The 141,779-nt window shown below is 49.1% G+C and overlaps 4 protein-coding genes across 9 annotated transcripts; 1 reads left to right on the forward strand and 3 right to left on the reverse strand.

The window, feature by feature from the left end:
- Positions 1 to 15,429: 15,429 nt before the first annotated feature.
- HNF1A (HNF1 homeobox A) lies at positions 15,430 to 41,838 on the forward strand (the record flags this gene model as incomplete). Of its 3 annotated transcripts, none has more annotated exons than XM_080717496.1 (10): positions 15,430 to 15,755; positions 26,404 to 26,603; positions 32,350 to 32,536; positions 32,885 to 33,126; positions 35,999 to 36,150; positions 36,272 to 36,473; positions 38,129 to 38,320; positions 39,969 to 40,090; positions 40,167 to 40,311; positions 41,669 to 41,838. In XM_080717496.1, the coding sequence occupies 10 exons, from the start codon at positions 15,430 to 15,432 to the stop codon at positions 41,836 to 41,838; spliced, it is 1,938 nt and encodes a 645-aa protein (XP_080573622.1). The 3 variants fall into 3 exon arrangements, with proteins under 3 accessions (XP_080573622.1, XP_080573623.1, XP_080573624.1); XM_080717497.1 differs by having other exon boundaries at positions 41,714 to 41,838; XM_080717498.1 differs by lacking the exon at positions 38,129 to 38,320 and having other exon boundaries at positions 41,714 to 41,838.
- A 2,935-nt stretch (positions 41,839 to 44,773) lies between these two features.
- LOC308277973 (protein CUSTOS) lies at positions 44,774 to 56,871 on the reverse strand (the record flags this gene model as incomplete). 2 transcript variants are annotated; one of them, XM_080717523.1, is made up of 6 exons in its annotated part: positions 44,774 to 45,098; positions 46,361 to 46,451; positions 46,921 to 46,994; positions 51,731 to 51,829; positions 52,004 to 52,046; positions 56,712 to 56,871. In XM_080717523.1, the coding sequence occupies 6 exons, from the start codon at positions 56,857 to 56,859 to the stop codon at positions 44,774 to 44,776; spliced, it is 780 nt and encodes a 259-aa protein (XP_080573649.1). The 2 variants fall into 2 exon arrangements, with proteins under 2 accessions (XP_080573649.1, XP_080573648.1); XM_080717522.1 differs by having other exon boundaries at positions 44,774 to 45,101; positions 56,712 to 56,859.
- A 13,618-nt stretch (positions 56,872 to 70,489) lies between these two features.
- OASL (2'-5'-oligoadenylate synthetase like) lies at positions 70,490 to 85,994 on the reverse strand (the record flags this gene model as incomplete). 3 transcript variants are annotated; one of them, XM_080717855.1, is made up of 6 exons in its annotated part: positions 70,490 to 70,990; positions 72,580 to 72,727; positions 74,799 to 75,040; positions 80,777 to 80,952; positions 82,924 to 83,206; positions 85,797 to 85,994. In XM_080717855.1, the coding sequence occupies 6 exons, from the start codon at positions 85,992 to 85,994 to the stop codon at positions 70,490 to 70,492; spliced, it is 1,548 nt and encodes a 515-aa protein (XP_080573981.1). The 3 variants fall into 3 exon arrangements, with proteins under 3 accessions (XP_080573981.1, XP_080573982.1, XP_080573983.1); XM_080717856.1 differs by lacking the exons at positions 72,580 to 72,727; positions 74,799 to 75,040; XM_080717857.1 differs by lacking the exons at positions 70,490 to 70,990; positions 74,799 to 75,040 and having other exon boundaries at positions 72,617 to 72,727.
- A 10,270-nt stretch (positions 85,995 to 96,264) lies between these two features.
- Positions 96,265 to 110,079, reverse strand: LOC308278151 (2'-5'-oligoadenylate synthase-like protein 2; the record flags this gene model as incomplete). Its single annotated transcript, XM_080717778.1, is given in 7 exon segments — positions 96,265 to 96,300; positions 96,304 to 96,774; positions 98,301 to 98,442; positions 99,743 to 99,981; positions 104,221 to 104,396; positions 105,646 to 105,934; positions 109,885 to 110,079. Coding segments are annotated over 7 exon segments (1,548 nt in total).
- Between the last annotated feature and the right edge of the window lie 31,700 nt (positions 110,080 to 141,779).

Raw genomic sequence — 141,779 nt, forward strand, 5'->3', positions numbered from 1 at the left:
CACACACACACAAATAATAATAAAAAAATAGGACAGGGGGTGTAGCTCAGAGGTTGAATGCCCCTGGGTTCCATCCCCAGACCCACCAAAAAAAAAAAAAAAAAAGAAAGAATAAAAAATAGGGCTTCTGAGCAGCAGCACAGCACCAGCCTTCCCAGTGACACTTCTGTGGGATCCTCATGTCCTTATAAACCGGGCGCGGTGGCGCACGCTTGTAATCCCAGCATTCGGGAGGCTGAGACCGGAGGATCGCGGTTCGCGGACAGCCTCAGCTACTTAGTGAGGCCCTCTGCAACCCGGTGAGACCCTGTTTCAAAATAAAGAGTAAAAAATAGGGCAGGGGGTGTAGCTCCTAGGTTGAATGCCCCTGGGTTCCATCTCCAGACCCACAAAAAAAAAAAAAAAAAAAAAAAAAAAAAGTCCTTATGTCCGGAACCACAGGACGCCAGGCAGCAGGCTACGGTACCACATAGCATCGCGCAAGAAGAAAACCGCAGAGATTGCGACAAAGATGGCTCGCTGTTGCCGGGCGTGGTGGCGCACGCTTGTCATCCCCGCGCTTGGGAGGCGGAGACAGGAGGATCGCGCAGGTTCGAAGCCAGCCGCGCTGGCGTAAGAGACCCTGTTTCAAAAATATAAAATAGGTCTGGGAGTGTAGCCCGGAGGAAGAAGGGCTTCCAGGAACCCCAGTACCACCAAAAAAAAAAAAAAAAAAAAAAAAAAAAGATGGCTCGCTGCAAATATAATGCTTGTCCTGTGGTCGTGAGACTCGAGGAACACGAGGCTGGCTGTGTCAACAGAACTGCTGCAGATGACAAGCCATTTACTCTTTCAAAGCTCATTTCTCCAAGTTTGGAACCCAATGAAAAGCCTTCTAATGCTGTCGATCCGGTGCCGGAGCCTCATGTCTAGAATGTAGATAACGTGCGTCATTTTTCTTCATTTGTTCTTAAGCCTTTTACTCCAAAAGCTCTGGTTTGTCAAAGTGACTCGAGAGACCCAAAAAAGGAGGCTATGGAGGCGAAGTGTCCTAACAATGTACGTCCTGGAGAAAAGGCGGCAAAACTGAAGACGCTGTGGATTAAAGGGCCAGCAGAGAGGACTTAAAAAAAAAAATTTTAAACAATACTAACTGTCATGTTTTAAGAAATAACTCTTGTCACTGACATCTTTTTCTACCTCCGGGTTACACTCCCAGACCTATTTTTATACTTTTTTATTTGGAAACAGGGTCTCTTAAGCAAGCGGGGCTGGCTTCAAACCTGCGTTATCCTCCTGTCTCTGCCTCCCCAGCGCGGGGATTACAAGCGTGCGCCACCACGCCTGGCGCTGTCACTGACGTCTTAACTTTTTTTTCTCCTTTGGTACTGGAGGTAGAACCCAGCGGCATTCTACCTCCAAGCTACACCTCCAGCCCTATTATTTTGAAACAGGATCTCACTAAGTGATAAAGGGCCTCACTAAGTAGCTGAGACTATCCACAAACCGTGATCCTCCTGTCTCATCTTCCCGAATTACAGGCGTGTGCCACCATGCCCGGCATCTTAACTTGAAAAATTTTTTTGTGTGTGTGGGTTTGGGGATGGAACCCAGGGCATTCGACCTCCGAGCTACACCCCTGGCCCTATTTTTTATTCTTTTTTTATTTTGAAACTGGTTTCACTGAGTTGCAGAGGGCCTCACGAAGTAGCTGAGGCTGTCCGCAAACCATGATCCTCCGGTTTCAGCCTCCCGAATGCTGGGATTACAAGCGTGTGACACCACACCCGGCCACTTTTTAAAATTTAAATAAAGAATAGTTTTCCTGTTGCAAAAAATAAAAAATAGGGCTGGGTATGTAGTTCAGAGGTTCGATCCTCAGTATCAAAAAAAAAAAAAAAAAAGACGATGGGGCTGAAGATATAGTTTGAAAGTAGAATACCCCTGGGTTCAATTCCTAGTATCACTAAATAAATAAATAAATAATAAAATAGGTTTGGGGGTATGGTTCAGAGGTAGAATGCCCCTGGATTAAAACCCTAGTCACATAGACACACATGCTGTTTCTGGGAAGTGTGTGTGTGATCATGTGTGTGTGATCATGAGAGAGAGAGAGAGAGAGAGAGAGAGAGAGAGAGACAGACAGACAGACAGACAGACAGACAGTAGGGTTTGAACTCAGTGCATTTTGTAGACCAAGCAAGTACTCTACCACTGAACTATATCCCCATTCCTTCTAGAATTTTTTTTTTTTTTTTTTTTTTTTTTTGGTACTGGGGACTAAATCCAGGGGCATTCTATCTCCAAGCTACACCCCTGTCTCTTTTTATTTTGTTTTGAAACAAGGTCTTGCTAAAGGCTAGTCTCCAACCTGTAATCCTCCTGTCTCAGCCTCCCAAGTACTGGAATTACAAGCCATGGCCGTAGAGCAGCCCCTGGGAATTTTTAGGCTAAGGCCAGTGTGGAAGATTTTGTGGTGTGGAAAGAGTGCCCTCTGCTGTTACACAGGAGGATGGCAATAAAACAGACCTACTGAGTATTTGGAAGGCTGAGGTAGGAGGACCACAGGTTAGAGGACAGCCTCAGGAAGCAAGCCAGCCCCGCGTGGTGGCTCACACTTGTAATCCCAGCATTTCCACATTTGAGAGGCTGAGACAGGAGGATCATGGCTCGCAACCAGCCTCAGCTACTTAGTGAGGCCCTCTGCAACTCAGGGAGACCCTGCTTCAAAATAAAATGATAGTGCCGGGTGAGGGGGTGCACGTTTGTAATCCCCGCGCTTGGGAGGCTGAGATAGGAGGATACTGTCAGCTACTGAGTGAGGCTCTCAGCAACTTAGTGAGACCCTGTTTCCAAATAAAGCATAAAATAGATTTGGGAGTATAGCTAGAGGTAGAAAGCCCCTGGGTTCCATCCCCACCCCCATACCACGAAATAAATAAATAAATATAAAATAATTATAGAAAAATAGGGCTGGGGGTGTAGGTTGGAGGTAGAATACCCCTGGGTCCTATCCCTAGTACTCAGAAGAAGAAGAAGAAGAAGAAGAAGAAGAAGAAGAAGAAGAAGGAGGAGGAGGAGGAGGAGGAGGAGGAGGAGGAGGAGGAAGAAATAGGAAAAATATATTGAATATGAAAATTGCAAACATCAAGGATTTTTCAATAAAAGTTAAAGAGTACTGGGTGCAGTGGGGCATTTCTGTAACCCTAGTACTTGGGAGACTAAGACAGGAGGATGACAGGTTTGAGTCCAGCCTCAGCAATTTAGCAAGTTCCTGTTTTCAAATAAAAAATAAAATAGGGCTGAGGAGTAGGTCAAAGGTAGAATGACCCTGGGCTCAACCTCCAGTACCCCATCCCCAAAGTTAAAGGGCTGTGGGGGTGGAGGGAGGATGGGAAGAGTTTGAATGGGCGGGGGCTCAGTGTTTCTTCACTGAGATTAACAAACTGTGAAGGAGGCCAGATGAGTAATTCCTCCTCCTCCTCCCCTCCTCGTCCTCCTCCTCCCCTCCTCCTTCTCCTCCCCTCTTCCTCCTCTTCCCCTCCTCCTCCCCTCCTCCTCCTTCTTCTGTGATTGAACCCAGGAGCATTCTACCTCCAAGCTACACCCCAGTCCTTTTTAATGAATTATTTTATTTTTTATTTTTATTTTTGTGGTACTGGGGATTGAATCCAGGGCCATTTGGCCTCTGAGCTCCACCCCCAGGCCTATTTTTTTTTTTTTTTTTGGTGTGGTATTGGGGGTGGAACCCAGGGGTTTTTCTACCTCTGAGCTATACTCCCAGACCTATTTTATACTTTATTTGGAAACAGAGTCTTACTAAGTTGCTGAGAGCCTCCCTCAGTAGCTGAGGCTGGCTTTGAACCTGAGTGATCCTCCTGTCCTAGCCTCACAAGCGCTGGGATTACAAGCGTGTGCCACCACGCCCAGCTATTCTTTATTCTTTATCTTTGAAACAGGGTCTCACTAAATTGCAGAGGGCCTCATTAAGTAGATGAGGTTGGCCTCAAACCTGCGATCCTCCTGTCTCAACCTTCCAAGTGCCGGTATGACAAGCCTGTGCCACCATGCCAGGCTTATATTTTTGTTTTTAAATAGGGTCTTTCTAGGTTGCTAAGAATCTTACTAAGTTGCTGAGGCTAGTCTTGTACCTACAGTCCTATATCCACCTCCTAAGTATTGGGATCACAGGTGTGTATCACCACGCCCAGCTCGGGTCAGTTGAATGTGTGTGTGTGTGTGTGTGTGTGTGTGTGTGTGTGTGTGTTTTATAGCGAGTATGGAACCCAGGAGCATTCTACCTCTGAGCTACACTCTTAGCCCTACGTGTGTGTGTGTGTGTGTGTGTGTGTGTGTGTGTGTGTGTGTGTATGCGGTACTGGAGATAAACCCAGGGACATTCTACCTGTGAGCTACATTCCTACCTTTATCTTATTATCTTATTTTTTTAAATTTTGAAACAAGGTCTCACGAAGTTGCTAAGGTTGTCCTCGAACCTGCTATCCTCCTGTCTCAGCCTCCCAAATACTGAGATTACAAATGTGCGCCACCACCAAGGGTCAGGTCAGTTGCATTCTCAGAATGCTCTGGGACTGGGTGAAGGGGCGCCCTGTTGTGCTGTGTTCTACGGCTCAGGGGAAGCCGGTATTCTGCCTAAAGTTCAACCTTGCAACAGCTCACAGCTGCCCACGAGTGAATACAACTACATCCCAGGTGGCCCACCGGGGCCCCCAGTTCCTAACCTGTGCGCCAACTTCCTCAGGACACAGCTGGGGGATTTTATAGACAGTCCGAAGGAAACAGCGACATCTACTGGGAACCTTGCAAACTACCAAGGTAGTCACAGTTTGAATCTTAAATACAGCAACCTTCTATCCACGATGTCATAACTTCCCGAAGCTGAGTTTATGGCCATTGTGATAAAGAGCAAGTGAAAAAATTAATTCAGAGCAGGAAATTAAGGTGGTTGTGTCAGATCTAGTTCCAAAGTTCGAGCCATTGTAGGGAGCCCAACGGCCACGCACACTCCATTAGTACACACAGGTAATTTAAGAATGAACTAAAATATTATTTTTCCTTCCAGGTTATATGCATTCTTTTTTTAAGGAGCTTCTAGGTGTTTAGGGAATAGATACTTACTAGTTGTTTTGACCTGACTACTTACTAAGCGTGATCAAATCCAGAGGCTTTCTGCCTCTGAGCCACACCCCCAGTCCTATTTTATATTTATTTATTTGTTTATTTTCATTTTGCTTTGTTTTGGTTTTGGTGGTACTGGGGGTGGAACCCAGGGGCTTTTTCTACCTCCGGGCTACACTCCCAGACCTATTTTATACTTTATTTAGAAACAGGGTCTCACTAAGTTGCTGAGAGCCTCACTAAGTAGCTGAGGCTGGCTTTGAACCTGCGCCATCCACCTGGATCAGCCTCCCAAGCGCCGGATTACAAGCGGCTAGTCTTTTTATTTTTGAAACAGGGTCTCACTGAGTTGTGAAGGGCCTTGCTAAGTATCTGAGGCTGTCTGAGAATTGTTATCCTCCGGTCTCAGCCTCCCGATTAGTTGGATTACAAGTGTGCGCCACCATGCCTGGCAATTTTATTCTTTATTTTGAAACAGGGTCTCACTGAGTTACAAAGGGCCTCACTAAGTAGCTGAGGCTGGCTTTGAACCTGCGCCATCCACCTGGATCAGCCTCCCAAGCGCCGGATTACAAGCGGCTAGTCTTTTTATTTTTGAAACAGGGTCTCACTGAGTTGTGAAGGGCCTTGCTAAGTATCTGAGGCTGTCTGAGAATTGTTATCCTCCGGTTTCAGCCTCCCGATTAGTTGGATTACAAGTGTGCGCCACCATGCCTGGCAATTTTATTCTTTATTTTGAAACAGGGTCTCACTGAGTTACAAAGGGCCTCACTAAGTAGCTGAGGCTGGCCTTGAACCTCAATCCTCTTGTCTTAGCCTCCCAAATGCTGGGATTATAAGCATGTGCCACCATGCCTGGCTTCTCCAGCTCTATGTGTGTGTGTGTGTGTGTGTGTGTGTGTGTGTGTGTGTGTGTGTGGTGCTGGGGTTGGAACCCAGGGGCATTCTACCTCCAATGACACCCCCCAGCCCTATTTTTTATTCTATATTTTGAAACAGGGTCTCACAGAGTTACTACATGCTAAGGCTGTCCTCGAACCTGCAATCTTCCTGTCTCAGCCTCCCAAGTACTGGGATTATAGGCCTGTGCTACCATGCCAGGCTAAAACTGTTTCAAACAATTTAAAAAGGGTTCCTCTAGCCGGGCGTGGTGGCACATGCTTGTAATCCCCGCGCTTGGGAGGCTGAGACAGGAGGATCACTCAGGTTCGAAGCCAGCCTCAGCTGGCTTAAGAGACCCTGTTTCCAAATAAAATATAAAATAGGTCTGGGAGTGTATCCCGGAGGTAGAAAGCCTCTGGGTTTTATCCCCCAGTACCACCAAAAAGAAAAAACAAAAAACGGCGGGGGGGGGGGGGCTCTGCAACTTAGATCCTGTTTCAAAATAAACAACAAAAAATAGGGTTGGGGTATAGCTTGGAGGTAGAATGCCTCTGGGTTCAGTCGCCAGTACCACACACACAAAAATAAAAAAATTTTTTTTTTTTTTGGTGGTACTGGGGGTGGAACCCAGAGGCTTTCTACCTCCGGGATACACTCCCAGACCTATTTTATATTTTATTTGGAAACAGGGTCTCTTAAGCCAGCACAGCTGGCCTCGAACCTGCGCGATCCTCCTGTCTCCGCCTCCCAGCGTGGGGATTACAAGCGTGCACCTCCACGCCCGGCTACAAAAATAAATTTTGATACTTATGTCTGCTGCATCCAAACCGCACCACTGGTGAGTGAGCAGCCACGCTGAAAACAGCCATGAGCGGTGCTTTCTTACTAAAGAAACTGATCCTCTCAAAGTGCTTATCTCTGGGGCTTTTGGGAGGTAGAATGCTCCTGAGTTCAATCCCCACTGCCAAATTAATAATAATAATAATTAATAATAATAATAATAATGCCAGAACAGGGCGTGGTGGCACACACTTGTAATCAGCATTTGAGAGGTTGAGACAGGAGGATCCTCAGTACTTAGTGAGGCTCTTTGCAATTCATTGAGACCCTGTTTCAAGATAAATAAGAAATAGGGCTGGAGGTGTCATTCAGAGGTAGAATGCCCCTGGGTTCCATCCCCAGACCTGCAAAAAAAATATATATTTTTTAACCTGGAGGATCTTGGTTCAAGGACAGCCTCGGCTACTTAGCAAGGCTCTTTGCACTCAGTGAGATCTGGTTTCTTTTTTTCTTTTTTTTTTTTTTTTTTTGTGGTACTGGGGTTCCTGGAAGCCCTTCTACCTCCGGGCTACACTCCCAAACCTATTTTTTATTTTTGAAACAGGGTCTCTTACGCCAGCGCGGCTGGCCTCGAACCTGCGCGATCCTCCTGTCTCCGCCTCCCAAGCGCGGGGATTACAAGCGTGCGCCACCACGCCCGGCATCTGGTTTCAAAATAAAGAATAAAAAATGGGGCTGGGGCTGTAGCTCAGAGGTAGAATGCCCCTGGGTTCCATCCCCAGTACAGCATTAAAAAAAAAATTAACCTGGAGCTGGGCGTGGTGGTGCACGGGTAATCCCAGCATTCGGGAGGCTGAGACAAAAGGATTTTGGTTCGCAGACAGGTTCGGCTACTGAGTGAGGCCCTCTGCAACTTAGTGAGACCCTGTTTCAAAATAAAGAATTAAAAAATTGGGCCGGGGATGTCACTCAGATGTAGAATGCCCCTGGGTTCCACCCCCAGTACAGAGAAAAAATTAAACTGATAAATTCAAACTATTATTATAAAGCCGGGCGTGGTGGCTCACGCTTATAATCCCAGCACTTGGGAGGCTGAGACAGGAGGATCGCGCAGTTTCAAAGCCAGCCTCAGTTACTTAGTGAGGCTCTCAGCAATTTAGTGAGACCCTGTTTCCAAATAAAATAGAAAATAGGTCTGGGAGTGTATCTCAGAGGTAGAAAGCCCCTGGGTTCCACCCCCAGTACCACCAAAAAAACCCCAAAAAACAAAACAAAACAAACCCTATTATTATAATTTCTTACTTTTTTTTTTTTTTTCTTATTTGGTGGTACTGGAGGTGGAACCTCAGGGGCTTTCTACCTCCTGGCTATATTCCCAGACCTATTTTCTATATTATTTGGAAACAGGGTCTCACTAAGTTGCTGAGAGCCGCACTAAGTAGCTGAGGCTGGCTTCGAACCTGTGCGATACTCCTGTTCCAGCCTCCCAAGCACTCGGATTGCAAGCGTGCGCCACCATGACCAGAAAACTTATTATTTCAATGAGAGGCACCAGCCACGTCTCAAGTGCTCAGCAGCCAGTGGCTGACAGCTACTCTTGGACATCACAGAAGTCACAGAGGAGATCGGAGGTCACAGATCCTGGGGCGGCTGACCAGGGAGGGGCTGCGTGGGAAGGGGACAGAGCCAACGTGGGCAGAGACGGCACCCACAGTCACAGTCAGCCCGCCCCTCATTCCCCACAGCCTGGCCCGGCTCATAGGGAGGGCTTTCTGGCCGGCCCATGGCTCTGTTCCCCTACCTTATTGCCAAGCATGACCTGGCTCCACCGAGCCCCAAAAGATATAGACCTCAGCCAGACATGGTGGCACACACCTGTAATCCCAGTATTGGGGAGGCTGAAACAGGAGGATCTCAGGCTCAAAGACAGCTTCAACAAGTAGTGAGCCTCTCAGCAACCTAGTAAGACTGTTTCAAAACAAAAAATAAAAAGGGCTGGGGTATAGCTTGGAGGTAGAAGGCCTCTGGCTTCAATCCCAAGTACCACCGTCCATACACAAAAAAAGACCTCTGGCAGCACCTGTGTCCCCAGGGTTTCGAGGCTCAAGGCTGCTCCAGATGCGCCTGAGGAGGGAGCGCCATCCGGGCTCTTACCTGGGGAGGGGAGGCGAGGGTGGCGGGCAGAGGCCAGTTCTCCCTGGGTTGTCTTTGGATGACCAGGGTGAGGGTTAGGTCTGTCTTTATTTAAAGTTTGCAATTTAGCTCATTATCTTTTTTTTTACCCTAACTTTAAACGTGTGTGTGTGTGTGTGTGTGTGTGTGTGTGTGTGTGTTACTGGGGGTGGAACCCAGGGGCCTTCTACCACCGAGCTATACCCCCAGGTTTGGTTTTATTCTTTATTTGGAAACAGGGTCTCATTAAGGCTGGCTGCAAACCTGTGATCCTCCTGTCTCGGCCTCCCAAGTATTGGGATTACAAGCCTGTGCCACCACACCCAGCTTAAACATATTTTTTTTATTGAGTCACATAGCAAATTTATCCTTTAAATATATAATTAAAATGTGTAGGACGGGCGTGGTGGCGCACGCTTGTAATCCCCGCGCTTGGGAGGCGGAGACAGGAGGATCGCGCAGGTTCGAAGCCAGCGGCGCTGGCTTAAGAGACCCTGTTTCAAAAATATAAAATAGGTCTGGGAGTGTAGCCCGGAGGTAGAAGGGCTTCCAGAAACCCCAGAACCACCAGAAAAAAAAAAAAAGAGTAATTCAGCACTTTTAGTATATTCCCACAATCGTGTAACATCAACACAATCAATTCAATTTTAAAACATTTTCATTGTTCCAAAAGACACTCTTGAGTGGCCACTCCCCATTCCGGTCTCCCTCTGACCCCTGTAACCACTGGCTTTTTCTCCCCATGGATTTGTCTAGCATTATTACTAGTAGCATTAGTACGTCCTCGTCGTCGTCCTCCTCCTTCTCCTTCTTCTTGTAGTGCTAGGCTAAATCCAGGGGACTCTACCACTAAGCTAAATCCCCAGCCCTTTTATTTATTTATCTATTTATTTGTTTGTTTGTTTGTTTATTGTGGTACTGGGGATGGGATCCAGGGGCATTCTAACTCCAAGCTACACCCTCAGCCCTAATTTTTATACTTTTTTTTTTTTTTTTGGTGGTACTGGGGGTGGAACCCAGGGGCTTTCTACCTCCGAGCTGCACTCCTAGACCTTTTTTATATTTTATTTGGAAACAGGGTCTCACTAAGTTGCTGAGAGCCTCACTAAGTAGCTGAGGCTGGCTTCGAACCCGTGTGATCCTTCTGTCTCAGTCTCCCAAGCGCGGGGATTACAAGCGTGCGCCATCACGCCCGGCATAATTTTTATACTTTTTTATTTTGAAACAGGGTCTCACTGCGTTGCAAAGGGCCTCACTACGTAACTGAGGCTGTCGGTAACCGCGATCCTCCTATCTCAGCCTCCCAAATGCTGGGATTATAAGTGTGCACCACCATGCCCGGCTCCCAGTCCTTTTTAGTTTTATTTTGTGAAGGGGTCTCGCTAAACTGTCCAGGCTGGCATTGAACTTGAGATCCTCCTCCCTCAGCCTTCTCAGTTGCCGGAAGTACAGGCTTGTGCAACCATGCACACTTGGACACTTAATTTAAATAGAATGCGGTGAAGCCAGGCATGGTGGCGCAGGCTTGTAATTCCAGCATTTGGGAGGCTGAGACAGGGGGATCGTGGTTCCCAGACAGCCTTCAGCTAGTTAAGTGAGACACTTTGAGCCTGGCGTGGTGGCGCACGCTTGTAATCCCTGCACTTGGGAGGCTAAGACAGGAGGATCGTGCAGGTTCAAAGCCAGCCTTGGCTGGCTTAAGAGACCCTGTCTCCAAATAAAATATAAAATAGGTCTGGGAGTGTAGCCCAGGAGGTAGAGGGCCCCTGGGTTCCATCCCCAGTACCACCAAAAAAAAAAAAAAAAAAAGAGACCCTTTGCAACTCAGTGAGACCCTGGGAGGCTGAGACAGGAGGATCATGAAGGTTCGAAGCCAGCCTCAGCTCCTTAGTGAGGCTCTCAGCAATTTAGTGAGACCCTGTTTCCAAGTAAAGTATAAAATAGGTCTGGGAGTATGGCCCGGAGGTAGAAAGCCTCTGGGTTCCACTCCCAATACCACCAAAAAAAAAATAATAATAAATAAATAAAATAAAGAATAAAAACAAGGGCTGGGATTGTAGCTCGGAGGTAGAATGCCCCTGGGTTCCATCACCAGTATTGCAAAAATGAATGAATGAATGAATGAATGAATGAATGAATGAACTGTGGGAAGACGGGCGTGGTGGCGCACGCTTGTAATCCCAGCATTTGGAAGGCTGAGACAAGAGGATCACAGTTCCTGGCCAGCCTCAGCTACCTAGTGAGGCCCTTTGCAATGCAGTGAGAACTTGTTTCAAAATTAAAAGAGTATTTCTTTTTCTGGCATGGCAGTAAATATTTCTTAGTATTTTTCCCTCCCTTATTAAGGTAGTTTATATTCTACCCTACAGGTCATGCCAAAAATGAGTAAAAGTTTAAATGCCAAAATGTTTATGAAACTGCTGTCTAAATACTGATTTGATTGCACAGTTTAAATAAAAGTTTTTCCCTTAGTTAAAAAAAAAAAGAATAAAAAATAGGGCTGGAGGTGAGCTTGGAGGTAGCATACCCTGGGTTCAAGCTTCAATATTGGGGGAAAAAAAAAAAAGAATATGGTGGCCTCCTGTGACTGGCTTCTTAACACAGTAATATTTTCGAGGTTCGTCCATGTGGTAGCATGGTCAAAACGACCTTCCTTCCTTTCTTCTTTTTTCTTCTTTCTTTCTGTGTGGTATTGGGGTTGAACTCATGGGCATTTGCCCTCTAAGCTAACATTCCCACATTTCCAGCCCTGTTTATTTTTCTCATTTTGAGACAGGCTCTTGCTAGGTTGCTGACAGTATTGCTGTGTTGCTAAGGCTGTCCTTCAATCTGCAATCCTCCTATCTCTGCCTCCCAAGTACAAGGATTGCAGGGTGTGCCACCACATCCGGTTTCATTTCTTTTTATAACCTAATAACATACTGTTGCATGAAATGTGACACTTAAAATCGGTGATGTGTACATGTCTGTGCATACAAGTTTTTTACCCCAATATGATGTATGAACATAATGCACCAATAAAAATTTAGAAAAAAACCAAAAAGAAGTAAAATTGGCCCCTGGGGTCAATCCCCAGTACTAAAAAAAAAAAAAAAAAAGAAAAGAAACGTGACACTTTGTAGATTCATATGCTGATGATTACTCGATTCCTCATGTATTTCCCCACTTTTTGGCTATCATGAATGATGCTGCTGGGAGTCCATGTATGAATTTTTGGCTAGACACGTGCTTTTCATTCTTTTGGATTCTGCATTTGTTTTTAATTTTTAGGCTTTTCTTTTTTTAACTGGGGATTGAACTCAGGGTCATTCCAGTCTGAGCTACACCTCAAGCCCTATTTATTTATTTATTTATTTATTTATTTATTTTTTTGGTGGTACTGGGGTTCCTGGAAGCCCTTCTACCTCCGGGCTACACTCCCAGACCTATTTTTTATACTTTTTTATTTGGAAACAGGGTCTCCTAAGCCAGTGCGCGCGGCTGGCTTCGAACCTGCGCGATCCTCCTGTCTCCGCCTCCCAAGCGCGGGGATTACAAGCGTGCGCCACCACGCCCGGCTATTTATTTATTTATTTATTTCTGTACTGGGGATGGAACCCAGAGACATTCTACCTATGAGCTACACCCCCAGCCCTATTTTTTTATCCTTCTTCCCTCCCTCCCTCCCTCCCTCCCTTTCCCTCTCTTTCTTCTTTCTTTCTTTCTTTCTTTCTTTCTTTCTTTCTTTCTTTCTTTCTTTCTTTCTTTCTTTCTTTTTTTCTTTCTTTCTCTCGGTACTGGGGATAGAACCCAGGGGCATTCTATCTCTGAGAGACACCCCCAGCTCTAATTCTTTATTCTTTATTTTGAAACCGGGTCTCACTGATTTGCGAAGGGCCTCACTAAGTAGCTGAGGCTGTCCGAGAACTGCGGTCCTTCAGTCTCCGCCTCCCGAGTGCTGGGATGACAAGCATGTGCCACCACGCCAGGCTTATTTTTTATTTTGAAACAGGGTCTCACTAAGTTACTGAGGCTGGCCTTGAGCCTGCAATCCTCTCATTTCAGCCTCTCAAGTATGGGAATTTTAGGAGTATGTCATAGCATCTAGCTCATTTTATTTGGAAACAGGGTCTCTTAAGCTGGCCTGGCTGGCTTTGAACCTGAGCGATCCTCCTGTCTCCGTCTCCCAAGCGTGGGGATTACAAGCGTGCGCCACCACGCCCAGCTATTTTTTAAAATAGATTACAATTGGAGCCAGGTGTGGTGACGCAGGCTTGTAATCCCAGCATTCCGGAGGCTGACACAGGAGGATCGCGGTTCGCGGACAGCCTCAGCTACTTAGTGAGGCCTTTTGTAACTCAGTGGGACCCTGTTTCAAAATAAAGAATAAAAAATAGGGCTGGGGTATAGCTTAGAGGTAGAATGCCCCTGGGTACCATTCTTCCCAGTACCGAAAAAAATAAAATAAAATACAGTTGGGTGTGGTGACGTTCCCAGTACTTGGGATGCTGGAAAACAAAGGATTACAGGTTCGAAGACAGCCTCAGCAAGTAGTAAGACTCTCATCAACCTAGTGAGACCCACCCTGTTTCAAAATTAAAAAAAAAAAAAATGAGAGCCAGGAGTGGTTGTGCACATTTGTAATCATAGTACTTGGGAGGCTGAGACAGGAAGATCACAGGTTTGAGGACAGCTTCAGCTAGTGAGACTTTCATCAAAGTAGCATAATTTTTTTTTTTTTTTTTTTTTTGGTGGTACTGGGGCTCCTGGAAACCCTTCAACCTCTGGGCTACACTCCCAGACCTATTTTTATACTTTTTTATTTGGAAACAGGGTCTCTTAAGCTAGTGAGGCAGGCTTCGAACTTGCGTGATCCTCCTGTCTCCACCTCCCAAGTGCGGGGATTGCAAGCGTGCGCCACCACGCCCGGCCAAACTAGCATGATTTTGTTACCAAATAAGAAATTAAAAATCAGGCTGGGAGTATAGCTCCAAGGTAGAATAAATAAATAAATAAGTAAGTAAATGAATATTAAAAAAATAGGGCAGCTGGGCACGATGGTGCAAGCTTGTAATCCTAGTACTTGGGAGACTGAGACAGGAGGATTATGGGTTCACGGCCAGCTTCAGCTACTTAGTGAGACCCTCTACAACTTAGTGAGACCCTGCCTCAAAATAAAGAATAATGCTGGGCGTGGTGACGCACGCTTATAATCCCCACTCTTGGGAGGCTGAGACAGGAGGATCGCACAGGTTCGAAGCCAGCCTCAGCTATTTAGTGAGGTTCTCAGCAACTTAGCAAGACCCTGTTTCCAAATAAAATATTAAAAATAGGTCTGGGAGTATAGCCCAGAGGTAGAAAGCCTCTGGGTTCCACCCCAGTACCACCAAAAATAAATAAATAAATAAATAAATAAATAAAAAGAAAGAAAGAAAGAATAAAAATTAGGGATGGAGATGTCGCTTGGAAGTAGAATGCCTCTGCGTTTGGTCCCCAGTACTGCAATAAGTAAATAAAGAGATAAATAAATAAATAGGACAGAAGATATGCTTTGGAGATAGAATGCTTCTGGGTTCAATCCCCGGTAACACACACACACACACACACACACACACACACACACGTTATTTATCTCAATTGCTAAGTATTTTTTGTGCCCTTGAATGTCTGTGCCTGGGGAAGGGCCTTTCTTGTCAACCTAGTCCTGCTCAGGAAGGAGTCTTGTTCATTACTGGCTGTGTGACTCTGGACAAATTGCTTAACCTCTCAGAGCCTGAATTTCCTCTTCGATAGCGATAAACCCTGTACCTACCCACAGCTGCTAGGGGGATACATGAAGTAAAGGCACACATCACAGACCCAGCCCAGTCCCTGGAGCACAGCCCTGGTGTCGAGCCTGGTGGGGTAGAGGGTCTCAAAATGGATGTGACCTTGTGCCGCCCTTGGGAGCTAGCCCAGCAGCCTGGAACTTCCTGCTGCTTCAGTGCCCCAAAGAAGCCAGCTTCTCAGCTCTTCCGCTCCACCTTACTCGCCCACAAGGCCCTTGCGGGTGCGACTCAATGTCGCTCACTCACGGCCTCCCTGGTTCCAGCACCTTCCATCCCAGCTGCCCCCCACCTGTGCAGCGCCGCCCTCCCCTGCCCACTCCCACCAAAGGCCGCGGCTCCGGCCTCCCTCCACTGCCATGAGGCCCGCACTCTGCAGGGCTGAAGTCCAAAGTTCAGTCCCTTCGCTAAGCAGTCGGATAAATGTGAACCTTGGAGAATTTCCCCAGCTCCAATGTAAACAGAGCAGGCAGGGGCCCTGATTCACCAGCCACTGGGCCAGGGTTGGGGGCTGGGGGTGCCCACAGGGCCTGACTAGCGAGGACTGGGGGTCAGTGGGTGCCAGGATCGTGGTTTGTGGCCGCCAGCCGGCCGGCAAGTAGCCGGCCCACAGGTGGGTGGGGGCGGCGGCCAGCTTGGTGGCCGCGGCGCGTGGCACAGAGGCCGCTGAGCCATGGTCTCCAAACTGAGCCAGCTGCAGACGGAGCTCCTAGCAGCCTTGCTCGAGTCGGGCCTGAGCAAAGAGGCGCTGATCCAGGCCCTGGGTGAGCCGGGGCCCTACCTGCTGGCCGGAGATGGCTCCCTGGACAGGGGGGAGTCCTGCGGCGGGAGCCGAGAGGGGCTGGCCGAGCTGCCCAACGGGCTGGGGGAGTCGCGGGGCTCCGAGGACGAGACCGACGACGACGGGGAAGACTTCACACCGCCCATCCTCAAGGAGCTGGACAACCTCAGCCCCGAGGAGGCGGCCCACCAGAAGGCCGTGGTGGAGACCCTTCTGCAGTAAGGAGCTCCCCCCAACCCCAGCACCCCACAAGGAGCCCCGGGTACCCCAGCTCTGGCTGCCAGCTCCTGAGTCCTCAGTTCCCGCCAACTGCGGCCAGGTTGTCCGGAAGGAGCGCAGGGTCCCTGGATGGCTCACAGGGTCCTCGCCGGGAGGTGGGAGCCTCTAGCCCCTGACCTGCCTGGCGCAGAGCCCCCAAGCGTGGGTGGTGCCCTGTGGCAGCTCCCAGGTGGAGGGAAACGCAGACAGGCCCACCATCAGGTGTCTGCGGAGCCAGAGGGTGGGGGACACAATACAGCCACCATGGCCTTCTGGAGCCCCAACCCCAACTCTGCCACAAAATGTTCCCATTGAAGGCCTGGGGGCCAGGAAAACCTGCTCAGAAGGTGGGGCTGAGGCTGGGGCTCTGGGCCCCCCAGGTGTGCAAGCGGTCAGGTGGGAAGCCCAGCTCTTTCTTACCTGAGGGAGATGCAGCCTCGGGGTGGGGGCTGCTCCCCCTCTCCTGGCCTTGCCGTGGGCCCCCACCTGCCTACAGGCTGCATCAGAGGGCTCCGGTGCTGTACCCCATCCTCTCCCCACTCCTGGAGGACTGGGTGGGTCCTGCGCTCAATGCCTCCCCTCTCCTCACAGAGCTGACCTGGTTACTAATTACCCATGTGCGTTATTATTTCTCTTTTGTTTTATAAATTTATAAACAGCAAAAGGCTCTGATAAGGCCTGTGATCATTAACTTGTGGGGACAGTGGCCTGGGGAGGCCTGGCCCAGCCAACTTCCCACCCACGGGGGTGGAGAATGGGGAGCCGGGCGGGGAAGGGTGGGGGCTGCCGGGACCACCCCTGGCAGAGGCGCCGCGGCCTCCCACCCCTGCCTGTCTACTGTGAGCCTTCTTTCTGCTTGGCCGTAGAGATTTCACATAGAACATTTGCCTTAAAGTGGAGATGGGCCCTGGGAGGACGCTGTGGACACTTCCGCTTCACAGATGGGGAAACTGAGGGTTGGAGGGGGAGGAGCTATGCGGGGTGGGGGCGCCAGGGCTGAGGGTGTGTGCTCAGCTGCCGAGGACGAGCTTTTCTGTCCAAGGTCCTGATCCCGGCTAGGGCGGGGGAGGGGTGGACCCTGGCCTTCCTCGGAGCCTCCTGAGGCCCTGGGGGACAGGGGAGCAGCCAGGCCCCCTGACTTGGCAGGAGGAAGAGGGCAAAGGGCTGCGCGCCGCAGGGGAGGGGCAGCGAGCCGGCCTGGCCAGACCCTGGGGAGGGCCACGGGGGCGGGGTGGGGCCGGGCCTGGCCTCCAGGGCCCCAGGTGGGATGGGGGCGCTGGAGTGAGGATGGGGTAAGGGGTGCCAAGGGCCTTTCTTACCTGGCCGTGTGGGGCCTCGGGTCGGCAGCCCCGAGGTGGGGTGGCGGGGTGGGGGAGGCTTGTCCCAGGGCCTTTGAGGGGGAGCAGAGGTCAAAGTGCTCCGAGCACAGCAGAGACCTGGAAGCAGGGGAGAGGAAGCAGGGAGGAAGGAGAGGCTGGAGGGTAGGCGGGAGAGAGGCTGGAGAGAAGAGTGGGGGAGCCCGGGTGAGGGGTGCAGGCCCAGCTGGGAGAGGGGCCGGGGAGAGAGTGGCGGCTGGGAGGAGGCCGGCTTGGGTTTTCTTTAATGCTAACAGCATGCTATTTACTTTCCATTTAAATTTGAGATGTTGCTATAAATTATCAACCAGCTCCTTGTTCCTGCAGAGTTTATAACTAACTACCTGGGTTACTTATTGTTCAGGTAACAAAAGGGACTTGAACACGCCCCAGGGGTGGAAGTGGGGCCTTTAGCCTCAGGGCAGGGGCGAGCCCCCCAGGGCTGAGGAGGCCTTGGTGCTGGAAGGCAGAGGCTGCAGCTGGGGACGGAGGCAGGACTTTGGAGGCTGCTGCCTCTGGAGTGGGGGTTGTCTGGGAAGAGGCTGGTGGGGGCCTAGGTCCCGGGGTGCGTGTGTTTGAGGCTGCAGGAACCTACATTCTTTCCCAGTGACCTTGGGCAAGCCTCTCTCCCGTCCTTGGAAGTCCCTGGCCCCAGTCCCTCTGACCTCCTCCCAGACCCCTCCCTCCAGTGCTCTCTCCCCCGACTGCTGTCCTCAGCACCCAAGCCAGCCCCGCCCAGGCCTCGCCGGGCTAGCCCTCCCTCTCGGCTCACAGGCCCTGCGCCCTGTTCCCTCTCTCCCACCACTGTCACTTACCGACTCCCATCCTTTCTCATTTAGTTATCGGAAACTTATTTATCTCTGTTCTCTACCTCCTGCCATGAAAATAAGGGAACTCTTGGAGGGCAGGGCCCGGGATGCCATACCTACCACTGACTGCTGCCACCTGCCGCCTTCCAACTAGCCCACAACAGGAACTAACGGGGGACCAGGCTTCCCTGAGATCACTCAGCTCCGGGGCCCCTGGGGCGGGCTCCCCCCGTGCCTGGCTGGCCCTTCCTGTCCCTGAGCAGCGCCCACCGCCCTGAAGCTCCAGCGGTGTCCGAGATCCCTGCAGCCCGCGCTGCCCAGCCCAGCTCTGCCCTCTACGGCGCATGCGGGTCATTCCAATTTTGTGAGCCTCGGTTTCCTCTATGAAGCAGAGATGAGCCTGATACCTGTAGCACTGAGCATGTAGCGGTGCAATTAACAGTAGCTGGCCTGCCATGTTTAGGTGTACCATTCTGCAGATGGCAAGTTAGGCCTCAAGAGGCAAAAGGACTCGCCCAAGGTGACCGTCCCACGTGGAAGGCCAGGATATGGCGGCGGCCCTCCTCTCCCACCCTGCTCGGCACCCAGCTCTGTGAGTCTGTACCGAGGCCTCCTTGTGCCCCTCCTCGGCCATTCCCGTGGTTCAGCTTGACCATCAGCTTCCTACCTGTGCTCTACAGCTTGACCTCATTGGGCAGCCGGGCATGGTGGCCCACGCTGTAATCTCAGTACTTAGGAGGCTGAGACGGGAAGATTGCAGGTTTGAGGCTAGCCTCAGTAATCAGCAATTAAGTGAGGGTCTCAGCAACTTAGCAAGACTCTGTTTCAAAATAAAAAATAAAATAGGACTGGAGGTGGAGCTTGGAGGTAGAAGGCGCCTGGGTTCTATCCCTAGTACTATACCAAATAAATAAAAGCTGGATTTGGAGATGCACACTTGTAATCCCATCACGTGGGAGGCTGAGACAGGAGGATCACAGGTTCGAAGCCAGCCTCAGCTAGAGTGAGGCTCTCAGCAACTTAGTGAGACCCTGTTTCCAAATAAAGTATAAAATAGGTCTGGGAGTATAACTCAGAAGTAGAAAAGCCCCTGGGTTCCACCCCTAGTACCACAATAAAATAAAATAAAATAAAACAAAATAAAAAAAGTTGGGTGTGGTGGTCTGGGAGTATAACTCAGAAGTAGAAAAGCCCCTGGGTTCCACCCCTAGTACCACAATAAAATAAAATAAAATAAAACAAAATAAAAAATAAAAAAAGTTGGGTGTGGTGGCGCACGCTTGTCATCCCAGCATTCAGGAGGCTGAGACCGGATGATCCCGGTTCGTGGACAGCCTCAGCTACTTAGTGAGGCCCCGCAACTTAGTGAGACTCTGTTTCAAAATAAAGAATAAAAAATAGGGTGGGGTGTAGCTTGGAGGTCGAATGCCCCTGGGTTCCATCCCCAGACCCACACACAAAAAAAAGAATAAAAAATAGGTCTGGGAGTAGAGCTCGGAGGTAGAAGCCCCCTGAATTCATCCCCAGAGCCACAATAAACAAGTAAGCAAATCAATTAATTAAATTTAAAAAGATGATGATGACAATATGTCTCTGCTTCCTGAGTCTTGCCCCAAACCCTATTTGGAGCTCAGTGTTGTAGAGTGAGCCCAGGGGCCTTCTACCTCTGAGCTATACCCCAGCCCTTTTTATTTTATTTATTTATTTATTATTATTATTTTTTTTTAAGAACTGGAGTACTGGGAATTGAACCCAAGGGCATTCTACCTCCAAGGTACGCCCCCAGCCCAATTTTTTATTCTTTATTTTATTAAAAAAAATTTTTTTTTGCAGTACTGGAGATGGAACCCAGGGGCATTCTACCTCCAAGCTACACCTCCAGCCCTATTTTTTATTCTTTATTTTGTTTTTATTTTGGTTTTTTTGGTGGTACTGGGGGTAGAACCCAGGGGCTTTTTCTACCTCTGAGCTATACTCTCAAACCTATATTTTATTTGGAAACAGGGTCTCACTAAGTTGCTGAGAGCCTCACTAAATAGCTGAGGCTGGCTTTGAACCTGTGCGAGCTTCCTGTCCTAGCCTCCCAAGCGCTGGGATTACAAGTGTGCGCCACCACGCCCAGTTGTTTATTCTTTATTTTGAAACAGGGTCTCACTGAGTAGCAAAGCTACTACTAAGTAGTAGCTGAGGCTGTCCTCGAACCGTGATCTTCCTGTCTCAGCCTCCCAAATGCTGGGATTACAAGCGTGTGCCACCACGCCTGGCTTTCTAGCTCTAATTTTATTTTATTTTATTTTTTGTGGTACTGGGGTTCCTGGAAGCCCTCTACCTCCGGGCTACACTCCCAGACCTATTTATATTTGGAAACAGGGTCTCCTAAGCCAGCGTGCATGGCTGGCTTCGAACCTGCGCGATCCTCCTGTCTCTGCCTCCCAAGCGCAGGGATTACAAGCGTGCGCCACCACGCCCGGCTAATTTTATTCTTTATTTTAAAACCTGGTCTCACTAAATTGCAGAGGGCCTCACTAGTAGATGAGGCTGGCCGTGAACCTGTGATCCTCCTGTCTCAGCCTCCCACGTACTGGAATTACAACTGTGCACCACCACGCCAGGATTATTTATTTATTTATTTGTGTGGTACTGGGAATGGAATCCAGGGGCTTTCTACCTCCGAACTACACTCTCAGACCTATTTGTATATTTTATTTAGAAACAGGGTCTCACTAAGTAGCTGAGGCTGGCTGGGAACCCACAATCCTCCTGTCTCAACCTCTCAAATACTGGGATTACAAACCATGTGCCTGGCTCACCTCCAATCCTTTTTATTTTTTTGTTTTGAAACAGGGTCTCAGTAAGTTGCTGAGGCTGGCCTTGAAGTTGTGATCTTTCTGTGTCAGCCTCCCAAGTCCTGGGATGACAGGTGTGTGCCAGCGTACCCAGCTGCCATGGGGGGATTTGAATCCAGTTTGGTTTGACTCTCAAACTCACTGAGGTCAAAGAGGAGATGCCTGGGGCCTTGGCCTCTTAGCGTGAGTTGGTTGGGGAGAGAGAAAGGAGAGAGAGAGAGAGAGAGAGAGAGAGAGAGAGAGAGAGAGAGAGAGAGAGAGAGAGAGAGAGAGAGAGAGAGAGAGAGAGAGAGAGAAAGAAACTGATTTAGTAGATTCTAGAAAAAAAGTGGTACAGATGGTTTCTCCCAGAAAAGGGGAAGAAAGGTCCCCTTAGCTCTCTTTCTGTTTGTTTGTTTACTTATACCGGAGATTGAATTTAAGAGCATTCCATCTCTGAGTTACAGCCCTTTTTATTTATTTATTTTATTAATTTTGAAACAGGGTCACCGAGCATGGTGGCACACGCTTGTAATCCCAGCATTTGGGAGGCTGAGACAGAAGGATTGTGATTCGAGGCCAGCCTCAGTTACTACCTAGTGAGGCCCTTAGCAACTCACTGGGACCCTGTTTCAAAATAAAGACTGAAAAAATAGGGCTGGGGGTATAGCTGGGAGGTAGAATGCCCCTGGGTTCAATTCCTAATGCTACGAAAGAAAGAAAGAAAGAAAGAAAGAAAGAAAGAAAGAAAGAAAGAAAGAAAGAAAGGGAAAGTGTTTATTTGCTCATATTAACGCGTTTGCGTCCATTTTCCAGCTCTAGGCCTGGTCCTCCGTTAATGTGTGGCACTTGTATTTGTGGGGTGGCTGGCCTTCATTTTATTCCATTTTGTTTTTATTGGTGCGCTATAACTGAACATGATAGTGGAATTTATAGTGGAACCTTCACATCTGCACCTAACCTTAGTCTGTTTCTTTGGCCTGGGGAGGCAGCGTGGAGGGAGGCTCAGTGGAGTCAGAGGGGCGCTGGCGGATCGGGGCCTTCAGTCTGAGCCCAAGAGAGGCTGTGCCAGGAACGATGGCACCGCCTGGAGTCCCAGTGCCTGGGAGGCTGGCAGGAGGATCGCAGGTTCCAGGACAGCTCAGCAACTTAGTGAGGCTCTCAGCAACTAGCCAGACCTTCTTTCCAAAAATAAATAAATAAATAAATAAATAGAGCCAGGCGTGGTGGCACACGCTTATAATCCCGGCATTCGGGAGGCGGAGACCGAGGTCAGCCTCGGCTACTTAGGCCCTTTGCAACTCAGATCCTGTTTCAAAAACCTAAAAAGACTAAAAAAAAAATAAGGCTAGAGGTGTAGCTCAGAAGTAGAATTCCCCACAGTGCAGAATTTACCACAAAAAAGTAAATAAATAAAAATAATAAAAAAAAAGTAGAGCTGGGGGTGTAGCATAGAGGTAGAAGCCCCCCGGGTTCTATCTCTAGTACCACCAAAAATAAGAACAGGAAGAAAGAAAAAAAAAAAAAGAAAGAAAAGAGGGAGAGAAGGAAGACTGAGCCCAATCAGGAGGGAGGAGGGACGCCAGGTGGCTACAGTTGGTGGGGGGGGGGCATCAGATAAACATGTTTGCCCTGCAGCAGGAGGCTGGACTTTGCCCGCACTGCCCTTTGACTTCCCTCTGACTGGCACTCAGGAAGGGGGAGGGGGAGGGGAGAGGCTCCCAGGAGGCCGGGGATCTGGGAAAGGGGGTCCTCAGAAACACGGAACATTCTTTTTATTTTTTTGTGGTGTCAGGGGGTGGAACCCAGGATTTTTTTTTTTTTTTACTTCTGGGCTAGACTCACAGACCTATTTTCTATTTTATTTGGAAACAGGGTCTCACTAAGTTGCCGAGAGCCTCACTAAGTAGCTGAGGCTGGCTTTGAACCCCTGCGATCCTCCTGTCTCAGCCTCCCAAGCGCTGGGATTACAAGTGTGAGCCACTATGCCTGGCTACAAAACATTCCTGAACCCCAGCTGGTCTTTTCTAATTTTTTAATTTATTTTTTGCTACTGGGAACTGAACCCAGGGGCAGGCTACCTCTAGCCCTATTTTATATTTTATTAGAAACTGGTCTTGCTAAGTTAACGAGGGACGTGGCCAATTGCTGAGGCTGTCCTTGAACCCACCTCCCAGGCACGGGGCTTGCAGGCCTGGGTCCCCACAGCTGGCCTGCGTCCCCCTTCTGAGCCCGTTTGCCACCTGTGGGTGGGTCCCAGTGGTGTCTGTGTCCTGGGCTCGGTGCCGGTGAATGCCAGCCCGTGGGGCAGCGCCGCTCACAGCAAGCTCAAAGGAGCCACACTCCTGTGGGTTCTCATTTTAACTTTTATTTATTTATTAATTTATTTTTGCGGGTCTGGGGACGGTCCCCAGAACCACACACACACAAAAGGAGAAAGTCAGAGGGTCACAGCTGGTCAGGTTCCTCCGTCCTCACATCTGGGAAGGTACCAACGAAGGAGGGGCCGGCACAGCTGGGGCCTGGAAGAAGGAGGCCATGAGCCGATTTTTTTTTTTTTTGTACTGAAGATTGTGGTACTTGGAGGTAGAGAGCATCCCGTCTCAGAGTTATACTCCAGCTATTTTTGCATTTTTGGTGTGCGTGTGTGTGTATGTGTGTGAACGCGCACGTACTCATGTGTTTGGGAATGGAACACCCTGGGACATTCTTTTTTTTTTTTTTTTTTGGTGGTACTGGGGATGGAACCCTTCTACCTCCAGGCTACACTCCCAGACCTATTTTATATTTTTATTTGGAAACAGGGTTTCTTAAGCCAGCAAGGCTGGCTTCGAACCTGCGCGATCCTCCTGTCTCCGCCTCCCAAGCGCGGGGATGACAAGCGTGCGCCACCACGCCCAATGTCACCCTGGGTCATTCTATCTTTGAACTACATCCCCAGTCCTATTTTATTTTATTTTGTTATTCTTATTTTAAAACCGGTCTTGCTAAATTGCTAAGGCTGACCTTGAGCCTGTGATCCTTCTGACTCAGCCTCACAATTACTGGAATTACAGGCATGTGGTACCATACCCGGCTCCAGTTTTTCCTTCCTTCCTTCCTTCCTTCCTTCCTTCCTTCCTTCCTTCCTTCCTTCCTTCCTTCCTTCCTTCCTTCCCCCTCCCTCCTTTCCTCCCTCCTTTTTCCCTTCCTTTTTCCCCTCTCTCTTTCTCTTTTTTGTACTGCAGATTGAATGCAGAGGCATTCTATCTCTGAGCTACACCCCAGCCCTGTTCTACTTCTTCATTTTTTATTTTGAAACAGGGTTTCACTAGATTGCTGAGAGTCTTCTCATATGTTGCTGAAGCTGGCCTCAAACCTGAGATCCTCCTGTCCCAGCCTCCCAAGTACTGAGGTTACAGGCCTGCACCACCACACCTGTTCTTACTTTGCTTTTAATTTTACACAAGTACAGCACAGCAGATATAGGAGACAGATTGTCTCATCTGGCTGCACACAGCACTTGTGCATCAGGTGTTTATGGCTTTGTTAAGGACACAGCTGGACTTTTTGGTCATGCCCAGCCTTTTGCCATGATAGCTACCAATTGCCTTCTGCATCTGTCATTTGTCACGTGTGCAAACATGGCAAGGCTCAGATTATTTTTTATTTATTTATTATTTTTTGTGGTACTTGGGGTAGAACCCAGGGGCTTTTCTACCTCCGGGCTAGACTCCCAGACCTATTTTATACTTTATTTGGAAATAGGGTCTTACTAAGTTTCTGAGAGCCTCACTCAGTAGCTGAGGCTGGCTTTGAACCTGCGCGATCCTCCTGTCCCAGCCTCCCAGGCGCTGGGATTAAAAGAGTGCACCACACGCTGGGCATGGTGGCGCACGCTTGTAATCCCCGCGCTTGGGAGGCTGAGACAGGAGGATCGCGCAGGTTCGAAGCCAGCCTCAGCTACTTAGTGAGGCTCTCAGCAACTTATGAGACCCTGTTTCCAAATAAAATATAAAAAAGGTCTGGGAGTATAGCCCGGAGGTAGAAAGCCACTGGGTTCCACCCCCAGTACCACCAAAAATATAATAAAAAAATATATAAAAGAGTGCACCACCATGCCCAGCTCTAAGGCTCAGATTCTAGAAGAGAGCTGTCATGGTGTTACACACCTGTAATCCCAGAACCTGGGAGGCTAAAACAGGAAGATCCTGGGTTCGAGGCCAGCCTTAGCAACTTATGAGGCTTGCAGCAATGGGTTCAATCCCTAGTACAAAAAATAAATGGGAGGGGAGAGAGAGAGAGAGAGAGAGAGAGAGAGAGAGAGAGAGAGGGAGAGAATGAATGAATATTAATGAATTAGTACACAGGCTTTGGATTTACACAGGCCTGGCTTCTAATCTTAGTTCTGCTTCTTTAGGCACTGTTGAACTGAGCTGTATTCATCTGCTAGAAGCATGTTTGTACTGTGAGGGTTGAGGGCTTGAGACAGAGAAGGAGAGAGAATTTATATGTTGTGGGAAATCTGATAATGTCCATTCCCTGTGGGCAGCGGAGGGGACATGAACCACGGGCGGCCTCAGGTCCCTGGACTCACTCTCCTGGGAGTCACAGAACGGGATTCCAGTACCCAAGGGCACACTTGGGTTCTTTGGTCTTTGTTTTTGCTTTTGTCCATTTATCTGTCTGTCTATCCATTCATCCATCCATTTGTCCATCCGTCTGTCCATCCATCCATCTGTCCATCCGTCCATCCACCCACCCACTTACCTATCAAACCATCCGTCCGTCCATCCATCTATACAACATGCACCCACCCAGCCACCTCCCCACCCACTCGTTCCCGTGTCCATCCGTGGTGTACTCCATGTCAGGGCCATTTTGGGTGCTGAGAATCAGAGCTCCTGCCCTGAAGGTGTTGACAGATTCTCCCAGTGGATAAGGGACCTTTCACATTCCCAGGTAGGATGAGGGGAGGGACTTTAAGAGGTTCAAAAAACCGGGTGTGGTGGTGCACGCTTGTAACCCCAGCGCTTGGGAGGCTGAGACAGGAGGATGGCACAGGTTCGAAGCCAGCCTCAGCTACTTCGTGAGGCTCTCAGCAACTTAGTGAGACCCTGTTTCCAAATAAAGTATAAAATAGGTCTGGGAGTCTAGCTCGGAGGTAGAAAAAGCCCCTGGGTTCCACCCCAAGTACTGAAAAAAAAAAAAAAAAAGCCGGGCGTGGTGGCCCATGCTTGTAATCCCTGCACTTGGGAGGTGGAGACAGGAGGATCGCGCAGGTTCGAAGCCAGCCGCGCTGGTTTAAGAGACCCTGTTTCCAAATTTAAAAAGTATAAAAATAGGTCTGGGAGTGTAGCCCGGAGGTAGAAGGGTTTCCAGGAACCCCAGTACCACCCCCCCAAAAAAAAAAGAGGCTAAAAGTGAGGGCCCTCCCTATCTGCACAGCTTCCAGTGGGAGGCAGTCCGTGTGTCTCCTCTGTGTCCACGTGTCTGTGTGTCCAGACGGCAGGGCCCCTGGCCCCACAACCACTTCCGTCCCCAATTCCTACCCCAGGGGACTAGGGCTCTGTCCCAGACGCCGCCCTGCAGGTCGGCAGCCCCGCAGGCGCCCATCCCAGCGCCCCCTTGTCCTTCCAGGGAGGACCCGTGGCGCGTGGCGAAGATGGTCAAGTCCTACCTGCAGCAGCACAACATCCCGCAGCGGGAGGTGGTGGACACCACCGGCCTCAACCAGTCGCACCTGTCCCAGCACCTCAACAAGGGCACCCCCATGAAGACACAGAAGCGAGCCGCCCTGTACACCTGGTACGTCCGCAAGCAGCGAGAGGTGGCGCAGCGTAAGTAACCACCCCGGCGTCGGCCCTGGCAGGGGGCTGGGGGCTTCGCCGCCCATTACCCAGACAGGGGCGCCGAGATGGAGTCGGGGGTTCAACCCGAGCCGGGACCCACTTTGCTGGAGGCGCTCCAGGGGAGGGCTGGGCTAGGGCTGGGTGTCCTAGGCATCCAAAATGGATGTACCCTACATCCCTGCCTTCCGCGAACTCATTGTTTACAGGAGAAGAAAAGATCATGATGATACCCCAGACATGCATTATAATATAGAGAGAGCTTACTCTGTACTGAGCCAGTTCAGAGTATTAAACTTTATTTCAAAGTGGTGAGCTGGCTGTGTATGAAGGAGAGTAATCTATTCTACCTCGGGGAGGCAGAAGTATCAGGAAGGTCTTTACAGAAAGCCTGGCCTTTGTACTCATTCATTCATTCATTCGTTCACTCATTCATTAATTCACTCATCCATCATTTTGTGATACTGAGGATTCAACCCGGGGGCATTGTAGCTCTGAGCTACACCCGCAGCCCTATTTTATTTTATTTTTATTTTTTTGCAGTACCAGGAATGGAACCCAGGGACATTCTACCTTTGAGCTACACCCCCAGCCCTATTTTTTTGTTATTTATTTTGAATCAGGGTCTCACTGAGTTGCAAAAGGCCTCACTAAGTAGTAGCTGAGGCTGCCCTCGAACTGCAGTCCTCCTGTCTCAGCCTCCCAGGTACTGAGATTATAAGCTTGTGCCACCATGCCTGCTGGGGTAACCTTTTTTTTAAAAGTATTTATTTATTTATTTATTTATTTATTTATTTATTTATTTATTTACGGGTCTGGGGATGGAACCCAGGGGCATTCGACCTCCGAGCTACACCCCCTGCCCTATTTTTTATTCTTTATTTTGAAACAGAGTCTCACTAAGTTGTAGAGGGCCTCACTAAGTAGCTGAGGCTGGCTGCGAACTGCAATCCTCCGGTCTCAGCCTCCAAATGCTGGGATTGCAAGCGTGTGCCACCACCTCTAGCCCTATTTTTTTTTTAAGTCTTTACTTTGTGGTTTTTTTTCAGTTTCACTATTTATTTATTTATTTATTTTAATTTATTTTTATTGGTGCATTGTAATCATACATCACATTGGAATACAAGACTTGAGAGGATATACAAGCACACATCATCCAATTAGCCCTTATCCAGTCCCCATCCCATTCCCTCCCCCTCCCTTGATCCCATGCTTGTTTGGTGATTAACTTTGATACATTTGTTTATGTACCTCCTGCTTTTTAAAGAGGCTCCATCCTCCCCTATCCCATACCCTCTGATTGGTCACCTTAATTGCTTCGCTATAGGGCCCTTTCTATAGCTCGACCACTTCCCGTTGCCCCTTTCCTCCTAGTTATTGCTGATTAGGGGAAGCATCTGGTTTTAATTTTCTGCGATATTTCTCTGTGCATGCCGCGTTGCAAATACCGATCCCACTCTTGACGGCCCCAGTTGTGGCCTGGCTACCCGGTGGACTGATCCAGACCTCGCTGGCTCAAGCAGCGGCCTTTCCTCATGGGAGGCCCCGGTTCTGGTCTTGCTGGCCCCGACACTGGCCTAGCCCCTCAGCTGGCTCCGATCCCAGCCTCGGAGGCCCCAGCACCAGCCTTCCTCACGGCAGGCTCCGATGTTAGCCGATGGCCCAGCATCGGCCTAACCCCTTGGCAGGCTCCGATCCAGACCTCGAGGCCTCAGTAGCGGCCTTGCTTCATGAAAGGCTCCAATGCTGGCCGCTGGCCCCGGCACCGGCCTAACCCCTCGGGAGACTCTGATTCCGGCCTCCGAGACCCTGGCACCAGCCTTGCCTCGCAGCAGGCTCCGATCCTGACCTTGCTGGCCCCAGCACCGGTCTAACCCCTCGGCAGGCTCCGATCCCGGCCTCGGATGCCTCAATAGCGGCCTTGCCTCACAGAAGGCTCCGATGCCAGCCTCACTGGCCCCAGCACCGGCCTAACCCCTCGGCAGGCTCTAATCCCTCGGTGGCCTCAATAGTGGCCTTGCCTCACAGAAGGCTCTGATGCCGGCCGCTGGCCCCGGCACTGGCCTAACCCCTCAGCAGGCTCTGAGCCCGGCCTCGGAGGCCCCAGTACCGGCCTTGCCTCACGGCAGGCTCCGATCCCGGCCACGCTGGCCCTGGCACCAGCCTGACCCCTCGGCAGACTCTGATCCTGGCCTCGGAGTCCCCAGCACCGGCCTTGCCTCATGGCAGGCTCCGATCCCGGCCTCGCTGGCCCCAGCACCGGCCTAACCCCTTGGCAGGCTCCAATCCTGGCCTCAGAGGCCTCAATAGGGGCCTTGCCTCACGGAAGGCTCCAATGCCGGCCAGTGGCCCCGGCACCAGCCTAACCCCTCAGCAGGCTCTGATCCCGGCCTCGGAGGCCCCAGCATCGGCCTTGCCTCGCGGCAGGCTCCCATCCCGGCCTCGCTGGCCCCAGCACTGGCCTAACCCGTCAGCGGGCTCGGATCCTGGCCTTGGAGTCCCCAGCACCGGCCTTGCCTCACAGCAGGCTCCGATTCTGGCCTCGCTGGCCCCAGCACCGGCCTAACCCGTCGGCGGGCTCCGATCCTGGCCTTGGAGTCCCCAGCACCGGCCTTGCCTCACAGCAGGCTCCGATTCCGGCCTCGCTGGCCCCAGCACCGGCCTAACCCCTTGGCAGGCTCCAATCCCAGCCTCAGAGGCCTCAATAGTGGCCTTGCCTCACGGAAGGCTCCGATGCTGGCCTCAGCAGGCTCTGATCCCGGCCTTGGAGGCTCCATCACCAGCCTTGCCTCACGGCAGGCTCCAATCCCGGCCTCGTTGGCCCCAGCACCAGCCTAACCCCTCGGCAGGCTCCGATCCCGGCCTTGGAGGCCCCAGCATCGGCCTTGCCTCACAGCTGGCTCCGATGCCGGCCATTGGCCCTGATACCGGCCTAACCCCTCGGCAGGCTCCGATCCCGGCCTCGGAGTCCCCAGCACTGGCCTTGCCTCACGGCAGGCTCCAATACTGGCCTCACTGGCCCCAGCACTGGCCTAACCCCTTGGCAGGCTCCAATCCCGGCCTCGGAGGCCTCAATAACGGCCTTGCCTCACGGAAGGCTCTGATGCTGGCCGTTGGCCCCGGCACCGGCCTAACCCTTCGGCAGGCTCCAATCCCGGCCTCGGAGGCCCAATCACTGGCCTTGCCTCACGGCAGGCTCCGATCCCAGCTTTGCTGTGTCTGTCGCTGGCCTCACCCCTCGGCAGGCTCTAATCCGAGCACCCTCTTCGCCCAACTATTTGTCCTACGTTCTCGAGGGTGCGTGGTGGTGGTGGTGGCAGCATTCTGCTTCTGGGGTCATTACTTCAAAGGTTCCAGGTGTAATGCATCAGATCTCTGCCTCCCCTGAGTACTGGCCACTGCCATTGCCACTGCATCCACCATTTCAAATCTTTCCCAAGCTCTTTTTCCACTCTGAATGTTGTCCAGTCTTCCTAAGCATGCGTGACGGGAGCATTCAACCTTTGGTGTAATTTCTCAAAAAAAAAAAAAAAAAGTTTGGTAGGCTCCGATTTCTGCTTCTCCTGAATACAAGTGTCCACCGCCAACGCGGAGACCGCTTTCAGCACCGCCTTTCTCCTTGGTCTCCGCTAAAGTCTCTCTCCTTACAGGTGATGTCCAAGATTCTTAACAATGTAGAGAAGAAGCAGTCCTTAGCGGGGAATTTTTCCAATAATTCCAGTTCATTTGGATAAGTTTTGTCTGCATCTTCAGTATCCTGGCATCCGCCACCTCCTCGACCCCTCTTTGATATTTTCCTTTTTTCTTTTTCTTTTTTTTTTTTACAGGGTCCTTCCGGGTGGAAAGGGGTTCGCCTAGGGGTGCCCTATCAGCGCCTGCCCACCTGCCCAGGGTTGGGGCCAGAGGCCCGGACCACAGGGTCCTTCCGGGTGGAGAGGGGGTCGCCAAAAGGTGCCCCGCCAGCACCTGCCCACCCGCCCAGGGTCGGGGCCAGGGGCCTGGACCACAGGGTCCTTCCGGGTGGAGAGGGGGTCGCCTAGGGGTGCCCCTTCAGCACCTACCCACCTGCACAGGGTCAGGGCCACCACAGGGTCCTTTCGGGTGGGGAGGGGGTTGCCAAAGGGTGCCCCACCAGCGCCTGCCCACCTGCCCAGGGTCGGGGCCAGGGGCCCGGACCACAGGGTCCTTCCGGGTGGAGAGGGGGTTGCCTAGGGGTGCCCCCTAAGTCTTTATTTTGAAACAGGATCTCATTGAGTTGCAAAGGGCCTCACTAAATAGCTGAGGCTGTCTGCAAACTGCCATCCTCCTGTCTCAGCTTCCCGACTGCTGGAATTACAAGTGTGCACCACCACGCCCAGCTGCCAGCTCTTTTTTTTATTTTTATTTTGAGACAGTTTTGCTGAGTTGCTGAGTCTGCCCTCAAATTTGTGATCCTCCTGCCTCAGCCTACTGAGTAGTGGGGATGACAGGCATCCAACTTCAGGGCTAATCTGATGGACCAGTTTCCAGTAAAGTGAGAGCAGCTGATGTGTATGTCTGGTCTCTTTCTTCTTGGCCACTGCTTGCATGGTCAGCCTGACTTCCAAGTCTGGAGAGATGACAACAGTTCTAGGTCTATTCAGGAAATAATAAGGTTCAAGTTTTTACTCTACTGTGTAACCTTGGATATATATACAATCTCCCTCAGCCTCACTAAAATGGGGATAGTAAATGTGCCAATTCTTTTTTTTTTTTTTTTTTGAGGTCCTGGGGATGGGACCCAGGGACATTCTAATTCAGAGCCATACCCCCAGCCCTATTTTTTATTCTTTATTTTGAAACAGGGTCTCACTGAGTTGCAGAGGACTTAAGTAGCTGAGGCTGGCCTTGAACCACCATCCTCCAGTCTCAGCCTCCTGAATGCTGGGGTTACAAGCATGTGCTACCATGCCCGGCTAATGGGTGTGGTGGCAAATGCCTGTAATTCCCGTAGTTGGGAGGCTGAGACAGGAAGAGTGCAGTTTCGAAGCCAGCCTCATCAAGTTAGTGAGGTTGTCAGCAACTTAGCAAGACTGTTCCCAAGTAATTAGATAAAAAATAAATAAATAGGGCTGGGGGTGTATCTCAGAGGTAGAATTCCCCTGGGTTCACTCCCCAGCGCCCGCACATGCACGCGTGCGCACACACACACAGAGTGCTCAATCTGAACGCATGCCAGTGCTCAGTGCTCACCCGGTGCCCTGTGTTGAGCAGGATTGGGCAGTTATGTCCTGGTTCTGTAGAGAAGACGGAAGGAGGGGTTGATTGATGGTGTCTGCCATGGACATGGTTTAAGAGAGTGGGGGCACGGCCGAGCATGGTGGCGTACGCTTGTAATCCCAGCATTCGGGAGGCTGAGACCGGAGGATCACGGTTTGCGGACAGCCTCATCTACTTAGTGAGGTCCTCTGCAACTTAGTGAGACCCTGTTTCAAAATAAAGAATAAAAAATAAGGCTGGGGGTGTAGCTCAGTGGTCGAATGCCCTTGGGCTCCATCCCCAGACCCGCAAAAAAAAAAAAAAAAAAAAAAGAAAAGAAAAAAGAAAAAAGAAGTGGGGCAAGCGTGCTGGGTGTTTGTTGTTTCTGGGTCAGATGATTTCTAAGGTCTAGCTGTGAGCTCCCCTGGTTCAAGTCCTGGAATGAGAAAGAAGCAGGACATGGCCAGGGAGCTCTGTGGGCAGGTGGCTGGCGCCGGCTCACGGCTCTCTGTGTCTACAGAGTTCACTCACGCAGGACAGGGTGGGCTGCTGGAAGAGCCCGCTGGTGACGAGCTGCCGACCAAGAAGGGGCGGAGGAACCGTTTCAAGTGGGGCCCAGCATCCCAGCAGATCCTTTTCCAGGCCTACGAGAGGCAGAAGAACCCCAGCAAGGAAGAGCGTGAGACCCTGGTGGAGGAATGTAACAGGTAGTCTGGCCGGGGGCTGCAGGGCTGGTCTGATCGGGGCTGAGGAAGGCTGGGAGGACAAGGCGGCTCTGGGTCCTGAGCAAGGCTCCCCAGACCTTGAGAGTGCCTGCGGTGGAGAGGCGTGGGGAGGACTCGGGATCTGCTCAGAGTCTTAATCCTAGCTCTAGTCCAAGCACCTGCCAGCAACTCTGGGTGGCTGAGCGCCTCATTTCATCCCCTCCCCAGCCCTATTGCTATTTTGCTGACATTATGACTGAAATCAGAGACCCTAGGTTGCTTGCCCAAGGTCACACAGCTGAGCGGGCTCCCTGGGCCTGGCCTGGAGCCTCACGGTGGCCCTTTCTGCAGGGCGGAGTGCCTCCAGAGGGGGGTGTCTCCATCACAGGCTCAGGGGCTGGGCTCCAACCTGGTCACAGAGGTGCGCGTCTACAACTGGTTTGCCAACCGGCGCAAAGAAGAGGCCTTTCGGCACAAGCTGGCCATGGACACGTACAGCGGGCCCCCGCAGGGGCCAGGCCCGGGGCCAGCGCTGCCGGCCCACAGCTCCCCCGGCCTGCCCCCGCCTGCCCTCTCCCCCAGCAAGGTCCACGGTGAGTGCTCTGTGGGGGTGGGCGGGGTCAGCAGGGAGAGGGGAGAGCAGGTGGGCAGGCGAGTTGGGGAGGACAGCCCTGGTGGTGCCTGTCACCCAGATCGCATGGCTCTGTGGTCCAGCTCCAGTCCACCCGACTCCCTGACTTCATTCCTTCGACCCCACTCCACTCCGTCCATCCCCGCCCTGTTCCGCTCGGCTCCTTCCCACTCCGGTCACTCACTCTCCACCGCACCCCCCCACTCTCCACCCTGGATCGCCACTGCCCCTTCCGTCCATTCCACTCCACCCCTTTCTCTTCAATCTAACTTGATCTGGGTGACCTCAACACTTTCACTTCAAACCTCCCAATTCAGACCACATCAGTTCAACTCAATGCAGTCGTATTCCGCTCACTATAAACGATGGCATTATGTCTGGTGTGGTTCAGTTCAACCAGTTCCTATTCCGTCCCTTGGGCTTAACTCAGTGAAACTCAGTGAAACTGTCATGCCTCGGTGTCTGCCACCAGGCTGGTTCCAGGACCCCCTGCAGATACTCCAGTCCAAAGATGCCCATGTTTATTATATAAAATGGTGTAGTATTTGCATGTAACCTATTTAATTCTCCACATATTTTCTTTATTTGTGGTGCCGGGGATTGAACCCAGAGGTATTCTATCTCCAAGCTATACCCCAGCCCTTCTTATTTTGAAACAGGGTCTCACTAAGTTGCTGAGAGTCTTACTAAGTTACTGAGGCTGGTCTTCCTTCTTCCCTTTCTTTTTCTCTTTCTTTTTTATGGGTACTAGGAATTGAATCCAGGGGCATTTTACCACCAAGCTACACCTCAGCTCTCTTTTTGTTTTGAAACAGGGTCTCACTGGGTTGTTGAGAGTGTTGCTAGTTGCTGAGGCTGTCCTCAAATTTATCTTTCTGCCTCAGCCCCCAAGTACTGGGATTACAGGCATGCCTCCATATACTTTATTTATTTTTATTTAGTGTTACTGGGGATTGACCCTAGAGGCGTTCTGCCTCCAAGTTACACCTCAGCCTCTCTTTTGTACTGGGGATTGAATCCAGAGCCTCTGAGCTACATCCCAGCCTTTTATTTCATTTTTATTTTGAAACAAGGTCTCACTAAGTTGCCTGGGGCTGGCTTCAAATCTGTGATCCTCCTGTCTCAGCCTTCCATGATTACAGACATGTGCTACCATGCTCAGCTTTTTTTTTTTTTTTTTTAAACAGGGTCTTCCTACTTCAGGGGTTTTACTACTTGCAGAGGCTATCCTTGAACCTGTGATCCTCCTATCCTAGACTCTCAAATGCTGGGATTACAAGCATGTGCACCACCATGCCAGGCTTATTTTTTATTTTGGAGCAGTGTCTCACTAAGTTGTTAAGGCCTCACTAAGTTGCTGAGGCTGGCCACAAACCTGCGGTCAACTTGTCTCAGCCTCTTAAATACTGGGATTACAGGTGTGTGCCACCATGCCTGGCTTACTTCAGCCCTTTCAAAAGGGATTTTTTTGGAAACAGAGTCTCCTTAGGTTACTGAGAGTCTTGTTAAATGGCTGAGGCTGTCCCCAAACCTGTGATCCTCTGGTCTCTGCCTCCCAAGTACTGAGATTACAGGTATAGGCCACCATGCCTGGGTCTCCATGTACCTTATTTTTAAATATTTATTTATTTGTTTGTTTCTTTATTTATTTATGTGGTACTGGGGATGGAACCCAGGAGCCTTCTACCTCCAGGCTAAACCCCTATTTTATGTGTTTATTTATTTATTTAGGTACTGGGGGTGAAACCCAGGGCTCTCTACCTCCAGGTTACCCTCTCAGACATATTTTATATTTTATTTGGAAACAGTGTCTCACTAAATCGCTGAGTCTGGCTTCGAACCTGTGATCCTCCAAGTACTGGGATTACAAGCGTGCGCCACCACGCCCGGCTTTATCTTTTTATTTAGATACAGGGTCTTACTAAGTTGCTGAGGCTGACTTTGAATCTGTGATCTTTCTGTCTCAGCTTCCCAAGTACTGAGCTTACAAGTATAACATTATACCCAGCTTCTCCATATACTTTACATCACTTCTACATTACGTATAACATCTAATACAATGTCAGTGCTATGTAAATATTTGCCATACTGTATTATTTAGAGAATAATGGCAAGAAAAATTTGTATGTGTTCAGTCCAGATACAACTTTTATTTCCAAATATTTTGATCCCCAGTTTGTTGGGTACAAGGAAACAGAACCCACAGATACAGAGGGCTGACTGTACAGCTCAGTTCAGGTTAATCCAATTCAGTTTGATTTAATTCAGTTCGGCTCAATGAGCTTACTCTAGCTTAACTCATTTCAGGTTCAACACAATCCGGTTTAATTTCCTCAGTTCCACTACACCCTTTTCAAGTTGCTCAAGTTTAAATCCATAAGCCCGATTCAGATCAGTGCCATTGTCGCGCGCGCGCGCGCGCGCGCGTGTGTGTGTGTGTGTGTGTGTGTGTGTGTGTGTGTGTGTGTGTGTTATTGAACCCAGGGGTGTTCTCTGTGCACTACAACCCCAGTTCTATTATTATTTTTTTTTATTTTGAAACAGGGTCTCACTAAGTTGCTGAAGCTGGCCTTGAACCTGTGTTCCCCCATCTCAGGCTCCCAAGGGATAGTACAGGCAGCGGGGGAATTGTAGCTAATGAGACACAGCGCTTACATTCCAGGAGCTGGAAGCAGCGACACGGGCGTGGTCTAAGGCAGACACTCAGCAGTTTGCTGGCTGCAGAAGATGGGCAGCTGGCCCGAGCCGAGTGAGGGAGTCTGGCATGACCGGCCTTTGGGAGCAGGTGAGGACAGGATATGGGGCGCTGAGCTGGACACTGCTTCTCACTCCAGGTGTGCGCTATGGACAGCCTGAGACCAGCGAGGCAGCAGAGGTGCCCTCCAGCAGTGGTGGCCCCTTAGTGACAGTGTCTGCACCCTTGCACCAAGTGTCCCCTACAGGCCTGGAGCCCAGCCACAGCTTGCTGAGCACCGAAGCCAAGCTGGTGAGTGTCCCCATCCTGCAGGGGAACCTGCCCATCCCACTTCCTTCGGCTGGGAGACCCTGGGGTGGTCTCCAGGGAGGCAGTGTGGGTTCCATTCTGGCTCAGCACAGCTTCCCTGCAGGTCTCAGCAACCGGGGGCTCTCTGCCCCCTGTCAGCACCCTGACAGCACTGCACAGCTTGGAGCAGACTTCCCCAGGCCTCAGCCAGCAGCCCCAGAACCTCATCATGGCCTCGCTGCCTGGGGTCATGACCATCGGGCCCGGTGAGCCTGCCTCCCTGGGCTCCACGTTCACCAACACAGGCGCCTCCACCCTGGTCATTGGTAAGCTGGCGGCTGGGCAGGGCACCAGGGGTGGGGGTAAAGGAGGTCATAGCTCCCACCGGATCTAGGGGCTGGGAAGAGCCGCCGGGATTTGTTTGTTGGCTCATTCATTTATTCATTCATTCATTCAGTACAGTGCAGTGATACATGAATGAGCCAAACAGACAAAATCTCAGAGACCAATGTAACGCCCAGTTCAAGGAGTCCCCAAAGACCACCAGGGAGACCGTCACCGTATGCAAAAGCAAAGAGCCTTTATTCGACTCTCAGACCTCACTGGCCCAGCAGCTCCCTCCAGAGCGCCCCCCTTCCAGCAGTTAGACAAAGCTTTTATTGCAGTTAGGGTAGGGGTGGGGGAATTCCAACTTAGCAATTAAACAATTGGGCCACTTTTAAGCAGGGGTATTTGGCGCAAGGGCATTGGCCCATAATGACCACATCAGCTTAAGTATTTTATCTATTGTAGCCAGGGGCCTTATAACAAAATGGAGTCACATCTGTCAGGGTTCTTCACCAAAGCAGAGAGGCAGGTAATAAGCATAATACATAAATTACATTGTACTTAAAGCCGAGTATGGGAGGCTGAGACAGGAGAATCACAGGTTCAAAGCCAGACTCAGCAACTTAGAGAGGCTCTCAACAACTTAATGAGAATCCTTTTCCAAAGAAAAAGTGAAGGCCGAGTGTAGTGGTGCACACTCGTAATCCCAACACTCAGGAGGCTGAGACTGGAGGCTTGTGGTTCAAGGATAGCCTCAGCTACTTAGTGAGACCCTGTTTCAAATTAAAGAATAAATAGGGCAGGGGGGTGTAGCTTGGAGGTCGAATGCCCCTGAGTTCCATCCCCACACCCGCAAAAAATCAAACAAAAAATAAATAAAAAGTAAAATAGGGCTGGGGGGGGTACAGCTTGGAAGTAGAATGCTCCTGAGTTCAATCCCCAGGACTACAAAAAATAAAAATAAAAAGTAAAAAAATAATTATAGTACTTAGAAGGCAAGGGGGTGTCTGTGGGAAAAACGGAACAGGGTAAAAGGGATTGATGTTTTCTAGGTTTTTTTTTCTTTTTTTCTTTTTTGGCACCCGGGATGGAACCCAGGGGCATTGTACCTCTGAGCTACACCCCCAGCCCTGTTTTTAAGTCTTTTTATTTTTGAAACAGGGTCTCATTGAGTTGCCAAGGGGCTAACTAGCTGAGGCTGTCTGTGAACCGCGATCCTCTGGTCTCCGCCTCCCGAATGCTGGGATTACAAGCGTGCGCCACCACGCCTGGCCTGTTTTTTTTTTGTTTGTTTTGTTTGTTTGTTTGTTTTTTAAGCTCAGCAACCCAGGAACTATGATGGAAATATATGCTATTGCTCAACACTACAGACAGATAGGAAGCAGCGGAGAGAGGGGAGCAAAGACTTTTGCTCTGCTGTGGAACACAAGGGTTCCAGGAAACCCAGTTTGACAACCTTTGAACTGCCTGCCTCTCCCACCAACCCAGATGAGGAAGTAAAGGCTCAGAGAAGGGGAGTGACTTCCAGGACTACTTATGTAGCCTTGGGTCCTAGTGCAGGGCTGCTCTGGGAAAGAGGGATGGGGCTCCAGGTATGCTGGGGGGGGGAAGGGCGGCTCTGGGAGGCCCGCTGACCCCTGCCATTCCCGCGCAGGCCTGGCCTCCACGCAGGCGCAGAGCGTGCCAGTTATCAACAGCATGGGTAGCAGCCTGACCACGCTGCAGCCGGTGCAGTTCTCCCAGCCGCTGCACCCGTCCTACCAGCAGCCGCTCATGCCACCCGTGCAGAGCCACGTGGCCCAGAGCCCCTTCATGGCCACCATGGCCCAGCTGCAGGGCCCCCACGGTGAGTGACCGGGCCGGGGGTGGGCAGAGGGCAGTGCGAATGTGCCTGCGCGAAGGTGGCAGCGACTCTGTCTGGTGCGGACCAGTGCTGTGACAGAGGGTGTCTTGGGCCACAAGAGGCTCCGCGTGTGAACATGCATGGCTGTCTGTGCACACGTGCCCGTGGCTACCTAGTGCACCTCAGTGCGTACATGTGTGTGTGCGCGTGTTTACACACCCTGTGCAGGAGCACAGGCCATAGCCCTTTCTTTGAAAGTCTTGGGGGTACTTCAGGGTTCACTATGCTTCTGATGTGTGTGTGTGGGAGGGTACTGGGCCATCTACCTCAAGGCTACATCCCTAGATTTATATTTTATTTGGAATCAGGATCTCACTAAGTTGCTGAGAGCCTCACTAAGTTGCTGAGGCTGGCTTCAAACCTTCGATCCTCCTGTCTCAGCCTCCCAAGTACTAGGATTACAAGCGTGCGCCCCTACACCCAGTTTATGCTTTTATCTTTTTTTTTTTTTGTGGTATTGGGGGTGGAACCCAGGGGCTTTCTACCTCCGGGCTATACTCCCAGACCTATTTTATACTTTATTTGGAAACAGGGTCTCACTAAGTTGCTGAGAGCCTAAGTAGCTGAGGCTGGCTTCGAACCTGTGTGATCCTCCTGTCTCAGCCTCCCAAGCGCTGGGATTACAAGCGTGCGCCACCATGCCTGGCTTATGCTTCAGATTTTATCTTTTAAATTAGGGCTTGGTTGACTGTCCTCACAGCACCGTTTCGACAATAGCAGAAGCAGGTTAGAGACTCGTGGAACCTCACCCAGGTTCAGTGGGGTTTGCCTCCAAATGAGCTGTGGGGCCAACGTTATAGAAATCACTTGGTCTCAGATCTTTTTGGAATTGGGGTCATGGACTTGCATGTGTCTCTGTGCACATGTGGTCAGAAGTGTACATATTCTCATGTGCATGTGTTAGGCTTTCCCACGAGTCGCCGTGGGACTCAGGGTTAAGTGTGTTTTGTGTGTGCACGACCGTCTGCTGACCTGTGCGCAGCTCCCCAGTGTGGGCCACCCGCCTTTCCTTCTGGCCCCTGCATGTATGCAACAGCGCCTGCGCTTAGCACAGCAGCACCCATGCTTAGTACAGTGGGGCCTGTGCTTAGCACAGCAGTGCCTATGTTTGGTATAGCAGCACCCACACTTACTACTGCTTAGAACAGCAGTGTCTGTGCTTAGTACAGTGGTGTCTGTGCTTAGTACAGCAGTACCCATGCTTAGTAACGCAGTGCCTATGCTTAGTACAGCAGTGCCTGGGCTAGTACAGCGGTGTCTGTGCTTAGCACCGTGGTGCCTGTGCTTAGTACAGCAGCACCCACACTTAGTACCGCAGCGGGGCTTGGTAGAGCGGGACCTGTGTGTAGTGACAGCACTAGTGCTAGGTCAGCAGCACTGCTCCCGCAACTCCCATTCTCTCTCCTACCCACAGAGGCGCTGGATGTAGTTCCAGCCCCTCTCCTGTTAATCCCCAACAATCCCCAAACAGCCGGGGAGAGGCCTGTCCCTGCCCTCTGGAGCTGGGCCACTGGGCAGCCCCAGAACCCAGCTTCGAGGCCTCCCAGAGGGGTCCCGGGTACCAAGTCTGTATGCTCTTTCCCTCGGGTAGCCCTCTACAGTCACAAGCCCGAGGTGGCCCAGTACACCCACACGGGCCTGCTTCCGCAGACCATGCTCATCACCGACACCACCAACCTGAGCGCCCTGGCCAGCCTCACGCCCGCCAAGCAGGTAAGGGCCCGCCCTGCCCCTGCATAGCCGCACCCCAAGCTCCCCCAGGGGCTCAGGGGCTGCCCTCATCCCCCAGGTCTTCTCTCCTGACACCGAGGCCTCCGGTGAGTCTGGGCTTCATGCACCCTCGTCGCCAGCCGCCGCCATCCACGTCCCCAACCAGGACCCCGCCAGTATCCAGCACCTGCAGCCTGCCCACCGGCTCAGTGCCAGCCCCACGGGTGAGCGCCCCGCCTGCCCACCGGCTCAGTGCCAGCCCCAGCCTGCCTAGGGGCTCAGTGCCAGCCCCACGGGTGAGCGCCCCGCCCGTCCCTTGCTGCCCCAGGCCGGACGCGGGCGGTGTGCGCAGCAGACAAGGCAGGGGCAGGGCGCTCTTTGCCGATGAAGCGCCAAGCCGTGAGTGCAGCCGAGGACAAACAGGGCCAGCTCATTGGCTAGGGCTAGCGATTAACTGGAAGAGGAAGGAGAGAGGATTAAGAGGCAAGCGTGCGTACCACAGCCCAGAAGTGACTCCCGGATGTGCTTAGTTTGGCTCCACTCAGGTTTAATACTCTGAATCGGTGGCCAACATTTTAAAAGCAGGTGCTGTCATATAGAAACCACTTTTCCAGGGAGACTGGAGGACTCACATTTCTGCACATGATGGAGGGCACGCTCTCTGGCCCCCGCTGCCCGTGCCCTGGTTAGCTGTCATCCACTGCTTGGAGGCACCTGGGAGGCAGGCTGCTGGCTCAGCCTGGGGCAGCCGCGATTGTGACTGCGGGCAGGCTGTCCCCCTCCAGAAGCCTGGGCCCCACGGCCCCCATGCAGCCCCGCTCCAGCAGCCTGCGCGTTGTCACCCTCTACACACGGTGGGAAGGGGCTCTCCTCTCCCACAGCCACCGGGTGGCAGAGCCGGGACTTGAGCTCAGGTCCAAACCCAAAGCCGGTCATTGGTCAGTTCTCCCAAGACTGAGCCGGCAGGTGTGCACTTGAAAAGGGGGTTTTGCCCTGAGGAACCGCTCACCTGACTGTGGGGCTGGCAAGTCAGCCCTGGCCGGCAGGGGGCTGGGCCCCGGCAGCTGCCAATCCCGCGGTGTCAAGGCACAATTCCTTCCCTGGGGAACTCATCTTTGCTCTAAAAGCCCTTGGGGAACTCATCTTTGCTCTAAAAGCCCTCAACAGATTCGATGAGACCCATCTGCTTTATCAAGGGCAACTTCTTTTACTTAAAGTCGGCTGAAGCGGGGCACGGTGGTGCACGCTTGCAATCCCAGCATTTGGGAGGCTGAGCCAGGAGGATTGTGGTCCAAGAACAGCTTTAGCTACTACTTAGTGAGGCCCTTTGCAACTCAGCGAGACCTGTTTCAAAATTAAGAATGAAAAATAGGGGTGGGGGTGTAGCTTGGAGATAGAATGACCCTGGGTTCCATCCCCAGTACTGAAAAAAAAAAAGTATCTAGTGTCTGATTCAGCGAGTTGACACAAAAGGGGACCACACTGCCTCACCAGGGCTTCCTGTGTTCCTGCCTCCTAAGGAGGCCACTCCTGGGTAGAGGCTTGCGTTGGGGTTCCTGCAGCCCTGCCTCAGCACCCCAGGACAGGTGGGTGGGCAGCAGGCAGCAGCTCCCTTTGCCTCTGCAGTGTCCTCCAGCAGCCTGGTGCTGTATCAGAGCTCCGACTCCAACGGCCACAGCCACCTGCTGCCATCCAACCATGGTGTCATCGAGACCTTCATCTCCACGCAGATGGCCTCATCCTCCCAGTAACCATGGCAACTGCCTCCGAGGGGCCGGTCCCCAGAGCCTGCACTGCCTGCTTGGGGGAGAGGATGTCTGAGCCTGCCAAGTTCCTGCTGCCGGGGCTGCTGCTCTTCCTGGAGCAACCTGCCTCGCTCCTCACCCTGCTCTGCCGCCTCAGAAGGGGACGGTGCCCAGGTGCCCCTACCTGAGAGCTGTGTCGCTCACAGGAGGGGGCTGTGGACAGCTGGGAGGCGGAACTTGTTTCTGGAAGGACTGTAGTGGGATTTGTTTCTGCTGCCCAAGATCAGCCATGCTTCACAAGGTACAAGCCGGTAAGCCGTGACTCGAGCTCTTATCCTCGAGAAGGTGGTCGCAAGCCGTCACCGCTGCGTCTCCCAGGCCACTGCACTGCCTTGGTTACTTCAGCTACCGATGCTCACGCCCTTACACGGCCACCCCACACACTGCACTTACCAGTGTGCCCTGTGCCAGGGCCTGGGGTCCAGATGTGCAGCCCTGGCGCTCAAGCTAACAGGCACGCAGAGCTCTCCGTGCTCCCCCACCCTGAGCAGCCCCGTCCTCCCGATCACGCTTACTCACGCCAGCCTGGTATCTTGCCTCTACCAGAAAGAGCTTCAGTGCTAAGAAGCCGTCCTTGCTCCCGTGGGTGCCCTGTGGCTTGGCCACCTCCAGGCTGCGGGGCAGCGGCTCCTCCGTCCAAGGCCCTGCAGCCCCTGCTTGTTTGGGGGTTGGGGCTGCGGAGACAGAGAGCAGCGAGGCCTGCATGGCTCGTGGAGCTGAGGAAGGCAGTAGGAGAGAAACCAGCCGCGAAGCCACCTCTGTGGCCCCAACTGATGCTGGACACTGGGAGCCCACTGGTGAAGAACGGGGGCCCAGGGAGGTGGCACCACCCAAGGAGGCTGAGGTCCTCAGTGCCAACAGGAGGGACAGAGCAGCCGTGTGAGCCCAGGGCGTGGCCTTACCCTCGCAACTGCTGCTGAGAACCCGGCGGACAGTGGGCCGCCTCCACCCAGGACTGAGGACGGGCCTGGGGAACCGGCAGCCCGTGGCTTGAGCCAGCTACGGGTGAGCCTGTACATTTATTTAACTTTTAGTAAAGTCCAGAAATGTACAGAAGTTTCTTGTTTGTCCATGAGTCACCCAGCCAGGGGTGGGAGCCAGAGGGAGACTGAGGCAGGCATGGCGGGTAGAGGGGCTCCAGCATGCACACTCACACCTGCCTGTCTGTCGTGCTCTGTTGAAGCAGAGGCAGGAGATGAGGCTGGAGCTTCACCTGAACCTTGAGCATCTGCTCCTTGCAGAATACCTGGTGCAGGGAACCTAGTCCACCTGGTCCCCAAGCTGTGAGCTTCCTGAAGCCTTGAAGTTGGGGTGAAGGAGTGTATCTTGGGTGTCTAGGCAGGACCACGCATATGTGAGATTTACTAAAAATGTCTCATTAGAGCCGGGCGTGGTGGTGCACACCTGCAACCCCAGTACTTGAGAGGCCGAGACAGGAGGATTGCAAGTTTGAAGCCAACATCAGCAAGGAGTGAGACTCTCGGCAACCTAGTGAGACCCTGTTTCAAAATAAGACAGGCCTGGGTGTAACTCAGAGGTAGAATGCCCTTGGGTTCCCTCTTCAGTACAATTAAAAAAAAAAGGCTCATTAAGACGGTGCACGCTTATAATCCCAGTATTGGAGAGGCAGAGACTGGAGGATCGTGGTTCGCGGACAGCCTCAGCTACTTAGTGAGGCCCTTTGCAGCTCAGTGAGACCCGGTTTCAAAATAAAGAATAAAAAAAAGTAGGGCAGGGGGATGTAGCTCGGAGGTCGAATGCCCCTGGTTTTTACATCCAGAACTGCAAAAAAAAAAAAAAAAAAAAATTCAGCGCTAAAAAATCACTCAAGTTTTGGTTTCCTCAAAAATTCCTGTGTTCTTTTCTGTGGTAATGAGGATTACCCCCAGGAACATTCTACCTCCAAGCTACACCCCCAACTTTATTTTATTTTTATTTATTTTTGGTGGTACTAGGGTTCCTGGAAGCCTTTCTACCTCCGGGCTACACTTTCAGACATATTTTTTATATTTTTAATTTGGAAACAGGTCTCTTAAAGCCAGCGTGGCTGGCTTCGAACCTGCGCGATCCTCCTGTCTCTGCCTCCCAAGTGTGGGGATTACAAGTGTGCGCCACCACGCCCGGCTTTGTTTTTATTTTGAAAGAGGGTTTCGCTAGGTTGAAGAGGCTGTCTAAGTTGTTCACTGTCTGAGAGGCTCACTACGTTGCTGAGGCTGTCCTCTAACCTGCGATCCTCCTCGCTTGGCCTCCCAAGTACTGGGATTACAGGCGTGTGCCACCACACCGGTTCCTCTTCTTTCTGGTGCTGGGGACTAAACCCAGGGACTGTGCATGCTAAGCACCCACGTCACCACTGAGCCCCAGCCCCAGCATTCTGACAATTTATTTTTGTAAACTAGTTGGCTCAGAGACACTTGTTTTGTCAAGCTTATGTGAACTCGAGGATAAGTACAAAAGTTTCCCTTGGTCTGGGCATCCTGGGGAGCCCTTCCCTCCTTTTCTAAAGACTGCTTCTTGCACCAGGCTGAGGGGGAGGGAGAAAAGACTTCCTTTGCTTGTCTTCCTTGAGCACTACCCGGAAGGAAGCCTTGCCACTCGGGAGCCTTCCTGCCTGAGGCCATGGAGGTTCTGGAAGCAGAGGTCCACTCGGCCCTTAGTGGGAGCACAGCAGGGCGGGCCTTGCGTAAGCCTCTCACCCTATGGCCACGTCTTTGCCTGGACTCTGGGCCAGCCCAGGAACGATCAACGTCTCGGGCAGTGTGGACGCGCCAGCCCAGTGCTTTAACTTGGAGAGGGAGAGGGGCTCGGCAGTGCTGGAAACCTGGGTCCCGTGCGCGCCTTGTCCTCGGAGCGGGTGGGCCGCGGTGCCCAGGGACTGGGCTCAGTGTGCAGGCACTGCTGCTGCGCTCTCTGCGGGTGGAAATGGGGACTCGCTGGCTTTCTTCAGCTTTTTCTTCCTTTTCTTCTTCGTGATTCCGGGTGACACCTGGTCCCTGCTGCTCCTGCCTGGCTCCCCCTGCTTCTGCCCTGGGGCCCCACTGCGAGGGGTGGCGATGGCCGAGTGCAGGCCCGCGGTCTCCGTGGCTTTCTTCTTCTTGGCCTGCGTCTCCACCTGCACAGGGCCATGGACGGCTGACTCTCGGAGAATGTCAGAGGCTGACACGGCCGCCTCCCGGCATCGCTGCCACTCGTCGTTGCTGTCCTCGCTGCTGCAAGGGAGGGCGGTGGGGTTGGCTGGGTCGGAGCAGGCTCCAAGGCCGCCCTGGCCGCCCTCCCTCAGTCCAAGCCACAGGCCGCGAGGAGAGCTGAGACTCGGGACGGTCAGAACAGGGTTCCAGTGCTGGCTGCTCTGCACACCGCCCTCTGTCATCTAGGGACTTGGACCCTCAGTGTCTTCACCTATAAAATGGGGGTCTTAATAGAACCCAGGCCTTACAGGGATGTCTCAGAGGGCAGATATGATAAAAGGAGTCTGGCCCAAAAAGAGAGCTCAAAAAGCAGGGAAAAAAAGCTGGGCACGGAGGCACATGCTTGTAATCCCGGTACTTGGGAAGCTGAGACAGGAGGATCAAGGTTCATGGACAGCCTTAGCTACTTGTGAGGCCCTCTGCAACTTAGCGAGACCCTATTTCTTTTCTTTTTTATTTGGTGGTACTGGGGTTCCTGGAAACCCTTCTACCTCCGGGCTACACTCCCAGACCTATTTTATATTTTTACTTGGAGGCTTGCTTCAAACCAGCACAATCCTCCTGTCTCTGCCTCCCAAGCGCGGGGATTATAAGCATGTGCCACCATGCCTGGCTTTTTTGTTTTTGTTTGTGGTGCTGGAGGGGGGGGGCAGGGGCTTTTCTACCTCTGGGCTATATTCCCAGACCTATTTTATATTTTATTTGGATACAGGGTCTCACTAAGTTGCTGAGAGCCTCACTAAGTAGCTGAGGTTGGATTTGAACCTGTGCAATCCTCCTGTCTTAGCCTCCCAAGCTGGGGATTACAAGCGTGTGCCACCATGCTCGGCAAGTGAGACCCTATTTCAAAATAAAGAATAAAAAATAGGGCTGAGTGTAGAGCTCAGAGGTAGAATGCCCCTGGTTCTATCTCCAGCACCACAAGAAAAAAAAAAAAAAAAAGAAAAAGAAAAGGCTGGGCATGGTGGCACACATTTGTAATCCCAGCATTCAGGAGGCAGAGACCGGAGGATCATAGTTTGCAGACAGCCTCAGCTACTTAGTGAGACCCTTCGCAACTCAGTGAGACCCTGTTTCAAAAATAAAAAGACAAAAAAATAGGGTTGGGGGTGTAGCTCGGAGGTAGAATGCCCCCGGACACCCCTGGTACTGCAAAACAAACAAACAAACAAACAAGCAGTAAAGATCCAAAGCGCCCCTATGGAGCCTCTGCACCCTGCGCTGGTGCACTGTTCCTCCAGGCTCCTGGGCGGCCTGGAGGAGAGGGTGTGAGTTCTCACCTGGAGCTGGAGTTCTGTCGCTTTCGGTGGGGTCGGGGAGAAGCTTCCTGCTCCAGGCCTCCGGGGATGGATGTGAAGAAGAGGCGGAAACCTAAGAGTTGCAGGGCAAAGTCATCGCTGCCAGATGCCAGCCCCCCTCCCAGGCACGGAGGCTCACGGCCTCTGCCTCAAGGGCCTCCTGGGTCAGATGCGAGGACCCGGACCAAGCCCCCCGTGAGGAGAGCGAGCCAGGGGCAGGGTGCTGTGGCGTGGCGCCAGCCAGGCGGGGCAGCGGAGCTCTCGGAGGCACAGAAGTCAGCAGTTAAGGCTCCCAGCTAAGGAAGCCTCCAGAGAGGCCAAAGAGTTGCAAAGGCCAGACAGGCTCAGGTCCAGCAGATGAGGTTACCACAGGCAAATGGCTGGTTCAGAGCCTCTGCTCCCAGCTCTGTGCTTGGGGTCTGTCCTTCAACACCCAGCCCAGGGAGGGGCCGAGCGGGTGAAAGACAGCACAGGCACCGCCCCCCTGCAGACACCCAAGGTGCTTCCGAGCCACAGCGCCTGCCAACAGAACCGGGACTCACCGTCATCCTCTGAAGCCGCTCTCTGCACCCCCTTTTTTCTTGGTTCCTTCACTACTTCTGAGATGGTAATGGAGCTAAGGGGAGAGGAAAGAATTAATTTAGAAGGAGACTGGGTAACAAAAAAATGTCTTTGTTCTTATATTAATGGAAAAAAAGTGGGCTTGGTGGTGCATGCGCATAAGCCTCAGCAACCTAGAGAGACTGTAGCTTGGGTTCAATCCTCTAGTACCAAAAATAAATAAATCAAAGGCCGGGCGTGGTGGTGCATGCTTGTAATCCCCACGTTTGGGAGGTGGAGACTTGGTTTGAAGCCAGCCGCGCTGGCTTAAGAAATATATAAAAATATAAAATAGGTCTGGGAGTGTAGCTCAGAGGTAGAAGGGATTCCAGGCCCAAGTACCACCAATAAATAAATAGATAATAAATGAATAAAAATAAATAAATAAATTTAAGTGGAAGCAATGGGACATGTGATCTTGAATATAAAATGGAGAAAAAGCTGGGCGTGGTGGCACATGCTTGTAATTCAGTACTTGGGAGGCTGAGACAGAAGGCAGGCTTACAGCCAGCCTCAGAAACTTAGTGAGGCCCTCTACAACTTTGTGAGACACTGTTTAAAAAAAAAAAAAAAAAAAAAAAAAAAAAAAAAAAAAAAAAAAAAAAAAAAAAAAAACTGGGTATAGCTCAGAGATGGAATACCCCTGGGTTCAATTTCAAGTACTACAAAAACAAAACAAGCCAGGTATGGTGGTACATGCTTGTAATCTCAGGACTTGGGAGGCTGAGACAGGAGGATCACAGGTTCACAGCCAGCCTCAGCAATTTAGTGAGACCCTGTTTCAAAATAAAATATAAACAGCCGGGAGTGGTGGCGCACACTTGTAATCCCCGCGCTTGGGAGGCAGAGACAGGAGGATCGCGCAGGTTTGAAGCCAGCCTCACTGGCTTAGGAGACCCTGTTTCCAAATTAAAAAGTATAAATAGGTGTCTGGGAGTGTAGCCCGGAGGTAGAAGGGTTTCCAGGAACCCCAGTACCACCACACACACACACTATATATATATGCACACACACACACACACACACACACACACACACACACACACACACACACACACTAGGGCTGGGGGTATAGCTGAGGGGTAGAAAGCCCCTGGTTTAATTCCAAGTACCAGAAAAAAAAGAAAGAAAGAGCGAGCAAGTGGAGAGTACACTGGCGCAGTAGGACGGCCGACAGCCCCTGCACCCTCCCACACTGCAACCCTTCATTTGTTTAAACCCCACTTTATTCCAGAAAGTCTGACACATAAGGATACAGTACAACAAAACACATGCCATTCCAGAGGGCAGAGAGAGGACACTTGCAGAAAGAATGAGTGGAGCCAGAAGGTCTTTCCTACATGCTTGCTAGAGAAAGGCCACACTGTGCTCAAGCTTCTTAGCAGCTAGCACGAAAAGGCAAAATGACCAGTCCGGAGGAGTCCGGAGGTCAACTTCTAGAAAGGGCAGACTTTTTTGTTTTGTACTACTGGGGATTGCACCCAGGGGCATTCTACCTCTGAGCTATCCCCCTAACTCTATTTTATTTATTTTAAAAAAATGTGTAACAGGGTCTCAGTTGCAGAGGGCCTTATTAAGTTGCTGAGACAGGCTGCGAACCTGTGATTCCCCTGTCTCAGACTCCCAAGTACTGGTAAAGATTCTGAGCAGGGCGTGATGGCGTACACCTGTAATCCCAGGACAGCCAGCCTCACAATTTAGCAAGACTTTCAGCAACATAGTAAGATCCTATTTCAAAAGGTAAAACAGAAAAAGGCCTGGGGATGTAGCTTGGAGGTATAGTGCCCCCAAGTTCAATATCCGGTACCAGATGGGCGTGGTGGTACATGCTTGTAATCCCGGTACTTGGGAGGCTGAGACATGAGGATTGCAGGTTTGAGGATAGCCTCAGCATGTAGTGAGACTCTCATCAACCAAGAAAGACCCTGTTTCCAAATAAAAATAAAAGAATAAAAGGGCTGGGAGTGTAGCTCGGAGATAGAATGCCCCTGGGTTCAATCCCCAGCCCCCCCCCCCCACACACACAGCCACATGGAGGTTGGGGTGGAGATGAAGGCCTGGGGATGTAGCCTATGGTAAAGCACCTGCCTAGCATGCACAAGGCCTTGGGCTCAATCCCTGGCATCACAAAGCAATAAAAATAAAAATAAATTAAGCCAGGCGTGGTGCTGTATGCTGTGATCCCAGTAGCTGGGAAACTAAGACAGGAGGATTGCAAGTTTAAGGCCAGCCTTGACAGTAAGAACCTGTTTCAAAATAAAAAAATAAAATAGGGTTGGGGCTGTAGCTCAGGGGTAGAATGTCCCTAGATTCAATTCCTAGTACCAAACAAATAAAAATAAAAGATAAAAATAAATATAAAATTCCGATATAGATCCATAGGCAGTTGCAAGAAATATAAATGCCACCAATGCCATACACAATGATAGTACAATAACATAGCCAGGAAACGGAGACTGACTCAATCCATAGCCATTGTTCACACTTCAGTGTGTGTGTGTGTGTGTGTGTGTGTGTGTGTGTGTGTGTGTGTGTAACTGGAGACTGAGCCCAGGGTACTCTACCACTGAATTACATGCCCATCCCTTTCATTTTGAGACAGTCTTCTCAAACTGCACAGGCTAGCCTTGAATCTGTGATCCTCCTGTGTCAGCCTTCCGAGTCACTGGGATTACAGGCTCCTGGGTTTTGAATCCAGCTTTTGTCACTTAGTAGCTGTGACCTCTTGGCAAGTGACTTCACTTCTTTGAGTCTGTTACCCATCTGTATACCAGGAATGACAAGAGTCCCGACCTCTTAGGGTTGTTGCAAGAATTATTCAAGAAAACGGGCACCAAACACTTCGCATGGAGTCTGGGTATGAGGAGGTGCTCAAATCAGGAGCTGCGAAGGCAATGAAGAATGCCAAGACAGCAGCAGGCTTTTGAGAAGCTCGCACAAAAGCAAAGCACGTCTCCCAAGGCACAGGGAGCCTGCGAGCCTATTTCTGCTGAGTGCTGATGGAGAGTCACTGTGCACGGCGGAGAATATGCTCTCCCCAGTGCACTTGTAGCAAAGCCAGCAATGCGCTGGGCGCCCTTCCCCACTCCCCCATGGCGCCACAGGCAGCCCCCAAGCCTGCTCAGGGGAAGAATCCGGGGGAGAAGGGCGAGGGTGCTGCTATTCAGGCCTGGTCTCTGATCCGACACACTGGCTCAGTGCTGGCCCGTGGGTGCATCTGGTAATGTCTGGAGACAGTGTGCGTTGTCACAACTGGTGGGGCGGTAGAGAGGCCGGGCATGCTGCTCAGCAGCCTCTGATGTCAAGAGCAGCCCCGCAACAAAGAGCCTCGCTGGAAACGTCAACAGTGCCCAGGTTGAGACACTGGATCTAACAAAAGGGACCAAATAGAGGTTTTTTTTTTTTTTTTTTTTTTTTTTTTGTGGCACTGGGGACTGAACCCAGAGGCCTTCTACCTTTGAGCTTCACCCCCAGCCTGATTTTATTTCTTATTTGGAAACACGGTCTTGCTAGTTGATGAGTCTCACTGCTTGCTGAGGCTGGCCTTGAACCTGTGGTTCAGTCTCAGCCTCCCAAGTACAGAGATTACAGGCATGGTCACCATGCCTGCCTTCCATTTTTTTTTTTTAACCTGGGGACTGAATCCAAGGACTTTCTATCTCTGAGCTACTCCTTCAGCCGTATTTTATTTATTTTTTGCTTTGAAACAGGGTCTTGCTAGGTTGCTGAGTCTCGCTAAGTTCCTGAAGCTGGTTTTAAACCTGTGATCCTCCTGTCTCAGCCTCCCAAGTACTGGGATTAACAGGTATGTAAAGCCACATGTAGCCCAACCTGATTCTTTTTATTTTTTTGTGGGGCTGGGGATTGAACCCAGGGGCATTCTACCTCTGAGCTACACCCTCAGCCCTAGTTTGTTTATTTATTTGTGGTACTGAGGTTCCTGGAAACCCTTCTACCTCCAGGCTACACTCCTAGACCTATTTTATATTTTTACTTGGAAACAGGGTCTCTTAAGCCAGAGAGGCTGGCTTCAAACCAGCGCAATCCTCCTGTCTCCACCTCCCAAGCGTGGGGATTACAAGTGTGTGCTATCACACCCGGCTAGTTTATTTATTTGAAAACAGGATCTCACTAAGTTGCTGAGAGCCTTGCTAAATCTTTGAACTTGCAATCCTCCTGTCTCAGTGTCCCAAGTAATGAGATTATAGGCATGCGACACCACACCGAGCTCCAACCTGATTCTTTTTTTTTTTTTTTTTTGGTGGTAAAGGAGATTTGAACCCAGGGCATTCTATCTCCGAGCTACACCCCAGACAGATTTCATTCCTTATTTGGAAACAGGGTCTTGCCAAGTCTCCGAGCACCTCACAAAGTTGCAGAAGCTGGCCTCGAACCTGTGATCTTCCTGTCTCAGCCTCCCAGGTACTGGGATTACAGGTGTGCAGCACCACGCCTGTAATATCACTCCTTGCCCTCTTGTGGTGGGGATGAGCTCCTGCTTCTCAGGGCGCCTCTCACCCTCACAGCGGCAGGATAACGTGGGTAAAGAACCAGGGCTTGCGTGGAGAAGCAGCTGGCGGAAGCCCGGCTCTGCTCCGTATTCTGGTTGCTCCACGCAGACACCCCCTTGCTGAGATTCCCGCCTCCTCCCCCAGGAGTAAGGAGAGAAGACGTCATGGCATGCTGCTCAGGAACGCTTGAGAGCGCCCTGTCTCGCGAGGGCGAGGGAAGGGAAGGGACGCGTTTGCTGACCTGTCCAGCAGGGCTCCCAGCTTCCTGGCTACGTGGGCTCGGAACTCGGGGGTGGTCTCGAGCTCGTTGCCGTCCTGCTCGTGCTCGTCCACCTTGTGCCTACAACACACACGAGAGGCTCTCACTTGTGCCGCTCGGAGCTGCCCGCGTGGACAAGCGCGGCGCGCGTCCTGTCCACTCGCACACCCCAGGGCTGACCTCTCGTCCGGCCTGCGCAGGGAACAATGTTTTGTGGAATGAGTAAATGGAACTTCTACCCCAAGTGCACAGTACCTGAGGCTTGGTTGGGAGGCTGGCAGCTGTTGATGTGCGGCATCTGTGGAAAAAATGAAAACGGCGGCATCTATAGGAACAATGCCAATACTTATTGCGTGCCAGGAACTATTTTATATGATTTCATATATAACTCAGGAATTCTTCCCCAATACCCCACTAGAGAGGTTACTGTTAAACTCATCGTACAGAAGAAGTCAAGGAGATTGAAAATTAATTCAGCCAGAGTCTAATAGCTAATTATTCCAATTTAGTTTTTTATTTGTGGGTACTGGGGATTGAACCCAGGGGCATTCTCAGTTGCACCCCAGCCCTATTTTGCCTTTTTGTTTTGAAACAGTCTCACTAGGTTGTCGAGAGTCTCACTAAATGGCAGAGGCTGAGCCGGGCATGGTGGCGCTCACTTGTAATCTCAATATGTGGGAGGCTGAGAAATGAGGATTTCAGGTTTGAGACCAGCCTCAGCAACTTGTGATACTGTTTCAAAATAAGGAGTGAAATATGGCGGGATATAGTTCAGAGGTAGAATGCCCCTGGGCTCAATCCCTAGTGCTCCCCCAAAATAAAAGAGTGGCAGAGGCTGTCCTCGAACCTGTGATCTTCTTGTCTCAGCCTCCCAAGTACTGAAATTACAGGCATGTGCCACTATGCCTGGCTTTAAATTTTATTTTGCAGTGCTGGCAATAGAACCCAGGGGCATTCTACCTCTAAGCAATACCTCCAGCCCTATTTTTTATTCTTTTTTTTTGAAACAGGGTCTCACTAGTTGCAAAGGGCCTCACTAAGTAGCTGAGGCTATCTGCGAACCGTGATCCTCCTATCTCAGCAAGTACTGGGATTACAAGTGTGTGCCACCACGCCTGGCTTATTATTATTATTTTTAAAAAATTTTTGGTGTTTAGGATTGACTCTAGAAGCATTTTACCTCTGACCTACACTGCCAGCCCTTTTAATTTTGAAACAATGTCTTGCTAAGTTGCTGAGGCTGGCCTTGAACCTGCGATCTCCTTTGGAAGGTTGAGACAGGAGGATAGCAGGTTTGAGGCCAGCTTTAGCAATTTAGTGAGACTCTCAGGAAGAGACTTAGTAAGACCCTGTTTCAAAATAAAAAAGGGCTGGGGTGTAGCTATGAGGTAGAATGCACCTAGGTTTAATCTCCAGTACCAAAAACAAACAAAAAAATCAAATCACTCAAGAATGTCTAAATGTCTAGTATTTTGCCTGGCACACAGTTGGTACTTGACCAATAACAGTATTAATAAAGCCGCTTATATATATATAAGCAGCTACACTTGCTCCTTCTTTCCCTGTGTGGTGCTGGGGACTGAACACAGGCGCGCTCTACCACTGGGCTACATCCCCCGCCCTCCTAGAATTATTTGAGATAGGGTGTTGCTAAGTTGTCCAGGTTGTGATTCTCCTGGCTCAGCCTCCTGAGTTGCTGGGATTACAGGTGTCTGGCCTAATGGGACTTATGTCACGAAAACAATGACTTGTAAAACGGATACCCTGGCTGCCACTTCGCAGGTCTAAGCTTGTTCATATTTGAGAATCAGGCACTTAAGATTTCTGGAAGTTATGTTACTTGGCCCAAACCATCACTTCATACCAAGTCTTGACACTGCCACATCAGAATCCATTACATCAAAGCAGAAGCAACTGGGCTGGGAGTCTGCTGGAATCCCAGCCCCCACTCAGCCGTAGGCACCCTTTGGGTGAGGCTATTCATTCAGTAATTATTTTCCTGAGCACTGTGCTAGGTCCGGGGAATAGCATGGTGAAAGAATGGGCCAGATCCTAGCCTTCATGGAGTTCACATCACATAACCTCTAGGGCGAGCACTGGCTAGGAACACAGTGCTGAAAGAGAGGAAAGAGAGAAGACGAGTGAAAAGGCGAATTGTAGAAAGAAAGGAAAGGGCTATCTGGGAAGGAAATCACGGTGTGATGGGGCACATGGAAGGCTGGTAACCAGATTTGGAAGGCTGAGAAAGCTTTCCCAAAGAGGTACTGTCTCAGCTATATTAAAAGATGAGCGAGAGTTTGGTGGGGAATACGTGTAGTGTTAAGCCACATATCCGTCAACATTTATTGGGCCTTTAATATGTGCCAAGTACTACAGACACATCATCTCAGTTACTTCTCGACCTTATGGGTTGGGTACTACTATTATCCTCACTGTACAGATGAGGAAATTTAGGTACAGTGACATGTAAATACTTGGCCCAAGTTCTTCCTGCTGGTGAGTGATGGGAGATGGAGACAGAGAGGCAGGTCTGAATATAGAGCCTAGGGAGGAAACTACAGTTCTGGTATTCAGAGGTAAGAGGGTAGAGAAGGATTTGGAATTTATCTGTGGAAAGTGGAATGTGGCAGGAATACGAGGGAGGGGCAGGGGGGGAATGGATCACCAAAGGGCTTATAAGTCTTTGCCATGGTCTTCTTTAGCCACCTAATAAAGCCAGGATCCCTTCTCAGAATAATGTTTTAAATACATAAAATGCAACATATAGACTGCAAATCCCCCTGCCGGGCATGGTGGCGCACGCTTGTAATCCCAGTACTTGGGAGGCCGAGACAGGCAGATCTCACAGGTTCAAAGCCAGCCTCTGCTACTTAGTGAAACTCTCAGCAACTTAGTGAGACCCTGTTTCCAAATAAAATATAAAACTGGTCTGGGAGTATAGTCCAGAGATAGAAGGCCCTTGGGTTCCATTACAGTAACACACACACACACTACTGAAATTTTGTTAGCATAAAAATAAACAGCCATGCTGTATATGGTGATACATATCCATAATCCAAGTACTTGGGAGGCTGAGACAGGAAGATTGCAGGTTGGTGAACAGCCTATGCAACTTAGCAGGACTCTTTAAAATAAAAAATTAGATAGGGCTGGTGTGTAGCTTGGAGGTACTAAAACAAACAAACAACAACAACAACAAAAAAAAAACAGCCAAATTCATGACATTAATATATTTGTTTCTTTACTAACATAGATATTTATTTAAAAAGATCTAGGAATAAGTCTAAAATTACTATGATTTTTTGGTAGGTATTAGGAATTGAACTTAGAGGCATTCTACCTCCAAGCCAAACCCCCAGACCAATTTTATTTCTTATGTGGAAACAGGATCTCACTAGGTTGCTAAGAGTCTCACTAAATTGCTGAGGCTGTCTCTCCAACCTACAATCCTCCTGTCTCAATCCTCCCAAGTACTAGGTCTACAAGCCCAGCTCTTACTTGATTTTGATATTATTATTATTATTATTATTATTATTATTATTAGGTGTGGTGGTACTGGGGTTCCTGGAAACCCTTCTACCTCTGGGCTACACTCCCAGACCATTTTATATATATATATATTTTATTTGGAAACAGGGTCTCTTAAGCCAGCCAGGCTGGCTATGAACCTGCATGATCCTCCTGTCTCCGCCTCCCAAGCGTGGGGATTACAAGCATGCGCCACCACGCTCGGCCTTGATTTTGATTTTAAAGCAGAAATGCATGTGCATGACTTCCTAACATTTGATTTAAATAGGTGTTTTATATTTTATATATTTACAAAGATTGTAATGAGATAAGGAAATCTGGTGATTTCTGTTGTAATAAAGTAACAGGTCTTATCAACAGGACTGTGGCTTGTTGCTCACACACATGATGAAAAGTGATACTAAATTTTGGTTTGGGGTTAATGGAAGTAAAGATATTTTTCTCTCACTTCAAATTCAAGGACCTGCTGGATTTTAACCATGATTAGGCGACCCTATAACGAGGGGTTTTGGGATTATTCCCAGGGCATTAGGGAGCCTGCCAAAGACAGTGATGTGCACCAGACACAGCTCCTTGGCAAGTGGAGGTGGAAATGGCTGGATTCCAGAGTACAGGGAGCCAGGCTGCCAGTCATCTCAGGGAGGTGTCTGCCTTCCTGTACAGAAGAAAGCAGTCAAGAGTCATTTAGGTCTCTGTTTCTTCCACTGGGATAATGGAACCATATTCCTGTTGCCCTTGCCCTTGCAGTGTGTGTGTGTGTGTGTGTGTGTGTGTGTGTGTGTGTGTGTGTGTGTGTGGACTGGGGATAGAAACCAGGGGCAGCTACACCTCCTATTTATTTATTTATTTATTTATTTATTTATTTATTTATTTATTTATACTGAGGATTGAACCCAAGGGCATTCTACCAGTGAGCTACACACCCCATTCCTATTTTATCCATTTTGTTTTGAAGGAGGGTCTCGCTAGGTTAATGAGAGCCTCCTCACTTGCTGAGCCTGTCTTGGAACCTGTGCTCCTCCTTGTCTCAGCCTCCCAAGCACTAGGGTCACAGGCCTACACCACCACACAGGGCTTCTGCTTTCGACCCCGACCCCGTGGTACTCGGGAGGGAACCTAGAAGAAGCATTCTACTTCCGAGCTATATCCCCAGCCGATTTTATTCTTTATTTGGAACAGTGCCTCACTAAGCTGCGGAGGGGCTCACAAGTTGCTGAGGCTGGCTCGCGATCCTCCTGACTCCGTCTCCCACGTCCTGGGATCACAAGCATGCACCACCGCGCCCGGCTGCCCTCGCTTTGAGCCTGATCCCCACGCCGTTTGGAACTCTCTTGGGGAAGAAGTCAAGTCTGGTGACTGTCCTCACCAGCCATGCTCAGGCCCCAGAGGAAGAACCCACGCCCTGAGGACGGCCTCCCTGATCACAGCTCCCTACCGGCTCTGGGCTTCTCTGCTCCCCGCGGGCGCTGCTCCAAGCCCCAGGCTGGCACCGCAGCCTCACGGCACCGCGCCAGCTCCTCCGCATCGCTGCTGCTGCTGCTGCTGCTCTCGGAATCGCTCAAGGCACCACCGGGCGCCGCCATCTTGAACTACCGCAAAGGAGTGTGGGAAACATCTCCATGATTAACCTTCCCGCGTGGCTCTGGAGGGCGCAGAGCATTGTGGGAATTGTAGTTTTTTGACCTTGACCTTCTAGGATGAAGGCAGTCCTCAAAGGTGATTGCTGAAATGGTCTAAGATCAACGTCTCCAAGCTTTTCTTTCTTTCTTTCTTTCTTTCTTTCTTTCTTTCTTTCTTTCTTTCTTTCTTTCTTTCTTTCTCTCTCTCTCTTTCTTTTTTTCTTTCTTTCTTTCTTTTTTTCTTTCTCTCTCTCTCTCTCTCTCTCTCTCTTTCTCTCTTTTGTGGGTGTGGGGATGGAACCCAGGGGCATTTGACCTCCGAGCTACAACCCCTGCCCTGTTTTTTTATTCTTATTTTGAAACCGGGTCTCACTGAGTTGCAGAGTGCCTCACTAAGTAGCTGAGACTGTCCTCGAACTGCGATCCTCCTCCTGTCTCAGCCTCCCGAATGCTGGGATTACAAGCGTGCGCCACCACGCCCGCCGGCTCCAAGCTTTTCTTGATGAGAGAAATGACCACTGAGAGGAAGGGAATCGCCTAAGGTCACATGAGTTAATGACAAAAGTAGAATGTTGATCCAATAGTGTAGGCATTATACATTTATTACAGTAATTACCAAATCCGCTTTGGGGAGGAGGATTCCAGAGCCATTTTAAAGGAGTTTGTTAAATTGTGGGCTTTTGGGAAGGTCTCACAAAAAACTGAGTCAAAATCTTTTATTAGTTTGGGACCCAGAAATCTGCATTTTTCTAATTGCCTTAGAACTTATTCCTCAGAGTGTAGCCCAAGGTCCAGCAGCAAGTAACACTTGGGAGCGTTGTTAGAAATGGAGATGGTCAGCCAGGCGCGGTCCGCTTTTAATCTCAGCATTGGGGAGGCTGAGACAGGAGGATTGCGGTTCACAAACAGCCTCAGCTACTAAGTGAGGCCCTTTGCAACTCAGTGAGACTTCTTTTCTTTCTTTGCTCACTCTCTCTCTCTCTTTTTTCTTTTTTTTTCTTTTTTTTTTTTTTTTTTGGTACTGGGGGTGGAACCCAGAGGCTTTCTACCTCCGGGCTATACTCCCAGACCTTTTTATATTTTATTTAGAAACAGGGTCTCACTAAGTTGCTGAGAGCCTCACTAAGTAGCTGAGGTTGGCTTTGAACCTTTGCGATCCTCCTGTCTCAGCCTCCCAAGCGCTGGGATTACAAGCGTGCGCCACCAGGCCCAGACGCCCAGCTGTCCCCTGTTTCAAAATAAAGAATAATAAACAGGGCTAGGGGTGTAGCTCTGAGGTAGAATGCCCCTGGGTTCCATCCCTGATACTGCGGGGGGTGGGGGGGATGGAAATGGTTAGCTGGGAGTGAATGCGCATGTCTGTAATTCCAGTACTTGGGAGGCTGAGACAGGTTGATTGCAGGTTGGAGGCCAGCCTTGGCAACTTAGTGAGACCCAGTTTCAAAATAAAAATAAAATAAGACTGGGTATATCTCAGAGGTGTAACACCCAAGGATACTAGGTTCTAGGCCCACTACCAACAGCAATGACAGCAAGAAAGGAGACGGGGAGAAAAGAGACAGGCAGGCAGTATGTTGAGCTCCACAACAAACCCATCAAATCAGTATCTGCATTCTAACCAGCTCTCCCTATGATTTGTATGTGAGGTGTGAGATGTAGGGTCCTAGGGGATTCAGATGCACAGCTTAGTCTGGGAAACACTCTAGTTTTCTTGCCCAGGACTTTTCAAACCTGCCTGCATATAGAAATACTTAGGAGCTGGGTGTGGTGGTGCACGCTTGTAATCCCAGCATTCAGGAGGCTGAAACTGGAGGATCTCGGACAGCCTCAGCTAGTTAGTGAGGCCCTTTGCAACTCAGTGAGACTCTGTTTCAAAAAATAAGAAGACTAAAAATTAAGGCTGGGGGTATAGCTCGGAGGTAGAATGTCCCTGGGTTCCATCCTCAATATTGCAAAAAAGAAATGAAAGAAAGAAAGAAAGAAAGACAGACAGACTTAGGAAACTTTGATTCCCAGGACTGATCCAAGACTGAAAAATTAGAATCTCTGCAGCTAAGTTATTCCGAGGTGAAAGATGATTGTTTTGTCTTTCAAGATGAATGTGTCCAAAACTTCATTAAAATAAACTCTTAAATCGGGAGTGGTGGTGCAAGCCTGTAATCCCAGTACTTGGGAGGCTGAGACAGGAGGATCTCAGGTTCGAAGACAGCTGCAGCAACCTAGACAGGCCTTCAGCAAAATAGTGAGACCAAATAAAAATTGTGAGACCAAATAAAAATTAAAATAGGGGCCGGGCATGGTGGCACACGCTTGTAATCCTAGCATTTGGGAGGCTGAGACAGGAGGATTGCGGTTCACAGACAGCCTCAGCTACTTAATGAAGCCCTTTGCAACTCAGTGAGACCCTGTTTCAAAAAATAAAGAATAAAAAATAGGGCTAGGGGTGTCAGTGTCTAGTGCACTGGAGACCTGAGGGTAAAGCCTTTTAATCAGGACACAGGGGATACAGATTTTCATGTATAACTGTATGGGTTTTTTTGTTTTGTTTTGTTTTTTGTTTTGGTAGTACTGGGGTTCCTGGAAGCCCTTCTACCTCTGGGCTACACTCCCAGACCTATTTTTATATTTTTATTTCTTTTTTTTTTTTTTTGGTGGTACTGGGGTTCCTGGAAGCCCTTCTTCCTCCGGGCTACACTCCCAGACCTATTTTTTTATATTTCTGAAACAGGGTCTCTTACGCCAGCACGGCTGGCTTCGAACCTGCGCGATCCTCCTGTCTCCGCCTTCCAAGTGCGGGGATTACAAGCGTGCGCCACCACGCCCGGCTTTATATTTTCATTTCAAAACAGGGTCTCTTAAGCCAGCGCGGCAGGCTTCGAACCAGCACAATTCTCCTGTCTCCACCTCCCAAGCGCGGGGATTACAAGGGTGCGCCACCACGCACGGCTTAACTGTATGTTTTATTGAGAGAGCATTCAGACTTTTATAGAGAATTAGCTATTTCAGACATTACAAGGTTATCTTAAAGCAACAATGGATGTGTGTAAGTAAAGCCAAAGGACTAATCTCAAACTTAAAGCAACTCTTTGTTTTACAAATAGAAGCAAGGAACACCTGTGACCGCTGGTAACATCTCAATCTGTATATCACACCAATAAGTTTTCTGAGATGTCTAGATTGGGAAGGACATGCAAAGAGGCCTGAGGCCGCTTCCTGACCTTCAAGGGAACTTGGTAAAACTCTTAGCTCACTGATTAGAGGAAGTCTGCTTGCCTCCCAGCCTGGCATTACAAGCTGCTTCTCAGAAGCCAGATTTACTTCCTTAACCCTTTAAGCAGGAGCCTGCATCTCAGTACTCTCACGTAGGGGTGTAGCTTGGAGGTAGAATGCCCCTGGGTTCCATCCCTAGTACTGCAAAATAAATAAATAAATAAATAAATAAATAAATAAATAAAATAGGGCTGATGGTATATCCCGGAGGTAGAAGGCCCCTGGGTAGTACTGAAACGGGGGTTTCTTGAGAGGAAACCCGGCAAGTTCTTGTCTATGGTGAGTGAAGAATGACACCCGCAGACCTCAGGAAGGGGAGTAAAAGGTTTATTTGAAGCAGCAGGGAATGGGGGGAGAGTGGCTAAACACCCTCAAAAGGGCTGGAACTCTGGGTCCAGCAGCTGCCTTTAGGACAATACTTGAGAGTAGCCCAGGCCGAATTGCCTTCAGGTGCAGGCTGCTTTCTTCCAGAGTCCATGCGTGGTGGCGCACGCTTGTAATCCCTGCACTTGGGAGGCAGAGACAGGAGGATCGTGCAGGTTTGAAGTCAGCTGCGCGTGCTGGCTTAGGAGACCCTGTTTCCAAATAAAAATATAAAATAGGTCTGGGAGTGTAAGCCAGAGGTAGAAGGGCTTCCAGGAACCCCAGTACTGCCAAAAAAAAAAAAAAAAAAAGAATATCCTAGGCGCATGCTTTTTGTAACATTGAAATTGAGTCAGGAGTCGCAAAGGAAGCAGAAACCAGCTAAGTTTTTGTGTGAGATCAAGCCTCTTTAATTAAACTGGCACCTTTGGGTGAGGTCTGCTGACCTTAGGGGAAGGAACCATTGATCGGGCAGCAGAGTCACGGTCAGCAGAGTCACAGAAAAGTCACGCCATAGAGAAGAAGTGAGGGTATTTATGTAACTGGGTCTTGGGGTGGGGCTAGTAGCATGGGAATTTTGGTCCTTTTGTGACATCTGGAGTCTCGCAGCATCTGGCGTCTGTCCGGCGATGTCTGGAGTCTTGAGATGTCTGGAGTCTTACGACCTCTGGAGTCTCGCGACATCTCTGCTTCTGGCTTCCGGGATTCACCTCCTGTCCCCTGAAGGGGGAAGACCCAACCTATCATCTCGGCCTTTTGGTGATATTGGGTGACGACTGAGTCAATAACTACTTCCTGCTGTCAGAGGGGACGTCATTATAGGGGCCCCTTGGCCAGGAGAGGTCGGGTCATTAGGAAGTGGGCAGGTGGGGGTATGGCTGAAGCAGGAGTTGATTGAAGGTTACCCTGGACAGCTCGGTAATGCACATTTGTTTTTTTTTTTTTTTTAAACGGGTCTGGGGCATTCAACCTCTGAGCTACACCCCTGCCCTACTTTTTATTCTTTATTTTGAAACAGGGTCTCACTGAGTTCAAAGAGCCTCACTAAGTAGCTGAGGCTGTCTGCGAACCGCAATCCTCCGGTCTCAGCCTCCCAAATGCTGGGATTACAAGTGTACGCCACCACGCCCAGTGGTAATGCACATTTGAATGAACTTTAGCAGACAAGAGGCTGTTAAAAATAAAAGGTAAATTGTGAGAATGGGTCCCAGAGGGGCTATTAGAAGAAAAGGCAAATCATGAGAACAGGTCCCAGGAGGGGGAGGAGCCTAGCAGGTACTGGTCCTTGGAACCCTTCCAGATATGAGGTAGACTGTCAATATCATGTTTTTAGATTCTTGCTTAACCTGATCAGAGTTTAGACATTTTCCTCCATTAGACAAGATTCATTGATATAATAGCAGCATTTTTCCCTGAGAAAGAGACATACACCACCCTTTTCAGCAGTTTTCTTCATGAGACCAGATTCATTAATGTAATAGCAGCATTTTCCGTGAGAAAGAGACGCACACCACCTTTTACAGCAGTGAGTAAGTATGGGTCAGTCTGGTCAAATGGAAAACATGCTATTGGGTCAGAGGTATCAGTAACAGATTTTAGAGAGTTTAATACTTATGGTTTTCTGGCATCCAGAGAGGGAGAGCACTGCGCTGATCCCACCTTGTGGTCAGTCCAACGTTTTATGGAGGGAAAGCAAATAGGTCGCTTGCACAGTGAATTTCCAGACATAAACAGGTGGGCCTGCTGAAATGAAAGCATTAAAGAGAATTATGCTGGTGAGGATCACTGTAAAAGGCCCAGACCACTGCGGTTGGAGATGTTTCGATTGAAGCGACTTGAGGAGGACTTGGTCTCCTGGCTTAAGGGCCTTGGCTGCTGCGTATGGAGCTGCTTCTTTGGTCCCAGGCTGGGGAAGATATCGGTCAGCATGTTCCCTAAGGAGGTGCCTGAGAAAAGACAAGTGAGGGAGATAGGAAGCCAAGGGAGGGGATCCAAAGGGAGAGAGTGACTAAGGAAAAAGGGCGAACGTATAGCAATTCAAAGGGCTCATGAAGGTGGGGCGTCGAGGGTGGCCTGTATGAGGGCCAGAGCCCATGGCAGAGGTTCAGGCCCTGACACCCGCAGCTTCAGGGAAAGTTTTGTTAGATGGTTCTTAAGAATCCCAATTCATTTTTCTACCTTTCCTGAAGACTGCAGCTGATATGGGATATGGAGCTTCCAAGAAATGCCAAGGGCTTGTGCCACCTTAGAAATAAAAGCTGGTTCATTATCAGACTGTAAGGAATTGGGAAGTCCAAAGTAAGGGACAATATCTGAGCATAGAACATTGGCCACCATGCTGGCTGTCTTGTCCTTTAAGGGGAAAGCCTCTACCCAACCTGTTAGGGTGTCGACTATGGTAAGAAGATATTTTAGTTTTTTGTGAGAGGGCATATGGGTGAAATCAATTTGCCAGTCCTGTCCTGGCAAATGTCCTCTCACTTGGTGGGTAGGAAAAGAGGGGCAAAGCTCTCCTTGGGCAGCACAAGTAGAACAGGAGGCACTGGCTTTACTAATCAGCTATTGCAGGAGGGGAGAATAAAACAGGGGGTTTAGGAAATGTTTAAGCACCGTAGGCCCCACATGTAGGGAATCATGTATTAGCTTAACGACCTCTTGGGCCTGAGCCTCAGGCAGGGCGATTTTATCCTGTATCATGAGCCACCCATCCCCTGTGCTGGATACGCAGTTTGGTCAGGTGTTTTTGTTCAGCCAGGCTGTATTTAGGCGTCACTGTGGGAAGAGTTAAAACGATACAGGGGCTGGTGGGCTTGGTTGAGGGTATTGTGATAGCTGTCTCACCATATAATCAGCTTTATTGTTTCCTTTGGCCACTAAGGAGGAGTCTGTTTGGTGGCCCCAGCAGTGGATGATGGCAGCTGAGATGGCAAAGAGAGAGGGAGTTATTTTTGTTGTTGTTTTGTTTTTGCGGGTCTGGGGATGGAACCCAGGGGCATTTGACTTCCAAGCTATATTCCCTGCCCTATTTTTTTAAATTCTTTTGAAACAGGGTCTCACTAAATCGCGGAGGGCCTCACTAGGTAGCTGAGGCTGTCCGCAAACTGCGATCCTTCAGTCTCAGCCTCCCAAATGCTGGGATTAGAAGCGTGTGCCACCATGCCTGGCTTTAGGAGCTTTTTATTACTTACTTATTTATTTTGTGGGTCTGAGGATAGAACCCAGGGGCATTTGACCTCCAAGCTACATCCCCTGCCCTGTTTTTTAGTCTTTATTTTGAAACCGGGTCTCACTGAGTTGCAGAGGGCCTCACTAAATAGCTGAGGCTGTCCGTGAACCGTGATCCTCTGGTCTCAGCCTCCCGAATGCTGGGATTACAAGCATGCACCACCATGCCTAGCTAAGGAGCTTTTTAATTAAGGTGGCATTAACAATGGGTGAACCCTTAGTGGAGAGAAATCGCCACTCTCTCCAAATTGAGGCATGGCAATGTGCTATTAAAAATGAATATTTAGAGCTGGGTGTGGTGGCACACGTTTGTAATCCCCTCGCTTGGGAGGCAGAGACAGGAGGATCACGCAGGTTCGAAGCTAGCTGCACTGGCTTAAGAGACTCTGTCCCCCCCAAAAAAAAATATGTGTGTGTGTATATATATATATATTAGGTCTGGGAGTGTAGCCCAGAGGTAGAAGGGTTTCCAGGAACCCCAGTACCACCAAAAAAAAAAAAAAAAAAGAATATTTAGATTCAGTATATGTGTTTGCCCGTTGTTTTTTGCTAGGTGTAGAGCTTGGGTTAGGGCAATCAGTTCAGCTTTTTGTGAGGTGGTGCCATCCGGTACCCTGGCAGCCTCAATGACTTGAGTTAAGGTGACCACTGTGGAGGCTGCTCTTCTCTTACCTCTGGCATCAGGAACAGAGCTGCCATCAACAAAATAAGTAACATCTGGATTAAGGGAGTGTCTTGAAGGTCCTCCTGGGGCCTCAATCATATCTACACAAGAGTGAAAATCTGAAAATCATTAGGTGAATAAGAATCAGGGCCTGAACCCTAGTCTAGTGGTAGAAGAGTGGCTGGGTTAAGGGCTGGGAGTGAGACAGTCTAATGTCCAGACTTTCCATGAACAATAAATAGAATTCCTGAATGCGAGAAGGGGACAGAAGAGGGAGTGCCCGAGAAAAGAGTTAATCCTGGAGCCTATGTAGGGAAAAGACCTGCAAGGGCAGCTGTAGACAATTTTTTTGTGTGTGTGGTACTGGGGTTCCTGGAAACCCTTCTACCTCCAGGCTACACTCTCAGACCTATTTGATACTTTTTAAAATTTAGAAACAGGATCTCTTAAGCCAGCACCGCTGGCTTCAAACCTGTGCAATCCTCCTGTTTCTGTCTCCCAAGCGCAGGGATTACAAGCATGCGCCACCACGCCTGGCTTGCTGTAGACAAATTTTAAGAGCCTCTTTTGTGTGTGGCGGCTGCCACCAGAGCCCTAAGGCAGGGTGGCTACCCATGAGTAGTGGGGTCAAGCTGTTTGGATAAGTAGACCACTGGTGCCTGGGTTGGTCCCGAGTGTTGAGTAAGCACTCCCGTGGCTATCCCTTGTCTCTGTGTCAATTAAAAAGGAAATTGTCTTACCAGCTTCCTTGAGAGTTACCCTGAGCTTGGCTAGAGTCATAGGGATGGTTGAGTCTGGGAGCCGTTAGTCTTCAGCCAGGCTGAGCAGGGTCAGGGGTTGGGCCTGGTCTGGAAGGGTGGTCCCCCTGTGTTGAGGCACATGGGACTCAACAAGTTTCCAACGGCAGTCACTTTTCTAGTGTCCCTCCTGACCACATGCCAGGCACGGTCTGGTTGGTGGATGTGGCTGAGGGCAGTATTTGTGCCAATAACCTTGGTTACCACATTTAAAACAGGCCCAGAGGTAGTTGTCGTTGCTGTCCTCCACCCCTAGGTGGCACTTATCATCCAGAGGGCTGAGCCTCCACCAGGGCTTGGGCCTGCAAATCTGCCTTTTGGCAAAGTCAGAGAGTACGCTCCATCTCAGCCTGTTCCTCTCAGAAATTAAAGACTTTAAATGCCATGTTCACCAAATCTTGGATAGGGGTCTGAAGGCCGTCCTCAGTCTTTTTTAATTTTTTCCAAATATCAGGGGCTGATTGCCCAGTGAAATGGGTTGTTAACACCACAGATCTTGCCTTAGTAGATGGATTTAAGGCGGTATAGAGGGTAAAAGCCTCCTAAAGCTGATTAAGAAAATGGCTAGCCGGGCGTGGTGGCGCACGCTTGTAATCCCCGCGCTTGGGAGGCGGAGACAGGAGGATCACGCAGGTTCGAAGCCAGCCCTGCTGGCGTAAGAGACCCTGTTTCCAAAAATAAAAAAGTATAAAATAGGTCTGGGAGTATAGCCTGGAGGTAGAAGGGTTTCTAGGAACCCCAGTACCACCAAAAAAAAAAAAAAAGAAAAACGTCTAGGTTTTCATCTGGACCGTGGGTGATTTCCTTAAGTTTATCGTAATTAACTGCTTTATGGGAAGCAGCCCATATGCCATCAAGAAGGCATAGTATCATATGGTCTCTCATTTTTATTCCCTCACCCCCACCATTAGGGGCTGGCTGAGAACCCCAGTGGGCATCCTCAGAAGGCACTGCAGCCGCTCCTGTAGGGAGCGCGGAGTGGGTTAAATGCACCTGGTTGGCCTGTTCTCGGGCAGCATGATTCTGTTCATCTGGGGTTAAGACAGAGGTTAAAATAACACGAAGATCCCACCATGTGAGATCATATGCTTGCACAATGTATTGGAATTCTTTAATAAAATCAGATGAATTGGAAAAAGAACCCAGTTTTTTTTCAATTTGTGCAAGGTCTGGGAGGGAGAAAGAGACATGGATGCAGACTACATCTTCTGCATCAGCCACCTCGTGGAGCAGGGCCAAGAGAGAAGGGGGGGGTCTTTGGAGCAGGTACAGTAACTTACAGGGGAAGGCAAGGTAAGGGTTGGTCCTTTAAGGGAGGATGGCAGGGGGTTGGTAAGGAGCAGGTTAGAGTGAGAGGTTGTCCTAGGGTACGTCGATGAGGAGAGATCTTGGGGACTGGGGTTCTCAGAAAGCAGTGCCTGCATCCCAGTAAGGTCACAAGCTGGTGACTGTGCACCGCCACAATGGCGTGACCAAGATGGCGACCTTGTGACGTCACCACGGCCGGCCGTCACAGTGGGGTGTCCAAGATGGCGACTGCCTAATGTCACAGAGTCACGACTGTGAAAAGTCACAAGATGGTGGTGACTATGACTCAGCAGAATTAGAAAATGGTGGTTGATGGAAAAATGGCTGCTGATGGGAGAGAATGGTTGGAGGTATGGAAGAGAAGAAAAAAGAAGGCCTGGATATAAAGGGCTTCCAACCGTTTACCATACTGCTTACCAAAGTTGCTGAGATCGGTCAGGTTATTAAAATCCAAAGTTCCGTTTTCGGGCCACCGTGACCCATTATTTTGGAATTTTGGCTTCCCATGTCTGGTCTGAGGGAAGAATGAAGAACAGGAAACAGGTGTCCAGGATTTCCTGATCAATATCCCGGAATGGGGGCCAAGGACAGGAGGGATGTCTCCACTCCTTCCTCAGGCTGGAGGAACCAAGAGGATAGACGGGATTTCTCTACTCCCTTCTCAAGGCCAGACGATGACCTGATCATACAGAGGCAACTCTGATGCAGCCGCGTGTTTGGATAAACAGAGAAGCTGGTGGCAAGAAGCCGGAGGACCCGCTGACCAGAGGGAAAAAAAGGAACTTACCCTGTTTGAAAGCCAAAGTGGTCGGTCCAGTTAAGAGTCGAAGAGTCCAGGTTCCTGGGAGTAAAGAGGAGGGCTCCCAAGGGGAGTCACAGGGGCTCAGTGAAATGGCAGTTAAATAGTTAAGTAAAAATTGCTGAAGAAAATGACTGAAAGGCCTGACCTAAGGGTTATTTTCGATCCCCTTGCCCAAGGACTAAAAACAAGATGTCCCTGGTGGTCTAGTGGTCCCTCCCTGACCAGGACAAGATGACATTCTGTGGGCTAGCAGTTGTGGTAATATTCTGGAAAGTGAAGAAAAGTATGTTAAATATAGACCCCAACCTTGAGATAGTTGCCCAGAAACATAGTAACCAATCCCCCCCCAACAGCTAATGCTATAGATCTCCTCCTCCTCCTCCTCCTCCTCCTCCTCCTCCTCCTCCTCCTCCTCCTCCTCCTCCTCTTCTTCTTCTTCTTCTTCTTCTTCTTCTTCTTCTTCTTCTTCTTCTTCTTCTTTGTGGTGGTACTGGGGTTCCTGGAAACCCTTCTACCTCTGGGCTACACTCCCAGACCTATTTTATATATATTTTTTTTATTTGGAAACAGGGTCTCTTAAGCCAGCAAGGCTGGCTTCAAACCAGCGCGATCCTCCTGTCTCCACCTCCCAAGCACGGGGATCACAAGCATGTGCCACCACGCCCGGCTATGCTATAGATCTTCTAAGCCAGTCACGGTAAAGGTCATGAGAACTATCCAATCAATAGAGCCTCTTTGTCTAAAAGGGTATAAAAATAATAACCAAAATATGTTCATGGTTCCCATACTGAACCTCTGTGTCAGTTTATGTTAGGCACCCAAGCTTAAGCTTGAATAAAGGCTCTTTGTTTTTTACATATGGATCGGCTCCTTGGTGGTCTCTCCGGGACAAAGGAACTGGGCACAACACTCAGGGAGGGGTAAAACAAACAAACAAAAAATTCCTCCTGGGTTTCATGTACCAGATGTATGTTGAAATTGAGTCGGGGGTCACAAAAGAGGCAAAAACCAGCCAAGTGTTTGTGTGAGACCAGCCTTTTTAACTAAACTGGCACCTTTGGGCAAGGTCTGGCAAACGTGGGGGAAGGGACTGATGATTGGGCATCAGAGTCATGGTCAGTAGAGTCACAGTCAGCAAAGTCCCGCTGCAGAGAGGAAGTGAGGGTATTTATTTAACCAGGCCTTGGGGTGGGGCTAGTGGCATGGGAATGCCCGTCTTCTCACGACATCTGGAGTCTCTCAGCATCTGGAGTCTGCCCTGCGATGTCTGGAGTCTGTGACATCTTTGTTTCTGGCTTCCAGGGTTCTGCCTCCTGTCCCATGAGGGAGTGGGGACCGACCTATCACTTGTAATCCCAGCATTTGGGAAGCTGAGACAGGCGGATCGCAGTTCGCAGACAGCCTCAGCTACTTAGTAGGCCCTTTGCAACTCAGTGAGACCCTGTTTCCAAATAAAGAATAAAAATAGGGCTGGGGGTGTTGCTGGGAGGTATAATACCCCTGGGTTCCATCTCCAGTACTGAAAAGAAAAAAAAAAAAAGAGTATGTATCCTTACCATCTACAATGTGGACTGTACTGGGTATTATAAGGATACAAAGATGTGGGCTGGATTAGACTGTTTACTCCTTCCAAAGAAGATAGTCTTTCTCTTCTCAAAGGAAAAAGGAGCTCAGAAATATATAGATAGATCACTAATGCCAAATTGCCCATGGGGAGTTGAGGATCACTTGTGAGGTGTATTTACAATGCTTTGGTAAGTGAGTAGCCCATCAGGGGATAAGAAGGAAGCTTTTTTTTTTTTTTTTGGTATTGGGGATGGAACCTAGGAGCATTCTACCTCCAAGCTACACCCCCAGCCCTATTTTTTATTTTTTTATTTTGAAACAGGGTCTCACTGAGTTGCAAAGGGCCTCAATAAGTAGCTGAGGCTGGCCGCGAACCACGATCCTCCTGTCTCAGCCTCCCAGATGCTGGTATTTATAAGTGTGCACCACTAGAAGGAAGTTTTTTATGGGTTGACTAGCATAAACCCAATCACATGATTATCCTTGGATAATAGAGATAAGTGTTTTTGTTTTATGTACTGGGGATTTAAAAGGGGAATTCTACCTCTGAGTTATGACCCCAACCCTATTTTATCTTTTATTTTGAAATGGGGTCTTGCTAAGTTGTTGAGGGTCTTGCTAAGTTGCTGAGGCTGGCCTGGAACCTGTGATCATCCTGTTTCAGCCTCCCAAGTAGTGGGATGACAGGCATGCACCACCACAGCCAGCCAGAAGATGCTTTTAATTCTATTTATGTTCTATTTGTGTGTGCATTTCAAAAGTTGGGGATATTGCTATTTTTTTATTTTTGTGGTACTGGGGTTCCTGGAAGCCCTTCTATCTCCGGGCTACACTATCCCAGACACCTATTTTGTACTTTTTAATTTGGAAACAGGGTCTCTTAAGCCAGCGCGGCTGGCTTTGAACCTGCGCGATCCTCCTGTCTCCGCCTCCCAAGCGCAGGGATTACAAGCATGCCCCACCACGCCCGGCAGATACTGCTAGTTTTTAAACTGCTTCTTCCTCAGTCTCTAAGACTTTGCCTTGTTCCATCTTGGTTTCCTGCTATCTTCACTCTCCGGAGTCAGGAGGCCTGTGAGCATTAAGGCCTCGGGAAATGAACCACAACCACTTAAATGATGGCAAACAAAGCTGTTTATTCCCAATGTGCAGCCACCCTCCCTTGTCTTGGACAGAGACTCAGAGGAAGGGAGGAGGGGAAGCTGAGCGATCAGGAGCTCTGGGGCAGGCTCAGGCTGCCGGCTGCGTGCAGGCCTGGGGAGACCGCAGGCTGGAAGCGGGCCTGCCTGTGCGATGGCGTGAGGGAGCTCACTTTGGTTTTCCGTGTGTTCCCAAACCGTAAGTGTGTCGGGGTGGGGTGATTGCTCTAGTCCTGACTTGGATCAGGGTTGAGTGCTGCGTTGCTGCTGGACCAGAATTCCACTGTCACACAGGATCTGGCCCTTGTCCCTTTATGTGCTGTCCCTCCTGTCCTCTGCTGGTAGGTTTAGGGTAGCTGTTTACAATGCTGTTCTCCCAGCAGAGAACCAGAAAGAAGGGTGGGTAGGCCACGTTCTGGATTCCGTGGCAGAAATACACACAGACGCTTCCCAGTGGAAACTAGCTAGGTGGAAACAAAGCTTCTCCCGCCCTCTTCTTGGAGAGGACAAGGGTGTCACTGTCCTGGATGCCATAGCATGCGAAATCAAACCAGTCCTGCAGGACGTGGCCCTGGAACTCCAGCTGCTGCTGTGCAGCGCGCAGCCCCTGCCTGTCTTGGATCTGCTCCTTAAGGCCCAGGACGCCGTGGGAGGGGTGCACCGCGTAGGCGTGGCTCTGGCCATTGGGGTACTTCACGAACACCTGGATCTCGGGGGAGATGGTTTCTAGCATGCAGATGCGGGTGTCGGAGAAGATGCCATAATAGGCCAAAGAGCAGTGACTACTGAGCAGCCGTCGGTCACTGCCGGGCTCCTGGAAGGACAGGCGCTGCAAGCCCACGTGGCCCCGCCTCCATCGGATCTTCTCTTTCACTTTCTGTATGGACTCATACGGGTTCACGCAGAGAATTAAATCTGGGTGGCCCCATTGCTCCACGGTCACCTGGATATCTCGTGCTCTCTGCAAGGAAAAGGGGTTAAATTCACACTTCCCTCAATGGGAAAGCTCCCTCCCCTCCTCTCCTCTTTGCGAGGACCAGAGAACTAGCAGCAGCAGCAGCAGCCGACATTTACGGAGGCCGGCCACTTCTCCAGTTCTGCACTGTGTAGCTTGCGTCCTTTTTGTTGCTTTGTTATTTTTCTGGCACTACTGGGGATTGAGGCCAGGGGATTCTACCTTTGAGTTACACTCCCAGCTCTTTTATTTATTTATTTATTTATTTATTTATTTATTTGTTTGTTTGTTTGTTTATTATTTTGCGGCACTGGGGATGGAACCCTGGGGCCTTCTACCTCCAAGCTACACCCCCTGCCCTATTTTTTAATTCTTTATTTTGAAACAAGGTCTCACCAAGTTGCAGAGGGCCTAAGTAGCTGAGGCTGTCTGCTTTGGTATTAATTTCCAAAATGTAAAAAGTAGTCAGAGCCTGGGTGCTGCGCAGGCGCTCAGGCAGGGAGGGGCGGCAGCGGTTACAACGCAGAGCTCCCCCCTCTCTTTGCCCTTGTTCTGATGTTTACCTATAGTCAAAGCCTTCCAGTCAATTGAAGCCTTTAGCCCTGAAAATATAGAGAGGCAATCAGTGCCTGTTAACCTCTTTTTTGTGACCTGGCCTGGGAATAAGAAAGGTAAACTCCATGTGCTGCTTCAAAGCACCCATAGTTGATGAGCAACCAATATTGCCCAATACAACAGAGTCAGAAGCCAGGCAGATTCTTGACCCCTGCACTTAGTAAGTGCACTGTCTGGAGGCAAAGAGGCACCGCCTGCCTAAGGAATAAGTTACTAGCCCATTGCTTTGGTAACACTGATAAGAAGATACCAATACAAAATCTATTTAAAGCTGGGGTCCCGAGAAGGGTCATAGCTCCATTTTCGGGCTCTCCAGCGTGTGTGCCAGCACGCTGCTTTTCTTCTCTATTTCCTACTGATTTTGTAGTAACGACTCGTTAAAGCTGCACCAAGCTGCCTATTATTTTAATTTTTCTATTCGACAAATTTTAGTTAAATAAAGGAAAAAGATCCCACAGTACCATTTAAACTGTAACAGCCTGGCATTATGATGTAGCATCTTTCCACTTTCTCAGTGTCTCATTCCCTCTCATAATCTTTCTAGCAGTTTTGTGTAAGTTTGTTTAATGGACTTGCTTCTTAACGGCATAGAGTAATTTCTGGGGGAAGGCATGGCCTAGTTCTGTGCCCTGGCACCACCTCCTTCCCCGACGACCCACCCCACGCCCGGTGCTGGCACCTAGCAGCCAGCTGTGACTGGGCAGGCTCAGCTCATACAGAGGATGATCAGGAAAGTGGGACTGATTTTCCAGTAGGTTATGAGCAAAAGAAAGAAAAGGAGAGGAAGAATGAAAAGACAAGGAACCAGAGGCCCAGAGAGCCCAAGATTTCCCCCAGATGCCTGGAATTCTCCCAGAGCCTGCAGCCGGCCTCAGACTGCCTGATGCGAAGAGCGGCTCTGTGCGGGCACGGAGCAGGGAATGAACCTGCAGCCATCTCATTCTGGGCTCCAGACCCTGAGGGCCCAGAGGAGCTGTTACCTTCACGGCCCAGCTGGGCACCGGGCTGCCCCTGTTGTCATAGCAACAGTCCTGTTTGAGGCACTGGCAGGCCCTCTGCGCCACTATGTCCCATCTGTACCCTTCGGCCACGTCGTGGGTGGGGTCCACTGGGTCCAGGATGATAGGCCTGCAACACAGGGGAGGGTGCCCAGGCTCCTTCTGGCTCAGAGGCCGCTGGCCAGAAAGGTGCCCTCAGGAACCGTCTGTCCAAGACACTGAAGCCGTATGTCCAGGGCCCGGGACATCAGCTCATGAGGGCCCAGGAACATTTCTGGAGAGCGTGAGGGTAGAGAGAATCAGGTTTCTAAAACTTTATCTCAGGAGATAAAGTTTATCTCTAGGTGTTTGTGAGGAGTTTTAAGGGTAGGGGGAGTGAGGCCTCAAAAGCCATACTGGAGCTGGGCATGGTGGCGCATGCCTGTATTCCCAGTACTTGAGGCTGAGGCAGGAGGATTGCAGGTTCGAGACCAGCCTCAGCAACTTAGTGATACTCTCAGTCACTTAGTGAAACCCTGTTTCAAAAATAAATAGGGGTGGGAGTGCAAGTCAGTGGTAAATTCCCCTGGGTTCAATCCTCAATCTCTCTCTCTCCCTCTCTATGTCTCTCTCTCCCCCATATTGGAGCAATAACAGAGGCCCACTGAGGCAGGTGGGCCTTTCAAGGTCAGAGCAGGCTGTACAAGTTGGAGAGTAGAGTTGCTGAGTGGCTTTGGGTAATCTTAACAACACTACCTCTAACAATTTATTTCTTTATTGTGATACTGAGGATCGAACCCAGGGACATGCTACCTCTGAGCATATACCTCTGAGCCCCTACTTCCTTTTATTTTGAATTGGTATAAACTGCTGAGGCTGGCCAGGCATGTTGGCGCAGGCTTGTAATCTCAGCATTCGGGAGGCTGAGGCAGGAGGATCTGGGTTTGCGGTCAGCCTCAGATACTTGGTGAGGCCCCTTGCAACCCAGTGAGACCCTGATTCAAAATAAAGAATAAAAAAATAGGGTTGGAGGTGTAGCTCAGAGGTAGAATGCCCCTGGGTTCCATCTCCAGTACTGCAATAAACAAACAAACAAACAAACAAACAAACAAATATATAAATTTCTGAGGCTGGCCTCCAGCCTGCATCCTTCCTGTTTCAACTGGTATGACAGGCGTGTGTCACTGTGTGGCTCCTTTTTTTTTTTGCCATATTAGGGATGGAACCCAGGGGCACTCTACCTCCAAGCTACACTCCCAGCCTATTTTTTATTTTATTTTTTTGGTACTGGGAATGGAACCCAGGGGTTTTCTACCTCTAAGATACACTCCCAGTCCTATTTCTTTAAAATATTTTATTTGGAAACAGGGTCTCACTAAGTAGCTGAGGCTGGCTTCAAACTTGTGTGATCCTCCTGTCTCAGCCTCCCAAGTTCTGGGATTACAATTATTTTTTATTTTGAAACAGGGTTTCACTGAGTTGCAAAGGGCCTCACTAAATAGCTGAGGCTGGCGAGAACCACGATCCTTCTGATCAGCCTCCCCAAAGCTCAGATTACAAGCACGCGCCACCATGCCTGGCTTTGTATCTGGCTCCTTAACACATATTTTCTGCCATCGTGGGCACCAGTCCGTCTATGTTTCTCCTTTACAGGTGGGAGCTGAGGCTCACATCAGTGAGAAAACGACAGCTGAGTCTTCAGGATTCTTCCCATTTCCTCACAGTCTCCAAAAAGCACTGAAATGGTTTCTGGGACCAAGAGGGCTAAGGTAGGATGAGGTGTGTGCGTGTGTGCATGTGTGTGTGCCGTGCACATGTGTACATGCGCAGTACCTAGGATCGAACCCAGGGGCATTCTACCTCTGAGCTACACCCCCAGTTCTATTTTTTATTTTGAAACAGGGTCTCACTAAGCTGCTGAGGGCCTCTCTAAATTGCTGAGGCTGGTCTCGAACCTGCGCTCCTCCTGTCTCAGCCTCCTAAGTCCTGGGTGGCGGGTGGTTTGGGGAACAGAGAAAAGGCTCATCCGTCCCCTAAGACTCCTGTGATCTTGGCTGGCTGAGAACTCGAGACACTGACTGGGTCTGAGATTTCAGTGTCAGCTGCGGGTTCGCCTTACCCAGTGCTCGGTAAAGTCCACCAGCAAATTCTCTGCCTTGTGTCCCCCAATTCTTTCTTTTTTCCTCTGGGAGCCTTGGCGGGCAAGCAATGTGGCTCAGTACCTCTCTTTTTTGAGCTGCTTTCTGACACAGTCTTCGATGGTTGGGTGCTGGAGTGTGTAGTACTTGGTCCAATAGATGCAGATAAACTCATACTCCTGGAGCAACGCCATCACAGTGGAAAGACCCCCATCCAGCCGGAAATTCTCTTCCTCCTGGGTACCCACTTCCCAGGCGTAGACCGTCAGGAGTTCCAGGGCGTAGAGAGGGGGCAGATTGGCCCTGGGGCACTTGGCCTGCACATACTGTTCAAAGAGACGAGAGGAAAGAGACCTCAGGATTATGCCCAAGGATGGTATTGGGTTAGGAGCTGGAAGGTCCAAATTCTAGTGCTGGTTCTGTCCCTGCTGGCTGTGCGGCTGTCACCAGCTTACTTTCCCTTTCTGGGCCTTGGTTCCTCCATTTTAGAATTAAAATGGAAGTCCAGAGGGCTTCAGATGGCAATGTTGTCATCTATTTGAACGTACTGAGCTCCTGAGGCAGATTTCCCTTAAAGGAAGGGCTTCTTTGCTGACAGAGACTGGGAGGTCACGGGTGCGACTCTGTGATGAACATAGGCGTGGCTTCTCCAGAAGACAGTATTGCCTGCTCCATGGTGTAGCAGGCCTACCGTCTGCACGGCGCCGACCTCACTGTCAGCTCCAAAGAGGGCACAGCCCATTAGCAGAGACTTTTCCCCTGGCCAAGTGATTGGTTTGAGAGAAGGCACGTAGTGCCAGGCGGGGCGGTGCACACTTGTAATCCCAGGACTTTGGAGGCTGAGACAGGAGGATCACAGGCTCTCAGCTAGCCTCAGCTACTTAGCGAGGCTCTCGGCAACTTAGTGAGGATCCATTTCAAAATAAATAATAAAAAAAAGGTCCGGGCATGTAGTCTAGAGGTAGAAAGCCCTTGGTTTCAATCCTCAGTACCACCAAAAAAAAATTAAGGCACACAGGTGAGGCGTGGAGTCGCACACCTATAATCCCAGCACTTGTAGTACTTGAGAGGCTGAGGTAGTAGGATTGAAGGTTCGTGGCCAGCCACAGCAATTTAATGAGGCCTTCTGCAACTACTGACATACTGTTTCAAAACAGAAAACAAAATAGGGCTGAGGGTGTAGCTCAGGGGTAGAATGCCCCTGGGTTCAATTTCCAGCACCAAAATAAACAGAAAAAAAGAAGAATGTAATCTAGGATGGCTTGATGACAGCAGAGTGTAGTTTTTAAAAATTATTATTGTTAATTATTGTCTATTATTATTATTATTATTATTATTATTATTATTATTATTATTATTATGGTACTGGGGATGGAGCCCAGGGCCCTTCTACCTCAGGGCTACACTCCCAGACCTATTTTATATTTTATTTGGAAACAGGGTCTCACTAAGTTGCTGAGAGCCTCACTATGTAGCTGAGGCTGGCTTTGAACCTGTACGATCCTCCCGTCTCAGCCTCCCAAGCACTGGGATTACAAGTGTGTACCACCACGCCCGGCTTAAATTATTATTATGTAGTTAAAAGATAATAAGTCAAGCCGGGTGTGGTGGTGCACACTTGTAATCCCAGCATTTGGGAGGCTGAGACAGAAGGATCACAGTTTGAGGACAGTCTCAGCTACTACTTAGTAAGGCCCTCTACAACTAAAGCGAGACTCTGTTTCAAGCTAAAGAATAAAAAGAATAAAAAATAGGGCTGGGATTGTAGCTCAGAGGTAGAATGCCCCTGGCTTACGAGACCCTGTTTCAAAATATAAAATAGGTCTGGGAGTGTAGCCCGGAGGTAGAAGGGCTTCCAGGAACCCCAGTACCACCAAAATAAATAAATAAATAAATAAATAAATAAATAAATAAATAAACTAAAAAATAGGGCTGGGGCTATAGCTCAGAGGTACAATGTCCCCGGGTTCCATCCACAGTAACACACACACACACATACACAGCCAAAAAAAAAAAAGAAAAAAGAAAAGAAACAACAACAAAAAAAACTAAGATGATTCAAAAGATACAGAATGCCTCTAATCATTAAGATGTAAGCCTTAGGAAAAACCCTGCCAGGGGCATGCTACCTGCCTTGTAAACCAGCCGCTTGGAAGGCTGAGGCAGGAGGGTCTCCTGAGCCCAGAAATTCAAGGTCAACCTGGTAACAGAGCAAGGCCCCTTCTCAGGAAGAAAAAAAGGTGCTTCATTTTTAGGATTTTAGGAAGACTATTTAAGGAGAAATATCTCTTCCAGGGCCAGAGTTCAAGAGTGCTGCTAGTCAGTCTTTTCTTACAGTAACAGAAACCTCAAATTAGCTTCCGCAGAGGGAGGTTTATTTAGGCTCCGGCGTGGAGGTTGCATTTCATGGCTGGCTGCCCGTTGCTTTGGGGCCAGTGGCGAGGCGGCAGTTGTGGTGGGTGGGAGTGTGTGGAGCGACACGTGGCCCTCCTCATAGCAGCTAGGGAGAGGACGAGGAAGGGGCTGGGGTCCCAATATGACCGAGTACCTCCCACCAAGCTCCCCTTTCGCTCTCTCTCTCTCTGTACCGGAGATTGAACTCAGGGCATTTTACCTCCCAGTGACACCATCAGCCCTCTTTTATTTTGAAAATAGAGTCTCACTGAGTTGCTGAAGGTCTCCCTAAATTGCTGACCTTGAACCTCTGGTCCTCCTGTTTCAGCCTTCCAAGTACTAGAATTACAGGTGTGCGCCACCATGCCTGGCTTAAACCCCACTTCTTCTTCTTCTTCTTCTTCTTCTTCTTCTTCTTCTTCTTCTTCTTCTTCTTCTTCTTCTTCTTCTTCTTCTCCTTCTCCTTCTCCTTCTCCTTCTCCTTCTCCTTCTCCTTCTCCTTCTCCTTCTCCTTCTTCTTCTTCTTCTTCTTCTTGCAGTACTGGGGGTGGAGCCCAGGGGCACTCTACCTCCCAGCTTCATCCCCAGCCCTGTATTTTATTCCTTATTTTGAAACAGGGTCTCATTAAGTTGTGGAAGTCTCAATAAGCAGCTGAGGCTGGCCGTGAACCTGTATCCTTCTTGTCTTAGCCTCCCAAGTACTGGGATTCCAAGGGCGTGCCACCACGCCCCACTAAACCCCACTTCTTAAAGCTTCCAGCGCCTCCCAGTAGTGCTAAACTGGGAACAAAGCCTGTCACACACCAGCTTTGGCCAGGTGTGGTTTGAGGGCAGCCTCAGCTACTTAGTGAGGCTCTCAACAATTTAGTGAGACTTTGTTTCAAAATAAAGAATAAAAAATATGGCTGGGGGTGTAGTTTAGAGGTAGAATGCCCCTGGGTTCAATCCCCAATACCTCAACAAATCAAAACAAAAACAGAGCCGGGCATGGTGGCGCACACTTATAATCCCAGCGCTTGGGAGGCTGAGACGGGAGGATCACACAGGTTCAAAGCCAGCCTCAGCTACTTAGTGAGGCTCTCAGCAACTTAGTGAGACCCTGTTTCCAAATAAAGTATAAAATAGGTCTGGGAGTGTAGCCAGGAGGTGGAAAGTCCTTGGGTTCCATCCCCAGTACAACCAAACAAAACCAAAACCAAACCAAACCAAAACCAATACATCCTCCCCCCAAAAAAACCCCAAACAAAAAAAGATGGGCCGTTGGGGACACAAGATCCAGCAGCAGGTGCCATGGTTTCTTCACATTTTGGGCATCTCTGACTTCTCTTGTGCGGCTCTCTGAGAACTGGCATGGCTTTCCAGATGATAAAACTGGATGTGAAAAACTGCTATTTTCTCTGCATGACCAGAGATTAACCATAAACCCAGTGATCTTGGTCCTTGATTTTTTTTTCTTTTTTTTTTTTTTTTTTGGTGTACTGGGGTTCCTGGAAGCCCTTCTACCTCGGGGCTATACTCCCAGACCTATTTTTACATTTTCATTTTGGAAACAGGGTCTCCTAAACCAGCGCGCGGCTGGCTCCGAACCTGCGCCATCCTCCTGTCTCCGCCTCCCAAGCGCGGGGATTACAAGCGTGCGCCACCACACCCGGCGGTCCTTGATATTTTTTAATCCTCGTTATATATTTCACTGGGGTTAGTTTTTCCTTCTGCGGTCGGATTCCCCTATAGCGGCTCTGCAAGTTCTTATTTAATAAATGATTTCTTTGCTCCGAGTTCCTTGTTGCCATTGAAGGTTTCACTGAGACTTTTCTCCCAGGGGGGACTTGTTTCCAAAACTGATAAAACTGTGTTTCCTGAAAAATGTACCTTTCAGGCTGTTTACACTCCGACATGCCCCCTTTAAACTCCTAGGATGCGCTTGTAATCCCCGCGCTTGGGAGGCGGAGACAGGAGGATTGCGCAGGTTTGAAGCCAGCCGCGCTGGCATAAGAGACCGTTTCCAAATAAAAATGTAAAAATAGGTCTGGGAGTGTAACCCGGAGGTAGAAGGGTTTCCAGGAACCCCGGTACCACCAAAAACAAACAAAAAAACAAACAAAAAACAAAACAAACAACAAAAAAACCCTTTTAGGATGAATCTTTGTGACAATAGCTTTTATTCTTTTTGACTTTATTTTTCTCCTCCCTACCCTACTATGGCCGTCTCTCTCTCTCCCTCTCTCTCTCTCTCCCTTTCTCTCTCTCCTCTCCTCTCTTCTCCCCACCCCCTCACTTTCTCATTTTCTCTGTTGTTCTTTCTTTTTTCCAGGAGACAGGGTCTCACTATGTTGCCTAAGCTGGGCTCAAATTTGGGGGCTGAAGCCATCCTCCTGCCTCGGCCTTCAGAGCACCTGGGATTACAGATGTGCTCCCCCACACCTGGCTTTTCTCTTTCTCTTTTGGTATATTCTTGACAATTCTGATAAATCCCAGAAGCCTCATGATTGTAGTCTTGCATGCCAATATGGACTGGAGTGGTTCAGGAATGTGTGTGTGTGTGTGTGTGTGTGTGTGTGTGTGTGTGTGTGTGTTCATGTGTGTACACGGCTCCCGTAACATAGGAGCTCTCTCAGGGGTAGATTTTCTGCTATTTTTATTTCTGATCCATAACTAAAGTTGTAAAACCAAAGCTGATAGTTCTTTTTGTCTTTGTGTATAAATAAAAAAAGCATTTTACAATGTTTTCCAATTTGACCAGTCTAACTACAATATAATTTACTTGTGTGGGCTCTCTTTCTCTTCACTCCACTCTAGGAAACTGATGGAGTGTAATTGGTAATAAATTCATGGTAAGGAAAGATATTGCCACCAAAGGGGACCACATCAGATATTTACCAGATTCTTTGATTCCCAAGGCAAATGACTTCATGAAAGCAGATTGCTCTGGGAGTGGCGGTGCGCCCCTGTAATCCTAGCACCTCAGAGACCGGAGGACAGATGTGAGGCCAGCCTTAGCAACTTAGTGAGACTCGGCAACCTAGCAGACCTTGTTTCAAAACAAAAAATTAGCTGGGCGTGGTGGTGCACGCTTGTAATCCCAGCATTCGGGAGGCTGAGACCCGGAGGATAGCGGTTTGGGGACAGCCTCGGCTACTTAGTGAGGCCCAACACTACTTAGTGAGATGCTGTTTCCAAATAAAGAATAAAAAATAGGGCTGGGGGTGTAGCTTGGAGGTAGAATGCCTTTGGGTTTAATATCAAGTCACACACACACGTTAAGAGAAGATTAATAAAACAAAAAATTAGTTATCAGGTAATCTTCCATTTCAATCACATAGTATAAAACTATACTTGTGCCAAGTAAGATTAAACTCAGTAAGGATGAGGATACCGAGGAACTCCATCACCTGGCGGGGCTGGGGCAATTCAAGGCATCTTTCCTCTTATTCGCCCTCACCTCGCTGTGACGGTGTCCAGAGGACACGGTGACCTTGCTATCAGCCAACACTAGACCGTGACGGGGGCATTTCCCACCGTAGTTACAGAAATGCTGACATGACCTACTGGTCTTTCCTTCTCTGCTGCTTTCTCTCCTCTTCCTCTCCTTCCACACTTTCTTGTTTCCCGCCTTCACTCCTCTGTCCCGGGACCCCCTCCGCCGCCCTCCTGCGCGCCCGCGCCCTGACCTCCTGGTACCAGTGCTTGACCAGCCGCAGGAGGCTCTTCAGCTTGGTTGGCCGGTGTTTCACAAAACTCCTTTGCAGCTCACTGAAGGACGGGGAGAAACTCCCAGGGTACCCGCCGGCTGCGATCAGACTCACGTACACCTCCGGGGGCGGCTGCGAGTGGGGAAGAGAAGGCCCTGAGGAGAGAGGAGGCCAAGAAGGGTGAGGGCACCGTGGGGAGCCTGCTCGCTCCCGGGGGCTGCGCTCCAGGAGACACCAAAGGTCCGCCTTCACTTACTGTCTATCTCAGGAGATTCCTGCCTTGGAGAACCCAAACTGCCTTTCCTGCCTCCGGTCTCTGGAGGGCCATCGTCTTCCTTGAATGTCCTCAGTATCCCCAGTTTTCTTCAATATCTGTTTCTCTTTCTTCCCTCCTTTTTGTGGTACTGAAGACTGAGCCCATTCTGCTTCTGAGCTCTACCCCAAGCCTGTTCTATTGTGTTTTTATTTTGAAACAAGGCCTAAGTTGCTGAGGCTGGCCGCAAACCTGCAATCCTCCCGTCTCAGCCTCCCAAATACTGGGATGACAGGCGTGCGCTACCACACCTCGGTCTGTAACGTCCCGTGTAGATCTCTTTCTTGTGATCCATTGGGATCTCTTCATAGTCACAGGGGAGAACCGCTTTTGTGACATTCATCGCTCTGTCTTAACCTTGTTTGTTTTTTGGCACTGGGGATTGAACCCAGGGGCATTCTACCTCCCAGCTACAACCCCAGCCTTGTTTTTAAAAATTTTTTATTTTGAAACAGGGTCTCACTAAGTTGCAGAGTGCCTCACTAAGTTGCTAAGGCTGGCATGAACCAGTGATCCTCTGTCTCAGCCTCCCAAGTACTGGGATTACAAGTGTGCACCATCATGCTCAGCTACCACTTATTTATTTATTTATTTATTTTAATTTTTTTATGGTACTGGGGATGGAACTCAAGAGCTTTCTACCTCTGGGCTACACTCCCAGACCTATTTTATATTTTATTTGGAAACAGGGTCTCACTATGTTGCTGAGAGCCTCACTAAGTAGCTGAGGCTGGTTTTGAACCTGCGGGATGCCTCCCCAGCGCGGGGATTACAAGCGTGCGCCACCACGCCCGGCTATCACTCTCTTTCTTGCTAAGGTCAGATTGGTGTCTGTGACGCCCTCTTCCTAGAACTGTAGTCGGCCACTACAATTAATAGGAGCAGGTACATGAGACAAAACCTATTATGATTTCGATGTTAAATGCTTTCAAAAGGCCCCAGGGCTAAAGTCTTGGCCACCAGCCTGCGATGCTATTGGTGGAGCCTTTAGGAGGTGGGGCCTAGTGCGGGTATGTTAGGTCATTGGCGATGTGCCCTTAAAGGGGCACAGAGACACTGGTCCCGCCGTCTCTTTGCTTTCTGGTCTCTGAGGTGAACAGGCCTGGTCTGCCCTGTGCTCCACTATGCCGGGCTGTGCCCCCCAGTGCCGAAGCAACAGGGACAGGCAGCCAGGGGCTGAAACCTCCAAAACCAAGCCCAAATAAACCTTTCCTCCTTCTAAGTTGTGTATCTCAGCTATTTTGTCACAATGACAGAAAAATAACGTAAAATCCAGCATCGGGGATCATAGCATCATTCTCATAAACTGCCTGTCCTCACATTGTTATTGCTGGGTGTCTGCTTCTGGGGAAGCCCATGTGATAGACTTCCCGGCCCACAGTAAGTGCTACCCAGTAAGAGGCACTCGTGGTTATTATTTTAACTATTTTAACTCCTTCTTCTCTGATTGTCCAGAACAGCCTTTCCACAGGAAGGCCCTGAAAAAGAGAGAGAGAAAGAGAGAGAGAGAGAGAGAGAGAGAGAGAGAGAGAGAGAGAGAGAGAGAGAGGCATCTTTCTGGGTTGCCCCAGCCACCCATTCTTTCTCTGAGTGCTGACCACCATTCATTGTATGCTTATATGTGAATTTTTTGCTTGATAAGTTTGTTTCCCAAGTTAAGCGGCATGACAGCCAGACTGTGTTAGCCCTGGCCTCCGTTCAGCAGCCTGGGCTCCTCTGCCGGGCAGGGGACAATGGGTGAACGCAGGTGTCTGAGCTGGAGTGCCAGGCCTCCCTGAGGGCAGGCGTGACGCTGGAGCTTCCGCTCCCTTACCCAGGGCCCTGTAGGCAGGCACAATGGAGACGTTGATGGGCTCTGCGGTCTCCCTGGCCTGGATGGTGAAGAAGAGAGCGCTGGGGACCTCTTCAGTGATGCTGGGGTCACTGAGCCCGAGGGCCAGCAGGTCCTGGCAACAGCACACTTTTTTCCATATCAGTCTCAGAACAGCTTGGTGGTACTTGGCCTCCTCTTGGAAGCTGTGGAAACAGCTCAGGAACACCACCAGCTCCACGTCCGTGGTATCCCTGAGCACGGTGCCATTACCGAAGGAGCCCACCTGCGGAAGACAGAGCCCTGTCACCCTGGGGCCCCAGTCCTGCTGGGTGCCACACGACAAGTGATACCCCCCCTTTTTGTGGTACCGGGGACCGAACCCAGGGGCATTCTACCTCTAAGTTACATGTCCAGCCCTATTTTATTTTTTATTTGGAAACAGGGCCTCACTAAGTTGCTGGTGGCCTTGATAAGCTGCTGAGGCTGGCCTGGAACCTACCATCCTCCTGTCTCAGCCTCCCAAGGACTGGGATTACAAGCGTGGGCCACCATGCTCAGAGGTAGAATGTCCCTGGGCTCAATCACCATCTCACGTGAGAGGGCTGGGGTGGGTCCCGTGGGCAGGTGCAGGGCAATGCCCTGGACGGCCATGTCTACGCTCTGCTTGTTTCTGCCTTGCCCAGTGGTAAGATCCAGGTGGAGAGGGAAGAACAATCTAGAAGGACTTCATGGCTTGCTTCATTCTGAACTCTGTTCTTTTGTGGCACTGGGGATGGAACCCAGGACATTTTACCTCTGAGATGCACCCTCGGTCCTATTTGACTTTAATTTTGAAACAAGGTCTCACTAGGTTGATGAGACTTTCACTACTTCCTAAATGGCAGAGGCTGCCTTTGAACCTGTAACCCTCCGGCCTCAGCCTCCCAAGCGTTAGGATTACAAGCGTGCGCCACCACGCCCGGCAAACCCAAGGGCATTCTACCTCTGCGATCCTCCTGTCTCAGCCTCCCAAGTACTGGGATTACAAGCGTGCACCACCGCGCCCGGCTGACACTCTGGAATTTTGATCTTAGTTAGGACGGGAGGTGGTACAAATCAGCTAGAGAAAGGGATTGGGGAAAAAAGTCAGTGGGGAAGCCTGAATCCTGGCTATGAAATCAAATTCATCATCCAGCTACAATGCTCTTTATTATCAACTATGTATTTATTTATTATTTTGCGGTGCTGGGGATTGAACCCAGAGGCATTCTACCTCCGAGCTATACCCTTAGCCTATTTTTTATTCTCTATTTTGAAACAGGGTCCCACTAAGTTTCAGGTGGCCTCACTAAGTGTTGAGGCTGGCTGAGAACCTGAGATCCTCCTCTTTCAGCCTCCAAAATACCGGGATTACAAGCGTGCACCACCACACCTGGCTGATTACTAATAATTTAAAACAGAAAATTAGAAAGAAAATATAAAGAACACTAATATCCAACCAGTTATATTCAACAAATCAAAAGCCTTGCCACGTGTATTTATCTACACAGTTTTTTCTTTTTCTTTTGGTGGTACTGGGGATGGAACTCAGGGGACTTCTACCTCCGGGCTACACTCTCAGACCTATTTTATATTTATTTGGAAACAGGGTCTCTTAAGCCAGCTGAGCCTGGCTTTGAACCTGCGCGATCCTCCTGTCTCAGCCTCCCAAGTGCAGGGATTACAAGCGTGCGCCATCACACCCGGCTATCAACACAGTTTTAAAGTTAAATACACACACAGAGAGATAGAGATAGAGATAGAGATAGAGAGAGAGAACTAGTAACTTTATTCCTAAATACTCTAATATATGTGTTCAAAAAGAGAAGACAAGCTGGGCACGTGCAATGGTGGCGCACGCTTGCAATCCCCGCGCTTGGGAGACGAGGACAGGAGGATCGCGCAGGCTCGAAGCCAGCCTCACTGGCTTAAGAGATCCTGTTTCCAAATAAAAATATACAAAAAAGGTCTGGGAGTGTAGCCCAGAGGTAGAAGGGCTTCCAGGAACCCCAGTACCACAAAAAAAAGGGGGGCTGAGGGTGTAGCTTGGAGGTAGAATGCCCCTGGGTTCCATCCCCAGTACTACCAAAAAGACAACAGAGGACATTTATTCCTCATAACCACAAAACTATTATACCTAGCAAAATCAGTGGCAATTCCCACAGATTATCTAATGCCAGGGCATATTAAAAAGTCCCATGATCTATGAATACAGTGCACCAATAAAAAATTAAAAAAAGAAGAAAAAAATAAAAAAATAAAAAGTCCCTAAACCATATATATGAGGAAATTTTATATATTAAATATACCAATATACTAATATATACTAAGATGTATGTGTGTGTGTGTGTGTGTGTGTGTGTGTGTATACATACTGGGGATTAAACCCAGGGGCATTCTACCTTTGAGTTATACCTTTAGCTCTACCTTCTCTTTTTGTTTTGAAACAGGGTCTCTCTAAGTTGATGACAGCCTCGATGAGTTCGAGGCTATCCTCGAACCTGTGATCTTCTTGTCTCAGCCTCGCAAGTCCTGGGATTACAGGTGTGTGCCACCACGCCTGGCCCCAGACCAAATTTACAGATAGTTTATTCACACAGGATCTAATCAAAGACGTCACACTGCCTTCAGTCGCTACGAGAAGAATCATGCCTACCTCGCAGGATGCAGGAATTAGAGATAACGTAAATGTATGAGACAGGCTATTGCATCCCAAAGTATGACCTAGTATTATTAGCTTCCCTAGTGGCGAGGTGGAGGCAGCTAGCTGGGTGATGGGATAACGAGGCATCCCCAGGCACATGGACCTGGGTTTTGTTCTGTCTTGGTCGGAGGATGGAGGGGTCCCGTCTCACCTTGACCACCTTCAGCACTCGCACGTCCTGGTCCAGCCCACGCGCACCCTGGAAGTGCTCCTGCCTCAGGAACCGCTCCACGGTCCCCACAGCCTCCAACACCTCTTCTTTCCATCCCCGGCTGGGCTGTAGCCACTGAGTCACGAAGGAGTCCAGCCTGGAGGCTGGGACGCCGTACAGCTCCTGGGCCAGGGCCATCTCTGTGCTGAGAGCACTACTGCTGGACAAATATATATAGCCAAGAGCTCACCCAGCTCCGGGCACACACCCCCTTCTTCTTAAGGAGGCTCGCCAGCTCACCTCCAGCACCCTGAGGATAAAGGCCCAGAACAGAGAGGAATCCGGGGGCAAATGGGCAGGATGGGGCTCTCCATCTTGGAGACCCCTCAGTGCAGCAGGTGCGCTCAGGGATGCTGGGCTGAGGCCCGCAGGTCTGGTGCCACCTTAACAGGACTGGCATCCAGCCAAACATTCTGCCATTAGTTTCGATTCTCAATTTTTAGAGTTTCCCTTTTATGACGTTCGGAAACTGAAATTGGCTTGAGTTTGACTTTCCAGGAGGCACCTTGCTGGGTAGGTTAGAGTTGATGAGATAATCGGTCTGACTCCCTAGCTGGTGGAAAAGAAACTGAAGCCCAGAAAGAGAAGTGATTTGCTCATGGTGCAGGTAGGGAGCGAGTCTCCCGAGTGGACAGGACAGATGCTCTGAACCCCAGCGTGCCTTTGTCAGACGTGCAACCTCTCTGTTCCTTGTGTCCTTTATTCATAAGGTGGGTTTGATAACAGCATCTGCTCCCTAAGGCTCTTGCGCCCATGAAGCATGAGAACACGGGCAGAGAAAGCTTTCAGCCAATGAGATTTTATTTGGCTGGGTATAGTGGCGCACACCTGTAATCCCAGACTTGGGAAGCTGAAATGGGAGGATTGCAAGTTCGAGGCCAGCCTCAGCAACTTAGCAAGATCCTGTTTTGAAATAAAAAAATAAAATAGGGTTCAGAGGTAGACTGCCCCTAGGTTCAATCCTCAGTACCAACCCATTTTTTCTAAATTTTTATCAATTCACTGATCATTTATCGAGTGACTGCTGACTGCCAGGCATTGTGCTAAAAAGTCTCTGAAGTTCCTGCCCCAAAGGGCTCCCAGGGCAGTGGGATTAGATTCCTAGAGGTCAGTGTGATGTATGCTCAGTCGAAAAGAGGGTATGAAGTCGGGCGTGGTGGCGTACGCTTATAATCCCAGCATTTGGGAGGCTGAGACCGGAGGATCACAGTTTGCGGACAGCCTTAGCTACTTAGGTCCTCCGCAACTTAGTGAGACAGGGGTGTAACTCGGAGGTCAAATGCCCCTGGGTTCCATCCCTAGACCCACAAAAAAAAAGAGGGTACGAAAGCCGGGCGTGGATTATGTGTCCCAAATGCTGGGATTGCAAGCCGCAGCTACTCAGTGAGGCCCTGTTTCAAAATAAAGAATAAAAAATAGGGCTGAGGGTGTAGCTCAGAGGTAGAACGCTGCTGGGTTCCATCCCCAGTACCAAAAAGGGGGTGGTGGTGGTGCATGAAAGCCTGGGGAGATGGGAGGAAGCCAAGCAGACAGATTTCTTTTGGGTCCCAGGTAGTGTCAGCAGGTGACCTGTTTCACGTGATTTTATTTATTTATTTTTGGTGTGTGTGGTACTGGGGATTGGACCCGGGGGCATTCTACCTCTGAACTACAAACACAGACCTTATTTATTGATTGATTTTCTCCTTTGAAATGTGATTGCTGGGTTCAGGGTCTTGCTGTTGCTCGACTGTTCTCGAGCCTGCGACCCTCCTGTCCAGGAAAAAGCTGGCACAGCGCACAGCAGGTGAAGACGCGGTCCTCCCAACAGCCCCAGGGTTCCGGTCGCGGGCGCTGAGCCTGCCTTGTCAGGAGTGGAGGGGGCCCGAGGCACGCCTGGGTGGGGGCGGGCACTGCGTCCTGTTCGCTCACTCAGCCGTGCTCATCACCCTTTCACCAGGTACTCTGTGAGCACCTACCTGATGCCAGGCAGCCGCTGGGATGCGGCAGTGACCAGACCAAAGCCCCTGCCTGCGGGAAGGGTTGTATTCTGAGACAGACAATAAACCAGATACATAGGTAAAATTTTAGTAAATAAAATGGGGATGAGCGCTAAGGAGGAAATAAAGGAGAGAAAGGGGTCAATAGGTCCCGTGTGTGGCATTACATGTTCAGTCTTCTGTCAGGTGGTCAGGGAAGGCTTACTTGAACAGGAGACATTTGAACCAAAACATGGCTCTTTACACGGACTTTTGGGGGGGGAATGAGGGTACGAGCAGGAGGTAGGGTGGAGGGAGAGGGACACCAGGAGCTCCATCAGGGGGCTGCAGGCAAAAGATACGGTGGCTCGGGTCGCAGTGGTAGCAGAGAAGGGAGGGGAACTGTATGACTCAAACAAACAAACAGGAATAATTCAAAGAACCTACGTTTTGTGGTACTGAGGATGGAACCCAGGGCCTTCTGCCTCTGAGCCACAGTGAATCATGGATCCGCTTCAAGAAGCTTGTCAATCATGGCAGAGTCAACTCAAACTTTCCAACTGCCTAACCCCATCCAGAAAGCACCACACTGTGTTGTTTGTACCGGGGATTGAACTGAGCCTCACCCTCAGCCTGTTTTTTATTTTTTGAAACTGGGTCTTGCTAAGATGCTAAAGCTGGCCTTGAGCCTGTGATCTCCTGTCTCAGCCTCCCACACGCTGGGATTACGTGCATGCGCCACCAAGGCTGATCCAAGGCTGCAGCGCATTCCCAGCACTGGAGTGAAGGTGCGCGCCACCACGCCCAACCTTTCGGGCGGCACAGATGGGACTTTCCTGGTCTCAAACCTGCAATCCTCCTGACTCAGCCTCCCAAGTATTGGGATTATAGGCATGTACCATCATGCCTGGCTCCTCCTGGACTCTTATGGGCCATGGCATTTTACTTATTTTTGCCTAAACTAATTTAAAGTGGGTCTCTGTCACTTGTCACCCATTATGATTCAGAAGTGAGTAGTCTGTAAGGACCAATGGCAGAGAGTCTATACCACAGTAGGGTGTGGAACCCTGACGCCATAGTCACACAAGCCAACTCCCATAATAAGTTTCCTTTTCTCTATCTGCATATCTACCCTGTTGGTTCTGTTCCTCTGGAGAATCCTGACTAAGGTCCATTTACTTGTGCCCAATATGAGCTTCCAATGTTCACGTGTTTTTTTTTTTTTTTTTTTTGTACTGGGGATTGAACCCAGGAGAATTCTACCTCCAAGCTATACCCCCGGTCCTATTTATTTATTTATTTATTTATACTGGGGATGGAACCCAGGGCCTCTCTGCCTCTGAGCTACACCCCCAGCTCTATTTTTTATTCTTTATTTTGAAACTAAGTTGTGGAGAACCTCACTAAATATCTGAGGCTGGCCAAGAACCTGAGATCCTCCTGTCTCAGCTTCCCAAGTACTGGGATTACAAGGGTGTGCCACCATGCCTGGCTTTTATTTTATTTTTAATGAATTAATTAATTAGCAGTACTAGGATTGAACCGGGGGCATTCTACCTCTGAGCTCTACCCCTAGCCCTATTTTATTTTTTAATTAATAAACTAATTACTTTAACTAATTAATTATTTAGCGGTTGATACTGAGGATTGAATCCAGGGGCATTCTATTTCTGAGCTATACCCCCAGTTATTTTGAAACAGGATTTGTTTGTTGTGTGTGTGTGTGTGTGTGTGTGTGTGTGTGTGTGTGTGTGGTACTGGGGATGAAACCCAGGGGCATTCTACCTCCGAGCTACACCCCCACCCCTATTTTTTATTCTTTATTTTGAAACAGGGTCTCACTGAGCTGCAAAGAGCCTAAGTAGCTGAGGCTGTCCGCGAACCCAGATCCTTCTGTCTCAGCCTCCCCAATGCTGGGATTACAAGCTTGCCCCACCAGCCAGGCTGAAACAGGATCTTTTGAAATAGGATTTTAAAATTTTGAAACAGTGTTTCACTACATTGCAGAGGCTCCGGTAATAAGTCGCTGAAGCCTCAGTGAATCTGAGAATTCCTGTCTCAGCTTCCTATTTTCTTGGATTACAGGGAGTGCCACCACGCCTGGCTTTTATTTTTATTTTGAAACAGGCTTTTGCTAGCTGATGAGAACCTCACTACTTGCTGAGGCTGTCCTTGAGCCTGCCATCCTCCTGTCTTAGCCTCCCAAATACTGGGATTACAATCATGTGCCACCATGCCTTTCTTTTATTTTTATTTTTATTTTTATTTTATTTTTAATGGTACTGGGAATGGAACCCAGGGGCATTCTACGTCTGAGCTATACCCCCAGCCCTATTTTTTATTCTTTGTTTTGAAACAGGGTCTCACTGAGTTGCAAAGGGCCTCACTAAGTAGCTGAGGCTGTCTGTGAACTGCCATCCTTCTGTCTCAGCCTCCCAAATGCTGGGATCACAAGCATGTGCCACCATGCTCGGCTTATTTTTATTTTGAAACAGGGTCTCATTAAGTTGCTGAGGCTGGTCTCAAACCTGCAATCCTCCTGACTCAGCCTCCCAAGTATTGGGATTATAGGCATGTACCATCATGCCTGGCTCCTCCTGGACTCTTATGGGCCATGGCATTTTACTTATTTTTGCCTAAACTAATTTAAAGTGGGTCTCTGTCACTTGTCACCCATTATGATTCAGAAGTGAGTAGTCTGTAAGGACCAATGGCAGAGAGTCTATACCACAGTAGGGTGTGGAACCCAAACTCAAATAGAGGAGGAAGTAAATTCAGGGTGTAGAGGAAATGGATGTGTCAATAGTTCAAAGTCCTTCCTCCTCGAAGTTTTTGTTTCCTTCTCTGGATTTCTTCTTGGAGCTGGAGCAGATTTCCTGGGTCCTTCCTGGATCCCCCGCGATACGGGCTCACACTCACTCATTCTGCCTGTTGCACACAGCTCCCGCAGCCCACAGGCTGTTCACACCCTTAGTTTAGAGGGAGGCGCACTGGGAAGCCCGTCCCTTGCTGCCATCAGGATTCATCGGCTCACATTCAGACCAAGCAGCTCAGCTTCTGGGGCTGTGGGCTTGGCGCACTTTCCCCTGTGATATCGAGAGCACCCAGCCCAAAGCCTAAATAAAACTAGGAACATTACCAGCATTTCATCAGTGCCGGAGATTGCCATTTTCTCTATCCTCTCTCTTGGGTGTAAAGCAGGATGGAAGCTGGGCACAGTGGTGCACACCTGTAATCCCAGTACTATGGAGTCAGGAGGGTCACAGGTTCAAGGACAGCCTCAGCAACTTAGCCAGTAGTGAGACTCTCGTCAACCTAGGGAAACCCTGTTTCAAAATAAAATTAAGATAGCTGGGCGTGGTGGCGCACGCTTGTAATCCCCGCGCTTAGGAGGCTGAGACAGGAGGATTGCATGGGTTCGAAGCCAGCCTCAGCTACTTAGTGAGGCTCTCAGCAACTTAGTGAGACCCTGTTTCCAAATAAAATATAAAATGGGTCTGGGAGTATAGCCCGGAGGTAGAAAGCCTCTGGGTTCCACCCCCAGTACCACCACCACACACACACACACACAAAATATATATATATATATATAATAAAATAAAATTAAGATAGGGCTGGGGGTATAGCTTGGGGGTAGAATGCCCCTGGGTTCTATCCCCGGTACAACAAACATTTATTTACTGAGCATCTATTATGTGTTAGCCCCGGTGTGAGGCTCTAGGAGACAGTCTGATTTTATTTCTTTATTTGGAAGCGGGGTCTTACTAGGTTTCTGAGAGCCTCACTATGTTACCGAGGCTGGTTTTGAACCTGCGATCCTCCTGTTTCAGCCTGCCAAGTATTAGGATTATAACCGTGCCCCCATTGTGCCCGGTATGTTTGAATGTGTGTGTGTGTGTGTGTGTGTGTGTGTGTGTGTGTGTGTCTATGTGTGTGGTACTGGAGATAGAACCCAGGGGCATTCTACCTTGAGCTATACACCTAGGTCTATTTTATTTTTATTTTCAAACTGGGTCTCACTAGGTTGCTGGAAATTCTCGCAACTGGCTGAGGCCGTGATCCTGCCGGGCGTGGTGGCGCACGCTTGTAATCCCCGCACTTGGGAGGCGGAGACAGGAGGATCGTGCAGGTCCAAGCCAGCCGCGCTGGCGTAAGAGACCCTGTTCAAAAATATAAAATAGGTCTGGGAGTGTAGCCCGGAGGTAGAAGGGCTTCCAGGAACCCCAGTACCACCAAAAAAACCAAACCAAACCAAAACAAACAAACAAAAAAAACCATGATCCTCTTCTCTCAGCCTCCCAACCTGGCTCACATCTTTTTTTTTTTTTTTTTTTTAAAGTTGTGGTACTGGGGCTTGATTCTAGAGGCAGTCCACCTCCAAGCTACACTGCATAGCCCTTTTACTTTTTTTTTTTTTTAATTTTGAAACAGCCTCCTGTTAGGTTGCAGAGATTCTTGCTTCTTGCTGAGTCTGGCCTTTAACCTGTGATCCTTCTGTCTCAGCCTCCCAGGTACTAAGATTGCAGGTGTTGGCCACCACACCCAGCTCCACCTATCTACTTATAAAGCCTATCTCTCATGCTAGAATGTAGAATGTAGAAAAAAAAAAAGCCTTCTACCCAATTCAGCACAGCAGCTGGAAAGTCCTACATACACCCAAAAAATAAATAAATAAAAATAAAAATATGGAGAAAGATTGTTATTTTATTTCTTTTCTTTTTTTTTTTGTGGTACTGGGGATGGAACCCAGAAGCATTCTACTTTGAGCTATACCCCAGTTTGATTTTATTTCTTATTTGGAAATAGGGTCTCCCTAGGTTGCTGAGAGTCTTACAAATTTCTGAGGCTGTCCTCAAACCTGTGATCCTCCTGTCTCAGCCTCCCAAGTACAGGGATTAGAGGCGTGACCACCATGCCCGGCTGAAAGGTTATTTCTGCTTGTTCATCTAACTTGGAGGGCAGCAGTGAGAATAAGAGTCAAATGACACTGTGTCTATGGAGACTCTTGGTATTGTGTGAGTGTGTGTGAGTGTGAGTGTGTGTGTGTGTGTTACTTGCTGAGGATTGAACCCAGGGGCATTCTACCTCCGAGCTACACCCCCAGTCTTATTTTTTATTTTGAAACAGGTTGCACTAAGTTGCAGAGGGCCTTGTTAAATTGTCTAGGCTGACCTTAAACCTGCAACCCTCCTGTCTCAGCCTCCCAAGTACTGGGATTAGAAGTGTGAACTAGCAGGCCTAGAATATTGATTTTCTTGAGTGGCCGGAGTTGAGTTGCTTATTTTGGGGACAGGAAAGACACACATTCTAATTTGCTCGTGAGCAGCTGCTTTCTCAGTTGAGAATGATGTAGAGACCCAGGGGAAACTGGGGAGGACAAAAGGCAGGGCCCACAGCCTCCTCAGGCTGTCCTCCTGGGGATGTGGGAGCTTCCGGCTCTGTCCCTGTCAGGGTGGCTCATTCTCTGGGCCTTAGCTCTCTTTAGTAACACGTGGGCTTGGGCGGGGTTCTGGTTTCCGCTGTTCAGTCCCCTCCTGTCCTGATTACATTTCTGTTCAGATATTCACCTCACTTTAACTATACCAGGGGCTCCCTAGATTTGGTACCACTCCCCAGGATTCAAAATCTCACGGGCAAAGGCTAGCCAATGGATGAGTTCTACCGCGGTCACCTTGGGCCCATTAGGTTTAGACAGAAGGGGAGCATCATTGGCTCTAAACATGGAGACCAGGACTGCTACTCCAGGCTGGGGCTTGTGTAGGAGATTATGGGCCTTTTCAAAGAATAAGACATGGGCTGGGGTGGGGGCTGGGGTGTTGAGGGCTGGGGAGTGTTTTACTGTGGATATGGGCTGGAAAAGAATTTTCAAGACAAGGCTCACTTGGAAGAAAACAGGAACACATATTCAAAGGAATGGCTGTGGACATGTCATGGGAGGAAAAGAAAGAGGGCAGCAGAGGAGAGAGGCTGGCAGAGGCCAGCAAGCCTTGGGAGGGCGCTGCCTTTATAGGAAACTGAACAGGTGAGTGATAAGTTGGGTCCCTCCTCCACGTGATCTCACAGCGGAACAGGAAGCGGAAGCCAGAAGCGGAGATATCGCGAGATGTCGTGAGAATCGACACGCCTATAAAACACCGGTGCCTCTGATCTGCCACGTGATTCAGCCAGCCGATCAGGACTATGCACAACTCTCCAGACGCGTGGCCCGTCGGTCTCCCGCGGTCTCTGATAACCCAGTCCCTCCTAAACCCCCTAGCTCTGTTTTCAACCAAACAGTGAGCAGGTGGTGTGGGCAAATGGGGGACACGGTGGGGAGCTTGATTCCTTTGATCGATTGCTCCTGTGCTCCCAAACACCTTTCATGGGAAGGCAAGATTGAACTTGGTGCGCAGGGGAGATGGGAAGCGACTCTTGGTGCGGGGTTGGGGGCAGAGGCTGCTGGATGCCAGTCTGAAGGCGCGCCCCCAACCCCCCAACCCCATTTCCCAGCATCCGGAGGAGCTTTGAGTGGAGCCACCTGTGGCAGGGAAGGTGCGATCTTGGTTGTTAGATTCAAAGCCACAGCCTCTCTTTTCCCATTGGCTTTCTTCTCCTCCGTTTCCCTTGCCCTCCCCCTCCTCCTCCCCCTGTCCAGGCACCGCAGCACACAGGCCGGGATCCAAGCCAGCCTGGGTCGAGCTCTCCTGAGGACCGCGGAGAAGGATCCAGACCCACTCTAAAGCGCAGGTCCCTTTTCAGCAAGCACGTGCCAAGCGTTTGCACTGGGCAGGTGCCATTCTAGTCTACCGGGGCGGGAAGAGGCAGAGTAAGGTCACATTTCTTTAGAAGGGGGGGGGGAGGTGGGCGATTCCACAGAGGCGCTCGGAGGGCCCCTGGTGTTTCTGCAATGTTGTATCACAGTGCCAGGAGTGGGGGGGTCTATCAGGGTTTTCACGCTCTGCTGGAGAATTCCCCGAAAGGCTTGTTAGAGACAGTGCTGCTGATTCTCATCGCGTGAGGATCCAACTCTGGTTAAGCCCGGGACAGCCGCTGTGCGTCTTCCTTTCCAAGAAGTTCCAGCTGATGCTGATTCTGCTGGTCTGGGATCCACGGGTTGAGATTCGGTGGCTCAGAAGTTTGAAGCCAGGCAGGGTGGTGCACATTCGTAATTCCAGTACTTGGGAGGCAGAGACAGGAGGATTGCAAGTTCAAGGACAGCCTCAGCAAATAGCCAGACCCTCAGCCACCCAGCGAGACCCTGTTTTAAAGTATAAAAAATGGCCGGGCGTGGTGGCGCACGCTTGTAATCCCCGCGCTTGGGAGGCGGAGACAGGAGTAATGGGCTGGTTCGGAGCTAGCCTTGCTGGCTTAAGAGACCCTGTTTCCAAAAAAAAATAAAATAAAATAGGTCTGGGAGTGTAGCCCAGAGGTAGAAGGGTTTCCAGGAACCCCAGTACCACCAAAAAAAACTATATATATATATATATATATATATATATATATATATATATATATATATATATATATATATATGTAAAATGAAATAGTGCTGGGGGTGTAGCTCAGAGGTAGAATGCCCCAGTAGTACCACAATAAAAAATAAAAAGAAGAAAAAAAAAGAAAGAAAAAGGAAAGTCTGAGCATAAAAGAGGAAAACGACACGGAGAGAAAGCCAAGGTAAGCGTGTTACGGCCTGGCAGCTCTGGAATGGCAAGTGTTGGGAGCATCTAGTGAGTTTGAGTGTGAGGGGTCGGAGGGCTGAGCAAAGGCTAGATTGTAAGGTCCCCGAAGGCCAAACAAAGATACCAGAACTTCATTCTCTCTCTTTTTAAATTTATTTTTATTGGTGCATTGTAATCATACATCACATTGGAATACAAGACTTGAGAGGATATACAAGCACACATCATCCAATTAGCCCTCCTCCAGTCCCCATCCCATTCCCTCCCCCTCCCTCGATCCCATGCTTGTTTGGTGATCAACTTGGATACATTTGTTTATGTACTTCCTGAGTTTTAAAGAGGCTCCAGCCTCCCCTATTCCATACCTCTGATTGGTCACCTTAATTGCTTCACTATAGGGCCCTTTCTATAGCTCGACCTCTTCCTGTTGCCCCTTTCCTCCTAGTCATTGCTGATTAGGGGAAGCATCTGGGTTTTATTTTCTGCGATATTTCTCTGTGCATGCCTCATTGCAAGTACCGATCCCACTCTTGACGGCCCCAGTGGTGGCCTGGCTACCCGGTGGACTGATCCAGACCTCGCTGGCTCAAGCAGCGGCCTTGCCTCATGGGAGGCCCCGATTCTGGCCTCGCTGGCCCCCACACCGGCCTAACCCCTCGGCTGGCTCCAGAACTTCATTCTCTATGCGGTGGGAGGTATTGGAGGACTTTCAGCAGGAAAGGGGGTGCTCACGTGTAGGCTTCAGCAGGAGCAGTGTCTGAGTGAGGGGAAGGACCACGGCAGTCGATCCTACGCACCCCTGGCGGTGGGTGCTCCTGGGGACCTTCAGTTTCTCCTTCTGAGCATGATGGTGTCACAGTCCTGTATGTCCAGGTCGGCAAGTCTTCGATGGTTCCCCAGTCTCTGGCCCTTGAACTTCAGTATCTGATCCTCTACACAGGGACCTCCAGCTTCTTCAATTTTCTCTTTCAAGTCTTCGATGGTGTCTTCAGGCTCAATGGCGTATGGCTTGCTATGGCCGTTGCACTCCTCCACAAAAACCTGGATCTCAGGAGGGAAGGTCTCCAGCACACGGACGGTCACCTTGGAGAAGATCCCGTAATTCTCCAGGGTCTTCCGGCTGCTCAGCAGCTGCCGCCTCTGTCCCGGCTCCTGGAAGGAGAGTCGCTGCTGTCCACTGATGCCATTCCTCTCCTTGATCTCCATTTTCATCTTCCAGATGGGGCTGTAGGGGCTCACGGAGAGTTTCAGCACCTCCTTCCCTGTCTGTTTCACGGTCACCTGGATGTCCCTTGCTCTCTGAAAGGGAGGGAGGAGTGCATAAAGCCACCTGGTGTCATGGCTGCCCATGGCCTCCAAAGCCTCTCCATCTTGCTGCTGCTATTTATTTATTTATTTATTTATTTATTTATTTATTTATTTACTGTGGTGCTAGGGATTGAACCCAGGGGCATTCTACCTCCAAGCTTTACCCCCAGCCCTATTTTATTTTCATTTTGAAACTGAGTCTTATAAGGTTGATAGGAATCTCACTAGTTGCTGAGGCTGTCCTCGAACCTGCCATCTTCCTGTCTCAACCTCCCAGGAACTGGGATTATAAGTGTGCGTACCTGGCTTCCCCTCTGATATATTTTGACAAATATAAAATATATTTTGTCAATATATAAATTGACAAATATAAAATATATTTGTCAATTTTTGGTTTTTTAAAATATTTTTATTGGTGCATTGTAATCATACATCACATTGGAATACAAGACCTGAGAGGATATACAAGCACACATCATCCAATTAGCCCTCATCCAATCCCCATCCCATTCCCTCCCCCTCCCTCGATCCCTAGCTTGATTGGTGATTATCTTTGATACATTTGTTTACATACCTCCTGAGTTTTAAAGAGGTTCCGTCCTCCCCCATCTCATCCCCTCTGATTGGTCACCTCTTAATTGCTTCTCTATAGGGCCCTTTCTACAATTTGACCTCCTCCTGTTACCCCTTTCCTCCTAGTTTCCTCCCAGCACCGGCCTTGCCTCACGGCAGGCTCTGATCCCAACCTCACCGGTCCCGGCACTGGCCTAACCCCTCAGCAGGCTCCGATCCCAACCTTGGAGGCCCCAGCACTGGCCTTGCCTCATGGTAGGCTTCGATCCCGGCCTCAGAGTCCCCAGCACTGTCCTAACCCCTCGGCAGGCTCCGATCCCAGCCTCAGAGGCCCCAGCACTGGCCTTGCTTCATGGCAGGCTCCGATTCCGGCCTTCCCTCTGACTTTTGATGTTGTCATTTACCATCCACTGAGACACTTTCTGAAGTAAAAGATGCTACTAAGAACTATGTGGGACTACAAGCCTAGGACCGTCCCAAGCACAGGAAACTATTTGGCCATCCTAGGCTTACAGAATGACTGGGCTGCCAGATGTGTTGGTGCAGCCTGTAATCCCAGTACTTGGGAGGCTGAGATAGGGAATCACAGATTCTTAGCCAGCTCAGCAATTTAGTGAGGCCCTTTGCAACTTAGTGAGACCATGTTTTATAATAAAGAAGAAAATAAAGCTGGAGTTGTAGTTCAGAGGTAGAATGCCCCTAGATTCAATCTACCTTTGAGCTATGTCTTCATCTCTTTTATTTTGAAACAGGGTCTTGCTAAGTTGCTAAGGCTGGCCTCGAACCTGTGATCCTCCGGCCTCAGCCTGGGATTCAGGCGTGCACCGCCACGCCCAGATTATATCTTGTAAATATATTATGTCAGCAAATTCTTTGACTATATCTCTAAATTGGCTGCAGAGCAGGGCAGGGATTGTGAGTGGTGCCTGGGGCTGGGGTCATACCTGCACATCCCAGGCCTGGCCAGGGTCCTCTGTGCTGCAGCAGGCCTGCCACAGGCAGTGTGCAGCCTCTCTGGCCACCAGGTCCCATCCTCTCGCCTTTCCCAGGTTGTTGGTGGGGTCGGCTGGGTCTAGGATAACAGGCCTGGGAAAGAAAGGGGTAGCAGATCGGTCACACGTGGAACCCTGCTTCTGGCACGAATGTCTGCGGAACTCAGCAAGGATGCCACGCAAGCACAAGCTCTGGGTTGGCATTGGAGTTATAACCTGGTTGGCCTAGTGGAGAGCGAATCTTGGAGATCTTTCTTGAAATGTTCCTTCTAAGAATCCTAGAACTGAGGAAACCATGAAGGAATTGACCTGAATGTGACGGTAAAGCTCTGGGAAGGGAGAGCTGAGCAAGTCATAGGAAGGATTCCAATCACGTAGCAAACATCTGGATCACAGCATACCTGACGTTTCTCTTGTCTTTGGGCTGTTTGGCTGCAGAAGACAACACATGCTTTTTTGCTTTTCTTTTTCTTTTTTTTTTTTTTGTGGTACTGGGGGTGGAACCCAGAGGCTTTCTACCTCCGGGCTATACTCCCAGATCTATTTTATATTTTTATTTGGAAACAGGGTCTCACTAAGTTGCTGAGAGCCTCACTAAGTAGCTGGCTTTGAACCTGTGTGATCCTCCTGTCTCAGCCTCCCAAGCGCAGGGATTACAAGTGTGCACCACCACCCCCGGTTTACATGCCTTTAAATTTTTTTTTTATAGATATTTTTTGCAGTACTGGGGATAGAACCCAGGGGCATTCTACCTCTGAGCCACACCCCCAGCCCTATTTTTTATTTTTTATTTTGAAACGGGATCTCACTAAATTGCAGAGGGTCTCACTAAGTAGCTGAGGCTGTCCGCGAACCCAGATCTTCCTGTCTCAGCCTCCCAAATACTGGGATTACAAGTGTGAGCCACCACGCCCGGCTCCCTATTTTTTAGTCTTTATTTTGAAACAGGGTCTCACTGAGTTGCAAAGGGCCTCACTAAGTAGCTGAGGCTGTCCTCAAACTGCAATCTTCCTGTCTCAGCCTGTCAAATGCTGGGATTACAAGCGTGCGCCACCACAGCCGGATAAACACCATTTATTTATTTATTTATTTATTTATTTATTATTTTTGTTTTTTTGTGGGGCTGGGGATGGAACTCAGAGGCATTTGTCCTCCGAGCTACACCCCCTGCCCAATTTTTCATTCTTTATTTTGAAACAGGGTCTCATCGAGTTGCAGAGGGCCTCACTAAGTAACTGAGGCTGTCCGCGAACCGTGATCCTCCTGTCTCAGCCTCCCGAATGCTGGGATTACAAGCGTGCGCCACCACGCCCGGTTCCTTTTATTTTTTTAAAGCCCTTCCAGCTGGGTTTTCTATTCCTTGAAGCTGAAAACAATGCAACCGACATACTCACCTGGACATCTTCAGCTGCTGTTTGATACAGCTTCTGACAGTCTCATTTTGGAAATCATAGTATTTGGTCCAGTAGATGCAGATGTGTTCATAATCTCTGAGGAGTTCCATCACAGCCACCAGCCCTTGAGCAGTGTCGAAGCTCTCACTCTCATCGGTACCCATCTCCCAGGCGTAGACGGTCAGGAGCTCCATTGCGTATTTGGAGGGCAACGCTTTCCTGTATTTCTGTTTCACATACTGAAGGGAGGTGGGGCGAAGGCGGGGTGGGGGGACAGGTGGAGGAGAGAGAGAAAGAACATGCCACGGTGATGCGCTGAGGATTGTCAGGCATGGTGCATTATGTAGCCAAGCTGTGGAATGGTGGCGTCTCGGTGAACTTAGGTCCTAGGGTCATTGAGGTATCACTAAAAAGGTCGGGTCTCTTATGGACCTCCTGGGTCTCAGCAACTCATGTGATTCAGTTGGGATGGAGGAGGCAATATAATATAGTGAAAACAGGAAATAATTGGAAAAAACTAAAACACACAGACAACATAAAACAACACCAGAACAAACAGAAAGGTAAAAGAATAAGGTGAAATGATCAGTTCCTCCAAAATTAACTTAGAAATTGACTGCAATTTAAATTAGAATCCCAGGGTTTTTTGTTTGTTTGTTTGTTTGTGGTACTGGGGATTGAATCCAGGGGAATTCTACCACTGAACTTCACCTCCAACCTAATTTATTTATTTATTTATTCATTTATTTATTTATTTAGGTGGTACTGGGGTTCCTGGAAACCCTTCTACCTCCGGGCTACACTCCCAGACCTATTTTATATTTTTATTTGGAAACAGGGTCTCTTAAGCAGCGAGGCTGGCTTTGAACCTGTGCGATCCTCCTGTCTCTGCCTCCCAAGCGCGGGGATTACAAGTGTGCGCCACCACACCCGGCCCCTAATTTATTATTTTTTAAAATTTATTATTATTATTATTATTATTATTATTATTGTTATTATTATTTTGGTGGTACCGGGGTTCCTGGAAGCCCTTCTACCTCCGGGCTACACTCCCAGACCAATTTTATTTTTGGAAACAGGGTCTCTTCTTGAGCCAGCGCGGCTGGCTTCGAACCTGCGCGATCCTCCTGTCTGCCTCCCAAGCGCGGGGATTACAAGCGTGCGCCACCACGCCCGGCCCCTAATTTATTTTTAAACAGGGTCTCACTAAGTTTCTGATCTGGCCTTAAACCCGGATCCTCCTGTCTCACTCTCCCAAGTACTGGGATTCTAAGCGTGCTGCCCTGCTCAACTAGGGGGTGTTTTGTTGTTTTGTTTGTGGATCTGAGGACTGAACCCAGAGGCATTCTACCTCTGAGCTACAGCCCCAGCCCTATTTTTTATTCTTTATTTTGAAACAAGGTCTCATTAAGTTGTGGAGGGCATCATTAATAGTTGAGGTTGTCTGAGAACCTACAATCCTCCTGTCTCTGCCTTCCAAATACTAGGGTGCCTGCCTCGGGGTGGGGAGTAGTTTTGTTTTTTTTTTTAACAGGATAAGTTATCTTAAAATTCATACAGAAGCATATATGCTTAGTAAGAGCCAAGAAATTGGGGAAAATAAAAATAGCTTGAGCCAGGCATGGTGGCACACGCTTGTAATCCCAGCATTCTGGAGGCTGAGACTGACTGGATGATCATGGCCAGCCTCAGCTACTTAGAGAGGCTCTTCTCAACTCAGTGAGACCCTGTTTAAAAAACAAACAAACAACAAAAAAAAAAACTAAACTAAAAACTAAAAACTAGGGCTGGGGGTGTAGTTCGGAGGTAGAATGGCCCCCTGAGTCCCTGAATTTCATCTTCAGTACTGTAAAAAAAAAAAAAAAAAAAAAAAAAAAAAGCTTGATTTTTTTTTTTTTTTTTTTTTTTGGTGGTACTGGGGTTCCTGGAAGCCCTTCTACCTCTGGGCTACACTCCCAGACCTATTTTTTTTTTTTTTTACATTTTTATTTGGAAACAGGGTCTCCTAAGCCAGCGTGCGGCTGGCTCCGAACCTGCGCGATCCTCCTGTCTCTGCCTCCCAAGCGCGGGGATTACAAGCGTGCGCCACCACGCCCGGCTAACCTTGATGTTTTTTGATGTTTGTCTTCTTGGATATATTATATTATATAAAGCAGTTGCAACAGAAACAGTATGCTTTTGACTTAGGACTGAACAGAGTGAAGTGTAATAGACAGATAGCCCAGAATTAGTTTCCAGTAGTTACAGCAATTTAATATTTGTTGGAGCCAGTATTTTAGTTTGGGGTGTGTTGGGGGGGGGGAAGGATGGGTAATTCAATAAGCAACGCACAACTTATTAGCCATTTGAGAGAGAATGAAGCAAATACAGGAGATCCCAATGTCACGCTTGTATGCCAAAAGAAATTACAAATGGAGTTAAATTATATATTAGTTAAATTATATATTAGACATAGTCAAAGAAAAATTAAGTGACTCTAGATTAGAGAGGGAAAGTAAGGGAGAAAAGGGGGTCAGATAGGAAATTCATAATTTATAAAAGAAATCAGAGGTCAGGCGCAGGGGTGCAGGCCTGCAATCCCAGTTACTCAGGAGTCTGAGGCAGGAAGATCACAAGTTCAAGGCCAGCCCGGGCAACTTATTGAGATCCTGTCTCAAAATAAAAAATAAAAAAGGGCTGGGGATGTGGTTCAATGGGAGAGCACTTGCCTCACTGAAATTTTTTAAAAATGAGTCCAATGTAACATTCAGGTAGTCAGAAAAACAATTATCATCATGAAGAACATTTGGTGTTATTAAGAGCACACAAATTCTAGTCTAGAGCATAAATTCTCTGAGTTCAAATCTCAGCTCCACTTGAGTTTTGTTTTTTGGTTGTTGTTGTTTTTTTTTTTTTTTTTTTGGTGGTACTAGGAATGGAGCCCAGGGGCCTTCTACCTCCGGGCTACACTCCCAGACCTATTTTATATTTTATTTGGAAACAGGGTCTCTTAAAGCAGCTGAGGCTGGCTTCGAACCTGCGCGATCCTCCTGTCTCTGCCTCCCAAGCGTGGGGATTACAAGCGTGCGCCACCACGCCCGGCTCCACTTGAGTTTTGAGTCTTGGTTTTCTCATCTCCAAATGCAGGCAATGCACAACGCATGTCATACAGAGCTGCTAGGGAGACTAAGTGGGGAAATGTGCCGTGTTTGTAGCCTAAGCTGTGGAACACTGTTAACTCTGGCCACTTGGTAGATGCATTAAGGTTGTTTTACTGTTTTATGAGCTGCCCAGAGTCTGCAGCTTGTTGCAAAGCGTGCTGTCCTCTTCAGGAACCATGTAGTTGCCCTTGAGGGATCTGGTATTCGAACCAGGAGACTCTAAACAGGACCCGGTGCTTCAAAAGGTCACAGAGTAGAGCACCAACAAACCCCATCAGAATAGCAATGGCCGCCCCGACGCTGTCCAGTGCTCTGCAGTTACAAAGAACTTCCGATGATGCTGTTTTCACTTAAACTATTTAACCTGCCTCTTTTCCTTAGACAGTACTGTGGGAGCCTGATACAGGAGGATCACAGCTTTGAGACCACCTTTTAGCACTTTAGGGAGACCTTCAGTAAGTTAGTTAAACCCTGTTGCAAAATAAACAGGGCTGGAGGTAGATTGCGTCTGGGTTCATTCTCTAGTACCAGTAAATAAATAATAGAGAGCCGGGTGTGGTGGCGAACGCTTGTAATCCTCGTGCTTGGGAGGCGGAGACAGGAGGATCGCTCTGGTTCGAAGCCAGCCCCGCTGGCTTAGGAGACCCTGTTTCCAAAAATAAAAAAAAGTATAAAATAGGTCTGGGAGTGTATCCCGGAGGTAGAATGGCTTCCAGGAACCCCAGTAGCACACACACACAAATGCTGGGGGTCATTGGGATGTAGTTCAGGGTTAAAGGGCTTGCCTAGCATATATAAAGCCCTGGGTTTAAGCCCCAGTACACCGGGCGTGGTGGCGCACTCTTGTAATCCAAGCATTTGGGAGGCTGGGACAGGAGGATTATGGTTCTCCGACAGCCTCAACTATTTAGTGAGGCCCTTTGCAACTCAGTGAGACCCTGTTTCAAAATAATGAATAAAAAAATAGGTCTGGGGCTGTAGCTTGAAGGTAGAATGCCCCTAGGTTTCATCCCCAGTACTGCCAAAAAATAAAATAAAAAGCCCCAGTACAAGCTGGGTGTGGTGGTGCACATTTGTAATCCCATACTTGGGAGCCTGAGACAGGTAGATCACAGGTTTGAGGCCAGGTTCAGCAACTCAGTGAGACTCTGTTTCCATATAAAACTGAAATAGGGCAGGGGGTGTAGCTCAGAGGTAGAATGCCCTGGGTTTCTTCGCCAGCACCACACACACACACACACACACACACACACACACACACACACACACACACACCAAGCCAGCTGTGCTCCTTCCGCCCTGGTCCCCACGCCTCCCAGCCCGGCACCCACCTCTCACCTTCTGGTACCAGAACTTCACCAGCCTTAGGAGGTTTTTCAGTTTTACTGGTCGGCCTTTTACAAAGTGTCTCTGCAACACTGTGAAGCTTGGTGAGAACGCCCCAGGATGGCTCTTGGTGTTTATTAAATCTTCATAGATATCTGGTGATGGTTTTGAGTCTGGGCAAAAGTTTCCTGGGAGGAGAAAAGTATTAGGTCGTGGAATTCTGCCCTTGAGGGTAAGAAAAGGGCCACTGACCTTAGAGTATGCAAAAATCATCTCATGATAATAATAATGCTCGCTACAGTGGTCCTTTCCCCATTTTACTATTAAGTAAGTAGAGGCTTAGCTGGTTTGGGGGCACACCCAAAAATCACATAGGTTTTAATAACTCACACTGACCAAAGATAAGACCGACCCTAGGCTAAGCTCATGCAACTCTGAGAATGACTCCATGAAGCAGATACATTTAAGTAGAATCATAGGAAATTGCCATTTTTGTGTGTTAACATGGTCAAATATTGCCAGTGTCTTATGGCTGTACTCACATGGGATAATGTTGTCTTTAACGGGTTGGTATGCTTAGTCTTGGAGGTGTTAAGTAGTTTGCCCAAGGTCAGGAAACTAGTAAATTTTAGAGCCCAAATTAAAAGATATCTAGAGTTCTGATTTATTTTTTAGTTATTTAATTTTTTTTTTGGCGGTACTGGGGATGGAACCCTTCTACCTCCAGGCTACACTCCCACACCTATTTTATATTTTAATTTGGAAACAGGGTCTCTTAAGCCAGCATGGCTGGCTTCGAACCTGCACGATCCTCCTGCCTCCGCCTCCCAAGGGCGGGGATTACAAGCGTGCGCCACCACGCCCAGCTAGAGTTCTGATTTAAAGATGATTCCAAGCTAGGTACAGTGACGCATGTCTACAACCCTAGTGCTTGTAGTCTGAGACAGGAGGATCGCGGATATGAGGCCAGTATCAGCATTTTAGCAAGACTCAGCAACTTAAAGAGACCTTGTTTGGAAATAAAAAATTCAAAGGGCTGGGGGGTGTAGCTCAGAGGTAGAACACACCTAAGTTCAGTCCCCAGTTCCACACACACACACACACACACACACACACACACACACAAAAACAAACAAAAAAAAAAAACAAAGAAGATTCCAATCCATTTCTGAGACTCCAAACACCTGGAAGTGCTTGCTTGGCCTGGTATTTCCCAGAAGGTGGAAGAAGAGTCTCCTCCTTGGGTTGGGTGAGAATTCATTATTTAGGACCAATTCCCTTTCCTCATGCGATGCTGGAGGTGGTACCAGATGCCTATGTGGAAGGACGTACATCTTCTATCTCTCATTGGTTTCCACTTTCCCAGACTCCCCCAAGACCAGGTTGGTGAAGGGCCCCTGACTAGCCTCTCTGTACCCGACCCATCGCAGCCCTTACCCAGAGCATCATAAGCCGGGAGCACGTCCACTCGGATGACTTCACTGCTCTTCCTGCACTGGACCTCTAGGGTCAGAGAGCGAGGGGCCCTGGGTCCTTCTTTGTGTTGGACCACGGTGATGTCATAGGCCAGGCTTTTGCTGCAGAAGTCCAGTCTCTCCTCAATGAAGGTGAGAATATGTGTTCGCATCTGCGCCTGCTCTTGGAAGCTGGAGAAGCAGCTCAGGAACAGAATGATGTCCAGGTCAGAGCTGTGGTTCAGGGTTGTCCCCTTCCCCGAGGAGCCGCCCTGTGGGGGAGGATAATGGGGAAGCTTCACTTCCACCGAGATGGGATGCTTCGCGGTTGAGAGGGAAGCCGAATGTGCAGACCCCCCACGCCCCTTGGTTCCCATCGTCAACAGCAGCTCCACGGCAGGCCCTGCAGCTCAAGCGTCCTGCTCCCCAACCCAGACATCCCAAACGTACCCACATTCAAGCCTTTTCAGTGTCGACACTGATGCCACAAGTGGGAAGTTCCACACGCAATCTCATGCGGTGGGTTGCAGTTAAAATACAGGTACTCTAGCCAGGCATGGTGGCGCACGCCTGCAATCCCGGCACTTGGGAGGCTGGGACAGGAGGATCACAGGTTCATGGCCAGCTTCAGGTCCTTAGCGAGGCACTTCGCAACTTAGCGAGACCCTGTTTCAAAGTAAAAAATAAATAAAATAGGCTGAAGGTATCCTACTTGGAGGTAGATGTCTCTGTACCCAGTACCACATGATTACACAAAAAATGCAGGTAAGCCGGGCGTGGTGGTGCACGCTTGTAATCCCCGCACTTGGGAGGCAGAGACAGGAGGATCGCGCAGGTTCGAAACCCAGCCTTGCTGGCTTAAGAGACCCTGTTTCCAAATAACAACATATAAAAAAAAATAGGTCTGGGAGTGTAGCCCAGAAGGGCTTCCAGGAACCCCAGTACCACCAAAAAAAAAAAAAAAAAAAAAAAATATATATATATATATATATATATATATATATATATATATATATATATGCGCAGGTACTCGGCCACACGCCTGCAAACCCAGCATTTGGGAAGCTAAGACAGGAGGATCGCAGTTCGAGGACAGCCTCAGCTACTTAGTGAGGCCCTTTGCAACTCAGTGAGACTCTGTTTCAAAATAAAGGATAAAAAATTAGGGCTGGGGGGTATAACTTGGAGGCAGAATGCCCCTGGGTTCAATCCCCAGTATTGGAAAAAAAAAAAAAAAAGAGTGCATCATCACACACAGAGGGGCATTCTATCTTTGAGCTACATCCCCAGCCCTATTTTTTATTCTTTAGTTTGAGTTGCAAAGAACCTCACTAAGTAGCTGAGGCTGGCCATGAACCGCAATCCTCCTGTCTCAGCCTCCCACGTATTGGCATTACAAGAGTGTGCCAATACCTACAAGTGGGCGGTGGCACACGCTTTTAATACCAATATGTGGGAGATACAATCCTCATTGTAGGTTCTAGGCCAGTCTTAGCTACTTAGTGAGGCCCTCAGCAATTTAGTGAGACCTTGTTTCAAAATAAAAAATAAAATACGGCTGGTTGTGTGGTTTGGAGGTAGAATGCTTCTGGGTATCCAGTTCCCAGTGCCCAAAATAAAAAATAAAGTCTCATATCAAATGATGTGGTAGTCCCCAGCTGCCTGACTCCCCCATCACTGGGGCCCACCTGCACCCCAGACACTGCCCCTTCTTGGGGGTCATGATGGGCAGCAAAATGGTATCTGCCACATATTCCATTAATACGGTTTCCTGAAGAAGAGACAACGCCACACTTGGTGTTTCAGAAGCCTTGAGATCATCAGGGCTACCATCTAACTCTTCTGTGATTCCACAGCACTCTAAAGGAAGTAAACCACCAGATTATTTATTTATTATTTAATTAATTAATTAATTAATTTATTTATTTATTTATTTATTATTTTGTGGTACTGAGGGTAGAACCCAGGGGCTTTCCACCTCCGGGCTATACTCCCAGACCTATTTTAAACTTTATTTGGGAACAGGGTCTCACTAAGTTGCCGAGAGCCTCTCTAGGTAGCTGAGGCTGACTTTGAACCTCTGTGATCCTCCTGTCTCAGCCTCCCAAGCGCTGGGATTACAAGCGTGCGCCACCATGCCCGGCTCAGATGATTTATAATCAGCAGATGCATCAGGGCCCATCAGAACTGCAGAAATAATAAAGCCATTACCTCAGAAATGCACAAGGAAGCCTGAATCTCAAAAAGAAATAGAATTACGCCAGTGTGGAGGGCCAGGATAATCATGTGGCTGCTGCTGTTTGTCATCAACAAAAGAATTGTCTTTACAATACAGGACTTCCAAAATGACAAATGAAAAATTGTGTATTAAACAACCCTAATAAATATTCATTAAAAAGAAAAAATAAAATGATGTGGTATTTGTGTATAATTTGTGCATATCCTTTATTTTTTACTTTTTAATTTTTTTGTGTGGTACTGGGGGTAGAATCCAGGGGCTTTCTACCTCCGGGCTATACTCTCAGACCTATTTTATGTTTTATTTGGAAACAGGGTCTCGCTGAGTTGCTGACAGCCTCACTAAGTAGCTGAGGCTGGCTTCAAACCTATGCGATCCTCCTGACTCAGCCTCCCAAGGGCAGGGATTACAAGCGTGTGTCACCACACCCAGCTTTGTGCATATATTTTAAATATCTCTTGTTTATTTATAATCTCTAATATAAGTGCCACTATGTAAATAGCGGTTATATTGTCTAGCTTTATTATTTTCTTGTTGCATTGTTTTATTATTTTATTCTATTTTTTATTGCTGTATTGTTATTCTGTAATTAATTTTTCTGAATACAGTCAGTCCTTTGTATTGGCAAGTTCCCTATATGCAGATTTAATTAACCTCAAATAAAAAGAATAAAAACATAGCGTCTATGCCGAACATGTACAAACGTTTTGCTTGTCATCTCTCCTAAAACAATACCACGTAACCACTACTCCTGTGGTATTTGCATTATCTTAGATGCCACGATCATCCAGAGATGGTTAAACAAAAGGATGTGTGTCGGTTGCGTGCAAATACCACGCCATTTTATATGAGGGACTTGAGCATCAGCAATTTCAGGATCTGCGGCTGTGGGGAGAGACCAGTCCCCTCAGATACGGAGATACCAGTCCCCTGAGAGACCAGATACGGAGGCCAGCTATGAATGGAATCTTCCCAAAGCTTTGTGACCTTTTGAAATTGCCTTTTCCCCCCATTTAGCACAATGTCTTCGGTAGCCACCCATATTGTTGGGTGCCCCCCGCCATTTATTGCTCTGAGGAAAACAGGTTAAGCAACTTAGTGAGACTCAGCAACCTAGCAAGATCCTGTTTCAAAATAAAAATGAAAAGGGCGAGGGTGTAGCTGAGAGGTGGAATGCCTTGGGTTCAGTGTCCACTGCCAAAAGAAGAAAAAGAGGATGCGAGAGAAGAAAGAGATATGCGTGGGGATCTTTTCAACTGCTACTGCTACTGCGCCTTACTGTTGGTAGTTTCCGGAAACTTGTCCCAGGATCCGGTTCTTTTTCTCGCTAGCACCTGTAATGGTTCTATAAACCCACTTACTTTAACCACTTGTGGTGGCGCATACCGATAATCCCAGCTACTCGGGAGGCTGAGGCAAGAGGATCACACATTCCTGGTCAGCCTGGGCCATTTAGGGAAACCTTATTTCAAAATAAAAAGGGAGGGAGAAAGGTGCAGCTCGGTGGTAGAGCCTAGATTTGAGAGGCTCTGTGTTCCATCCCCAGCACCACAAGACAAAAAAAAAAAAAAAAAAACAGGTTAAATAGGAGGCAGAGCCAGGCATGGCGGTACTCACCTATAATCCCCCTGGGAGGCTGAGACAGGAGGTTCACAGATACCAGGGACAACTTCAGCAAGTAGTGAGACTCTCATCAACCTAGTGAGACCGTCTCAAAATAAAAATAAAAGAGTGCTGGGAGAGTAGCTTGGAGGTAGAATACTTCTGGGTTTAATCCCTAGTCTCACACACACACACACACACACACACACACACACACACACACACACACAGTTGCTAGGTTAATGAAAATCTCACTACCTGCTGAGGCTGTCCTTGCATCTACAATCCTCCTGTCACAGCCTCCCAAGCACTGGGATTACAGGCATGCACAAACAGCCCTGGTGGGACAGGGATTTGAACCCCAGGACCCCAAGTGCTCACCTTCAGCACCTTCAGCACCCTGACTTCACAGCCCAGAACCAGCCGGTCCTGGAAGCACTGCTCCCGAAAGAACCGCACAAGTCTCTGCCAGACGTCCCGGCTTTCCTCCTTCCAGTCCTCCTGAGGCTGAAGGCTCTGCAGGAAGGCATCCAGCCTGTCCCCAGGGGTCCCATACAGGTCCTGGGAGGGCTCCATCTCTGCAGACACGGCGGACCCTTGGAATAAACTTGCTCTTCTCTGTCCAGCCCTGTAAGGGGCCCTTGCAGCCTTCTCCAGTGGCTAAAGAGCTAGGGAGGTGATTGGGACAGAGAGGGAGTCCCCTCATCTGCATGCAGCCAGGGCTGGAAGCTTTCTCTTGGCTGCACATCGTATATCGTGTGGCTCCTCCCTTGAGTTCTGCAGCCAGCCCTCCTGCCAGACTGGAAACCGAAACTGAGCTTTTCCAATAATGGAAACTGAAACTATGGAAATGGATTTTCCTTTTTCAACTTTGGAAGCTGGAAAGAACAGCCAGGGGATCTGGAGCCGGCCTCCCCCTCCTCCATCTCCTGCTGCTTGGGGAGGACACCGGGATGCCCTACTCGAACTGAGTCGTGTCCACCCCTGTGGCCCAGGGTGCCGACCGCCTGAGGTGCGGGGAGTTTGGGTCAAGCCTCAGGGCGCCCGGCGCCCGGGGTCCACTGAGCTCTTTACTTTCTAAGGGGGGAAATATACACACCCTTTCTTGCTTGCTTTCTTCTATCATAGATTACCAAAGTGGGAGATTCCATCCTTGGGGTGCTGCAGCAATCCAGGGCTGGTAGCAGCCTTAGAGGTGATTGGGGGGCATCAAATAAAAAAAGGGGCAGTGGGAGCACCCAGGGGGGGCCTGAGTTTTTTTTTTTTTTCTGAACTGTGTGAGCTAACCCAGGAAGTTTGGGAACCTCTGAAGGGTGAACCCTGCTGTCCCCCTAGCCCACGGGAAGAAAGGAGTCTTTAAAAAGCTATCTTTAGAGGGATGTTGAGTCAGACTGATGGAATTAGGAGATCTCTGGGTTGACCGAGCTGTTGTGGATTTCAGCCAATAGTAAAATGAATAGTCCTGGGACAAATTCCCAGCGACAAAGCTCCCATTAGAACATTAGCTGCCGCTGGGCGTGGTGGCGCACGCTTGTAATCCCTGCGCTTGGGAGGCGGAGACAGGAGGATCACGCAGGTTCGAAGCCAGCCGCGTGTGCTGGCTTAGGAGACCCTGTTTCCAAATAAAAATATAAAAATAGGTCTGGGAGTATAGCCCAGAAGTAGAAGGGCTTCCAGGAACCCCAGTACCACACACACACACAAAAAAAAAATATATATATATATATATATATATATATATATATATACATATATATATATATATATATAAAATTAAAAAAAAAAAGAACATTAGCTGCCAGCGACTCAGCGGAATAGCCTTTGAAAATTGTCCTCTGGACCCGAGAAGCTGGAGGTGGGAGGTGAGTTTGAAACTTTGGAGAGAAGAAACAAGTTATTTACACTGAACCTACCTGGGCCATGGATAAGAGGGTCAGGACAACATGAAGTAGGGAGACTCCAGCTCAGTCTCCTAAGCACTGAGATTACAGGCCGCAGTGGCAAGTTTCTGTGACCTTGACCGCTGATCCTCCGCTCAGGGGCAGGAAAAGAATGTGTAGCAGGGTTTGTTTTTGTTTTCTGGTTCCTGTTTCTTGGTTGATTTAGCTTGAAGCTGTCAGTTAAAATAAACTTCTGGAGCTGGGTAAGGTGGCGTACACACACACACACACACACACACACACACACACACACACACACTTATAATCTCAGTACCTGGGAGGCCGAGACAGGAGGATCGCAGGTTCAAGGCCAGTCTCTGCTACTTAGTGAGGCTCTCTGCAATTTAATGAGACCCTGTTCCAAAAATAAAGAATAAAAAATAGGGCTAGGGATGTAGCTCAGAGGTCAACTGTCCCTGGGTTCAATCCCCAGTATCACAAAAACAAACAAACAAAAAAACCACTTCTGTCCTTTCTCTCTCCAAGCTCTGCCCTGTACATTGAGGACATCTCTGGATTCCTCTCTCCTCAGGGGGCAAAGCAAGGGGATTATTTTGAAGGTTTGGGGTTCCATCCCCAGTACCGCAATAAATAAATAAATAAATAAAGGCTGGTCTCTGCTTCTGTTTGATGGGAGGAAAGATGCTGGGATCTGGAAAAAATGGCTTAGAAGACTCAAATCTTGCCTTGGGGATGAGAAAAGACTGCTGTTTTGTCTGAGTGAAAAATAATTTCTGAGATGTGAAAGTGGAAAGTGTCAGGTTTGGGAGGGCGATGGTACAGGCATGGAGACAGACCAAGGGCCCAAGCAGGCAGGAGTTTATTAAGCTATGACCCGGGGATGGGGATGGGGATGGGGATGGGGTAAGGGACATGTGGATGGAGATGGTGATGGGTAAAGTGACATTTAAACAGTTAAGCAAAAAAATTGCTGCAGGGTCTGCCCAAGGCCTTGCTTAAGGACCCCCTGACCGAGGTCAAGATGACATATCTCGAAGGGCTTCAAGGACCATCAGCTACTGGGCTCCTTCCCTTCTAGGCAAAGGCCCGTAGCTGATGGGCTCCTGCCTTTCCCAGGACCTGCTTTCACGATTTGCCTTTTCTTTTAATAGTTCCTCGTCTGTTAAAGTCTCCTTGAACGCACATTACCAAGCTGTCCAGGGTAACCTCCGACTCCCGCTGCAGCCATACTCCCACCTGCCCATTTCCAGAGGACCCGACCTCTCCCGGCCAAAGTGCCCCCCCGTGATGCCCCCTGACAGCAGGAAGTAGCTTAAGACTCAGTCTCTGCCCATTATCACCAAAAAGCCGGGATGATAAGTCAGGTCCCTCCCCTCCCCCACGTGATCTCCCAGCAGGAACAGGAGGCAGAACCCCGGAAGCCAAAGCGGAGCTATCGCGAGACTCCAGGTGCCTCAAGACTCCACACATTGTGAGACAGACTCCAGAGGTCGCGAGACTACAGATGTCCCGAGAGAATCGGCATGCCTATAAAACATCGGTGCCTCCGATCCACCATGTGACTCAGCCACCGATCAGAACTATGCGCAACTCTCCAGACGCGTGGCCGTCGGTCCCTTCCCCCACGGCCAGCTGACTTCCCAGAGGGTACTGGCATTGGGGTCGAATAAAGCAGCGGTCTCTGAAAACCCAGTTGGTGTTTTTACCTCCCTCCTCATCTCCCTAACTCTATTTTCAACCTTTCAGTGTCTCTCGGAGGTAAAATGCCCCTGGGTTCCATCCCTAGTACAGAGAGAGAGAGAGAGAGAGAGAGAGAGAGAGAGACTTCCTAAATTGCCCAGGCTGGCCTTGAACCAGCCCTGTCTCAGATCTCCCTGTCCCAAGTTCTGGGATTACAGGCATGCACCACCATGCCTGGCTTGTAATACAACATCCACAGGCTTAACACATAATATCTCTATATAATTTTAAACGTAATAATATTTACCAAGCGATAAAGATACACATAGATAAAATAGCTACTATTAAATTTGCTATTATTAAAATAGACAGCAAACTCCAATGACCTAAACCTCCACCTCTCTAGGAATCCACAACGCCTTCCAACGGGGCCAACCCAGGGCCAACCTCCGAGGGACACTCACCCAAACCATAGCCTTTAGCCGGGCAGGGTGGTGCACATTTGTAATCCCAGGACTTGGGAGGCTGAGACAGGAAGATCACAGGTTCGTGGCCAGCCTAGGACACTTAGTGAGGTCCTCTGCAACTTAGTGAGACCCTGTTACAAAATAAAGAATAAAAAATCAGGCTGGGAGTGTAGCTTGGAGGTAGAATGCCCCTGGGTTCAAACCTCAGCACCACACACACAAAAACAAAAAAAATCCCACAGCCTTCTACCCTGGCCTCTAAAGGCTCATTTTTGTTTCATGATGCAAAATGCATTCAGCCCCCCCGAGAGCCCCCAGTCGTGATGCCCCCACTTCGCTGGAAAGTTCAAGCCCCAAGTTGGCTGTCGTTGAATGGTTCTGAGAAGACTCGAGCTCCTCTGCAAAGCGCAGCGGGGAGCCTGCACGTCCACCCCAGCGGTTCCTTTATTCACTCTTCTCTGCACAAGGGATGCTTACTTCTGTGAGGCTCTGACCCACTCGCTGGCCACCAGGCCACATCCTGACGGGCCTGGGAGGTGCCTCCAGCAGGGACCCGCAGGTCTCAGCATCGCGCCAGTGGAAAGGAAGATGTGAGTCTGCAAGGGGTAGAGCTCGGGCTCTGGTCACGGTGCAGAAGAGGCCATCTTGGCAGCACTGCTGCGGGGAGAAGTTGTCCTGAAAACTGTGACTCTGTCGCGCGCAGTGACGACTCTTACACGATCTTCCTCAAGCAGTTTTATTACCCCAGGTTCTTGTACAGTTCCCGCAAATCTTCTTCCCGTAAATCTTCTCTTCTCTCCCTCTTTCCCCAGAAATCTTCCCCTTATATAGAGCCCAACAGCCAATCAGCAGACTGTTCACGTGCACAACTCATGGCAACAGCCAGTCCATTGGCTGTTGCCCTATGGCATGCGGTGTTCCCGTGTATCTCATGCTCTTGTCGTCACTTCCTGAAAGCTGTTTACCACCTAAGTGCTCTGGGGAAGATTTCCGCTCAGCGCCATCTTAGCTCTCGGACTTACTGGCTGATGGGCGGGGCCCGTCACAGTTCCCCCTTTTTTGTTTTTTCAGACAGGAGAGGACAGAGGACTCAACCCCTGTATGTTTGGAAGGGGCTTCTAGGCCCACCACCTTTTGCCAGGGACGGGACAAGAATCAGTGGCAACCCGTATGCAGTTGAGCATGCCCTCCTCGGGATGCACCCTCCCGGGGTCCCGAGTGCAGTCCTAGCTGGCATCCTGTCATTAAGACTTTCCCATCGCCGCAAGCCATATTTGAGGGGATTGTCCCAACTCCATGGCTGCAAATGCCTGAGCTATGAGCACTTTATCTGTAGCGCGCTGACGGATTAGTTTTCTAAGACAGTAGAGACATAAGATACACAGTAAGACCAGACAAAGACCAAGAGCACCCAGTCCAGCCCACTCTTTTAAATGACGAGCTGCTTGTTGGATCCAGGACATCAAGGTGCGGGCCATCACCGGGTCAACTTGAGTAGTATTGGTTTTGATGATCTCCAACCGCAACCGTCTTGTCAAATTGTCAAATTTCGATGACCAGTTATCTGTAGGATATGCAGAAAGCTCGCGAGAAAGATTAGCGGCAATAGACGCGTTATCATTAATCATGACAAGGGGAGCTAAATCCGTGCAACTGCCATTTATCCCACAAAGAAGCCACAGATCAAATGGGTTAGAATGAAAGGCCATGGTCAGGCTCTGATAAGTAAAATTATAACCTGCAAAAGTAGAATTTGCTCCTGTGCCAATTTTAAGGGAAAAATAAGCGGGGAAAAACTTGAGCAGAATGACTCAAAGGCAATAGAAAAGAAAAAGCAGTCAAAAGCCCCCATTGTGGATCACTTCCTATCCTTGGAATTCCACAGTATCATGGTCCCCAGAAGAATCAGTCGATGGCTCATCATCCTTTTGTTTCACCAGACGAGTCAGCCGCTCTGGAACCCAGACAGGATCGGCGCCGTTCTGTGGAAACACACAAACAGAGCCTCTGGCCCATGTGAGCACTGGGTCAGGTCCCCTCCATTGCCCTGTGAGGGCATCCTTCCAACGCACGAAACCCTGGCTCGTACCCGAGGGGGCAAAATGACGATCGGCAGCAGTCTTGCCATTGACATCTAATTGCAAAAAATTCAAAGTAAAAAGGGCTAAGGATAGGCGCTGCTTCGGTTTCATATTGGTTCCAATTCCCTCTTTTTGTTTTATCAAGCATTCTTTAAGAGTACGATGGGCGCGTTCCACAATACCCTGTCCCTGAGGGTTGTACGGAAGGCCATGCTTTAGAGTTATTCCCATCTGTGAACAAAAAGATGTGAATTTTTGGGAAGTATAAGCCGGGCCATTATCAGTTTTTATTTCTTTAGGCATATTCCATGCTGCCCAGGCCTCAAGGCAATGATTGACGACGTCATGTGCCTTTTCCCCGGCATGAGCAGATGCATGAATAATTCCAGAGACAGTATCTATGGAAACATGGATATATTTCAATTTTCCAAATTCAGATATGTGAGTTACATCCATTTGCCAGAGATGTAGAGGGAGCAAGCCTCGTGGGCAAATGCCCACATGTGAGGGGTGTAAAAAAGGGGCACAGGCATTACAGGTTTTTACAATTTCCCGAGCCTGATGTCGAGGGATTTTAAATCGCTGTTGTAATGTTTTAGAATTTACATGATATTGACGGTGAAATGCCTGTGCCTGTTGCATTTGAGTAAGAGAAAAAATCATATGTATCTTGGTGAGTTTATCTACTAGATCATTTCCATATGTAATAGGGCCAGGTAATCCAGTATGTGCCCTAACGTGCTGGATAAAGAATGGTGTCTTTCTTAAATGTATATAAATCTGGATTTGGCTAGCCATAGAATGAATAGGAGTATGTAAAGAGAGTTGACCCGCGCATTCAAGCGATCTAACCAGATTAACCACATATTGTGAATCTGATAATAAATTGAAAGGAGAAGAAACTCTCTTAAAAATTTCTAAAACAATATTTAATTCAACCAGTTGTGGAGAGGTATGTGAATATTGGATGATAACAGGATCGCTTCCCTCTATTAGGTAGGCCCCCACACCAGTTTTGGATCCATCAGTAAAAATGTTAATTGCATTAGCTACAGGTTTGTTTTTAGTGACCAATGGGAAAATGAGAGGATGTTCCAGAACAAAATGTAACAATGGATCTTTGGGAAGATGATTGTCTATTTCACCACTGAAAGAGCACATAAGTATAGCCCAATCATCAATAGTGGCTACCAGCGTTTGTACTTGCAGAGCAGTGTACGGTACCACCAACTTATCGGGCGTTCTGCCAAAATGTTGGATGCACTGCTGAATGGCTTTAAGGGCAAGGCTTGCTACACTGGTGGGATAATATTCAACTACCTTTTGAGGGGAGACTTTGGGGTGAATCCAAAGAAGGGGTCCTTGTTGCCAAAGAACACTAGTAGGCTGTTTTTCAGTGGCCAGGATACAAGCCCATAATGGCTGTCCAGGGGTCACTCGACGGAGAGACGCTTTCGTAAGTGCTTGTTCTACTAATTGTAACGCATGGCGGGCCTCATCGGTAAGGACGCGAGGAGAATCTAATTGAGGATTGCCTACGAGCAGATTATATAAAGGTTTCAAGGCATGGTTAGGAATTTGTAAAAAGGGTCGAACCCAATTAATGTCTCCCAACAGTTTTTGGAAATCATTGAGGGTTTTTAATTGATCAGTGCGGATGATTAATTTTTGAGGCAGGACTGCATGGGGGAGAACAATGTTGCCAAGAAAGTGTATATTTTCTCCTCTTTGTACCTTTTCTGAGGCGATGAATAATTGATGAGTTTCCAAAATCTTTACAAGGTGACAATAAGCCTCCTCAAGTATGGAGGGATTTTTTGTGGTTAACAAAATGTCATCCATGTAATGAATACACCGAATTTCTGGAAATTTGGTTTTTACGGGCTCAAGAGCACTATTTACATATAATTGACAGAGGGTAGGGCTATTGGCCATTCCTTGTGGGAGGACCACCCATTCATATCTACTGTCAATTTCCTCTTGATTAATAGAGGGAACAGTAAAAGCAAAACGAGGAGTATCCGCAGGATTTAAAGGGATGGAGAAAAAACAATCTTTTATATCTATGCTGATAAGTGGCCACTCCTTCGGAATAGCAGAGAGGAGTGGAAGCCCTCGTTGGACTGGCCCCATAATCTGCATTTGGCTATTTATGGCTCGGAGGTCGTGTAATAACCTCCATTTTCCAGATTTTTTCTTTATCACAAAAATCGGGGTATTCCAAGGAGAGGTGGATGGCCGGATATGGCCTAACTGTAATTGCTCTTGTACTAATTTCCTTGTTACTTCAAGCTTTTCACGGGAGAGAGGCCACTGAGGAACCCATACTGGATCTCCCGTCTTCCAGGTAATGGGAATTGCCTCCTCAGTGGCTACTGCACAAAACCCAGTTCCTCGCGACCACTCTTTTCTTTAGTAGGAATTGGGCTTTTACGTCCCTGGAGGTGTTTTCCCAGCCCGTAGGAAGGGTGGTAGCCCTGGCGAAGGAGAATATTATGGGCTTGGGGGAAATAAGATGTATTTTGTAAGGAATATCCCATGTCCACTAATAAATCTCTTCCCCAGAGGGAAACTGGCAGCTCCAGCACATAGGGTTCAAACTGCCCCTTATGTCCCTCCTGATCTTTCCAATGTAAAGCCCTAGCACTGAGGTCAGGGGTTTTAGCATAACCCAAACCTCTAAGTTCTCCGGTAGCCTTTTGAGTGGGCCATGAAGATGACCAATCTTTACAGGCGATGACACTTTTATCTGCCCCAGTATCTAAAAGTCCTAGGATTTGCTTGCCTTCCACGTCCAAGGTTATCAAGGGACGAGTTCCCATATCAAAGGCAAGAGATATTAACTCATTTCCTGAAGAACCGAACCCACCAATACCGCGTCGTCCCTCTGCTGAAGGAAACATACCATGTAGACTGGGAAGCAAAAGTAACTGTGCCACTCTATCCCCAGGGGAAATGGCAACGATACCCCGGGGCGCTGAAACCATCACTTTGATAATACCGGTATAATCCTCATCTATAACCCCCGGATGGACTACAAGTCCTTTCATGGTAGAGGAAGACCTTCCAAAAAGTAAGCCAACAGAATTAGGTGGCAGAGGACCTTGAAAATCTGTTTCAATAATTTGAACCCCCATTTGTGGCGTTAATACCAGCCTGGAGGTGGCACAGAGGTCCAATCCTGCCGAACCTGGAGTGGCTCGCCGGACTGTTCCGGAGGCTGTAAATTGGGCCACTGAGGTGGCTGTGTCTCCATGACCCCATACACCTGAGGGTTCCCATATTTTTGTGGGCCCTGGGAACGAGGGCCCGCCCTCCCGTTTTTTGTCTGAGTATTTGATGATTGCTTTCCAGTATAGGGCAAGGGGTTGCCATCGATATCTTTAACCGAACGGCACTCAAAAGTAGGATGCCTTCCTTTTCTACATCGACGACAATACTCAGGAGGAGAAGGATAAGATTGGGACGCCCTACACTTAGGACAATCTCGTTTTAAGTGTCCTGTCGCTCCACAGGAAAAACAATTGCCATTTTTGGTACTATTCTTACTTTGTTGTCCGGAGGCCTGTATAATGGCTGCAGCAAGTCCTGAATTGGTTAAGGGTCCTCCGAGTTCCCTGCACACCTTCATCCACACCTCTAGGCCTTTATGTTTGTAAGGAGTGATGGCCTGTCTGCATTCTTTAGTGCATTGCTCATAGACCAATTGTTTAATGAGCGGCATGGCCGCGTCAGAATCCCCAAAAATTCTTCCCGCAGCCTCTACTAGACGGGCAACGAAGTCTGAAAAGGGTTCAGTCAATCCTTGAGTAATCTTTGTAAGGTTACCAGATACCTCTCCTTTGTTAGGGAGGGCCTTCCAGGCCTGGGTAGCGAGTCTGTTGATTTGTTCATACACCTGTTGTGGATACCCAAGCTGTTGATTAGCAAATCGTCCTTGGCCCATCAGCATGTCTATATCCCAGGCTGAATTTCCTGCTGCTCGATTACGTGCAGCTTGTTCAGTGGCATATTCTATATAATAAGCTTTCCAATCCAAATATTGGCCAGGATTTAAGGTGGCCCTAACCAAATTTTGCCAGTCTCCTGGGGTCATGGCATAGCGATGTAAACTCTCTATTATTGCTATAGTGAAAGCAGCTGACGACCCATATGTGCGAACTGACTCTGCGAGATGCTTAACTATTTTAAAGTCCAAAGGCTCATGATAACGATTTCCCCCCTCCTGCAGCTGGAAAACTGGGAAAGCTTGATTTGCTAAAAAAATTCCCGCATCTCTCCACATCTGACTACTAAAAGAGACACCTTCTCCTGCTCTGGGCGCAGAAGGGTTATACGGAGGAGGCGAAATTTCCTCTTTAATCAGTTCAAAAGCTTTCACTTGTTTACAAATGGCCTCTAATTCCTCCTCAGATTCATCCTCCCCCTCTGACTCTGAATCCTCCTCACTGGCCACTTTAGAGGAAGTTGAACGTTCCTCTTTTACACCGTCTAAAGCTGCCTGGCCCTCCTGCACAAATTTTCTAAAGCGCCTTTCTTCCAAACAGGCACGAATCAGCCGACAAAGCGGCCGAGTCCCTCCTGTGACAATACCTTGTTCTTCGGCGCGTTCTACGTCTCTTCCCAATTTATCCCAGCTTGCTAAAGAAAGATTCCCTGATACTGTAAACCATGGCGCTACCCTATCTATTTGTTCGAGAAAATCTTGTATTGTCTTGTCCCTAAGCTTTAGGCCTCTACTTTTCAACAAAGCTTTCAATGCTTTATGCAATGGGTGAGATGGACTATTTCCCATCTTGTCGAATCAGGACCAGCCCGATTCTCTAACTTACTTACACTAAAAAATATCCTCCTTAATGGAGCCCCCTTTGATCGGGGAAAATACAGCGCTGTTCCTCGCTTTTCCGCGAGCCTCGCTTATCCGCGAGCCTTATTTACTAAATATCCTCCTTAATGGAGCCCCCTTTGATCGGGGAAAATAACCCTCCGTAAACGGAGCCTCCTCCTCCCTTTTCGGAGTCAAGGAGTACTTACCAGCCGGCTGCCCTGGACTGCCGAGGTTCTGATCAAAGCGAAGGTCCCCGTACGGGCCAACCACTTGTCGCGCGCAGTGACGACTCTTACACGATCTTCCTCAAGCAGTTTTATTACCCCAGGTTCTTGTACAGTTCCCGCAAATCTTCTTCCCGTAAATCTTCTCTTCTCTCCCTCTTTCCCCAGAAATCTTCCCCTTATATAGAGCCCAACAGCCAATCAGCAGACTGTTCACGTGCACAACTCATGGCAACAGCCAGTCCATTGGCTGTTGCCCTATGGCATGCGGTGTTCCCGTGTATCTCATGCTCTTGTCGTCACTTCCTGAAAGCTGTTTACCACCTAAGTGCTCTGGGGAAGATTTCCGCTCAGCGCCATCTTAGCTCTCGGACTTACTGGCTGATGGGCGGGGCCCGTCACATGACTCGACATCTTTTTTAGTGACACACGTGTGTAATCCCAGCACTTGGGAGGCTGAGACAGGAGGATCACAGGTTCATGGTCAAACTCAGCTACTTATGAAGGCCTTCCAAAACTCCACAACTTAGTGAGACCCTGTTTCAAATTAAAGAATAAAAAAGTAGGGTTGGGGGTGTGGCTCAGAGGTAGAATGCCCCTGGGTTATCTATCTCCAGTACTGGAAAAAAAAACCTCAAGAAATTGGATTTCTCAATTCCTGTCCTACCGCTCTGTTTCTTTTCTTTTGGGACAATGTACCAGAGGCATCTTTTGGGACAAGGATTGAGCCCAAGGGCATTCTACCTCCAAGCTATACCCCCAGCCCCCCCCCACTTTTTATGGTACTGGGGATGAAACCCAGGGACATTCCACCTCAGCGCTACACCCCCAGCCCTATTTCTTTTTATTCTTTATTTTCAAACAGGGTCTCACTGAGTTGGAAAGGGCCTCACTAAATAGCTGAGGCTGTCCACCAACTGCGATCCTCCAGTCTCAGCCTCCCGGATGCTGGAATTACAAGTGTGTGCCAGCGTGCCCGGCCCCGGCACTTTTTTTTTTTTTTTTTTTGCTAAGTTGCTGAGGCTGGACTTGAACCTGCCTGTTGCAGCCTCCAAACACCAGGCATGACATCGTAGGCATGCACCACCACGCCCAGCTCAGCTGTGTGTTTTCCCCTGTATGCCAATAATATGGGGAACAGTCAAAGGTGTGCTCAGAGAATGTGCAGCCGCAAGCTCTCTAGGAGGACAAAGCACGAAGGTGAAGGACCACGCACAAGCCACGAAGGGAAAGAAAGAGACAAGATTTAGTTGTGCTCTGGTGCCAGGTGCTGCAGAGTCCCCGGGGCTGGCTCTGCTCCCGCAGGGCTTTGTTAGGAGGATAAGTTAATTCAGTGCAAAAATGGTTTATGTCATGCACGAGAAAATGATTCTGATAGGAAGACTGTGTGTGTGCGTGTGTGTGTGTGTGTGTGAGACTCAGGTTTGAACCCAGGGCTATTCCACCTCTGAGCTATACCCTTAGTCCAACTTCTTTTTGTTCTGAAGCAGGGCCTTGCTGGGTTGCTCTCGCCACTTGCTGAGGGTCCTCCAGCCTGTGATCCTCCTGTCTCAGCCTCCCAAGTGCTGGGGTTCCAGGTGTGCACACTGCACCCCACTCGACAGTGACCTCTGTAAAAACTGCTGGTGCCGTCTTGGCTTGCCATGCCGCACCTCTGTCACTCTGAGATGAGCTATGCCAGCAGGCCCATGGCGCCGCACAGGGCATGGCCTCCTCTATATAAACACCGGGCAGCCTCAGGCAGGTGGGGTGAGGCTCTGGGGTGTGAGTGGGACCTTTAACCCTCCCCTCTGAAGCCTGGCTCTGAGATCCTAGCCCCAGTCAGTGTGGCCCTAGATAGACTGCCAGCATGGAGGAGGAGGGGCCACAGGTGGAGAGGCGCTTGGAGGGGAGTGTGGGGGTCCGAGGAGATCCGAATAAGGAAGGTCCATATTCACCCAAAGGGGGCAGGCTCTTGTCGAATCAGTTGAGGGCGTCAATAAAAAAAAAAAAAAAAAAGCCGGGTGTGGTGGCGCACAATTCTAATCCTGGAGCTTGGGAGGCGGAGACAGGAGGATCGCGCAGGTTCGAAGCCAGCCTCGCTGGCTTAAGAGACCCTGTTTCCAAATAAAAATATAAAAAATAGGTATGGGAGTGTAGCCCGGAGGTAGAAGGGCTTTCAGGAACCCCAGAACCCCCCCCCCAAAAAAAAAGGAAAAAAAAGTGGAGGAGAGCCAAATTTCTCTCTTCTACCAGGCACTGTGGTACATACACATCTCATACACATCTGTAATCCCAGTACTTGGGAGTCTGAGACGAGAGGACTGAGAATTCGAGGCCAGCCTCGGCAACTTAAGACTCTCAACCACTCAGTGAGACCCTGTTTCAAAATAAAACACACAAGGGTTGGGAGAGTAGCTTGAGGTACAGTGTCCCTGGGTTCAATCCCTAGGAAAAAAAAATACTTATTTTTCTCTCCTTTGAACAAGGACACACTTATTTCTGACTTTGGACATAGAGCTCCAGACTCTTCCCTGTTAGACTCCATATTCGCCCCAGCAGCCCTTCAGTTTCCCCAGGTTGGGAGTAACTGCGCTGCGTCCGGTCCTGAGGCCTTCGGACTGGCCTGAGCCACACGCTGCCTGCCCAGCCCTCCAGCCTGAAATGGACCAGCAGGGCCGCCTACCGATTCCCCTAGTAAACCCCCTCTCAAGTCGGGCACGGTGGCGCACACCCGTAACCCCAGGCCTTGGGAGGCTGAGACGGGAGGATTGCAGGTTCGAGGACAGTCTCGGTAAGCAGTGAGACTCTTACTTATGGAGACTTTGTTTCAAATTAAAAATAAATTAGGGCTAGAGGTGTAGCTCGGGGGTAGAATGCTCCCAGGTTCAATCCCCAGTGCCACACACACATACCAAAAAAAAAAAAAAAAAGAAGTTTGGAGTAGAGCGGTGGTGGTTCCAGAGTGTGAGAAGTGGGGAAGGACGGTGGAGGGTGATCAGTGGGTGCTCAGTTGCAGTAGATGGGCAGGAGAAGGTGTGGCCTGCTATTTATTGTAAGGTAGGGTGGCTAGAGGAAGCCACAGTGCGCTGTGCATTTCAAAAAGTTAAATGAACCCAACGGCATTCTACCTCTGAGCAACAGGTCCAGCCTTTGAATTTCTGTTTCTTTAAATTTGAAACAGGGTCTCACTAAGTTGCCAAGAGTCTTGCTACGTTGCTGACGCTGTCTTCGAACCTATGATCCTTCTGTCTCGGGCTCCCAAGTGCTGGGATTCCAGCTGTGTGCCAGCACGCCTGCTGCAATGCAAATCTCTTTAATTCCCTCTTTCCCTTGGTTTACTGCCCGTGCGCCACCCTCGCCCAACACCAGTGTCATCTGTGGAGTTTTACAAAATCAGGTGGCCCGTGCCCACCTCAAGTCCAAAATGTTATAATGTTATAGCAGAAAGTCTGCAGACTGGACACTGGGAATTTTTCTTTTAAGCTGGGGCTCAAATTCTGGGCTTCACACACGCTAAGCAAGCTCTCTACCCGAGCCATACCCTCAACCCGGGAACTGGTTTTCTTTACAAGCTCCCAGGTGGTGCCCATTATTTCTGAAGGGCTCATCTTTATTTCCAATGCTACATCCCCAGCCCTATTTTTTTTTTTTTTTTTTTTTGAAGCAGAGTCTTGCTGGGTTGATGAGAGGCTCACTAAATCACTAAATTGCCGAGGCCGTCCTCAAACCTGTGATCTTTCTGTCTCTGCCTCCTGAGATTGGGATGACGGGCATGGGCCGCACACCTTGCTCCCGCCTAATTTTGTTCCCTCAGCTTGAGCCGCCAGAGTTACGCTTATAAATCACAGCCAGTTGGTCTCTTTGTGGGGTCTGCAGCGGTGAGGCCGACTGCGGAGGCATCTAGGTTGAGCCCCGGAATGGTCATATCGCTGTTGGTTACAGTGGACACAGCAGGCATTTGTTCAGACTCTTAAGTGGTAGAGCTGATAATGGGTGCGAAGTGGGGGCCGGAGGAAAGCGCAGCTCCCATCCCCCTGGACTTGGGAGCATTGCGAGGCTGCCAGGTGCGGCTCCATTCGTTTGCCCAGGGATGCAGGCGTTCTGAGGAGGCCGGGCCCACAGGGTTGAAATTGAGATCGGCTGGGCCTGGTGCCGGCTGCGGGCGAGGCGGGCCTGCGGCCTGCTGCAGGTGGCTGTGCTGGGGAAGGGCAGGGGCTGAGTTTGCGCCCCGGCGGTGTCTCTCTGGGAAAGGACCTTGGCTCTGTCTCTGCAGAGGCCGGGGAGGCTCAGACGCTGCGGGGTTCAGGGAGGCAACCTGGGCCAGGGAGCAGTGCTAGACTAATACCTGCGGGGGTGAGCCGCGGGAACCGGGCCCCAGGCCCAGGAGAGGCTGGGCGGGCGGGAGGCCCCTTAACGCGGGCCCTCAGGTGCATGTGTGGGGTGCGGCCTGGGGCGAGCCTGGTAAGTGGGAAGAACCCTGAAGTCCCTTGGTTTAGAGGGACAGGTGTAACTTGACACAAGGGACCTGGAGGGACCTCCTGTCCAGCCAGTCTGCACTGGGAAAGGAGCCCTGGTCAACTACGCCTCACCGTGTGCGCTGTAGGCCATAGTTTGGGCTTCCGGGGCCTCAGAATGGCATCTGATACCGCCGCGTCCTCTCGGGTTCTTCTCCAGGGTCGGTGGAGGCGCCATGTCGGGCAGGGCCAGGACGCGAGCCCGAGGCCGAGCGCGGGGCCAGTTGCACCCCCAGCCCCAGGCGCCCGGGGCTGCAGCGAGCCCGGTAAGCTTCGAGTGGCGTGGGGAGCTCGGGGCTGCCCGGGCGTCCCGGTGGAGACCCTCGCTGAGCCACTTTCCCCCACCTGCCAGCAGACTTTTCCTTTCCATCCAGAGTGGTTGGAAAGCTTTTTAACTTTCCCCGCTTCAGCCAAGGACTCCTCTTTGGAAGTGACTTCCAAGTCAGAGACCTCATGAAGGTCTTTAAGGCCGAGATGGAATAATTTCCACTCGGCCTCTGGGCTGCTGGCTCCGCGCCCCGCACGGGCGGCCTGCTGGGCCTCTGGTCTGGCTCCCGCTCCTCCCTAGTCCGGAATCCCAGCCTTTCGCCTTGACCCGGGTCACTGACACAGATGAGGCGTCTCGTCCGGTACCCAGGTACCCACGGCTGCTTCCCCGCGTGCTCTCACAGGAGCGTGGCCGCCTTGATCTCAGCCCAGCCTCTCCCTGGAGTGGCCTCCATAGAACGGCCTCCCTAAAGCGGGCCTCCCTAGCGCAGGCCTCTCCCCTCCCCGGGGACCCCGGGTGGCACCCTTTAGCACCCTTTAACACCACAGCTCGCCCAGGCAGAGGGCTCAGCTTGCCCACACCATATGCATTTGCATACAAATGCGGCCCCTCCCATTCAACTAGAAACTTTCGGAGGTCCCTCTTTCTTTAGTTACTGCCCCCCCATTTTGCTTCCCGTAACAGAACTCTCCTCTGTGCCTGACCCCTAGCTTTTGCCTCCCCTCTCCTCTCAGCTAGACTCCCTTCCCAGTGCTCCATAGAAGCTGCTCCCAGGGGCGCCCTCCCCTCTGCCTCACTAACTCCAGGGCTGGGTTCTCTGCTCTAGCTGGGTGGCTGAACTTCCCTCCTTGCTAAGCTCCCAGGTCACCACGGCCGCCACCTCTGCGGGACTCTCCTGCGCCAGCCCCGGGCCTTTCCTTTGCGCACGGCTCCCTTGCCGAGGCTATCTAGTGCCCGGGCGTTAAATGCCATCTGGTCCCTGGACAGGTCCTCCTGTTTATGTCTCCACTGGCGGCTTGTGCAGGCCTTTATATTTATTTATTTATTTATTTATTTATTTATTTATTTATTATTTATTTTGGTGGTGGTGGGGGTGGAACCCAGGGGCTTTCTACCTCCGGGCTATACTCCCAGACCTTTTTTCTATTTTATTTGGAAACAGGGTCTCACTAAGTTGCTGAGAGCCTCACTCAGTAGCTGAGGCTGGCTTCGAACCTGTGTGATGCTCCTGTCTCAGCCTCCCAAGCGCAGGGATTACAAGCGTGAGCCACCACGCCCGACCATGGCCTCTGTCTTTAAATTCACCCAGAGACTACTACCGCAGACCCTTCTCAAACAACAGGCAGTATTGTCTCTGAATGATCCAGGACCTGACAATTTCTCACCCCAGCCGCACCTCCCGAGCCACCCACACCCCTCGCGGGGACGACCCCGGCCTAACTGCCTCGTCTCCCATGTGATCTCTTCCTGACACGGAACAGACAGAGGTCACCTTCCCCTTTGCCCAGCACCCGGGAGGGGCGAATTCCTCAAGATGGCCTCTCCTTTGACCCCACATCCTCCTCTCGTCCCGGGTCCCCTTGTTGAGCCCTGGCCACAATGTTTCCCGCGCTCTCCTTTAAACTTCCTGCCTGCGCGCACCAGGAGCGGGCGCTCCCCCAATCTCCTCCTTTCCTTTTACTCTACTTTTCTTCATTTCCGTAGCAGTTCCGACACGAGGTGCAACACATATCTCACACATGTCATTTCTGGTTGATTTCTCCCTGGAATGTGAGCTTTTCAAAGAAAGGCATGCCGGGCGTGGTGGCGCACGCTTGTCATCCCAGCATTCGGGAGGCTGAGACCGAGGATCGCGGTTCAGACAGCCTCGGCTGCTTAGTGAGGCCCTCCGCAACTCAGTGAGACCCGGTTTCAAAATAAAGAATAAAAGTAGGGCAGGGGGTGTAGCTCGGAGGTCGAATGCCCCAGGGTTCCATCCCCAGTACTGCAAAAACAAACAAAAAAAGAGCCTTTACCTGATTCCTTGGCCATCTGGAGGATGAATGAACACGCAGACACTTAGCCTTTATTTCTCCTCCCACCATTGCATGGCCGTCCTCCTCCCTCTCCTCTTGTGGTGCTGGGGATGGAACCCAGGACATTCTACCCCTGAGCTACACCCTCAGCCCTATCTTATTTTATTTGGAATCAGGGTCTCATTATTACATTGAGGAGGCTCAAACCTGTGAGCCTCCTGTTTCAGCCTCCAAGTACTGAGATTACCGGTGTGTGCCACCATGCCTGGCTTAGCCTTTATTTCTATCCCCCAACTCTGCAGGCCCCGCAGGCTGCTCAGGCGCAGCCTAGACCCTGGCCACGGCCAGCACCACTGCAATGGCCGCCGCCAGCACCAGCGCCAGCACCAGCACCAGCACCACTGCAATGGCCGCCGCCAGCACCAGCACCAGCGCCAGCGCCAGCACCAGCACCAGCACCGTGGCCACCCCAAGCAGCTGCCCCTGAGCAGCCTCGGGGGGCAGAAGGAGGAGCCCCGCTTCCAGGTGAGGAGGAGGAGGCTTTGACGAGGGTGGGGCTGCGGTGCAGGAAGGCACACTCTAGGCAGCAGCAGGATGAGATGCACGTGCAACTTTAACTTGCAACCATCTTCCTTCCCGCAGCGAATGATTTGGTGTTTGGTGTTATTGGTGTTTTCTTGTTTTTTCTTTTTCTTTTTCTTTTTTTTCTCTTCTTTTCTTTTTCTTTTTCTTTCTTTTTTTTTTTTTTTTTTTTTTGGTGGGTCTGGGGATGGAACCTCTGAGCTACACCCCCAGTCCTATTTTATTCTTTCTTTTGAAACAGGGTCTCGCCGAGTGGCGAAGGGCCTCGCTAAGTAGCTGAGGCTGTCCGCGAACCGCGATCCTCCCGTCTCAGCCTCCTGAATGCTGGGATTACCAGCGTGCGCCACCACGCCCAGCATTGTTTTAAAAGCTAATGAGAGAAAAGAAATGCAGTCGTTACTCACAAGCCAATTCCACATTCCTGTTTTCCCAAGTTAGTTAATATGTTCGCATACAATAACCATAACTAGGAATTCTGGGAGCGTCATGCGTTCTCCTGGCTTCTAAAACTGCCTCGGCTATCTCGGTGCTCCTTCACCTCGCAGCGAGCTCACAGGTGATCACAGGTGATCGGTCCCTCGGGGCACAGGTGACAGGTGTGCGGTGGGCTCAGTGGCGGCAGTCACAGGCACCTGGGTAATGCGGTCAGCTGTCAGACACCAGTCTCTGCTTCTTACAGCAAAATAACGTGTGAGGGTTCAAGCATTACACATGGACAAAAATGTAGGCAAATATTTTTATAATTAAAACACTTTCTTTGGCCAAGCGTGGTGGCGCACGCTTGTAATCCCCGCGCTTGGGAGGCAGAGACAGGAGGATCGCGCAGGTTCGAAGCCAGCCGTGCACGCTGGCTTAGGAGACCCTGTTTCCAAATATAAAAAAATGTAAAAATAGGTCTGGGAGTGTAGCCCGGAGGTAGAAGGGCTTCCAGGAACCCCAGTACCACCCAAAAAAAAAAAAAAAATTTTTTTCTTGGGGGGTGTACTGAAGGTTGAACCCAGAGGCATTCTACCTTTGAGCTACAATAAAATAGAGCCTTAGCTCTATTTTATTTATTTGGAAATAGGGTCTCACTCAAACCTTTGATCCTCCTATCTCAGCCTCCCAAGTACTGGTATTTATAGGCATATGCCACCATGCCCGATGAATTACACTGGTTTCTTAATGACCTGGTCATATCTTTGCAGGGTATGAGTAAACCTTGTTTAAAGTGCACAGAGTGCAGCAGAGGCTACTAAATGTTCTTCCACTGAACGTGGATTTATTTTTGTACTGGGGAGTGAACCCAGGGGAGTTCGACCTCTGAGCTATACTCCCGACTCTTTTATTTTGAAACAGGGTCTCATTAAGTTACTGAGGGTCAGCTGTGTGGCCAAGGTGGTTCTTGAACCTGTGATCCTCCTGTCTTATCCTCCCGGGCACTGGGATTTACAGACATGCGCCACCAACCCCAGTCCACTGAAGTTTTAATGGCTGCTGAATGTGTCAGGAACTATTTGAGAGTTTGATTAAAAAAAAATATATATATAGGCAAGTCATTTTTCTATTGTGGAAATTCAGACTCTAGTAATGTGTAAGGTCATCAAACTGGGAACAATACCTTCCAGCAGGAACATCTTAAGGAAGATCATTTTTGTAACCCAAAGCGTGTACCCTCTTGGCCATTCAGGGAAATGGAATTTACATCTACTTATTCTTTCTTTCACAATTTTCTGTTCCTCACTGAAAGATGGCTCTGCAGCTTTAAAAAAAAAATTCAAATATTGGAGCCGGGCGTGGTGGTACACGCTTGTAATCCCAGCATTCGGGAGGCTGAGACCGGAGGATCGCGGTTCGCAGACAGCCTCAGCTACTTAGTGAGGCCCTCTGCGACTTAATGAGACCCTGTCTCAAAGAAAAAATAGGGGAGGGGGGTGGAGCTCAGAGGTCAAACGCCCCTGGGTTCCATCCCCAGACCTGCCACAAGAAAAGGCAGAAAAAATTCAAATCTTGCCTCTGCAAAATAAAATTTAAATCTCTATAAATCCTAAAATGCAATAAAATATGCTGAGCTTTTTTCTCTGTGTCTCTGAATAGAAAAGGTAGATCAGTCCTTCTGTATCAAAACCCAATTTCACGATTTTTGTGTGTGTGTGTGGTGCCAGGGGTTGAACCCAGGGACCATTCTACCTCTGAGCCACACCCCAGCCCGACTTTTTATTTATTTGGAAACACACTAGGTTGAATCTCACTACTTGCTGAGGCTACCCTTGAACCTGCGATCCTCCTGTCTCAGCCTCCCAAGCACTGGGATTACAAGGGTGCGCCGCCACGCCCAGTCATGTTTTGTTTTTTAACTCACTTGGCAGCCAGGCGTGGTGGCTCACGCTTGTAAATCCCAGAGACGGGAGGATCGCGCAGGTTCGAAACCAGCCTCAGCTACTTAGTGAGGCTCTCAGCAACTTAGTGAGACCCTGTTTCCAAATAAAATATTTTAAAAAAAAAGAGGTATGGGAGTATAAAAAACTCACTTGGCATTTTCTGGCGGCCACTAGAGGGCAGTGCAGCTCTGGGTGACGGGTTATGAGGCCACAAAGCCAGAACTCGGGTCCTGGGAATCTTGTGCTTGGTAAACAAATACTTAATGAAAAAACACACATACAGTGGCAGAGAGGACAAGGTGCCAAGGTAGCCCCAGTGTCGATGGGGGTCCTCGGGGAGATTTCTTGGCGACGGTCCCCCTTCTGGCAACCCCTCCTCTCTGCTTTTTCTATCTCCAATGACCGTGGTGGTTCGACTTGATGATTGGGGTGAATACTGTGATTTCTACTTGTCCGTTTTTGCTGTATAAATTTATCTGCAGAGGAACCTCCAGTCGGGGCTGCACTCCAGGCGCTGGCCCTGAGCCCGAAGAAGCCGACGGGGATCTTTCAAGATCTCGTGCTGAATACAAGGCAGCACTTGGATCACGTCAAGCACTTGAAAACAGGTATGCTGGCCTGTATCCGGGCCGTTTTATGGCGCTGTTCATCTTAAACTTTTGATGAAAAATACTCCTGTTTAAGAGATTCTGTAAAGATTTACACTGTGACTGTGAGAGCCCCCCCGTTCTTGCCTGCACTTGTTTTTGTCAAGCCGTTCACTTTTGCAGAAATGGCCATTTATTATTTTTTTTTCTTTTTTGGTGATACTGGGGATGGAACCCAGGGGCCTTCTACCTCTGAGCTATACCCCCAGCCCTTATTTATTTATTTATTTATTTATTTATTTATTTATTGTGGTGCTGGGAATGGAACCCAGGGGCGTTCTACTAGACTCTGGGCTATCCTCCCAGATATTTTTATATTTTCTTTGGAAACAAGGTCTCACTGAGTTGCCGAGAGTCTCACTCAGTAGCTGAGGCTGGCTTCGAACCTGCGCGATCCTCCTGGCTCAGCCTCCCAAGCGCGGGGATGACAAGCACAGGCCACTGTGCCCGGCTGTTTTATTTTGAAACAGTCTCGCTATGTTGTTGAGTCTGGCTAAGTTGCTGAGGCTGTCCTTGAACCTGTGGTCCTCCTGTCTCAGCCCCTCCCCCCAAGTACTGGGATTACAAGTGTATGCCACCATGCCTGGCTAGAAATGGCCATTTCCCGTAGCATTCTGGATGGACATTTTTTTTACCCCCTTATGGCTCCTAGAACCAGTGACCCACTTCTTTGATTACACAGAGATTAAAAAAATAAACATCTTTACACATAGTGGCTTTTTTCTCTTTGGAAGATGCGGGTTATTTTTGTTCTACTTATTGTTAAATAATTTAACCTTATCATATTTACATTTTCTAACTGCATATTTGTAGCAGGGTTTACCTAAATCGATAGCTAGGCATTCTGGATAGCAGGTGTGAATCAGGCGTGAACAAACGTTTATCTCCTTGTTTGACATAATGTTGATTTTTCAACAGTGTAGTGTCCAAACTTCGGGGTCTAGTCAGTGGGTTTTAATTAATTAATTAATTTTTTTTTTTTTTTTTTGGTGGTACTGGGGGTGGAACCCAGAGGCTTTTCTACCTCCGAGCTACACTCCCAGACCTATTTTTTTAGTCTTTATTTTGAATACCGGGTCTCAGTGAGTTGCAGAGGCCTCACTAAGTAGCTGAGGCTGTCCGCGAACCGCGATCCTTCGGTCTCAGCCTCCCAAATGCTGGGATTATAAGCGTGCGCCACCACGCCCGGCCCCAGCCCTAATTTTTTATTCTTTATTTTAAAACAGGGTCTGAGTTGCAAAGGGCCTCACTAAGTAGTACCTGAGGCTGTCTTCGAACTGTGATCCTCCTGTCCTTTTTTCTTTCTTTCTTTCTTTTTTTTTTTTTTTTTTTTTGTAGTACTGGAGTGGAACCCTATTTTCTATTTTATTTGGAAACAGGGTCTCACTAAGTTGCTGAGAGCCTCACTAAGTAGCTGAGGCTGGCTTCGAACCTATGCGATCCTCCTGTCTCAGCCTCCCAAGCGCGGGGATTACAAGCGTGCACCACCACACCCGGCTAGTCAGTGGTTTTGTTTCATTACTGGTACGCGCCTCAATTTTTCAGGGTCGGCAGGTACATCTGTAAAGATAATCACAAACCACTTCCGAGTGATCTGTCCCCAGGAGACTGCGTATAAGTACATTGTCGACTACAGTCCAGACGTCGAGGATGCCGAGCTTCGCCAAATCTTGCTTTTACAGCACGAAAATGTATTTGGAAACCGCCATATCTTTGACGGAAACTCTTTGTTATTACCTAGAATGCTACAAAATCAGGTTAAGTAATATCATTTGGCATATTTTTTTCTCATATTTTCACCTTGTTGTGACAAAACTGTCTTGGCACAGTGCAGCACAGTGGCGTCTTGAGACCTTCTTGCCCATAACACTTGAAACATAACTAATATGTCACATTTGATCCTGGGTATTCAGTAATGTTTCTAACTCTAGTGCTTATGTGGGATTTATTTTTTATTATTATTATTATTATTATTATTATTATTATTTATTATTTTATTTTTTTGGTGGTACTGCAGGTGGAACCCAGGGGCTTTCTACCTCCAGGCTATACTCCCAGACCTATTTTATACTTTACTTGGAAACAGGGTCTCACTAAGTTGCTGAGAGCCTCACTCAGTAGCTGAGGCTGGCTTCGAACCTGCGCGATCCTCCTGTCTCAGCCTTCCAAGCATGGGGATTACAAGCGTGCGCCACCACGCCCGGCTTATGTGGGGTTTAAATGGAGCTTAATCATGATGTGGTTCAAAATGCTGCTGAAAAATTCCCTCAAGCCGGGCGTGGTGGCGCACACTTGTAATTCCAGTACTTGGGAGCTGAGACAGGAGGATCACAAGTTTGAGGGCAGCCTCAGGGAGTAATGAGACTCTCATCAACCTAGTGAGACCCTGTTTCAAAATAAAAATAAAATAGGACTGGGGTTGTACTCAGGGGTAGAATGCCCCTGGGTTCAATCCCCAGTACCACACAAGAAAAGGTTTATTTTCTTTGAACTTTGAAGAAGATAAGACTTTCTTTCCTCCCTCCCCCTCTCTCTCACTGGTAATTGAACCTAGAGGTATTCTGCCTCTGAGCTATACCCTCAGCCTTTCTTCATTTGGAAACAGAGTCTCTCTATGATCCTCCTGTCTCAGCCTCCCAAGTACTGAAATCACAGGTATGCACCACCATACCCAGCTTTCAATAAATTTTTATTAGTTATCTAGATAAATTATTTATAGGAGCTTAAGAAAATGATTTTAGCTGGGCGTGGTGGTGCATGCTTGTATTCCAGCATTTGGGAGGGTGAGACAGGAGGATCTTGGTTCGAGTACAGCCTCAGCTACTTGGGCCGTTTGCAACTCAGTGAGACCCTGTTTCAAGATGGGAAAAAAAATATAGGGCTGGGGGTGTAGCTCGGAGGAAGAATGCCCCTGGGTTTCATTAAATAAATACAATAATCCTGAGCCATGACCTTTGTGAATCGTCTTTCTACATGCAGAAAGACTTTCACCAGAGTGGTGTGTTGAGTAGCCAAGAGATGTGTTGACTTGTCATTCAGTGGAACTTAACTTTTTTTGGAAGGACATCTGGGCTTTTAGTTTGTGTGTTTGTTTTTAAATCTTAGCATACAGAATTTCTCAGCCGGACCAAAGAAGGATTTGTTATAAGAATTATAGTCCAGTTTTCCAGAGAACTAGAGCCCAACAACCCGGATTACCTACGCTATTTCAGCGTTCTTTTTAGGAGGTACGTTAGGGAGATGGAGTCCCGTGATCAGCTGCGTCGTACTGTGTGTCGGTGTTGCGAGACCTAGTTTCAAAATAAATAGGGCTGGGGATATAACTCTGAGGTAGAATGCTTTTGGGTTCAATCACTGGCTCAAAAAAAAAATTTTTTTTTTTTCTGGGCATAGTGGCATACCCTTGTAATCTCGGTACTTGGGAGGCTGGGACAGAGGATTGTGAACAGCCTCAGTTACTTGGTGAGGCCCTCTGCAACGTACCGAGACCTTGTTTCAAAATAAAGAATAAATAATAGGGCTGGGGGTAGCTTGGAGGTAGAATGCCCCTGGGTTCAATCCCTAATACCACAAAAACAAACAAAAATAAAATAGAGCTGGGGGCGTATCTCAGCGATAGAATGCCTCTGGGTTCCATTCCCGGTACCACACACTTTTTTTTTTTGGGGGGGGGGGGCTGGGTTGTGGGGTGGGGAGACATCACTTGACATCAGATGTTTGTTTGGTTCTGAGAATGAAGGACAGTCTGTAGATCTTAACATAATTTATGTTATGGGAATGAGAGAAAAATTGAGGTTAAGTGAACCTTACCACGCACCTCGCCATGCGCTGTGTTTTAGGCCTTTGCGCTGGTGGATGGTGGCGGCCGCGGGTTTCTCCTCACCTGTCCCGTGGGTGCTGGCTCTCCTGAGCTGTGCTCTCTGCTCTTTCAATCCTGTTCTTTCCATTTCTAGAACTCTGAAGCGGATGAACTTGACACAAATTGGCCGCAACTTTTACAACGAAAAGGAAAAGAAAGAGGAAAGGATGGCCCGGTTTGTATAAAGTAGAATATATAATGTCTGCTGGCTTAGTGGTGTATTTTTTGTGCGTGGGGGGGGGGTCTGGGGATGGAACTCGGGGGCATTCGACCTCCGAGCTACACCCCCAGCCCTATTCTTTTATTCTTTTTTATTTTGAGATAGGGTCTCATTAAGTTGTGGAAGGCCTCACTAAGTAGCTGAGGCTGTCCACAAGCCGCAATGCTCCATTCTCGGCCTCCCAAATGCCGGGATTACAAGCGTGTGCCACCATGCCCGGCTAGTTGTGTTTTTTTTTTTTTTTTTTTTTTTTTTAAACAGGCTCTCATTTTGGCTGGGCGTGGTGGCGTTTGCTTGTAATCCCGGCATTTGGGAGGCCGAGACAGGAGGATTGCAGTTCATGGACAGCATCAGGTACTACTTAGTGAGATCCTTTGCAATTCCGTGAGACCTTGTTTCAAAAAAATAAAGAATAAAAAATAGAGCTGGGGGTGTCACTTGGAGGTAGAATGCCCCTGGGTTCCATCCCCAGTACCACACACACACACACACACACACACACACACACACACACACACACACACAACATGCTCTCATTTGAAAAGATACAACTAAAAAGTGGACTTTTTTTTTTTTTTTGCGGGTCTGGGGATGGAATTCAAGGGCATTTGACCTCCAAGCTACACCCCCTGCCCTATTTTTTATTCTTTATTTTGAAACAGGGTCTCACTGAGTTGCAGAGGGCCTCACTAAGTAGCTGAGGCTGTCCGCAAACCGCGATCCTCCAGGTCTCAGCCTCCCAAATGCTGGGATTACAAGCGTGCGCCACCACGCCCAGCAAAAGTGGACTTTAAAATGATACCACTGACCATGGGGGATTCAAGTTCATCTTTGCTATCACAGCTGGGGCATGGTGGCGCACACCTGGAATCCTAAAACCTGGAAGGCTGAGGCAGGAGGACTGCAGGTTCAAGGCCAGCCTCAGCAATTTAGCAAAACCTGGTTTCAAAATGAACTAAAGAGCCGGGAGTGGTGGCGCACGCTTGTAATCCCAACCTTTGGGGGACGAGACAGGAGGATCGCAGTTTGTGGACAGCCTCAGCTACTTAGGCCTTTTGCAACTGAGACCCTGTTTCAAAATAAAGAATAAAAAATAGGGGGTGTAGCTTGGAGGTAGAATGCCTCTGGGTTCCATCCCCACTACCAAATAAATAAATAAATAATAAAAATAAATTTAAAAAGGGCTGAGGGTATTGCTTGGAGATAGAATGTCCCTGGGTTCAATCCCCAACGTCACACATATGCCAAATAATTCTAGCACAGTAAGCGGAAACCTTAAAGTATCATGGTAGGAAGTCTACGTCAACTAAAACTTGGGTAATTTCTCTCTGAAAACATCTTAATAACAGCAATTTTTGTACTATCGATATGTTAATAAAAAAGTTACATATAGATAGGGCAAGCCCGTGGGTAACAATATAAACAGTTAACAAAGATGCGGGTGTGCCCGGTGATGGCGCATGCCTGCAATCCCAGTTCTTGGCAGGCTGGGGATTGAACCCTTCAAAGATCGTTTTTTACTAATAAGCAAATGAAACCAATTGGTTACTAAATAAATATTTTAGACCCAGAGCTCAGTTCTGAAATGCTTGGACTTAATCATCTCATGCAATTTATTCTTTTTGCAGTTTGGAACTTTGGCCTGGTTATGTTACCTCAATTCTTCCATATGAGAACGGCCTTACCCTGTGTGCCGACACAACCCACAAAGTTCTCCGAATGCAAACTGCTTATGATGTAATCAGTGCAGCAAATGTATTACCCCAGAAAGAAGCCAGAGAGAAAGCGACCAGAGAACTGGCGGGACAGATTGTTTTTACAAAGTAAGTCTACTTTTCAAAAACCTGTCTAGCTGGGCGCGGTGGTACACACCTGTAATCCCAGTGCTTGGGAGGCTGAGACGGGAGGATCGCAGGTTCGTGACCAGCCTCGGCTTCTTGAAGAGGCCCTCCACAACTTAGTGAGACCTTGTTTCAAAATAAAAAATAAAAAATAGGGCTGGGGGCGGTGTGTGGTTCAGAGCCAGAATGCCCCTGGGTTCAATTCCCAGGGCTACACGCACAGCTAATACTTGGATTACTTCTCTCCTGTGGTTCTCAGATGGGCTAGGATGGGTCATGTGATGCATTTTCCGTCTGACCCTACAGCTTGAGAGAGGAGTCTGAAGACTATAGCGCCTTCATTTGGTCTTCAGTATGTTTCAACTGGATTTATTTCATTTCCTTCTCTCTCTCTCTTTGGTGGTACTGGGGATTGAATCCAAGGGCATTCTATCTCTGGGCTACACACTAATCTGTTTTGAAATAGGGTCTCGCTAAGTGCTACGGCATCTCATGCGGATCTTGAGAAAGCTCCATCAGGGGACCCGCAAAGGCGCAGGTCCCCCCATGATGTATGTCTAGCATTTCCTTCTTCAAAAAATTATTTTAGGATTATTTGGATCAATATGTATAATTGGGATTTTATGTATAAGCGTTATGCCTCAGGCAGCAAAGATTTTTTTTCCCAAGATAAAGTTTGGGCCAAAGATTAAGTTCAAACTGACCTTAGTTTGGGCCACTATATAAGATTAGGGTCAAGCTGGCCTTGTGATGAGACAAAGCATACTTTCTATGATTTATTAAATCTCTGGCACCCTGCCCTGAAGTCTGTAAAAAAAATTTTCTGTTTTTTTTTTTTTTGGTGGTACTGGGGTTCCTGGAAGCCCTTCTACCTCCGGGCTACACTCCCAGACCTATTTTTTTATATTTTTATTTGGAAACAGAGTCTCTTAAGCCAGCATGGCTGTCTTCAAACCTGCGCGATCCTCCTGTCTCCGCCTCCCAAGCGTGGGGATTACAAAGCGTGCGCGCCACGCCCGGCCTTTTCCTGTCCTTGAAGTTCCTGTTTGCATGACTATAAAGATTGTGACAAATCCTAAAAGAGAAGTAAGGGAAGTAAAAGAGGAGTAAGAATAAGAGAAGTGTAAAAAAAAAAAAAGGTAGTAGTAAGAAAAGAGAGAGAGAGAGAAGCTGGACAAAGCTTGAACCTGGTCTCGTGCGACAGATCTCCTCTCATTCGCCCTCGACTCTCCTCTCGCCAACACACGAACCTCGACTCTTGCTAGGGCTGGACCATGGCAGCTGAGTTGTTGAGGCTGGCCTCACACCTGCAATTCTCCTGTCTCAATGTCCCAAGTACTGGGATTACAGGCATGTGCCACCATGCTTGCCTGACGCCGCCGCCTCCTCCTCCTCCTCCTCCTCCTCCTCCTCCTCCTCATCCTCCTCCTCTTTCTCCTCCTCCTCCTCCTCCTTCTCCTCCTCCTCGTCCTCCTCCTCTTTCTCCTCCTCTTTCTCCTCCTCCTCCTCCTCCTCCTTCTCTTCCTCGTCCTCCTCCTCCTCCTCCTCCTCTTCCTCCTCCTCCTTCTCTTCCTCGCCGTCCTCGTCCTCCTCGTCCTCCTCCTCCTCCTCCTCCTCCTCCTCCTCCTCCTCCTCCTCCTAACAGACTGTAATTGGTGCGTTGTAATTAGCATCATAATGAGGTTGGGTTAGGAACATGCACACATACGGCACTTGGTGTGTTCCATTCCCTCCCCTCCTTGTGCACGCAGAGACTGGCATCAGCAGTTCTGTGTAAGTGCACAGCATCATTTGAACGGTGTCCTCCGTCAAGCCCCCTCCTCCCCTAGGTCCCCGGTGTCCTCCGTCAAACCCCCGCCTCCCCTAGGTCCCCGGTGTCCTCCGTCAAGCCCCCTCCTCCCCTAGGTCCCCTTCCTCCATTGCAGTTTCTCCTCTTCTACCTGAGTCCCCCATGAGAGAGACCACACAGCCTTTCACTTTCTGAGACCGGCTGATCTCTCTTAGTCCCTAGTTGCATCAATTTTTTCCTGCCAATGATGTAATTTTTTTTCTTTATAGCAGAGTAAAATTCCATTGTGTGCATAGACTGGTTTTATTTTATTTTATTTTAATTTTTATTATTTTTTTTTTGGTGGTACTGGGGTTCCTGGAAGCCCTTCTACCTCTGGGCTACACTCCCAGACCTATTTTTATATTTTTATTTAGAAACAGGGTCTCCTAAGCCAGCGCACGCGGCTGGCTTCGAACCTGCGCGATCCTCCTGCCTCCGCCTCCCAAGCGCGGGGATTACAAGCGTGCGTCACCACGCCCGGCATAGACTGGTTTTATAATCCATTTATGTTGTCGGACACCTAGGCTGGTTCCATAATTTGGCTGTTATGAATTGTGCTGCCATAAACATGGATACGCATGTATCACTATAATATTCTGACTTCAATTCCTAACCCTTTTCCTCCTTTTTATTTTTATTTGTATTTATTTTATTTTTTATTTTTGGTGGTACTGGGGTTCCTGGTAACCGTTCAAACAGGGTCTCTTAAGCCAGCGCGGCTGGCTTCGAACCTGCGCGATCCTCTTGTCTCCGCCTCCCAAACGCGGGGATTACAAGCGTGCGCCACCGCGCCCGGCTTTATTTTTATATTTTATTGGTGCATTATAGTCATACATGTTAATGGAGTACAAGATGGTAGAGGCAGACATGCACACATCACTCATTTAGCCCTTCCCCAGGTCCCACCCTGTCCTTCCTCCCCTTTTCCTCTTTATTGTGAAAGACTAGCTCTTTTAAAGATCAGCGCTTAGTCAGGCGTGCTGGCGCATGACGTCATCCCTGCTGTACGTGGGAGGCTGAGACCGGATTGCACCGTCAGGGACAGCCTCGGCAAAGATAAGACTCTTAGCAACATAGCAAGACTGTGTTTCAAAATAAAAGTAAAATAGAACTCAGGGTGTAGCTCCAAGTTAGAATGTCCCTGACCAGGTTCAATCCAAGGTCACAAAAATAAATTTTAAAAAATTAGTGCTTGGCCAGGCGTGGTGGCGCACGCTTGTAATCCCCGCCCTTGGGAGGCGGAGACAGGAGGATCGCGCAGGTTCGAAGCCAGCCGCGCCGGCTTAAGAGACCCTGTTTCCAAATAAAAATATATTAAAAAAAATAGGTGTCTGGGAGTGTAGTCCGGAGGTAGAAGGGTTTCCAGGAACCCCAGTACCACCAAAAATTAATTTTATATATCCAGTTATTTAGTAAAAATAATCTTACAGGAATAAAGTTGGAGAACTCATATTTCCCAACTTCAAAGCCATCATTGCAAAGCTTCAGGACGCAAGATGGGGTGAGGCTCCCTCCTCTCCTGAGCTATATCCCCCGCCCCTTATTTGATCTTGAGACAGGGTCTCGCTATAAGTCGCCCGGGCTGGCCTTGTGATCCTCCTGCCTTACCCTCCTTAGTAGCTGGAATTACAGGCTGGTACCACATCTGGCTTTCAAGCCTATATTATTTGGAAATAAGGAATTAAATACCAATGTTTGCTACAGTGTAAACGAACCTTGTGCTAAGTGAAAGCCCGCAGCCAAGGGCGACTGCACATTGAATGATTCAGTTGAAGTGGCCCGCGCGACTCGGCGATGTACAGAGGCAAAGTGGATTACTGGTGGTGTTAGGGCCAGGAATAAGTGCCTTTGGTGGAAATTAGTGCTTACTATGATTTTCCTTGAACTCAGTGAATTACATTTTAATAGAGTAGATGTATTGTACATTTGCTCGTAGGATTTGAAGTACTTTATTTCAATGCATGGCTGTATGCAATAAATCAGGAATAATTATGTTTTAATTATACCACAGACACAACAACAAAACCTACAGGGTGCAAAGGATCGACTGGGACCAGAACCCTGAAGATAAATTTAAATTATCAGATGGTATGACTATTTCCTATAAACAATACTATCAGAAGGTATGAAATTTTAATTTTATAAATATAGTTGAAACTTAAATTTTTTTGTTTAGTTTTCTTGACCTCTCTTAAGTCTTAGATTCCTTAGATGTATATGTATCAACACAGTCTCCTTTTGGGACCATATCTTCTATCTGTTATCCATATATTCAAGTACCTTGTGTACAGGGTAGAATACCACAGTTAGACTGGTGCTAATCTGACCCTTTCTGTCCAGTCTTAGAAGTGGCAGTAGTTTTAAACATGTAGATGGATAATAGGTAATAATAAAACATGGTATGACTTCACATATAAAAATGTTACCTATCTAAAAGTCTTAGCTTCACAGAACTTGGTCTAAAAAGATTAAAAGTGGTCCATTACCATCTGAAATGATGCCCATCGTGTTCTGATGCTTACAATTCATGGATCCCGCAATTCCATTTTGGAATTTGGGTATCCACAAAGAAATAAACATCTCAGTAAACTAACATGTACCTGTCGATCAATTTTCTAGTTTGGGCAGAAAAAGACGAATTATTAAAAGAAAGCCAGACTCATTAGCAAGAATTCACAGCCAGGCACGGTGGCACACACCTGTAATCCCCGTCCTTGGGAGGCAGATACCAGAGGATCCCAGCCTCAGTAACTTAGCGAGGCTTTCAGCAAGTTGGTAGTGAGACTCTGTATCCAAATAAATAAAATTGGACTAGGAGTATAAGTTGGAAGTAGGAATGCTCCTGGGTTCAATCTCCAGCACCAAGAAATACTAAAAGAAGTTACATTTGAATGCTAAAACAGCTTATACTTTTATATAAGAATCCTATTGGGACTGCTGTACTCCAAGAGGTCCAAAGGGACAGTTTGGTGACAG

The sequence above is a fragment of the Muscardinus avellanarius genome (genome assembly GCF_963383645.1).
Source record: "Muscardinus avellanarius genome assembly, chromosome: 21".
Taxonomy (NCBI): Eukaryota; Metazoa; Chordata; class Mammalia; order Rodentia; family Gliridae; genus Muscardinus; species Muscardinus avellanarius.